Raw genomic sequence first — 144,179 nt, 5'->3', positions numbered from 1 at the left:
CTGGTGCCTGCGCAGTACAGCGCCATGCACACTGACGTGCACGGCTCACAACCACACTCCCCCCTCCTCCATTAGGCCAGAAGCGCGCCCGGCGCGCGTTCACAAGGACCGTGGAATCCAGGGGGAGAAAGGGACCCCTGTATTACCTCTATTGTGGCAGGGACTGTAGTGGAGACGTGAGACAGCTGGAGAACCAGGCTTCACTGAGCGTGTGTACTGAAAGACATGTAAGTATGCATCAGGCTGCTCTTACTCCCTCTAGTGGTGGAAACCAGGTAAGACATACAACTACTCAAAATGAAGAAATCCATCATATAATTATATATATAGGATTAACTTCCCTTACCTGTCCTCGCCGCAGGAATTGCTGAAACAGACAAATTCCAGCCTTCACCCATCACGGCGGGCAGTGTTAGCCAACCTTCAGGTTTATCTGGGGCTCTTTCTCAGAAGAGCCTCCTACCTGGACCATGTAAAAAACTTTTGTGCGCTCTGTGTAAACAGTACACCAAGTCTGGTTTTCCCAGAGCCCAGTCTTCCAATAGGAGAGGACTTACAGGCCAAACCTCGTTTCTTCGGCTGACGAGGCCCGGGTACCATATCATCTTGGGAGTCAAATATCGGCCCGAGATATGGATCCGGTTTGTTGTAGCCCTTAGGCCTCCACAGGGACCTGCACAGAGCTTTCTTCATAGCACATGTTTTACGTGACCAACCACCATAGACACTGGCAAAAAAAATGAGGTGCCTCCCATATGGTAGGGGTTATATAGGGGAGGAATTCTCCTTAATTGGGGTTAACCAGTGTCCAATCACCAGAAGTGCTTATATAACCCACTATGTAATGAAGCTCATGTGTCCCGTGATGTATGATCAAGAAAAGAGTTTGATCCTCGGATCTCTGCAGATCTAGACAGATAAACCTTGACTTCCCGGAATACGTCTAAAGAATGCAGGCATCTCTCTTCCCCCGAACAAGGCTGAGAGAAAAAAGAAGGCAAAATAATGTCCTGATTTAAATGAAAGGCAGGCACCACCTTTGGCAAAAAGGATGGAACAGGTCAAAACATGACTCTTTCATGGTGAAGGATCACGTACAGTTCCCTGCATGAAAGGGCCACCAACTTTGACGCGCTTCTTGCCGGGGTGATAGTCATCAGGAAGGCTAGCTTGTCTGATGGAATTTCCTTAATAGGTTCAAATGGTTGTTTCTGTATCACAGACAGCACCAAGTTCAAGTCCCAAGGACACATGGGTGACCGAATGAGGGAAGGAAGCGAGTTGCCCCTTGCATAAAGGTTTCAATCAGTGAATGGGAGGCTAAAGGCCTTTGGAAGAATACTGATAGGGTCGAAACCTGACCTCTGATTGTACTCAAAGCCAATTTGATTTCCACATCTGACTGTAGAAAAGAGAGAATTCTCCCAATCACATATTTCCGAGGATGCCCTTTTCTGGCTTCACACCAAGCAATATAAGTTTTCCAGACCTTATGGTAAATCTTCCTAGTGACATTTTTTCTAGTATTCACTAGAGTAGACACCACTGGTCCCGAGATGCCACGGTCATTTCAATAGCCATGCCATCAAATTTAGAGACTGTAAATTTGGGTGGAATAAAGGACCTTGACAGTAGATCAGGGTGACATGGAAGCTGCCATGGCCCGTCTATTGTCAGGCTCACAATCTCCGGGAACCAGGGCCTTCTGGGCCAGGCTGGTGCCACCAGAATGACTAGAACCCCCTCTCTCCAAATCCTGCGCAACAAATGTGGAAGGAGAGGGATCAGAGGGAAAGCATAAACCAGGGAGTACTGGCTCCATGGAACTATCAGGGCATCTGCTCCAATTGCCAGAGGATCTCTTGTTTGAGACACAAACTGATGTAGCTTGTTGTTGAACCTGGATGCCAGTAGGTCAACCTCTGGCCATCCCCAACATTGGCAAATTTCCTGGAACATCTCTGGGTGTAGGGACCATTCCCCCAGATAGATCTGCTGGCGACTGAGATAATTTGCCTTCCAGTTCTCTACTCCCAGGATATAGACTGCCGATATCATTGGCACATGTCCCTCTGCCCGGGCTAGTATGTAGTTCAACTCCTTCAGAGCTGAACAACTCCTGGTAGCGTCTTGGTGCTTTATACAGGCTACCGCCATAGCATTGTCGGACTGAACTTTGATGGGGTAGTCCTGAAGCTCCACCGTCCAGGACCGCAGGGCCATATGTACTTCCTGTAATTTTAGGACATTGACGGGCAGGGCCTGCTCTGTCCTTGACCATTTTCCCAGTGCTGTGAGCCTGTCTAGGGTCACTCCCCAGCTTGAGAGACTGGCATCTGTAGTCAGTACTCTCCAAGTTACCAGGAGAAAGGATTTTCCCTTTTGCAGGTTCTGATCCTGCAACCACCAGCTTAGGCTTAAGCATGCCCGAAGAGATAAGCACATTGGATAATCCAGGCCTGGAATCGAACTGGGCATAGGGCACTGCCTCAAAAGAGGATACCATCCTCCCTAGAAGACTCATACAGAGCCGAATGGAGAGTTGTCTGGTGCCCCTTATCTGATGCACCTGATCCTTCAGGGAACAGATCCTTATGGGTGGCAAGAATACTCTTGCTTGGACCATGTTTAGAATCAGACCTAAATATCTTAGACTTTGAGCTAGTTCCAATGCTAACTTTTCAGTATTTATGATCCAGCCTAAGCTTTTCAAATACCTCACTCTTATGCTCTGTTCTAGAGCCTGTACTGAGTGATCTCTGAGCAGGAGGTCATCCAGATACCCGAGCACCAGGATCCCTTGGGCCCTTAAAAGACACAGTACGGGTGCTAGGACCTTTCTGAACACCCAGGGAGCTGTAGCAAACCCGAAGGGTAAAGCCACAAACTGAAAATGACGTTCCCCTACTGAAAAATGTAGGAACCTCTGATGAAGCTGAAAGATAGGTACGTATTAGTATGCGTCCTTTATATAAGGAACGCTTCCTGATGAGGTAATAATGAAATGTACATTGTGTCTTGATCACGTTATTTCCGGTCCCTTTGGTTGTTCTGTGCTGGACGGTAGAACACACGACAGCTACAAGGGTGAGTCGCGAGGCACCATTTGATCACCCGACACGTTCACAGCCCCAGTGCCGGGTTAAGGCACCATTTCTCTCAGTTGGTGAAGGAATATCCACAATTTTTATTGCTTAGAAAATTTCAACATAGAAGAGATATTTTTGTGCTTGGGACTTTGATTGATTGACAGCTCTTTGGTTCATTTATTGTTTCACTATTTGTGTTCATCACTGTCTATGTATTTTTATTTATGGCACTTTGCACTTTGTTTTACAATTTAATGTAGTTGGTTTAGGTATTTGAACAACCTAGAGCAATCTTTGCACAGTTCAATTATAATTTGGTATTGGAGTGCTTCTACATCCAATTTCACTAGTCCTTTATATCGATAAAGCCTCCCCTCTGAAGTGAGGTTACTACTGAGCAGACAGACTTCATCAATAGATACTTGTTCAGGGACCTTAGGTCCAAAATGGGCATGGTGTCCCCGTTTGGTTTCTGAACCATAAACAGGTTTGAGTAAAACCCTGTGACCCTTTCAAATACAGGAACCCTTGATCAAGTCTCCTTGATGCACTAGATCAGGGATATGCAATTAGCGGACCTCCAGCTGTTGCAGAACTACAAGAGGCATGATGGGACTTGTAGTTTTGCAACAGCTGGTGGTCCACTAATTGCATATCCCTGCACTAGATGATGTAGTGCCCGAAGCAATAAGTTTCTTTTTGGAGGACCCGAGGGAACGCTGGATCTTAGAGACCTCTGAGGGGGAACTTCCCACAACTCCAGCTTTTAACCGCAAGATATAATTGAGGAGACCCACTCGTCCTGAATTATTGTTTTCCAAATGTCCGCAAAGTGCAGCAGCCTTCACCCCGCTTGATGGAGTGGAGGCATCCCCTCAAAGGCTTGGTGCTGAGTTTAGAAGAATATTGGACTTGGTCCTTTTCTGGCCCTGGCCCTGTGGCTTGCCCCTGGCCCTAGAGCCCTGTTGGCGGTGGAACTGCACTGACGCTGAGACATTTGAGGAAGCAGTCCCTGGGTTTTTAAAACGAGGGATATTTGGTGCTTTTCTTCATAAGAGGTAGAAATGGATATATTTGTCCACGAATCACCAAATAAGTGTTCCCTATGAAACGGGAAACCTGCCAATAACTTTTTACAAGGAAGCTTGGCTGACCGGTTCTTAAGTCATAAAAGTCTACACATACGTACAGACAAGAGAGCCAGACGAGAAACCTGCTGTATTGAATCCTTTAAAGCATCAACAGCAAAACACAATGCTCAACAAATATCTGTCTTACTTTCAGACAGATCATCCTCCTGGTTAGGCCTATCTGGTCATTTGACCTGATCCTTTATGGACTGGCAAATACCAATTCCTGCAACAACTAGCTGAATAGCTGAACTGGCCAATTTCTTGTCAACAGGGTCTTTCAAGACCTGTGCATTATCTAATGGACAAGTTAAGTTCCTGTTTAAGGAAGAGACTGCAGCATCTATGCCAGCCATAGCTCAATTTTTCAACAAACTTTTCATCCATGGAATATAAAAGGGAAAACCTTTTAGGAGGCAAAAAGTCATGTCAGGATGTTCCAAATCAACATACACCACCTGTTCCAACAGGGGGTGTAGCGGGAAAGTCTGTGTGACCTGAAAAGGTCTCAGGGATCCCAAAGAGGACCAAGGGGGCTCAGTCACCTCTGCAAGAGGCAACTTAAAGGCAGAATGAACCATTTCGGTCAGAGTCAGGATCAAAAGCCTCTGTGACTGAGAGGCAGACATCTTCTTGTCCAGATTGCTCGGAAGCAGACTCATCTGTTGGGCACTCCAACCCTTGAGCTTTCTGCTCTTCCCCATCCTCAACCCATTCCTTCTCCAGATGAGGAGACTCTGGGGAGGGGGATCTGTCATGCTTCCTGCCACCCTGTGAGATGGAGGCAATCATGCTGGCAATCCTGTGCTCTAACCCGGTTAGGCCTGAGGACAGTTCATCCTTAGTGATAAAGTGTGAAGCAGCAGTGTTGACTGTAGGCACAATACCAGATAAGCGCAGCGGCTCAGATTGCCTGGGAGCCTCTGGTCTTTCAGGGGATATAACACTAGGGGCACGACTAGGTTAATCAGGAACTACTGATGACATAGGTGTGCCCTTCCCTATGGTGTTAGTCACACTCCTTTTTTTGGAAGACATTCAATGCCACAAACAAAGAGTACTTGGGTGTAGTTAAAACACCTCAGAAGGGAGACCCTTTGATATGGCTCACCAAGCTCCTATGCAACAATCCTGCAAAGCACCTTTAGCCTGCCAAGCAACTCCTGGTGACTCACGTGACCTGGGTAAGGAGAAATGAACCACTGCACGTGTCTGTTCAGAGCCTACTCTGTGTCCCACATCTGCCTTCTGAAAGCACCACATGCTTTGCCTGCACAGCTTAAATAAGATGCGTGTGCGCTGGAACGTTCTATGTGTGTGTGCGCATGCATGTGCGAGGTCCTGGCAAGCGGCGTGACTGTATTCGCGTACAATGCAAATTTTCGTGCACCCAGATAAAGACTACAGTGCATGCGCGAAGCTGTGTGTGCCATGGCCACCAAACAAACAAACTACTGAGCCCAGCGGTGCTCTTGTGAACGTACGTGTGCCATGGTGAACCAAGGCGAAATGGTGCAATGTCGTGCACCATCATACAGGTGAAAAACAGCCAGACACAAGCAAAAAAGGGACACTTTGCAAACACCCACAGCTAGCCCAGAACTCCCCCGTATGGTCTCCGTACACAGGTGTCCAGCCTTTAGCTAGATTGACTGATTGTTACAACCACTGGGACACCCCACAATAATAACAAGAAGGGGATTCACTTACCCGTCCAGGCGCAGGGACCCTTAGAAGCTTAGGGCACAATCTTCACGGTGGGTTCCTCTCACTTGGACCTTCAAGGACTGGGTACCCTTTCATGTTTAGAGTCCACTCCCTTGGACCTGTACAGCACACTGCTGGAAATACCTTAGCTCTGTAGTGTCCAGGATTTCCACTCCGCAGGGTCCAGCACCCGGAAGTCACATTACAGGCAAATCCTTGCAGGATCTTGAGTCTTTGCGAAGCTCAGGTACCATTTATCTAAGCATAAAAGCCTGTATCAAATATATCCGATCGGTCAATCTCTTGATTCATTTCTGGGTCCGTTTGTGGGACTAGAGACCTGGAGCTCAGAGAGCTCAAAAAAACATGCCATCCCCCTTGCAGACACTGGAATAAAAACAAAAGTACTTCCTGTATGGGAGGGGATATATAGGGGATCACTTTGATCACTTCTTGTCTATATAGAGACAGTAGATAGATATATATATACGTGTATATGTGAATGAAGTAACAAGAGAAAAAAACTGTGTTTCAGAGTCTTACCTTACAACTGTAACGCCGCATACACATGGCCGGACTTTCCGGCAGACTAAGTCCGATGGAATCAGTTCGTCGGACAGTCCAATTGTGTGTGTGCTAATCCGATGTGTTTCGTTTAAAAAATCCAATGGACCTAGAAATAGAACATGTTTCAAATCTGTCCAACGAACACATCGGGAAAACCATTCGTCTGTATGCTGGGTCAGACGGACCAAATACGACGCAAGGGAAGCTATTGGCTACTGGCTATTGAATTTCGTTTTTTAGTCCCGTCTTACATTATCACGTTCAAAACTAACGGACTTTTGAGCGGACTTATGTTCTGTACACACGGTCGGAAATTCCGACGGATAAGGTCTGATCGGATTATGCTGTTAGAAAATCAGATCGTGTGTGGAGTCTATCAGACTTTTTCCAGTCGGAAATCCAGACGGAAAAAGTTTGAGAGCTGGATCTAAAATTTCCCTAAAGCAAAATCAGATCAGACTTTTTCCGATCGTTTGTAGAGAATTCCGACGGACAAATTGCCACGCCTCCTCAGATTAAACTACGAGACCAAAGCTATTGGCTACCAGCCTCTATGTAGCTCCGTCATACCCAAATAGCGTCACCTCATTCCGAATGATCGGATTTTCCGACAACTTTGTCCGACCATGTGTATGCAACACAAGTTTCGGCCAAAATCCATCTGAAAAAATCAGATGGATTTCGTGTGTACAAGGTATTAGTCTGTTCGTGTGTGGCTAAGTCCGTTAGTTCGGAAAGTCCATCGGAACACCATCAGGAGGACTGTCGGACCTAGTCTGCCGGAAAGTCCAGTCATGTGTACGCGGCATAAGGGGATCAATATGGTCAAAGGTGTTGTTCAAAAAGAATTCAGAGGGTATTATCAGAGAGATATTTTGGGAATAAAAAGTTTGAATCCGAGTATAAATCAATCCACCCTTCGATCTGAGACTCAAAGGAAAGAACCTGTGGAAAGACCTATCAAATAACAATGAAGGGGGGGTATATTAAGAGAGGAACAAAAAAACAAAAAAAAAACAGAAACAAACAGACTTGCTGGCTGGATCACCAGATGAAAATTGAAGAAAGAACACCTAGAAAACAAAACAAATGCAGCCACCACATGTAGGAATTGGTAAGCTGCAATATAACAAATGTTTTATTTTGGATTTAATACTGATTTAGTTCACCTTTAAATTTTTCATAAAAATGTGAGCATAACCTTTAAATTCTACTGTTGGGTTTCTTTCAGTTATTTATGTCATGATTTAAAGCTTTACTTTAATCAAATATAAAAACACCCTGCAGAAGGAAAGGCTAAAAAATAAACCTGAATACACACATTATACCTTTTCAGCTAAAATAAAAGTGTTCTTCTCCCTTCCAGGAATTGCTAGATTGCTGTTCCTTATCCTCAGGTGTCTTGATTAAACATTGTAAAAAAGAGTTGCTTTTTTATGTCTGCTTTCAAAAAAATAGACCTACTTTAAAATGTTTGCCTCCTCGTTGCTTTCCATTGTCCTGCTTACATTTTATCATAAATTGGTATGTAAATATCTTTTTTTTTAATAAGTATTTCTATGCATTCACTGGTCTGGCTTACGCTGGCAATACATTATACAATTTTCTTATTCAAATTCCTTTAGATTTACCTTCAACTATGTAATGCGCCTAACCGATTGCATACAAATTGAAAGTGTTAAGGTTTAACCTCCATATTATATGGTTTGGGAAAAATCTAACAGAAAATTGAATAAGAAAATTGTATAATGTATGGCCAGCCTTAGTTGTGCAATGTGGAGGGCCAACAACAGAACTGAATTAACTTGAGTAATGGCATTACCTGGTAGCATCCACTGCTCTAAGCATTTTCATAGCTGGAGAGTTCCCTCCCACCAGCTACAACAGTCACACATTTAGGCTGGGTTCCCGCTTCCACTGGATGAAGCTCACAGCAGAGGTCTGGTGTGTCCCTGTTCTCTGTTTCAGGGATAAATCAGGGACATATTTTTGCCTTAATTCGGACCTGAGATGGAGCCAAAGATGCACAGGTCTCCTGTGCAAGCCGCTCCGCAGCCACCTCAGAGATATGTGAACCGGTTCCATAGAGAGCCGGTCACAATCCCTAGTCATGTGAATTGGTGCGGGGAAACCCACATCCAATTCGCAATAATGTGAACCCAGCCTAAAGCAGAGCTCCTCTCAGTCAACACTGAGTACTTTTAATCCTTATGCTGCTAGCATTGGTAAAGAGATATGAATGTATATCATATTTACTTGTTTAACCTTTTGTTTTTTACATTTCTTTAGTTACTTCCTGGTTTCCATGCCTAGGCAAATTATGTCACACATCCCAGGAGTCTTTAGGAGGAGGGGAGGAGGGGTTTCTTAGCTAAGCACATCATCCTGCCTGCATGTTTAAGCTCAGAGCAGATGGATTCCAGGAAGTAAATGGTAAATGAATTTTCTGAATCTTTGAACGAGTGTTTAACCTGAGCCTGAGTCTGCAAAAGGTTCCTGTGTTTGTGGAAAATGTCCTGTCTTGTCCTTGTGTCTCCAAGGATTACAGACCAGTGGCTTTGATCTCCCACATCATGAAGACCTTGGAGAGACTTGTTTTGAATCAGTTCCGAACCATGGTTAGTAAATGATTAGACTCTTTGCGGTTTGCCTACCAGCCAAAAGGGGGTGTTGAGGATGCTATCATCTTCATGTTAAATCGCATGAATGCACACCTGGATAAGCCAGCAAGCACTGCGGGGGTCATGTTTTTTCCCTTCTCCAGTGCTTTTTATACTATCAGGTCAGATCTCTTATGGCGAGAAGCTAGCAGCGATACAGGTTGCTGTTTGGCTTGTGTCATGGATTGTAGGCTACCTGACAGGAAGACTGCTGTATGTGCGTTTGCATGTGTGTTTGTCGGATAGCGTGATCAACAATATTGGAGTTCCACTGGGGACAGTTCTCTCTCCCTTTCTTTTTACTGTCTATACCACTGATTTTAGTTACCTGACAGAATCTTGCCATCTTCAGAAAACTTCTGTTGACTCTGCGGTAGTGGTATGTATCAGGGATGGGGAAGAGACTGGGTATAGGATTGTGGTGGAAAACTTTGTATCGGGATGGGGAAGAGACTGAGTATAGGATTTGTGGTGGAGAACTTTGTCACATGGTGTGAGGATAATCATCTGTATCTAAATGTGACAGAGACAAACAAGTTGATTGTGGATTTGAGAAGGAGAAAGTCACCAGTGACCCCCATATCTCTATCCGAGGAGTGGATGTAGTAGAGAGTTACAAATATCTGGGGGTGCACATAGATAAAAAGCTGGACTGGAGCAAGAACACTGAAGTGCTCTATAGGAAGGGCCAAAGCCGTCTCTATTTTTTTGAGGAAATTAAGGTCTTTTAACATCTGCCGGACGATGCTGAAGATGTTTTAAGAGTCTGTGGTGGCCAGCACTCTCTTGTATGTAGTAGCATGCTGGGGAAGCAGGCTAAAGCCGCGTACACACGGGCGGACTGTATGGCCAACTTAGTCCGTCAGACAATCCAACGGACAGTCCGTCCTACTTTCGAATGAATGGACTTGACCGCACACGGATGCAAAACAGTCCGTCGAAAGTTTGCGCAATGACGTGTACAGCACGTACGACGGGACTAGAAATAGGAAGTCCAATACACAGCAATGCAACCTTTCGCCGTGTAAATCCTTTCTGAGCATGCGCCATACTTAGTCCGTCGAACTAGCCTACTCGCGAGCGGATTGTCCGCTGAAACCAAAGTACGACGGACAATATTACGGAAATTCCGAAATACTTAGTCCGCCAGACTGCACGCTGAAAAAGTCAGCTGAAGCCCACACACGAGCGGACTGTCCGCTGAAATGTGTTTCGACTGACTAATTTGGCCAGACAGTCTGCCCGTGTGTACGCGGCTTTAGGGTGGTCGACACCAACAGACTCAACAGATTCGCAAAGCCAATGATGTTGTTGGATTGGTATTGGAGTCCTTAACCCAGTGTTAGAGAGGAGAATGTTGTTCAAGGTACGTTCAATCTTTGAAAAATCCTCCCAGCCAATTCACAATATGCTGGTCAGTCTATGGAGTACCATAAGTGACAGATTGTTACAACCACGATGCACCACAGAGTGACACAGGAAATAATTTTTGCAACGGCCATCAAGTTATATAATTCTTCTCTGTGATGGCTGGAGGTGAAGATTTAAATCTGGTTTATGATCATGATTTTTATGTAAGTATGTTGGTATTATGCTAATTATTATTTGGGTAATGCTAGAGAAAGTGGTGTAGTACTTGTAGGGTTGCACCGATATCACTTTTTTAAGACTGAGTGCAAGTACCAATGTTCTCGCCGATATCGATACTTTTTTAATGTCACGTGACAGTGGCACTAATATGCAGCAGTGATGGGCACTGATGACACTTGGACTGTGTCAGTCGTTTTTTATTTTTAGTATTTTTATTTGTTTTTACCATTTTATTTTCTACAATTATTTTTTTAATTTTTTTTTTACAATTTCGATTTTGTTTGTTATTTTTTTTCAATTCTTTCTTTTTTGGCGGGGGTGAGGGAGTGGATGGTGTCAGTGTTTTTTTATTTTATTTTTTTCAAAATATATTTTTATAATATATTTTTCAAAATTTTATTCTTACAATTTTAACTTTAATTATTTTATTATTATTATTTATGTATTTATTTTTATCAGCCCTGTTGAGGGGGCTTTGGTTAGATATCAGGGATCTAAATAGACCCCTGACATCTCCCATTTGAGAGAGGGAAAGAGACTGAGGACACAGATTCCCCAGCCCCTTTCTCAGCAGCCTCAGCTGCACTGAAAATGAATGGACAGGAGACAGAGGCTCCTCTTCATTCATAAACTGAGACATCGTAACCACAGTTTACAATGCTCAGTTATGAATTATCATAATCAGTGATCACTGATTCTGTTCATTCAGGAAAGGCAGGAGCCGGTAAATTTACTGGCTCCTTCCTCCACTCTCCATCCTGACAGATCCAGGACAGGGGGGACAAGAGGAGGACAGAGGGGGACCCGAAGGAGCATGGAGGGGGACTGGAGGAGCATGGAGAACAGAGGAGGACTGGAGGAGCACAAAGGACATGGAGGGGGACTGGAGGAGCATGGAAGACACAGAGAGGGGAAGGAGGAGCACAAAGGACACAGAGGGGGGCTGGAGGAGCACAAAGGACACAGGGGGGGGCTGGAGGAGCACAAAGGACACAGAGTGGTGTGGGAGGAGCACAAAGGACACAGAGTGGTGCTGGAGGAGCACAGGGGACACGGTGGGGGGCTGGAGGAACACGGAGGACACAGAGGGGGCTGGAGGAGCACAGAGGACATGGAGAGACTGGAGGCTGACTGGAGGAGCATGGAGAAGGACATAGGGGACAGTCAGGGATGATTTGAAGGATTTCAATAAAGCAGCTGACAGCCGCTTCTTCTAAATCTTTACAGGGAGATCAGTGCTTTTAACTTGCCGCATCGATCATCCCTGACTATCCCCTGTGTCCAGGTATCGTGTCAAGTATCGGAGCATTTGCACGAAGACTCAAGAAAATTATCGGTATCGGTGCAACCCTAATTACTTGCATTTTGATAGTTTGCGTTTTGTTATTTTTTAATCTTCGTTATTTATTCTATATTGTATTTTAATCATATGAACGGTTTATTAGAGTATAGTTTTTATATATTTTACGGGTGCTAATTGCTGTTATTGGTAAGCCCACCATGACACAGCAATACAGGAGGTACAGCAAGCCACAGATTCACAATCCATGCTCTTGAGTAAACTACACAGACACATTGAAGACCTGAATAACAGGGGTCCCCCCAAAATGTTAGGGTGAGAGGCCTCCCAGAATCAGTTGAACCAAGTCGGTTCTCACAGGCTATAGTTGCCATCTTTAAGACTTCCAGAAACACCAATCGAAAAGGAATGGGCACACAGAGCTTTCTGACCAAGATACAGATCCCCCCCCAGGGATGCAATATGCAGCGTAATGAATTTCAAATTAAAAGAAGAGATACTCCAAAGAGGGAGAAACAGAAGCCACTTCTCTTCCATGGCCGTGAGATTAAACTATACCAGGATTTACATCACCCTACAACATCGCAAGGATCTCAGACCCCTTCTCGAGCTAATTTACTTTCTGCCTATTGGCTGGATCTGCAGGATGTACGGCACAGCTGAGAGTCCCTGAAGATATCACATCTTTCTGCGAGAGACTGGACCTACCGGTCATAGAGCTTCCTGACTAGTATAATAACTTTCACCTACCCTCACACGCTCTCAAAGACCAGATGGAAGACATCACTCTCCTCCTCGTGCTTCACCACCACAAGCGAACTGTTGCTCTCTGGGAGAAGACAGTGCTCCAGCCTTTCCAGCACACCGCATAGTTAGACTAGAGTAAGGATCCCTTCCACCAGGTTATCCAGGCGATTCCACCACAGCCTTCATATGACATTTCTTACCCCCTTGCCTCTTCAATGAATAGTGTTCAGTCTACCCCATACTACCTTATCTCTAGGATTTGCCTTGTGACTTAACTTTTCAGTCTTTTTTTTTTTTTTTGCTGATAGGCACACCAGTCAATTGGTAATAACACGTTTCTAATCTATCTCTTGTCGACCATGCATCATTTCTCTGAAGTCCTGCCTCAAAAACCTAATATTTTCTGCAGACCCTTCTCACAATTTTATGACTCTATACCACTATGATCCTCATTGCAAACTGTCCGCAAAACCCTGACAAAACATGAGCAGCAATCACATACCATTTATTCCCTCACCCGCTGCATATCCTCGTTCATCCACTTCCTGTACTGTCAAGCTGATGTTTGAAAACCTCCCTCCACTATCATTTGGTGCCACCTCTCTCCCACTCCTATTGTCCCCAGCTTTTTTTTGCCCAGACCTCCCCTTGCAACTGCTTAGCACCTCGCCATCGTGTCCTGCATGCGGTTCATGTCCTTTACCTACACCGGATGCATCAGCTAGAGATTTGGATCAAGAAGCACTCTGGTAACTATCTCCAATCCACGTTCAAATGTTGTACAGGCCCTCTTCTCTCAAGCGATCCTGGATATATAAGGGACATACAACAAAAGAGACTACCAATACAATACTACTCGATCTTTGTAATCATGATATACTCTAACAGGGTGGTAATAACTCGATGATAATCCGCATCTGTATTGTTAGCCTTACCATCGAATTTGGATACCAAAGTTGCCTTATATACTTACACTTTTGCTAAATGGTATAGCCTTAGGAAACGTTAACGACATCCATCATGTGGTATTCAACTGGGTATTACTAATCTCACAATAGTTAATGAACCCTAGCAAGGCTTATATCTCCTTCTCAAACCTTCTCAACATCACTAAACCCCCCACCCATTAAACATTTTCAACTTATTATCCCCCCCCATGTCAGCAGCACATGCGGCCTTTAGATGCTGTGACTGGTGGCTCCCACACGCATGCACGGGAGTGACGTCACGCAACTCGAGCCAGTCACAGAGCTGGAGTTTGCGGCCCCCGGAAAGAAGAGGGGCGAAGATGGACGCCCCTTGCTTGTGGGGACAAAGGAGACATTGCTGGTTTCGGTGTCAGGTAAGTGATACATAATGGGCTACTATGCGACGCAAATGTTCTTATCTGATCATCACCCTAAAACAATAACCCTAGAATTTCTGGAAAAGATTACCTTCACTAAATCATGGAGAATAGCAGGCCCAATCTAAGAAAATACAATCTGGAAACACATTTGCAGAATCTTTTGAGACTAATAACATACTAGTGGGAGGCTCATAAGTCCGTAATAAGAGCCTCTCTACTCACAATAGCAGCAACGCATAAACAAGCTAAACAAACTAGCAAAAATGTTCTTCTAAGGAAGATCCAGAAACTAGAACAGACCCATAAGAAAATGCAAGCCTTAAAAACCCATTTAGACTTGCTTCATGCAGGTTCCAACTCTTAGCCCCTGTACACACGGTCGGAGATCTCCACAACCAAATCCGTCGGATTTTGTCCGTCAGATTTAGTCTGACGGATTGTGTCCGAAACTGTTCCATACACACGGTTGGACTAAGTTTTCGAAAAATCCGATCTTTCAGAACATGATGATGTAATTTCGTTACGATGGGACTAGATTCAGGCTAGTAGCCAATAGCTTTGATGTAGGAATTTGATCTGAGCATGCGTGGCACTTAGTCCGATCAAAATTCTCTACACATGATCGGATTACGTCCGACCGGCCCAGTTGGTCGGGAAATATTTCCAACATGTTGGAAAATTGGGTCCGACCGAGATTCGGACGGAATCAGTCCGATACATACCACACACAGTCGGATTATCTGACGACACGGTCCAATAAGACGCATTCCGACGGATTCTCCGACCGTGTGTACGTGGCGTAAGAACTACTCAGCTGCAAAGTCAAGCTGAAATTTATACTATCTAAGAAACTATTTTATGAAGAGCCCTTCAGGCCAAAAAAGCCAACAACACCATAAGGTGCATCCACACACCCCAAGGAAAACCTCTTGTAACTAGCAGCGACCACTTTGCGCAATACCATTCCATCCTTTATAACCTTCCCCAGGAACAACACCCCTAAATTAAGCCAAAACCCGCCCAGAGATACTAGGGGAATTTATTAGAAAATATGGCCCTGCTCCCATCGCTCACCAGACAGCCCAAAAATGAAATGGCCCACTCACACTGGAAGAATTTATACTTGATCTCAAACAAACTAAGCTAGGCAAAAGTCCAGGTCCCGATAGATTTTCCCTGACTTATTGGCCCAACAATTCACATGCGCTTTTAATCAGTTATCTGAGCCAAACCCACCTCGCAATAACCTACTAGAAGCTCATATTTCGGTCATTCCCAAACCAGGAAAGGGCCCTATCTCTGCTTCTAATTATCAGCCGATCTCGTTGCTAAATGTCGATATTAAATTATTTTCCAAAATGTTTGCAAACCGCATCATCTCACTACTCCCCAATCTTATTTCAACAGACCAAGTGGGTTTTGCCCTGGTAGAGAAGCCAGGGACAAAACTATTAAGGCTCTGACTATCCATCACTGGCTTACCAACTCCTAACAATGAGGGATCTTTTTCTCATTAGATACGGAGAAGGCGTTTGACAGATTAGCCTGGGACTACTTGGAAGTTGTTCTTCAAGCTCTGGGTTTGGGAGATCGTTTAATACATTTTATCACGTCCCTCTATGCAAACACATCAGCATAAGTCATTGTAAATGCCCTCCTGTCAAACGACTTCTCCATACATAATGGAACACGCCAGGGATGCCCTTTATCACCCCTTTTATTCATACTTACACTTGAACCCTTCCTCCGACAAATCCATGCAAATGAAGATATCCGTGAAGTAACACCAATACAAGTTATGCCGCGTACACACGATCAAACAATCGGGTGGAAAAGTCAGGCAAACTCAAGTCCACCGGACAATCCTCCCACCCCCCCCCCCCCCCCCGTGTGTAGCCTCCGACATACTTTTTTCACCCGAAAGTACGGCGGACTTAGAAAGTAGTTTTGCACTCCAATCTTCCCGTCGGACTCGCATTTCAGCAGACAATCCGGCCGTGGATATGCCAGTCCACCCTACTTTTGAAATGAACGGACTTTTCCCGCCCGGAGAAAAGTCCGCTCATTTCGGGTCTCCAGGTAGGCGGGGGCCGCGAAGGAGACGTCGCTGGCCCCGCCACCTGGTCTGGACTTAAAGGGGAACCCCAACGCCGAAAAAATCGGCGTGGGGTCCCCCACAGGTCCACATCAGACCCTTGTCCGAGCACGCTACCCGGCCGGACAGGAAGGGGGGGCGAGCGAGCGCCCCCCCCCCCCTCCTGAGCCGTACCAGGCCACATGCCCTCAACATGGGGGGTGCCTTTGGGAAGGGGGGGCCGCGCAGCCCCCCCACCCCAAAGCACCTTGTCCCCATGTTGATGAGGACAAGGGCCTCTTCCCGACAACCCTGGCCGTTGGTTGTCGGGGTCTACGGGCGAGGGGCTTATCGGAATCCAGGAGCCCCCTTTAATAAGGGGGCCCCCGGATCCCGGCCCCCCACCCTATCTGAATGAGTATGGGGTACAATGTACCCCTACCCATTCACCTGTGAAAAAAAGTACAAAAAAAACACAACACAGGGTAAAAATAGTTTATTACACAGCTCCAGGGGTCTTCCATCTTCGGGGGTCTTCTCGCCGGACTCCTCCGCTATCTTCTGCTAGCTCTTTTGCCCGGCTTTCTTCCTCACCGCCGCCCTCTTCTTCCGACTTCGAGGGTCTTGTCCCCCTCTTCTGGGGTCTTGTCCCCCTCTTCGGTTCTTCTGCTGGGACACCGCGCCTTCTTATAGCTCTTTTACAGGCGGTGGCCTGGTCTTCTGTCGCCGCCGCCACCGCCTTCTGTTCTTCTCTTCTTCTCTTCAGATGTTGACTCATCGTTCCCTCTGCTCACAATGACTGGGGACCGGGCGCGCGGCGACTTATATAGGGACATGACCGGATGATGTCCCTGCCTATTATGATGTCACAGTCATAGCATCCTCTGGGACTGTGACACCATAATGGGCGGGGACATCATGCGGTCATGTCCCTATATAAGTCGCCGCGCGCCCAGTCATTGTGAGAGGAGGGAACGACGAGTCAACATCTGAAGAGAAGAAGAGAAGAACAGAAGGCGGTGGCGGCGGCGGCGGCGACAGAAGACCGGCCACCGCCTGTAAAAGAGCTATAAGAAGGCGCGGTGTCCCGGCAGAAGACCCCTGAAGAGGGGGACAAGACCCCAGAAGAGGGGGACAAGACCCCCGAAGTCGGAAGAAGAGGGCGGCGGTGAGGAAGAAAGCCGGGCTCCTCCACTCGCAAAAGAGCTAGCAGAAGATAGCGGAGGAGTCCGGCGAGAAGACCCCCGAAGACGGAAGACCCCCGGAGCTGTGTAATAAACTATTTTTACCCTGTGTTGTGTTTTTTTTGTACTTTTTTTCACAGGTGAATGGGTAGGGGTACATTGTACCCCATAATCATTCACATAGGGTGGGGGGTTGGGATCCGGAGGCCCCCTTATTAAAGGGGACTCCCGGATTCCGATAAGCCCCCTATCCGCAGACCCCGACAACCAACGGCCAGGGTTGTCGGGAAGAGGCCCTTGTCCTCATCAACATGGGGACAAGGTGCTTTGGGGTGGGGGGGCGCGCGGCCCCCCCTTCCCCAAGGCACCCCCCATGTTGAGGGCACACGGACTTGGTACGGCTCAGAAGGGGGGCCGCTCGCTTGTCCCCCCCTTTCCTGGCCGGCTAGGTAGCGTGTGGACCTGGGGGGGACCCCCACGCCGATTTTTTTCAGCGTTGGGGTTCCCCTTTAAGTCCAGACCAGGTGGCGGGGCCAGCGACGTCTCCTTCGTGGGCCCCGCCTACCTGGATACCCGCTCGAAATGAGCGGACTTTCCTCCACATGTGGGCGAGTCCGTTCATTTCAAAAGTAGGGCGGATAGTACGGCAGACTTAGTACGCCGTATTAGTCCGCTGAAAAAGTGCCGTGTGTGGGCAAGTAGCCCGTTCGGAAAGTCCGACGGACAGTCTGGCGGGAAGTCCGCCATACTAAGTCCATCGGATAGTCTGCTACCTGTGTACGTGGCATTTGTCGCCTTTGCAGATGATATAGTACTCTTCTTAAAAGAAGCCCATACCACCGTCCCAAACCTACTGAAAGATTTTCAACTCTTCCAATACATCGCAAATTTTAAATCAATTTCAGCAAATCCAATGCTCTTGGCATCTCACTCACGTCATCTCAGGTAATACAGTGCAAACAGAACTTCCCATTTTCATGGAGACCGGATGCAATCACCTATCTCGTAATCCAAATCCCAACACACCTGTTTGAACTATACAAAAGAAACTACTTACCAGGCTTACACTCCATCGCAGCAGACCTAAAAAAAATTGCATAAACCACTCTTCTCATGGTTTGGGCGGGCAGTTATCCTCAAAATGAACGTGTTACCGTGCATACTCTATATCAGGGATTTTCAAAGAAATTGAGCTTGCCAATTTTCTAACAAAAAAATGTCAGCTTCACACTCTCAATCATGAAAAAGGATTTTTTTTATAAAGTAAATGCTGTAAACTACTTTAGTAGTGAGAAATTAACAACCTACAATCTCACGCCTCAGAGCAGCCCCAATTCCTGCAACTCCACACCTCAGATGAGCCCCAATTCATGCACCTTCACACCTCAGATCACTGTACCCCCCTGCTCATCTGCCCCAACACTGTACATCTGCCCCATTGTACTACCCTGGGCCTGCACATCTGCCCCAGCTCTGTACCCCTGCTCATCTGTCTCACCACTGTAACCCCCTGTACATCTGCCCCACCACTGTAACCCCCTGCTCATCTGCCACACTAATGTTCCCCCATTCTCTTCTGCCCCATCACTGTATCTCCATGTATATCTGCTCCACCACTGAACCATCTTCTTATCTGTCCTAACACTGAACTTATCTGCTCATCTGTCCCATCACTGTAACCCTCTTTTTCCTCTGCCTCGTGACTGTACCTCCTGCACATCTGTCCCATCTCTGTTTCCCCTGCTCTTCTGCCCCATCACTGTAACCCCCTGCTCATGTGTTCCACCAATGTACCTCCTTTCTCCTCTGCACATCTGCCCCACCTCTGTACTCCCTGCTCCACCTCTGTACCCCCTGCTCCTCTGCCCCTCCGCTGTAGCCCCCTGCACATCTGTCCCACCAATGTACCTCCTTTATCCTCTGCCCCAACACTGAACCCCCTGCTCATCTTTCCCACCACTGTAACCCCCTTCTCATCTAGCCCAACACTGAACCCCCTTGCTCATCTGTCCCATCACTGTACCCCCTTCTTTTCTGTCCCATCACTGAACCCCCTTGTCAACCCTCCTACCACTGTACCTCCCTGCACATCTGCTCCACCGCAGTATGCCCATGCTCTTCTTTCTTACTACTAAATCCCCTTCTCATCTGTCCTAACACTGAACCCATCTGCTCATCTGCCTGACCATTGTAACCCACTTTCTCATCTGCCCCATCAATGTACCTCCTGCACATCTGTCTCACCTCTGTACCCCCTTGCTCTTCTGTCCCAGCTCTGTTCCCCCTGCTCACCTGCCCCACCACTGTAACCTGCTCATCTGCCCCACCAATACACCCCCTTTCACATCTGCCCCACTGCTCTACCCTCTGCTTTTCTGCTCCAACACTGAACCCCCCCATGCTTTTCTGCCCCAACAATGAACCCCCCCCCCCCCGCTCATCTGGCCCAACACTGAACTTCCTTGCTCATCTGGCCCAACAATGAACCCCCCTGCTCATCTGGCCCATCACTGTACCCTCCTGCTCTTCTGTCTCACTGCTGAACCCCCTACTCATCTCTTCCACCACTGTACCGCCCTGCACATTTGCCCCACCGCTGTACCCTTCTGCTCTTCTGTTCCACCTCTAAACCCCTCTTGGTCATATTCCCCACCTCTCTACCCTCCTGCTCTTCAGTTCTACCTCTGAACCCCCCTTGCTCATTTTCCCCACCGCTGTACCCTCTGCTTTTCTGCTCCACCTCCGTACCCTCTTCTCATCTATGATATGCGTGATTTGCAGAGTGGTGAAAGGAAGCCCACACGCTTGTATGGGATGTATGTGATGTCACATGCAAGCATATGAAATGGATGCGCAATGATGAGGTCAGGGTCATTTTCTGAAAGCAGTGGGCCTGTATACAGGATCATAGGTTGGGCCCCCCTAGCTGACAAAAAGTGGTCGGGTGTGATTTTCATTATGCTGAATACTGGCTGTGGCTTAAAGAGAGTGCAGGGGTTCAGTAGTAAGTGATGCAAAGTGATGCAAAGGTTCATGAATAATTTCAACATTTCAACAGTTCCCAGATGCTCAATAGATATTCCACAAACTGTCACCTTATTGTGGTTTTCTCAATCACAGTGAAATCCCTTCTTTCTGAGGTTGATAGTGGCAACCAAGCGAGTTATCTTCCTCCAGATAGTGGGCGGGGCTAGCAGGACTGTGATTGGCTTTAGCAGTGACCGAGACAGTCCTCCTCCTCCTCAAAACAGGGACCCCCCCCCCAGCAGAAATGGACCCAATCGCTTCCCCATCACAAAAGCTGACAATCGCAGATACAGCAAAGTTAGGGAACCAAACAATGTTTCCCATCTTTTACAATGTGTGGAGGCACAAGTGAAATTGGAATGCATTAGTGTCTCACTGACACTGTGCTGCTCTGCTGATGGGGAGGGAGTCGAGTGCCGGCAAAAGAGGCTTTGTGTGCCGCTTGCGGCACCATTCCCGGGGGTTGCCTACTCCTGCTCTATACACTCCAAACCATCCTGATACAACTACCTCAATCCTCAATCCTTCCTATGCTCTTATAAGAGAATATGCTCCACCTTTCTCTGGAGCCAGGGCCGCCCAAGAATTAGCTTTGAACAATTAGCCACACCCAAACTACAAGGGGAATCGGTCTCCCAGACACTAGGTATTATTACTGGGCATGCCATTTGGCATGTATACTAGATTGGAATGCTCATAAACAAGTAAAAGACTGGGTCAACCTAGAAGCCTCTTTTTCCACTATTTCTATCGAAAGTACCCCATGGCTCAAAAATTGCATATCCCAAAAGAATTACTAAACCACCCGCTCATTGGACCTACTTTGATTTGATTTAGAACAGCCTACTCAAAATGTAATATGTCCTCGATTTCCAGCCCTTTGACACCCGTTTTACTTTAGGATTTTAGGACCCAGCATCTCTACCAGCAGGTCACATGGGCCTATAAAAGGAAGTCTGCTAGTGTCTGCATTTGCTGGTTGATCTTTGGCTCCTATTGTGTTATCTCCGTGATATTCCTGTTCCTGTGTCTCCCATTACCGATCCGGCTTGTCCTTGACATGTCTCCTGTTTGCTTCCTGTGTTCGACCTTGGCTATCCACCTGACCACAGCTGCTCTGATACCAACCCAGCTCATGACCTAGGCTTCCTTCTGACCACACTCCAGTCGCAGCATTATCTGAATCCTACAACACCCCACGGGTGCCACCTGTCTGCTGATTGTACGCCAGCACACCAGCTATAATCTGGAACCTTCTGCATACTGTCCAGCAGGCGATCCATGCTACTTTGGGTCTGAGCTCACCTGTTTTCACCCTCAGGGGGGTCTAGAACATAGCTGCAAGAGAAGCCCTCTCTCTCCATTGGCATCCAGAACCAGGTATGTGATTAATACACACATTGGAACACATTATTGACCCTTGGCCAGAACCCCGTATGACCCCATGGAAATACAGACAACTTCATCACTTCCTTCACTCACTCAAACATTCAAACTCAGCGTTCCATCCTTTCACTCCCTTTGAGACACTCTGCTCTGATCATAAGCCTCACCAACATGTAATCTCCACTATTCATAACCTCCTTTGGGCAAACAAACCCGCTGATGCAAGTAAAGCATGTATATCCTGGGCCTCCGATCTACAACTCAATATTTCTTGCAAATTGAGCATCTATGGGAACATATCTACTGGCTCATTCACAAAGGGTTGATCAACGTATCAATCCAAGAAAACGGTTTTAAAATCATGTCCTATTGGTATCGCACACCTGCTTTATTACACAAATTCAACCCATCGATACCAAAAAGTTGCTGTGGCTGTCATAAAGCAGATGGTACCCTACTACGCATTTGGTGGCACTGCCCGCCTTTCCAACCTTTCTGGAAATCAGTTCACGAAAAAATAACTTGAGAGACAACACATAAACTAAGCTTCTCCCCTGCTCAATACCTTCTGCACCATGATCCAGAAACTGATGCCTTGTAATTTAAATCACTAGCCATGATGATGGTAAATGCTGCTAAAATGTGCATACCCACACACTGGAACACCCCACAAGCCCCTACTCTACGTGAATGGCATAACAGAATAAACAGGAGAGCTGACATCGAAGAACTTATTGCCATTCCAAAAGACACACCTTCCAAATTCACCCACACTTGGGCCTGTTGGATTCAATTTAAATCAACAAATGAATACCTCTAAGAAAGAGGAATAACCTCCCACAACCACACTCAACGAAACACATGAATATCATCTGGTATCACACTAACTACTGCCAACCCCTCTATTACTTTATTACTGCTAATCTCTTCAACAAATATAGCTTCACATCAATGGAGTCATTAGGAACATATTAGGAGCACATCCACCTCCTGTGTTTTTTTTTTCTTTTTTACTCCCCCTCCCCCACCTAATCCAATCTGCACCCAAATCTAAATAGACCTAATTCATTTCCCGGATCTGCCAATAATTAAAAGTATATACCTATTTAATCAGTGCACTCTTTACCCTACACCTTCACAAGCCCAAAAATTGTCCACCCCCTAGGGACAGAGGTCAGATAAGAAGCCCATAGATCTTATGCTCTGAAAATACACCACACATCGAACGCAACATATAGATACATTTGCTCATATTAATCCGGGGTTAACCATTCTGAAGCAATTATATGCAGTTATATGAAACTTATTGCTCACTTTGCATTGATTTACTTATGCATTTTCATTGATATGTATGATACCCTTTACCTCCGTTCTTAAACATTTCATATGTTCCATCATCTTGCTACTACTAATATTGGAAATTGTTACTTTAGGCTTCAATTCTATTGTTATACTGTTGTACCCCATTCCTTGTATACCCTTCAATAAAAATTGGTTTGAAAAAAAAAAAAAGAATGTATAGAAAAAAATATATATATGTATATGTGTATATATATATATATATATATATATATATATATATATATATATATATATATATATATATATATATATATATATATATATATATATATATACATTTTTATATGTTTACATTCACAACTGTTCTTGCCCTCAAGGAGCTTACAATCTAAAGTCCCTACCTCACATGCATGCACACATTACTATAGTCAATTTTGAAAGGAGTCAAATAACCTACCAGCATTTCTTTGAAGTGTGGCAGAAAACCCATGCAGGCACAGAAAGAACATGCAAATGCCATACAGATAGTGTGCTGGTCAGGATCAAACTAAGGACCCCAGTGCTACAATGCAAAATTGCTAACTACTAAGCCATAAATGGGGAAGTATATTGTGACAGGGGTGTGTGAATCACAATACTGGCAGAACAGAACTGAAAATATTTTGGCAGGTAAAATACAACGTAGGTAACATACAGTATATGGATTTCAATTGTGCATTTAGCTGTTTGGCCAGAGTTCACCTTCAAGAGTGGATACAGGGGCTCCTTTTTAACAAATTAACCTATTGAGTATGTATAGTATGTACAGTATCTCACAAAAGTGAGTACACCCCTCATATTTTTGTAAATATTTTATTATATCTTTTTTAATGTGACAACACTGAAGAAATTACACTTTACTACAATGTAAAGTAGTGAGTGTACAGCTTGTATAACAGTGTAAATTTTCTGTCTCCTCAAAATAACTCAACAATGTCTAAACCGCTGGCAACAAAAGTGAGTACAACCCTAAGTGAAAATGTCCAAATTGGGCCCAGTTAGTAATTTTCCCTCACAGGTGTCATGTGACTGATTAGAGTTACAAGGTGTCAGATGTGAATGGGGAGGAGGTGTGTTAAATGTGGTGTTATCGATCTCACTCTCTCATCCTGGTCACTGGAAGTTCAACATGGCACCTAGTGGCAAAGAACTCTCTGAGGATCTTAAAAAAATAATTGTTGCTCTACATAAAGATGGCCTAGCAATTTTCAACTCAACAATGTCTAAACCGCTGGCAACAAAAGTGAGTACAACCCTAAGTGAAAATGTCCAAATTGGGCCCAGTTAGTAATTTTCCCTCACAGGTGTCATGTGACTCATTAGTGTTACAAGGTCTCAGATGTGAATGGGGAGCAGGTGTGTTCAATTTGGTGTTATTGCTCATCATGGCACCTCGTGGCAAAGAACTCTCTGAGGATCTTAAAAAAATAATTGTTGCTCTAAATAAAAATGGCCTAGGCTATAGGAAGATTGTCAATACCCTGAAACTGAGCTGCAGTACGGTGGCAAAGATCATACAGCGGTTTAACAAGATAGGTTTCACTCAGAACAGGCCTTGCCATGGTTGACCAAAGAAGTTGAGTGCACGTGCTCAGCATCATATCCAGAGGTTGTCTTCAGGAAATAGACGTATGAATGCTGCCAACATTGCTGCAGAGGCTGAAGGGGTGGGGGGTCCGCCTGTCAGTGCTCAGACCATATGCTGCACACTGCATTAAATTGTCCTGCATGGCTGTTGTCCCAGAAGGAAGCCTCTTCTAAAGATGATGCACAAGAAAGCCCGCAAACACTTTGCTGAAGACAAGCAGACTAAGGACATGGATTACCAGAACCATGTCCTGTGGTCTGATGAGACCAAGATAAACGTATTTGGTTCAAATGGTGTCAAGTGTGTGTAGTGGCAACCAGGTGAAGAGTACAAAGACAAGTGTGTCTTGCCTACAGTCAAGCATGGTGGTGAGAGTGTCATGGTCAGGGGCTGCATGAGTGCTGCTGGCACTGGCGAGCTACAGTTCATTGAGGGAACCATGAATGCCAACACATACTGTGACATACTGAAGCAGAGCATGATCCCCTCCCTTTGGAGACTGGGCCACAGGGCAGAATTCCAACATGATAACGGCCCCAAACACACCTCCAAGACGACCACTGCTTTGCTAAAGAAGCTGAGGGTAAAGGTGATGGACTGGCCAAGCTTGTCACCAGACCTAAACCCTATTGAGCATCTGTGGGACATGCTCAAATGGAAGGTGGAGAAGTGCAAGGTCTCTAACATCCACCAAATATAAATGTAATAGATAGCGTAGCCAAGCTACACCAAATAAAGGCAAGTGCACTTAGTATAACTAAACAAGTGTGAAAAAGTCTTATTGACCCGTGACATGAAAAAACAAAAAAAGTTCAAATAATGGATTACCAAGTGGCCTGGGACTATACCAAGACCCTACATAAGAAAAGACAATAGTCTCTATAATCCTAGATGATCACTTCACGGTAGAGAGTAGTCAGGATCTGTTGCAATGCCACATGTCAAAATACCCCAGAGATGAAGACAGCAGCTGGATGTCACCCTTCATACAGATACCACGTTATAAACAGGAAAGGTAATGGATACGCTTACCCAAAGGTGTGGACCCACACACCTTGGTGGTGAGTCATTCAGACATCAAATTGCGATAGACAGCAATTCCTCCATCCAGGTGTAGAAAGTCTGCAGGCTATGTACCCTTGGGTACATAGCCTGCAGACTTTCTACGCTTTTTTTATTGATATCTGTATTTTTGTACCCTTCTTCGTTGAGGGTTTGTACATACATGTATCTTGTTTTTTTTAATTTGTTTTAATAAAACATTTCCTATCGGATTAATCTGCTCTATTAAGAGGCTTTTTTTTTCCCTCTTTTTCTGTTTGCATTTTTTACGCACCTATTTGGGGTGTGATTGTCCTTTTTACCACCTTGGAGCCGAATTGGATACCCCGAGATTGGATGATGTATTGGCATAGCTGAGGTTTACATCACCTGGATGGAGGAATTGCTGTCTATCGCAATTTGATGTCTGAATGACTCACCACCAAGGTGTGTGGGTCCACACCTTCGGGTAAGCGTATCCATTACCTTTCCTGTTTATAACGTGGTATCTGTATGAAGGGTGACATCCAGCTGCTGTCTTCATCTCTGGGGTATTTTGACATGTGGCATTGCAACAGATCCTGCCTACTCTCTACCGTGAAGTGATCATCTAGGATTATAGAGACTATTGTCTTTTCTTATGTAGGGTCTTGGTATAGTCCCAGGCCACTTGGTACATCCATTATTTGAACTTTTTTTGTTTTTTCATGTCACGAGTCACAAAGACTTTTTCACACTTGTTTAGTTATACTAAGTGCACTTGCCTTTATTTGGTGTAGCTTGGTTACGCTATCTATTACATTTATATTTTTTGTGTGTTATAATAACACTTCTCTCCACAAGGTGTTTTCTATTTTAAGCGCTAAATTTTTTTGTTATTATGTTTTATGGAATTGTATTATTGTCAATGTTGGCTGCTTGTATTGTGATTTGAATTTCTGGTAGCGCAGTTATATTTTATTTTAGGTGTTTTAATTATGCGTAGTTTGAACATTTGTTAAGTGCCCTCCATTTCACAAGATCATTTTTATCTATCTTATAAAAGCTAAAGAATATGCATTTTTCTGTACTCATATTATCATAGCCATAAACCAAAGAGAGGACAGTGATCTGGCACATTATCAACACAATCTTTATTCAGATAAAAGATAACATGTTTAACTTACATTCAGTATGCTAGAAAAACATCTTGTACATGTCCTCAATGCATGCGCAACCCTGGGCCAGAAGCTCTGCTAGTTAGCAGTCAATTCCTCCACACTATCCCAATAATACTCCAACAGGTAAATCAAGGCAGACTGACAAACAATCTTGTGTTTATTGTTTACTATTAGACTGTAAGCTGTTCTTAGCAAGGCCATCTTAATCCTCTTGTATTTTATTGTATTGTAACTGTATTGTCTTCCTTTTATATTGTAAAGTGCTGCATAAACTGTTGGTGCTATAAACATTCTGTATAATAATAATAATAATAATAATATTGCCATGATCCATGCTGGAGCTCTCTTTTACCACAGCCTAAGCTTGGCAGTTTTTCATTTGCCAAGCCTAACATTTTGGGGTTGTATGGTGTGTGTGTATATATATATATATATATATATATATATATATATATATATATATATATATATATATATATAAATAATATATAGTATTTTGCACACAAGTGTAATCTGGCATATTAACTACTAAATACGCAATGGGAAATGAACCATTCTTATTGCCAGCAATCCTATGCTAAAACCTAATATTAATATGTCAAATGTATAAAACAAGATAATAGTTGGAATTTCTATAAAGGTTAACATGCCTCCACAGTGTGTAGAAAAAAAGTGTTTCTATTAATAAACAACATGACGTGCATTAAATGCACATAATTAAACTTGGAAGCATAAAGATGAACTTCTGGGAAAACAGATTACCGTAATCTTTGCCATGGGCCCCCTCTCCACTGCAAGGGTTAACTGATTGTTTTGCCAAGGGGATGATGGATAAGGGTCACCTTATCCCTCACTCCCTCAGCAGCTAAGTCTTCTCAACTGCCTGATGCCATGGAATGTGGGTGTCTCTCAACGTCCTCCAGTATAATATCAAAGAGCTGCAACCCATAACTTTGGGGTTGAAATTTAGGAAAACTAAAATTTACTCACTATCCTCTACGCAAACTAAGTTGACCCTTTCTGTTTGGAAAGGAGTAAATATTATTGCCTGAAATTTTGTTTTAACATTGAGTAGCATATAATTTTAGGTGCCAGCAGAGAGACATAACCACTTTTCAGAAGAGAACCAATTGTATAAGAAATATCTTGAATATAATGAGAACAACCTTGCATCCATAAAGCACATTGCTACTATGTATTACGGTATTTATCAACCCATACTTCAGTGTATGAATTCATATTAACCCAATTTAAAAAAATGTATTGGAAACATTTAATGCACCCTTAGAGAAAAAAAATATTGGCATTAGTATAAAAAAAGTTTACCTATACTCCTTTTCGTCCATTCCTGTCAGTGTTTCTTCACAACTTGTTAGAAGTTAATTTATCAATACATACTATGCCATAGTATATGTGGATTTTACTGCTTTTTGCAAAAGGGATAAGCATAGTAGGGTAGGGGCTTGAAATATAAAACAACTGCAAAAAAGGAACAGCTAGACCTAATCACACTTTAAGCAACCTCAAAACTGAAAAACTGTTACTTTTAGACTCCTATACATATATACAACTTAAAAACACCCTCTATCGGCTTTAAAAACAAAAGTAACATAGTGCAACTGAAAACCGCTTTCCATGCAGAAATCACCAATAAAATGGGAGCACTTTCTTGATTATTATTATAGCCTACCATATTTGTACCATATTCCCATAGTTCTTAAAATATCAAAATGCCCAACTCAGGGGACCAATCCTCTAACAAGAAGGTGCATACTAATACAGTTTCACAATATGCATTTTTTCTGAAACCTAAAGTTACCTAATGGCTAGCAGACCTGGACTGGCCATAGAGCACACGGCTTTTACCCCATGGGCTGGGGCCACCGGGCCGCATGCCCTAACGAGAACTGGCTAATGTGGGGTAGCCAGCATGCAATGGAAAGTTCCCAATGCATACTATTGATCGGGAGCTTTCCAATCATTTGACCGCTGGGGCAGCCAATCACAGCAGTCACATGACCTGAATGCCTGTCTCCGCTTCCCAGTTTTTAGAACCCTTAAAAGGACCAGTAGGCAGTCGGCAGAAAGCAGTTAAGGAATCTTCCCACTTACTAGGTACCACAAAAAACTAGAAGCAGAGTACTCATGGTTATCATTTGATATGAGTTTTTCTTAATGCTGGTCTATTGCTACTTAATAATTTCCTTTTTATAGATCCAAATATCAATCAGCTGTCGCAGTTCATTTCCAACTATGAAAATTACCAAGGGACATAATTATTTTCAATACATGGATATTTTTTTCCAAAAAATGTTTTGGTATGTTATTTTTACTGGTACAAGAAATGATCCCCATATTGTTTTCAATATAATTGTGCAAATAATACTCAATACCAAGCTATGCATAATATGCTCAACAAACATTGGCCTATATTATGACAAGACCTGAAATTAAAAAAAGATTTGTGTGAAAAAACAAAAACCGTTTTTAGAAAATCTAAAAACATAAAAAATCTTATTGTTCCATGTAAACTGTGCAAAAAAAAAAAAAAGCTTTTATGAATAATTGACCTACTTTTCTTAATATTCATATCAGTATAAAAGGAAGAGATTTATAGTTTTCCAGTTTATTCCCAATGACCAGAAAAGCTTTAAGATTTATGAGAGCAGTTGCTGTAAAATTCAACCATTTATTAATTGTCCCATCAATTTTGTTATTTATGACTTAAAATGTCTATATGGTTTACAATATGTAGGGTGCACAATTAGATCTATATTTAAAGCATAGACAACTAATAAAACAAAGCAGTTGGAACCATAGTGTCCACCACCAATTATTTTGGTTATCATAATAAAAACACATTGGGTTTAGACTTATTTGGTATTGAGACAATTACTCCAATTACTAATATATCAAAACAGGAACATTTTTCAAAACTTTGCAAATGAGAAACATTCTGCATATTCACCTTGGGTAGTACGTCACCAAAGATTTAAACAATTAGAGATCAGTATCATTTTTTAGTCAATAATATTATTATTATTAATAGCAAATCTTTTTTGCAACTTCACAATTCATTATTTGTAACCCATGTTATTGTGAATTTATAAACTGTAGTTAGAGTTGATAATGTCCCTTATGGATACAATATTTTTGTTATAGCGTTGGTTCTTTTTTAGGAAGAGTTGTCATGCCTCTATTCTGCCACCTATAGACTGTTTGTTACTCAGTATTTTTGAGTATTTTTTCTAGGTTTTTTTCGCCATTATTTTCACCTGTTGATCCGCCAGTAAAGCTGTTCAATTTTCAGGTTCCTTTAACAGACCGAACTGTCCAGCAAAAGTAACAGTTAGAGAGTAAGGACAAACTATTTAACACTGATAAGGGTGCTTACAATAATCAGATTTTCTTCATTTACTGTATGTAAAACCTTTATCCCATAAGGAAAGAAAATAAACTGTTACTGAGTGTTAGCAGGAGTTTGGTATCCATTTTTTTTGTCAATCCCATGTAAATCTTCTATTGCATCTAAAACTACTATCTTTCCTGGCTGCCAAAACTGCTGTCCAATTGTGCCTCCTTTGCACCTCTATCCAGAGTGGAGACACCCTAAGACAGGAAAGCTGTTACTAGTAAAAATAAAGGGAAACATTTCTAAAAGAATTGGTAAGTTGCAATGTATTACATTTTTGTCTTGGGGTTTAATACCACTTTAATATGTTATGGTTCCCTTAGCACATTAATATATAAAATAGTTTTAGTTATTTATTTTGTACAGTATTATTCATTTTTTAACCTGTGGCTGATACTCATTTTCATATTATTTTTCTTTTTGGTTCATGTCATGTTTTCCTATAATTTATAATTAAGTTAAGTTAATTTATATGTACATATATGTGCAAGTTTATATATATGTGCATTGATAAACATATTGTTTTTTTTATTCATATACTGTATAACTACTTTTTTTATACAAAGAGTACTTGTATTTTAATCTTAATATTAGCTATTATTTTGTTTTCGTTTTGTTTTTAATTGATGTATTATTAACTGATTACCGTATATAGCAAAAGATTGTTGGCAAAGAGGAATGTTATTTTGCTGTGGTAACTGCAGTACCAGGAAGTAGGAGAGTATACAGTACACAGGCTGCCAGCTAAAAAAAAATGGCAACCATCCCAATTCATAACTTACTTTTAAAGTAAGGTGCACATGGAAAAGTTCTGCACTACACAAACAAAATCATTTTCCCAGCTCACTTACCAGCTAGCCAAAAGGAAAAAAAATACACTGCAGTGGAGGCTGGTGAACGTTTAGGATGGGGGGGGGGGTGCTAGACCCCGTACTTCCTTTTTGATCCATCCCCCTTCCCATAAGCCCCACCCCTTATAGAATCCACCCACTCTGTCCCCTGTATTCCACTTGCTTCCATCCATAGTGTCAGGAGTATATAGCTCAGCCTCACAGATCAGGGTATACAGCTCAGCCTCACAGATCAGGGTATACAGCCTCAGCCTTGCAGATCAGGGAATACAGCTCAGCATTAGAGATCAGGGTATATAGCTTAGCATTGCAGATCAGGGTATGCAGGTATACATCATCTGTCCTGTATACAGCTAGCTATATACACCCACCTTCCTTCCTGTATATAGAGACCTTCCTCCATCATCACTGACTGCAGATATACATCATCTGTCCTGTATACAGCTATATATACAGTAACAAGACAGATAATGTATATCTGCAGTCAGTGAGGATGGAGGAAGGTCTCTATATACAGGAAGGAAGAAGGTGGGTGTATATAGCTGTATACAATACAGGACAGATGTACTCGCAATTTGTGACTATTATGTAGTGTAATGTAGACAGTACATGGCATGGCAGAAAGGCAAAATCATGTATTGCAAAGCAGCCAGTGAGACATGATGTTGCACCAGTGAGTGGCACACTCACTTACACTGTCTGATACCATGATGCCCCAGTCATTGTATAATACAACCATCATTGTCATCCCCCTATTATACACCCATCATCACTATCCTTATCCCCATATTATACACCCGTCATCATTATCATCATCATACTCCCTATCATTGTATAATACACCCATCATCATTAGACCCATATTATCTCGTCATCACTATCCTTATCTCCACATATTACACCCTTCATCATCATCATCATCATCCTCATCAATGTATAATACACCCATCATTGCTATCCTCATCATTGTATAATACACCCGCCATCGCTATATTTCGAAAGGCAAAAGGCCAGGGCAGTTGCCAGACAGTTGTAATGGAAAAAGGTCAGGGCAGTTGCCAGATAGATGTAATGGAGGTATGAGACAGAACATCAAAGCAGGAGACAGCCAGGTGCAGTGAAGGTACCAGGCAGAAGGTTTGGGCAAATGGAAGGCAGTCATACCAGAGAAATCAGGTAAAAAGTTGGGGCAGGTGAAAGACAGACATTGTTGGGGTATTGGGCAGGTGGTCACAGCAGGCAGCAGGCAAGTAGAGTGCAAATATCAGGCAAATGACTGTAGAAGGTAATAGACAGGCATAGTGGAGATATCAGTGAGACAGTTGGGGTAGGTGGAAGCCAGTGGTAGTGTAGGTATCAAGCTGATTGTTGGTGCAGGCAGGATGGAGATATTACAGGGATTACCAAGATAATATTCTGCAAAAAGGCACTACTCGGGCTGTGCATTCCATCGAAGGAGCGGCGGTGTTACTTCCAGTCTCTCACTGGCACAGTGAAACCAGAAGTGATTCCGCGGCTCCAAGGGAAAGCACTGCCCATGTCCTACGGTGGTGCCAATCAAAGAAAAACACATCAACAATAATGACACTATTGGGAGTGTTCAGGCGCATTGCATTGGGCCACAATGCAGCACAAAACCAGGCAAATTAAGCATCTTACCTGCAATGACATGATTGTATTGACGTCACGCTTCCTATAGTGCACTGTAGCCGACGTCTGAATACAGTGGACTTAAAGGACCTTTTGTTTTTGCTTTTTGCTTTTTTAAAGGGCCTTTTTTTGTGACTAGCTTTGGTGGGGCAGTGCCAGTGCAACCACTATGGATGGGCCCACTGTTACACTGTCTAACAATTTGCGTTAAAAACACAGGTTTTGTTGCACATTTGTAAATGTATATTGAAATTGCACTGGCTCATCAAAGCCCCTCTGTAAAGTGCAGCTTTCTCATACATTTGCAGATGTTGTTCTTTGTGCTATACAGTCTAGCAGGCCCAGGTTGTTGTCAGACCAGAGCACCAGCATAGATCACACCAAAAGATGCAGATTTTTTTTGTCACCTTTCTCTGGTCCAATTGCTGGAATAGTGTGTAAGATTTGTCTGCCAACTTGCAGAACCGTTGGCCCCAGATACTTTTGCCTCTTTATATGCATTAAGGCTCTGTATAAGCTGTTGGTTAGCCTAACTGAATGTGAGCTAAACATGTTATATCTTTTCTGAATAAAGATTGAGCTGATAATGTGGCAGATCTCTGCACCCTTTTTGTGTTTATATGTTTTAAAGTCTATTCCAATCATACTCTGTGTCATCGCTGGAGAGCTGCAAGAAGTACTAGTACTTTGTGAACATTGTGATATTGTCTCTTGGGAAATACTAAAATGAACTGACAAGCATAAAAATGATAAATTGTACTGTTTTTATGTCACAATCATTTCTAAAGTTTGTAGTAAGGGTTTTCATATTGGTATCTTCAGCCATTATTTTATGCATGATAAAGCAATTATATTTTAAGAGCACAGACATTTATGGGAACAGAAAGGTTGCTGAATACATGAACAAGTAGGCACTTTGGTATGCCAGCCTGCAAATATATATATTTTTTGCACTTGTGTGAATATTGTCAATGTAAGCTTTCTTTTAAATAGTAGCATATTTAGTGAATTTTGTAATGTTTAATTTAATCCATGGCAGCAGATCAACTTAAAACGTTTAGCTTTCTGTTCATATCAATTAATATGCATGCTTGCTTTATTTTCATCAGGGAGAGAAGGCCTTGCTATAAATTAGTGTAGATCTTAACATTCCAACAGTAAGTAAGGCTTAATGGCTTTGGTGCTGTAATACATAGAGTAAAATACAGTATATTCCAGTATTTTAAGTTTTAGGAGTTTTTTTCTGAGCTAGTTAAACAATCCAAGAAGAGATGATCTTCGATTATATCAGTCTCTTCAAGATCAAGCTCTTGGTCTTGGGTCAGCTGGTCAATATCCTCATCTGAAGTAGAGGGATGAGTCAAGATTATCCGTGGAATCTTAGGAGGGAAAAAAATGTGTTAAAATTAAGATCACAAAATAAAAGGGAAATGTAACAAAAGTTGCATTAATAGATTTGCAGCACAAGCAACTTAACTTCTATTTCCTGTTCTTTAAGATGTAGAAAGATATATCCCTTTTTTCTTCTTTTGTATCTGTCTACCCCTAACCCACAAAATATGAAATATAAAATAACCATTATATATATATATATATATATATATATATATATATATATATATATATATATATATATATATACTGCTCAAAAAGGTTAAAGGGACACTTCGAAAACACATCAGAGCTCAGTGGGGAAAAATGGCATGCTGGATATCTATACTGATATGGGCTGGGTAACGCATTAGGATTGAAAGGATGCCACCTCATTTGATGGAAATGAAAATGATCAACCTATTGAGGGCTGAATTCAAAAACCTGAAAATCAAAGTGAACAAACGATGCAGCAGGCTAATCCATTTTACTGAAATTTTATTGCACTCATGGAACTCAGTAGTTTGTATGGCCCCCCACATGCTTGTATACATGCCTGACAACATTGGGGCATGCTCCTAATGAGACGACGGATGGTGTATTTCCTCCCAGATCTGGACCAGGGCATTACTGAGCTCCTGAACAGACTGAGTTGCAACCTGGCGGTGTTGGATGGACTGAAACATAATGTCCCAGAGGTGTTATAATGAATTTGGGTCAGGCAAGCATGGGGGGCCATTCAATGGTATCAATTCCTTCATCCTTCAGGAACTGGCTGCATACTCTTGGCACAGGAGGCCAGCCATTGTCATGCACCAGGAGGAACCCAGGACCCACAGCACCAGTGTAGGATATGACAATGGGTCCAAGGATTTCACCCCGATACCAAATGGCAGTCAGGGTACTATTGTCTAGCCTGTAGAGGTCTGTTAATCCGTCCATGGATATGCCTCCCCAGACCATCACTGACCCACCAGCAAAATCGGTCATGCTGAATGATGTTACAAGCAGGTTCTCCAAGGCTTCTCCAGATTCTTTCACATCTGTCACATCTGCTCACAGTAAACCTGCTCTCCTTTGTGAAAAGCACAAGGTGCTAATGGCAGACCTGCCAATTCTGGTGTTCAATGGCAAATGGAAATCGATTTCCATGGTGCCGGCCACTAGAGGACGTCGGGGACTCAGGCCTCATAATGTCTGTTTCTTGTTGTTTGGTCAGATACATTCACCCCAGTCACCTTCTGGGGGTCATTTCGTTGGGCTCTGGCAATGCTCATCCTGTTCCTCCTTGCACAAAGAGGCAGATACCGGTTCTGCTGCTGATTTAGGACCTTCTGTAGCCCTGTCCAACTCTCATAGAGTAACTGCCTGTATTATGGAATATTCTCCATGTTCTGGAGACTGTGCTGGGAGACACAGCAAACCCTCTGGCAATGGCACATATTGATGTGCCATCCTGGAGGAGTTGGACTGCCTGAGCAACTTCTATAGGGTCCAGGTATCTCCTCATGCTACCAGTAGTGATTCTGTCCCTAGCCAAATACAACACCAGTGAAAAACAGTCAGAAAAGAGTAGGGGAAAAAAATGTCAGTGGCCTCCACCTATAAAACCATTCCTGTTTTGGAGGTTTTCTCATTGATGCCCATCTAGTGCACCTGTTGTTAGTTCCATTACCACCAAAGCAGCTGGAACTGATTAACAACCCCCTCTGCTACTTAACTGATCAGATCAATATCCAAGGAGGTTTGTTGACTTAATGCTATACTCTGATTAAAGTGTGTGTGAGTGTGAGTGTGAGTGTAAGTGTGTGTGTGTGTCAAAAGTATTGGGATGCTTACCTTTATTTGCACATGAACTTTAATGGCATCCCAGTCTTAGTCCGTAGGGTTCAATATTGAATTGGCCCACCCTTTTCTGCTATAACAGCCACAAGGTTTAGGAGTGTGAATGTTTGACCAATCTTCCAGAAGAGCATTTGTGTGGTCTGGCACTGATGTGGATGAGAAGGCCTGGCTTGCAGTCTTCGCTCTAATTCATCCCAAATGTGTTCCATCGGGTTGAGGTCAGGACTCTGTGCAGGCTCGTCAAGTTCCTCCACCCTATACTTGCTCATCCATGTCTTCATGGGCGTTGCTTTGGGCACTGGTCCAAATCCTTTGGTGGAGGGGGGATTATGGTGTGGGGTATATTTTTCAGGGGTTTGGCTTGGCCCCTTAGTTCCAGTGAAGGGAAGTTTTAAGGTGTCAGCATACCAAGACATTCTGAACAATTTCATGCTCCCAACTTTGTGGGAACAGTTTGGGATGGCTCCTTCCTGTTCCAACATGGCTGCGCACCAGTGCACAAAGCAAGGTCCATAAAGACATGGATAGGTCAGTTTGGGGTGGAGGAACTTGACTGGCCTGCATAGACTCCTGACAGTCTTTGTGGATAGCCTTCCCAGAAGAGTTGAAGAGAGACTATAATTACAGAGATTATACATCCATAGTGACTAGAAGTGTATTTGGTGGTAATTGTTGTGTTGACCTTGTTCAGAAAATGCAGGGGAGTTAAGGAGTGCAATGTAGAGGGTGTGGGGGGGGGGTGAGGAGTGTAATATACAGAGTGTGGGGGCGAGGAGTGCAATGTACAGAGTGTGGAGGGTGAGGAGTGCAATGTACAGAGTGTGGGAGGATGAGGAGTGTAATGTACAGAGTGTGGGGGGGGGGGGTGAGGAGTGTAATGTACAGTGTGGGGGGTGAGGAGTGCAATGTACAGAGTGTGGGGGGATGAGGAGTGTAATGTACAGAGTGTGGGGGGATGAGGTGTGTAATGTACAGAGTGTGGGGGGGGGGGGGGGGTGAGGAGTGTAATGTACAGTGTGTGGGGGGGTGAGGAGTGTAATGTACAGAGTGCGGGGGGGGTGAGGAGTGTAATGTACAGAGTGCGGGCGGATGAGGAGTGTAATGTACAGAGTGCGGGGGGGTGAGGAGTGTAATGTACAGAGTGCAGGAGGATGAGGAGTGTAATGTACAGAGTGTGGGGGGGTGAGGAGTGCAATGTACAGTGTGGGGGGGGGGGTGAGGAGTGCAATGTACAGAGTGTGGAGGGTGAGGAGTGTAATGTACAGAGTGTGGGGGGATGAGGAGTGTAATGTACAGAGTGCTGGGGGGGGGGGGGGGGTGAGGAGTGTAATGTACAGTGTGGGGGGTGAGGAGTGCAATGTACAGAGTGTGGGGGGATGAGGAGTGTAATGTACAGAGTGTGGGGGGATGAGGTGTGTAATGTACAGAGTGTGGGGGGGGGGGGGTGAGGAGTGTAATGTACAGTGTGTGGGGGGGGTGAGGAGTGTAATGTACAGAGTGTGGGGGGGTGAGGAGTGTAATGTACAGAGTGCAGGAGGATGAGGAGTGTAATGTACAGAGTGTGGGGGGGTGAGGAGTGCAATGTACAGTGTGGGGGGGGGGGGGGTGAGGAGTGCAATGTACAGAGTGTGGAGGGTGAGGAGTGTAATGCACAGAGTGTGGGGGGGTGAGGAGTGTAATGCACAGAGTGTGGGGGGGGTGAGGAGTGTAATGCCCAGAGTGTGGGGGGGTGAGGAGTGTAATGCCCAGAGTGTGGGGGGATGAGGTGTGTAATGTACAGAGTGTGGGGGGGGGGTGAAGAGTGTAATGTACAGAGTGTGGGGGGGTGAGAAGTGTAATGTACAGAGTGTGGGGGGGGGGATGAGGAGTGTAATGTACAGAGTGTGGGGGGGGGGGGGTGAGGAGTGTAATGTACAGAGTGTGGGGAGTGAGGAGTGCAATGTACACAGTGTGGGGGGGTGAGGAGTGTAATGTACACAGTGTGGGGGGGTGAGGAGTGTAATGTACAGAGTGTGGAGGGTAAGAAGTGTAATGTACAGAGTGTGGGGGGATGAGGAGTGTAATGTACAGAGTGCGGGGGGGGGGGGTGAGGAGTGTAATGTACAGAGTGCGGCGGTGAGGAGTGTAATGTACAGAGTGTGGAGGGATGAGGAGTGTAATGTGCAGTGTGGGGGGTGAGGAGTGTAATGTACAGAGTGTGGGGGGGGGGGGGGTGAGGAGTGTAATGTACAGAGTGCGGTGGGTGAGTAGAGTAATGTACAGAGTGCGGGTGGGGCAAGTAGAGTAATGTACAGAGTGTGGAGGGTGAGGAGTGTAATGTACCGAGTGTGGGGGGGATGAGGAGTGTAATGTACAGAGTGTGGGGGGGATGAGGAGTGTAATGTACAGAGTGTGGGGGGGATGAGGAGTGTAATGTACAGAGTGCGGGGGTGAGGAGTGTAATGTACAGAGTGTGGGGGGGATGAGGAGTGTAATGTACAGAGTGCGGGGGTGAGGAGTGTAATGTACAGAGTGCGGGGGTGAGGAGTGTAATGTACAGAGTGCGGGGGTGAGCAGTGTAGTGTACAGAGTGCGGGGTTGAGGAGTGTAGTGTACAGAGTGCGGGGGTGAGGAGTGTAATGTACAGAGTGTGGAGGGATGAGGAGTGTAATGTACAGAGTGTGGAGGGATGAGGAGTGTAATGTACAGAGTGCGGTGGGTGAGTAGAGTAATGTACAGAGTGCGGGTGGGGTGAGTAGAGTAATGTACAGAGTGTAGGGGGTGAAGAGTGTAATGTACCGAGTGTGGGGGGATGAGGAGTGTAATGTACAGAGTGCGGGGGGGGGGGTGAGGAGTGTAATGTACAGAGTGCGGGGGGGTGAGGAGTGTAATGTATAGAGTGCGGGGGGGGGTGAGGAGTGTAATGTACAGAGTGCGGGGGGGTGAGGAGTGTAATGTACAGAGTGCGGGGGGGGGGGTGAGGAGTGTAATGTACAGTGTGGGGGGTGAGGAGCGTAATGTACAGAATGCCGGGGGGGGTTGGAATGTAATGTACAGAATGCAGGGGGGTGAGGAGTGTAATGTACAGAATGCAGGGGGGTGAGGAGTGTAATGTACAGAATGCAGGGGGGGTTTAGAGTGTGATGTACAGAGTGTATTGGGGGATGAGAAGTGTGGGGGGGTGAGGGGTGTAAGGTACAGAATGCCGGGGGGTTGGAGTGTAATGTACAGAGTGTATTGGGGGATGAGAAGTGTGGAGGGGGGTGAGGGGTATAATATACAGAATGCGGGGGGGTTTGAAGTGTGATGTACATAGTGCGGGGGGAGGGGGGATGAGGAGTGCAATGTACAGGGTGTGGGGGGGATCAGGACCAGTACTGGCTGGTCCATAAGGGGCGCCCCCCCTAGTTTGTATGCGGGGCACCGGACTAATAGCTTTCTGTGAGGTCAGTATTTTTTTTACAAGCACGTGATTGGAGCCTGACTTTCACATCCCCCCAGTCTTTAGTGCTCCCTCTGTCCTTTCTCACCAACTATGCTAATTTTATTACCATTGCTGTATCTGTTTTTTTATTTTTTTTATTTTTTTTATTCTTTTTTTTTATGGTGAACTGATGTAAAGGGGAGCTCTGTGGACTCTGATGTAAAGGGGAGCTCTGTAAAGGGGAATTCTGTGGACTCTGAAGTAAAGGGGAACTCTGTGGACTCTGAATTAAAGGGGAACTCTGCGGACTCTGAAGTAAAGGGGAACTCTGCGGACTCTGAAGTAAAGGGGAACTCTGCGGACTCTGATGTAAAGGGGAACTCTTGTGATTAACCTCATATGATTACAAATGTTATTTAATTGCAAAATATATGTACAGCTTGTACATTTATACTATATAAAAAAAAAAAATGTGTGCGCCGCTAAAGTGTTCGGGTTTGACTTGAAGAAAAGGTGACAACCTTACTGGTGCTGGTAATAGTGTATTTAAAAAGTAAAAGTATTTTTTTCTACATAACGTTTTGATATGTAGTTCTCTGCACCATTTACTTGTGACATATTTTTTTAACAAATTTGGTATATACAGTAGGTATTCCTCTTCTGCTACCTTGGGGCCTAGATGTGTTGTCACTCTTCCCACAATGAATCAAAGTCACTTGCCATTGCCAACCATCTCAACTGTGAACAATAAAAGAATGGTGTGTTTATATAATATAAACTCATTCCCTTATTATGTATTAATTTTTTTTTACCACTGCTTTCCATTTGCTATTAATAAATGCCAATTTAAAAGTTCCGTTTTGAAATCTTATTTTATTTAGTGCGTCTTTTTATATTTAAAACACTTTCTTTCAACTCACTGAACATGTTTTCAAATGTAGAAACTCAATGACCTCCTGCAGTTATCAATTAGTTTACAGTGGCCCCTAGTGGCACCGACAGGATATTTAAATGTGATAATCCTCTACATAAGCCATCAATTCCAACATCACACAGAAGTGACTGTTTACTTACATCTTAATAACCCACTTGCAAAGCAGGTTGCAGCATTTGCATTTAAATTTGGATTAAAGCATATTTATTCAGATCAATTCACCATGGCATTTCACGTTTGTAATGTTATTTCCCATTATCGGAGCCTGTCGTTATCACTAGATGCTTAACCAATGCACACATTTGTTGTATGGATTCTTTTATCTCATTTCCAAGGCATACTAAAGGAGGAGAAAATACTGGGACGTTAAATGAATGTTTTTTTGTTTTTTTCAAAAATTAAAAATAATCAGACCCTGTGCACTTGGAAATCTTTTTTTTACTGATAGCCTCAAAGTCACAGTCTCTTTACCAAGTGTTAAAACCTTGCAGCAATTTAGTTACAAGGTGCAATACTAATCAGGATTTTGCAGGTGTCTGGTTCAACTTAGATCTACAGTGCAGAGGACTGATGTGTATGCTGGGGACTATGCTAGCAGTGTAGTTCAAGTGCACTCAGTAGCTCTTATATTTTACGGTACAGTATTTTCCCAACATCAGCTCTGAATAATATTGCTTCATAATAATGAACCCAATATCCATAGTACCCAACACAACCTAGTGACTCTTGCATTAACATTGTCCAGTCTCCTTGAACTGAACAACTCTTAAATTATACAGATTCAAGACTAATTAAGGCTAGATTTCCACTATTGCAACCTGAAAGTTACGCGATTTTGCCGCGTCTGGAAACAATGCCTGTGTATTAAAAATACAAGTACTAGTGCGCACATCCAAAATCCCAATTCCCCAAGCAATCGGTATCGCAAGTGATCAGGAAGCTGCCAACATAAACGTGATCTCCACACAATTTTCAGACTAGTATTAATGTTATGTGGCGCTACCTTATCTGTAATATTATTAAACACAATATAAAATAAATATTCAATAATCATGAACTTCTATAATAAAGTGCAAATGGTAAGATAAAGTGCAGAAATGTGCAAAAGCAGCTCAAAATAGATGCGCACATACACAGAAAATATTGTGCAAATTGCTGACAATAAAGTGCAAATATATGACAATAAAGTGCAAATATAATACAAATATATTTGATGATATTGACAAGGTATGTGTGTTCAGTAATTAATCAACCTATAATTCACAAAATAATAATAAAAATTCATACTATGGGTACCAATAAATAATTAATGATATAGAGTCCAAAAATTCTATTTAAGGTGCATTCCACTTCAAACCAGTGCAAAAAATATATATATAATATTACAGATAAGGTAGCGCCACATAACATTATTTAATACAATGCCTGTGTATTCTTGAGGTCTATGGACCTCAAGTCGCATCAAAGTGAGACTAAAGTAGTTCAGGGACTACTTTGAAGTCGCTGCAACTTGAAGTCGTACAGATATGAATGGTACTCATTGGAAATCATGGGTGAATGACTTGTCATGCGACTTTGCAGTCCCGCGTAAGTCGCAGGATAAGTCGCACTAGTTGAAACCAAGCCTAAATGTAAATATGGTACTAAGAAAATCTGAGTAGCCATGAACCCCCTACAACCTTAATATATTAGCAATTAAGATATAAGATATAAAGCAGATCTAAATGTCAGTGTGTGTGGGTAAGCTCTTTCCATAATGTGCAAATGTAAGGCCACTGATTTAAAGCAATATTAAACCCCAAACCAAAAATGTTATATATTGCAGTTTACCAATCTTTAGAGATGGTGGCTGCATTTGCTTTCTCATTTAGGCTTTTCCCTCTGTTTTGCGTGCAGGGAGGCCCTTTATTGTAGAAAATGCCTGCTATGTCCGTTCTGAAATAAAACAAACTTGCATGCATGGCTCATTAAATGTTATTGGTACACCTTGGCACTAGGGTTCCTACCTCATCACTTTAGGCTTGATTCACACTAACGCGTTTTTTGATGCATTTTGCAGAAATGCAGGGAAATTTTTTAACATGTTCACATCAATGCATTTTTGTGCCTCTGCGTTTTTAGAAAGGGTCGGGGACTTTTTTCATGCAAAATGCAGCGTTTTGCATGTAATAGAAGTCAATGGACCTGCATCAAAAACGCAAGTACTGCATTTTTACTGCGTTTTTACATCGATTTGCATTTTTTTTCACTGTATATAGCTGGTTGCTATGCAACCACAGTGTTAAAAAACGCAAAACACTAAATCGCTGTAAAAACACATGTCCAAAAATGCCACAAGCACCGCAAAAAGCACTGCAAAAACGCTCAAAATCAACATGCATAGATGAGAAGCAAGCCTAAAACCCGAACACATATTAATTACACAAGTTCTATGGCTGATTAAGGTGGTAATTAAACTCACTTGGTGCCTTATCTGCATTAAATCAGCCTCAGACGTTTGAACCTGGGTAATTCATACGTGTTCCTGTGTACAGTCCCTGGTCAGCCAATCTAGATGAATGAAGACTCAACACTCGGGCTGTAAATCTTCTGTGAGGCTGCAGTGAACAGGCTACCAATGCAAATATAAACCCCTCTATCCTCTGTAACAGCGCAAGACTCTGCTACTGTGGAAATTTAGGAGAAAATGACACAGGATTTTCATTAAAGCTTGATACAAAATTCCAGTTTATCGTTTCTGAGTGGAGAAAGCTGTGTTTTTGGTTTTCTTCAGATTCTGAAGTCCCGGATTGGGGCCTGGAGCTTGAAGGTTCCAAAGTGTCTAGGGTGGGATGGAACCTTCAATCCTGTGTCCAGATATTACTAAATGCCTGCTGCCTGTGTGAGTACACAGGTGTGCAGTGTTGTTATATACTCAAGCCTAAGGGTTGGTTCACACAGGGACAACACGACTTTAAGTCGCCCCAGGCCAGGCGACTTTTGCTGTGGCCAATCAGAGAATGAGCTCTCAAGGGGGAACTCCACGCCAAATAAAGAAAAACGGCATGGGTTCCCCCTCCGAGAGCATACCAGGCCCTTAGGTCTGGTATGGAGTTTAAGGGGAACCCCCATGCCAAAAAAATGGCGTGGGGGTCCCCCAGATCCATACCAGACCCTTATCCGAGCACACTACCCAGCCGGTCAGGAAAGGGGGTGGAGAAGAGTGAGCGCCCCCCCTCCTGAGCCGTACCAGGCCGCGTGCCCTCAACATGGGGGGTACCCCAAAGCACCTTGTCCCCATGTTGATGAGGACATGGGCCTCTTCCCGACAACCCTGGCCATTGGTTGTCGGGGTCTGCGGGCGGGGGGCTTATCGGAATCCGGGAGTCCCCTTTAATACAATGTACCCCTACCCATTCACCTGCGGAAAAAAAAAAAAAAAAACACAACACACAAGGGTTAAAATAGTTTATTGCACAGCTCCAGGGGTCATCTCACCGGACTCCTCTGCTATCTTCTGCTAGCTCTTTTACTAGCAGAGGAGCCTGGCTTTCTTCTTCGCCTCTGCCCTCTTCTTCCGACTTCGGGGGTCTTGTCCCCCCTCTTCGATTCTTCTTGCCTGGCCACCGTGCCTTCTTCTAGCTCTTTTACAAGCGGTGGCCCGGTCTTCTGTTGCCACTGTCGCCGTCTTCTGTTCTTCTTTTCTTCTCTTCTTCTCTTCAGGAGATGTTGCCTCGTTGCTGTCTCTGCTCACAATGACAGGGACGTGGCGTGCAGCGACTTTTATAGGGACATCCCGGATGACGTCCCCACCCATTATGATGTCACAGTCCCAGAGGATGCTGGGACTGTGACATCATAATGGGCGGGGACATCATCCGACGATGTCCCTAAATAAGTCGCCGCACGCCGCGTGTCCTGTCATTGGGACCGGAGACAGCGACGAGGCAACATCTCCAGAAAGAAGAACAGAAGAGAAGAACAGAAGACAGCGGTGACAGAAGACCGGACCACCGCTTGTAAAAGAGCTAGAAGAAGGCGCGGTGTCCCGGCAAGAAGAACCGAAGAGGGGGAAAAGACTCCCAAAGAGGGGGACAAGGCCCCCGAAGTCGGAAGAAGAGAGCGGCGGCGAAGAAGAAAACCAGGCTCCTCCGCTAATAAAAGAGCTAGCAAAAGAGCAGAAGATAGCGGAGGAGTCCGGCAAGAAGACCCCCGAAGATGGAAGAAGACCCCTGGAGCTGTGCAATAAACTATTTTAACCCTTGTGTGTTGTTGTTTTTTGTAAAATTTTTTCACAGGTGAATGGGTAGGGGTACATTGTACCCCATACTCATTCACATAGGGTGGGGGGTTGGGATCTGGGGGCCCCCTTATTAAAGGGGGCTCCTGGATTCTGATAAGCCCCCCGCCCGCAGACCCCAACAACCAACGGCCAGGGTTTTCAGGCCCCCCTTCCCCAAGGCACCCCCCATGTTGAGGGCATACGGCTCAGGAGGGGGGGCAGCTCGCTCATCCCCACCCCCTTTCCTGGCCGGGCCGGGTAGCGTGCTTGGATAAGGGTCTGGTATGGATCTGGGGGGGTACCCCACGCCGTTTTTTTGGCGTAGGTGGTTCTCCTTAAAATCCATAGCAGACCTAAGGGCCTGGTATGCTCTCGGAGGGGGAACCCACGCCAATTTTTCTTAATAAATTTGGCATGGAGTTCCCCTTGAGAGCTGATAATTCTGTGAGAGTCGCCTCCATATAGACGGAGATCCGACTTGGAGGCGACCTCCATTGAAATCAATGGGTACCAGTCGCCTAAAAGTCGGATTGAAGTAGTACAGGAACCTTTTCTGAAGTCGGAGCGACTTCAGTAGTGTGCATTAGGACGGCTCTCATTCACTTACACTGATTTTTACATGTTGTCCGACCGGAGGCGACTAGGGGCGACCTGAAGTCGGATCTGAGTCGCCCCTGTGTGAGCCGGCTCTGAGGATCACTCAGGGCTCCCAGTTTAGAGACAGGAGACCTGGTGTGTGGGTGTGGGCAGGGCAGGACTTAGGGTGTTGGAGGCCCCTGGGCTTGAGTCACTTTCGGGCTCTACCTTCTATACATTACCATATTTATTGTCGTACAACACGTTCCGGGGTATAACACGCCCCCCCAAGTTTAGGAGGGAATTTTAAGGGAAAAAAATTACATTTAAATGCCCATCAATGCAGCCTTATCAGTTTCCATCTGCAGCCTTGCCCATCCATCTGCAGCCTTGTCCAGTGTCATTGCAGCCTTGCCCCAGTGTCATTTGTAGCCTTGTCATTGCAGTCTTGAAGTTTAAAAATGGCACTGCCAAGATACAGAGTCCTGTGTATCTCGGCAGCTTTCTGGTCTCGGCGGCTCTCGGGTCCTCTTGGCAGCTCTTGGGTCCTCTCACAGTCCCGAGCGGAGCCGAGAGTAGCCGTGTGTACTCGGCTAACAGTCACGCCCAGTCCCTGTGTTATGTCCATCATAGGGCGGGACTGGGCGTGACTGTGAGCGAAGCCGAGCCGAGTACACTCGGTTATGTATCTCAGCAGGGCCCACGGGGCCCCCTATTGGGTGGGGCCCATGGGCTTGAGCCCAGTCAAGCCCAATGGTAAGTCCAGCCCTGGGTGTGGGTGTGTGTGTGTGGGTGGGTGTCAAAGGTGCTCCAGCCAGCAGGCCTCATCCCAAGAGTCCAGTTGGCTCCTATTGGGTGTTAGGAGAACCCTTATGCCAAGACCAGGAATGGGCTGTGAAGCAGGGCACTGCGACCACAGTCTGAGTGAGCTGAGTAAACCAGGAGAGCTGGGAAATACAGTCAGAGGGACTGGTAAGATGAGCATCAGTGCTGCTGACAAGGGAGCCAGGTGGCTCAGTATTTTCAGTTGACTAGTCATGTTGATGTAAATGAACGCTTGTGTAGGCAACTCATGTTTATGCTCAATAAATGTGGGCTGCCTTGTGCTAAAATATAGTTTGAACTGGCACACCTCATTACAAAAGGACTTACCACATGAACATAATCACCCCAACATCCCACCTCCGACATCATGAAAAGTTGTTCCATGTTGTATACCACATGCAACATGATCTCTGAACTGGGGAAGAGTCTGATGATGGGATTCTCTACCCCATTCAGAGATGGTGTTAATGCAGTGTACACTATGAAAGCACTCTCTCATTGGAGGAGGAGGAGGGAGGAGGAATGAGGAAGGAACAGGTTCATATCTAGAGCTTTTACAATGCAGCTTCACAGAAGACTCCGAACTATTCATCTTTTCACTACCAGAAGTTGAGTAGCAGGAAGATCTGCAAAGATCTCTATTAGATAAAGCTGCCTGCACAATGTGGGACATACTTCATTACTGGTACGTTAGGTTACTAAAGTTAAAGAGGTTTTTTTTCCACACTTATAACATTTTTGGTCAGTTTTGCTTGTTGGGTCTGTAGGAGGCAGCAAAAGAGGAAACCTATTGGAGAAGCGGAACCTAAGTGGAACAAGGTAGGTGATTGCTTTATGCCTAATTTTACAGGCCTTTGTTTTCATAATAGCTGTGTATGTACTCGGGAGGTGACAGAGTTTTGTAGAGCAGTTCTGCATTTGTGTAAACACAAAAAAAGTGACGAGACAATAAATCTAAATTACGTTTAGGATTGAAAAACCAGAACAGAAGCTATGTGCAGCTTGGTTCAGCCTGACTGGACCTATGCTTCTTCTCAGGTTTAGCAATAATCAGGAGAAGAGAGACCAAGAGCAAACTGTTAGCCCTTGTACACACGTGTTGTCGGATAATCGGACAGTGTGTGGGCTCCATCGGACTGTTTCTGTCGGAGTATCCGACGGACCAAGTTTTCCAGCTGGGCTATAAAATTTTCCGACAACATGATCCGATCTGACTTTGTCCAATCATGTGTAGAGAATTCCGATCAGACAAAGTGCCACGCATGCTCAGATCAAATTCCTAGACCAAAGCTATTGGCTACTTGCCTTAACGTATTCCTGTCCTAATGAAATAATGTCATCACGTTAAGTACAATCGGATTTTCTGACAACTTTGTCCGACTGTGTGTATGCAACAGTTTCGGACAAAATCCGTCGGACAAAATCTGACGGATTTGGTTGTCGGAATGTCCGACCGTGTGTACAAGGGCTAAGAGTTGGAACCTGCATGAAGCAAGTCTAAATGGGTTTGTAAGGATTGCATTTTCTTATGAGTCTGTTCTAGTTTCTGGATCTTCCTTAGAAGAACATTTTTGCTAGTTTGTTTAGCTTGTTTATGTGTTGCTGCCATTGTGAGTAGAGAGGCTCTTATTACGGACTTATGAGCCTCCCACTAGAATGTTATTAGTCTCAAAAGATTCTGCAATTTGTTTCCAGATTGTATTTGCTTAGATTGGGCCTGCTATTCTCCATGATTTGGTGAAGGTAATCTTTTCCAGAAATTCTAGGGTTACTGTTTTAGGGTGATGATCAGATAAGAACATTGGTTCAATTGTGGCAGTTGAGAGGAGGGCAAGATCTTTTTGCATGAGGCAGATATAGTCAATTCTTGAATAGCGGTTGTGCGATGGGGAAGTACCATGGAGTAAAAGGTCATGTAGTTGGAATTTGATCTGTTTTAGGGCCTGAAATGGTAAGGAGGATGTGCCTGATAAGGTGTCTTCGACCGGATTAAGCGTTATGGTGAAATCGCCTCCTACGATGAGTATTTTCCCGGATTGGAATGAGGTTAAAATTGACACTATAGCCCCATACACACTATCAGTTTTTCTGCTGAGTTTTTCCTTCAGATTTACCAAAACCATATAATATGAGGTCAAACCTTAGGAGTTTCAATGTGTATGCAATCAGGCAGGCTCTTGCACTACATGGTTTTGGTAAGTCTGAAGGAAAAACTCAGCAGAAAATCTGATAGTGTGTATGGGGCTTAAATTGCGAAAAAAACTCACTTGAGCTGCATTCAGGCTATATATATATTAGCCACAGTGATCGGTTTTCCCCATAGGGAGCCTTTGATAAATAGGTAACGACCTTCTTTATCTTCAAGCACATCTGATATTTACAAAGGGAGGCGTTTAGAGATTACTATGGTGACACCTTTTGTCTTTTCAGATGGGTTTGTAGCATGGTACACTGTAGGGAAATCTTTGTTAGTGAGCCTGGGAATCTTATTGGAGCCAAAGTGAGTTTCCTGTGAAAAGATAACATCTGCTTTCATGTTGCACATACTCATAAGAAGTTGGGAGCATTTTTCAGGGGTGTTAAGTCCCTTAGCATTTTGCTGTGACTGATTTACATTTGGTTTTGGGATTCATGGAGTCTGCATTTGTAGATCGTTAAAAAGAAAAAAAAAACAAGGTGGGAGAAGGGGAAATAAAAATATCTCATAAATGGAAAGGGGGGGGGGGGGGGATTTGGTTATTTAGTCTGACCGTGTGTACAAGGGTTTACATTGTTAGCAGCATTCTCCCATTGCTCTCTTTCATAATCCCTGTTCAATTCTGAGTAGCAACTGGTAAAAGTTTTCATGCCTTGGAACTATACTTTCATGTGTTGACTATTTTCACATCCATTCTACTTGCATTCTAAATGGTTTCTATCCACATTTAATATTAAAATACAATGAATATGTAGAGTACCACAAAAGTAAATACTGTATAGGTTTCCTATGGTGCTTCCTATAAATGAAACCTATCCCTTTGCTTATTATAAATAATTGTTATTTATTTTTTTACTCGTGTTGTGTTAAAAGTTTACATATCCAAAATTGCTCCGATATCAGCTAAAAATATACCAAATGTTGGACACTTGGAGATCTCATAATGTGGGGGCCCAGGATTATACATTTTACTCCCACCCACAGAACAGCTAATCCAGGCTGGACTGCATTTACTCCACCCCTGTGTTGGCTGCTAACTCTACCTCTGCCAAGATTCATGTGTGTCCTTGGTCAGATCATCAGAATTGTATGCAGTAGTATTCCTATACTGATTTATGTACAGATAATTGTTATTGTTTTTGTTCTTCTTTTAGTTAATGGTATATGTTTTGTTCAATATACTAGCTCATAGAGAGTGATACTTCAACTCTGCTAAGGTATCTGTACTCTAGTCAGACAAAGGATCAGAAATATTGCGGTATTAGTCATATATACCACTCTCCATGCATGTTCTCTTTTCATGTAACTGTCTTTATTACCTCAATAAAAACATTTTGTAAACAACAACAAAAAAAAGTTTACATATACAGTGTGTTATTCATGAGTGCATTTTTTATAATGTGTAATAATTCAGTCTGTGGTTCTATTTAACGCCCTAATTTATATTCGACTGCTGAGATGATTATGGTACAAAGAGCAGACATACATGGCAATGTAAAGTATCAGGTAATAGCCTATAAGTGCACTGTTGCAGAGTGGTTTCCTAAAATAGAATACATAAATGACAAAACTGCTGAAATACAGATGGTTATGGTTTCATCGTGCAACATTTCTTTGACAGTTAAGCTGTTCATGATTTTAAGCAATGGCATGGGTCAATCGTATTCAATGGAATCACTTACAACCGTTCTTCAGAGGCCATAACATTTAAAGGTACATAGTAAGTGCATCACATATTTCCAGTAGGAGACAAAACCAAAATAATTTGGAATACCCCGCACTTGGACTACAAATATGTGAGTAAATATATAAGCTGCTCCCCTCAAAAGTGCAAGAAACTTGACTTTGTGAGTTGTGGGTTGTGAAATGGTAAAGGGGTCGCTAAAATAAAATAATAACAATAAAGTGCTCTAGTGCTTAATACCGCAGGTATCTTACTATTCAGTACATACTGCAATATACTTTAAATGCATGAGATTAATTAACTCAAAAAAGTAAACATATATAAAAGGTAAACAAATTGTCCATATGTATAGAAAACAGTGAAAATGAAGTAGGAATAAATCCTGTGTCCCGTCACCGCTTCGGAGGAATGGACAAACACAGCACCCAGTGAACTATGGTAAGTAGCCTACTCACCAACTCACCTTGATCCCTTTATTTAAAAAGTAAGGTCAGGTGAAGCTTTAGCAGGTTTAGGGAACTGCCAACCATGATGGAGGAACTCTGCTTAGGTGTACCAGTGATACTGTTTCAATCCACATTTGCTTAGGAAAAAAATATAGAGAGAACTGGACCATGGCATAATAACGTTTTACGACGTCATTACAATGAAACGTACGTCGAGGTGCATTCCGGTCACATAGTTTTGGTCCGAACGCATGGTTCCCAAGATCCAGGGGGTGGAACGCATGCCAATTCAAGCAGCGGAAGCGGCACAAATTTTAATGAACAATTGAATACTGTCAATGATGGGGTTTTTTTTATTTTATTTGCACTAACATTCAAATTTTCAGGACAAGCTCTTCAGTGTGTCACCATCTTCAAGGTCCAAGAAGTACTAATACACAAAGCAGAATGCTAAGTAAGATCTCTGAAGGAAAAAAAATGTAAAAAATAAAAGAAAATACAAACAAACATACCCAGCAATGGTAATTAAACTTGGCCAGTTAGTGAGATAAGGCAGCGAGAGGGCAAGGAGGAGTAGATTTGTATATTAGTACTGTTGAAGGGGGTACACCCCAAAAGCTTATCCTGAAAATTTGGATGCTAGTGCAAGTAAAAAAGTATCACAGATAATTTTCAATTGTTCTTGTTGCAAGTACACTAATACAGCTACAATCACCTCAAGCATAATTGGTCTCAGGATTTTTAAGCAATTTTGTCTGCTTAGGAAGATGATTAGAAACCTTTACATGCTTTTTCCTAATTGATGAAATTCTCGAATGCCTTGTACACACGGTCAGAAATTCCAACGGAAAAAGTCCAATCAGATTATATTGTCGGAAAATTTGATCGTGTGTGGGCTCTATCGGACTTTTTCCATCTGAAATTCCGTCGGGAAAAATTTGAGAGCAGGATCCCAAATTTTCCGACAAAAAAATCCTATCTGAATTTTTCCGATCGATTTGTAGAGCATTCCGATCGGGCATGCATGCTCAGATCAAATTACGAGATCAAAGCTATTGGCTACTAGCCTCAACATAGTCCCGTCGTAACAAATGTCATCATGTTCCAAACGATCGGATTTTCCGACAACTTTGTCCGACCATGTGTATGCAACACCAGTTTAGGACAAAATCCGTCTGAAAAAATTAGATGGATTTTGTTGTCGGAATGTCCGACCGTGTGTACAAGGCATAAGGCTTATGAAATCTTGGTACAGTAAACATATTCCTTTCAATTGAAATTCCTTAGCATAGTACAAGCTTCATGCACTCTTAAAGACAAATCACTGAAAATGATATCCAGACAGTTTACATTAACCCTCGGAAGATTTTACAACCTTCCTGACCAGAGCACTTTTTGCGATTGGGCACTGCATCGCTTTAACTGACAATTGCGCGGTCGTGCGACATTGTACCCAAAGAAAAATTGACGTCCTTTTTTTTCGCACAGATAGAGCTTTCTTTTGGTGGTATTTGATCACCTCTGCGTCTGCGGTTTTTATTTTTTGCAATATAAACAAAAAAAGAGCAACAATTTTGAAAAAATATGCAATATTTTTTACTTTTTGCTATAATATCCCCCAAAAATATCTAAAAAAAAAAAAAAAACATTTTTTTCCCTCCCTTTTTTACCCCGATATATATTCTTCAGATTTTTGGTAAAAAAAATCGCAATGAACGTATATTGATTGGTTTGCACAAAAGTTATAACGTCTACAAAATAGGGAATAGTTTTATGGCATTTTTATTATTTTTTTTTACTAGTAATGGCAGCGATCTATGATTTTTATCGGGACTGCAACATTATGGGGGACACATCGGACAATTTTGAGACGTTTTTGGGACCACTGGCATTTATACAGCTATCAGTACTACAAAATGCATTGATTACTGTAAAAATGTCACTGGCGGGGAAGGGGGTTAACACTAGGGGGCACTCAAGGGGTTAATTGTGTTCCCTAGTGTGTGTTCTAACTGAAGGGGGGAGGGGACTGTGTAGGGCAGATGACAGATCACTGTTTATACTCTGTATGAACAGACAATTTGTCTCTTCTCCCCTCAGAGAACCAGAAACTGTGTGTTTACACACACAGATCCCGGTTCTCAGTGTGCCACAAGCGATCGCAGGAGCCCGGCGGCACACGCATCAGCTCCATGTGTGAGCAGGGGGCGCAGTAGCCACATAAAGTCGTTTCGCCCAGCCGTGCCGTTCTGACACAGTACAACTGCGGTGGCTGGTCGGCAAGTGGTTAATATGTAATCTCATTATTTCTCAATAATTTTGACTATTATAACATCCTATTAATTGTTCCTCTCTGTAACCAAGTTTACATATTATCAGTCATTATTGAATGTGAATGGTAATGTAATCTTTCTTTATTTTTTCAATAACTACTGTACTTTGCTAACCATTACTCTGTCTTGGAAGATTTTTTTTTTTTATTCAGAATTCTGATTATTACATACAAAGCCCTAATAATGATGGATTATCTTAGATCTTTTCTCTCCCTCCCAATTAATAACCTGTAACTCTCTTAAAATAAACTATTCATTCTCATCTCCAGGATTCCATGCTACACTTGTTTGACTAATATTATACAAGTCTTTTATAGTGCCAACAGCTTGCACAGCATTTTATAAAATAAAGGGAAACAATACAGTTACAATAAAATTTAATTCAAGAGTGTTCAGAAAGCCCTGTGAAATCTAAAAAAGGGTCAAGTGATACAAAGGGTAGTGACCATGAGGCATGAGCTGATGGAGAAAGTAATTGTACAGTTTTTTTGATGCAGGTGGGAAAGGGATGAAATCAGTTTTTAAGGATCACCTAAAGGTGGACAGAGTTGGACATAGTCAGATTGAAACTTCTTACTAATCTGATGATGGGAGAGGCTCTAGAGAAGTCCTGGAGGTGATAAGGGAGCTAGAGAGCAGGAGGTCTTGGAAGATTTGAAGAGGAAGGTTTGGGGGATATTTTAAGATGAGGTTAGTGATGTAGCTCAGGGAAGAATTGTGGCTGGTTTTGTATGTTGTTACTATTTTGAATTCTATTTTTTAGCAGAATTCAGTGGAGGGATTGGCAGGGAGGGTTTGCAGACAATGAGCCATTGGTAAGGTGGATGAGTCTGGCAGCAGCATCCATGATAGACTGAAGGAGAGATAGCCTGTGTAAAGTTAAGACAATGAGGAGGGAATTGCAATAGTTGAGGCAAGAGATAACAGGGGTCTGAACTAGTGGCATTGTTGTTTTGTTAGTTAATGAGGGGTGTATTTTGAAAATGTTATACAGAGATTGGATGTCTAGCTGAAAGGAGAGGTCAGAGTTCAGGATTATAGTTAGCATCCTAACAAGATGGTAGGGACTAATAGTTGTGCCATTGAACTTGATGGAAAAGCCAGGGGAGGAGGCAATTGGGAGAGAAGGGATATTATGAAATCAGTTTTGTAAAGATTGTTTCCTGCTGGCAGTGGATCCTAGGGATGCCATGGGCGCTTGCAAAGGCATCCCTAGAAACCACTGTCTCTGGGAATCCCCACTTCTTACAAGCAAAGGGACGGAGATAACAGTAATATCACTGCCCAAACGGGACCAGTATCCAATTAGCCCCCTGCCTGCAGACCCACACAACTACCATTATGGGGAAGAGGTGCACACTTGTCCCCTCTTTTCCTGGCCAGACAGACTGCATGCTTGGATTAAGTGTCTGGTATGGATTTTTAGGAGGAACTGCTGATTTTATTTTTTATTTGTTTTTTTTTTTGTTTTTTGCATGAAGCTCCACTTAAAATGTATACTAGATATGGTTTTCCTTGGCTACTTCACACATAATTCTAGTATGTGCTTTGGGACTCTGCTCAGTTTTTTTTCAATCTTGCTATAAGATGTGCTACATCTTCAAGTCTGGGCCAGTTCTGACAATTCTCTCCTACATGTTTAAATCGCCATCTTTTTCCTAGAAAATTACTTAGAACCCCCAAATACTATATATGTTATAAACAGAGGTCCTAAATAATAGAATGCTGGGTTTTGCATATTGTTATGTCATATGATATTTGCACAGTGGTTTTTCTCAATCTTTTTGGGAAAAATACACTAATAAATGTTATTTATCAGCCCATTGGCTGAGATGGCAGTGAAACACTATTGGCTCCCACTGTAGTCAAAGTCAGCAAGCCAATGAGGAGAGATAGAGGGCCGGGCCATGCACGGGGCTCCTTGTCTGAATGGACACATGGAGCTGCAGCTTGGCTTGGGTGCCCCCATAGCAAGCTGCTTTCTGTAAGGGCACTCAACAGGAGGGAGGGGCCAGGAGCACCTATAGAGGGACCCAAGAAGAGGAGGATCTGGTATGCTCTGTGCAAAACCACTGCACAGAACAGGTAAGTATGGTTACTCTTGTAACCATGCAACCATACAATAGTTACACACATTGCATCACAATCGCAATTTTTTTTTTAAATTTTTCATAAATCAAAAAAAATGCACAATATATAATCCTTTTTTTTGTAAAATATGAAAGATGTGATGCCAAGTAAATAGATACCTAACATGTCATGCTTAAGAATTGCGCCAAACTACGGTACTTAAAAAGCTCCATGGATGACACTTTAACATTTTTATAGGTTACTAGTTTAGAGTTACAGAGGAGGTCTAGTGCTAGGATCATTGCTCTTGCAATAATGTTCATGGCAATACCTGACATGTGGTGTGCGAACACCTTTTACACATGTGGGTGTTACCTACTTATGCATTCACTACTGTTTGCGAGCACAGGGGGGGGGAGGGGGGAGCACTTATTTTTATTACATTTTATTTTGTTACACTGTCTCTTTTTTTTATTTATTTTTTTATCACTTTTATTGAAATGTAAGCGTCACTTGTGATCACAATAAAGCATGACAGGTCCCCTTTATGGAGAGTTCTAGGGCCAATAAGACGCCACATCTCTCTTCTACAATGGAAAGCCTCAGTAAAAAAAAGCTGCAAGGCTTCGCTGCCCGTTTCCCTTATCCAAGATAGTGGCATTAGCACCAGAGAGGCAATTCAAGACTCTGCTTGGGTGAGGACACCGCTGGATGCATGGACAGGTAAGTAACCTAATAGTATAATAGTAAATGTCAGCAGCTACAGTATTTGTAGCTGCTGACTTTTATTTTATTTTTTTGGGGCCGGAACTCCTCTTTAAGTGGTTTGTTTCAAGGTTTGTATACAGAAGTATATTATGAAAAAGGTCTTCACTATTCCCAGAGAATTCCTTTTAATTCTGTTATCAGATCCTTTGATGTGGGTGATGTAGGTTCTCATCCTTATGGTATTTAGGAAACTGGCCAGAATTTTGCTTGGTTTGTTCCCATATTCATAGAATACCCTTCTACAGAATGACAGCTTTGCCTTTGCTTTATCTATAAAAAGAAAATGTCTATATTTCTAAGAGTTTTAAGCTAGTCTTCTACTTTTTGTGCTGGGGATTTTTATTAACATTCTCCAATGTCTAAATTTCAGACTGTATGGAGTCTAATTGGAAGTTACACATTTTTTTCCCTATAGGTCACCAACTTTATGAGAGTGCCTCTTATGAAACATTTATGTGATTCCCATAGGAAAAAGGAGGAGGCTGTGTAATACATTTAGAGCCTTCTGGATCTGGTTCTTATATAGTTGTGCTCATAAGTTTACATACCCTAGCAGAATGTATGATGTCTTGGCCATTTTTCAGAGAATATGAATGATAACACACAAACTTTTTTTTCACTCATGGTTAGTGTTTGGCTGAAGCCATTTATTATCAATCAACTGTGTTTAGTCTTTTTAAATCATAATGACAGAGTAATAACAGAAACTACCCAAATGACCCTGATCAAAAGTTTACATACCTCAGTTCCTAATACAGTGTATTACCCCCTTTAACATCAATGACAGCTTGAAGGATTTTGTGGTATTTGTGGATGAGGCTCATTATCTTCTCAGATGGTAAATCTGCCCATTCCTCTTGGCAAAAAGCCTCCAGTTCCTGTAAATTCTTGGGCTGTCTTGCATGAAGTGCACGTTTGAGATCTCCCCAGAGTGGCTCAATGATATAGATCAGGAGACTGAGATGGCCACTCCAGAATCTTCACTTTATTCTGCTGTAGCCAATGACAGGTCGACTTGGCCTTGCGTTTTGTTTCATTGTCATGTTGGAATGTCATGTTGGAATGTCCAAGTACATTCCATGCACAGCTTCCTGACCGATGAATGCAAATGTTCCTCCAGTATTTTTTTGATAACATTCATTCATCTTGCCATCAATTTTGACCAAATTTCCTTTGTAGCTCACCCATCCCCAAAACATCAGCAATCCACCTCCGTATAGGCCTTGTTGACTTCTCTCCAAATGAAGCGTTTATGGACATGGACATAAAGCTAAATTTTCAACTCATCACTCCAAATGACTTTGTGCCAGAAGATTTGAGGCTTTTCTCTGAGCTGTTTGATGTATTGTAAGTGGGATACTTTGTGGAATTTGCGTAGTAATGGCTTTCTTCTGGCGACTTGACCATGCAGCCCATCTTTCAAGTTATTTGTGGGTTTTTCTTTGCATCCCGAACAATTTTCCTGGCAGTTGTGGCTGAAAATTTAGTTGGTCTACCTGACCGTGGTTTGGTTTCAACAGAACCCCTAATTTTGCATTTTGTGATTAGAGTTTGAACACTGCTGTTTGGCATTCTCAAATCCTTGAATATCTTTTTATATCCCTTTCCTGTTTTATACAGTTCAACTACCTTTTCCCACAGATCCGTTGACAATTCTTTTGCTTTCCCCATAATTTAGAATCCAGAAATTTCAGTGCAACACTGGATGAAAGATGCAAGGGTCTGTCAGGAGTCTATAAACTCATTTATCTTTTATACACACACACTAATTACAAGCAAACAGATCACAGGTGAGGATGGTTACCTTTAATAGCCATTCAAACCCCTTTGTATCAACTTGTTATCAGGCCAAAATCCCCAGGGTATGTAAACTTTTTTGATCAGGGTCAGTTGGGTAATTTCTGTTGTGATTATGATTTAAAAAGAGTAAACACAGTTGACTGATAATAAATGGCTTCAGCCAAACACTAACCATGAGTGAAAAATGTTTTTGTGTTATTCATATTGTGGCAGCATGCAGGTAAAGTCACCTGGTTGTATCCAGGATGGGAAATATGTGTGCCCTAGATTCAGGCTTTATGCAGACTTTTACAATTAGAGGGGAAGAGTTAATGAGCCCAGCTAAAGTAAGTGGGCTCATTAAGACCTCTACAAAAAACCCCAGCATGCTTAGGGAGATGCTCCATCCTGGAACCAGTTTTGTGTTGTATAGACTGGGGAGTGTGATATCTGTTCTGTTCTGTTCTGTGCGGTGAGTTAACGCCTGTGTGGCAAACCTCTACAACAGAGACAGTGACTGGTGCAGCACAAGGCTGCACTCAGTTGTTAGACAGGGAATCTAAGTGTGTAGTTAGAGGTCAAGCTGACCAGGATTTATTTTCATGTTTTTTTTTTGTTTGGCTGTTATATGTATCACTGCATGTAGCATAAATAAACCGCATCTTTTGTTTTTTGCACCTACAACGCTGTCTGCTGTGCCTGATTTTGTGTTGTGAACCCATCCAGGGGGTCACACACACCCGCTGCCGAGCTAACCCCTCACAGTTGGTGGAGAATTTTGGCAGTTTTTTTTTCAATTTTTTTTAAAGGCCAGCATGGAGGAGATACTGAGACAGCTGGCTCTAGCAAATGCAAATCAGCAGCAAGCAAATGCAAATCAGCAGCAAACAAATGCGGCTTTACAAAAGAGCCTTGCAGCCCAGCAGAAAGCTCACCTGCAGAGTCTGGAAGCTCAGCAACAAGCCCAGCAGAGATCTGAAGCCCGCTTCATAGACCTGTTGCAGAAGCAAGAGCAGAGTTTTCAACAGAAAATAGAGACATTAATACAGCAACGTCCGCAGACCAATGAAGCAATTAGTTACAATAATACCGCATCCTTTGGTGTGAGCCGTTTACTGACAAAAATGACTGGAGAGGATGATCCGGAGGTGTTTTTGACCACATTTGAAAGGACTGCTGAAAGGGAAAAGTGGCCTAAGGAGCAATGGGCTGGACTGGTGGCCCCTCTGTTAACTGGGGAATCGCAGAAAGCTTATTATGACCTAGAGCCTGACCAAGCAAAAGACTATGTGGTGCTAAAAACAGAAATATTGGCACGGCTGGGTGTCACCTTGGCCGTCCGGGCTCAGCGTGTGCATAATTGGACTTTTCAGGTTGGAAAACCCCCCAGGTCTCAAATGTATGATCTCATTCACCTGAGCAGGAAGTGGCTGCAGCCAGAGATTTTGACCGCACCAAACATTGTGGAACGTGTGGTTATGGATCGTTTCCTGAGAGCTCTTCCTACTGCCATCCAAAAATGGGTAAGCCATGGAGACCCAGAAAATGCAAATAAACTTGTGGATCTGGTTGAGAGGTACTTGGCTACAGAGAACATGACCACCTCTTCCAGGGACTCATGGACTTTCCACCCTAAGACCAGATCATCCCCAGTGGCGGGTAAGATGACTCCAAGGGGTGAGGGTGGAGAGAGTGAGAGGGCGGGAGTTCTACCTAAGGTCTGGCAGGAGCAGCCCAGGAAGCCCATGCTGCAAGAGACAGCAAAAAATATTATTTGCTACCGCTGCCGCCAAGAGGGACATATTGCAGCCAATTGCCCCGTTGTAGATGAGCCTATGCAATGTGACTTTATAAGGGAGAGACGTCAGTCGCTGTTTGCGACAGTTGCATGCACTGCCATTCGGGGACCTGAGAAACATTTATGTAAAATGTGTATTAATGGTAGAAATGTTGATGTGTTGCTGGATTCAGGTAGCCTGGTAACATTGATAAAAGCTGAATTAGTTACTACAGAGGTCTCTGGGAAGAACAGGGTGGCTGTTATTTGTGTGCATGGGGACACCCGAGAGTATCCTGTAACTTCAGTGTTTTTTGAAACCCCCAAAGGTAACCTCTCTCATCAGGTGGGGTTAGTGTCTCACTTACCACATGATGCTATTGTGGGAAGGGATTTTCCAAAATTCTGGGAACTCTGGGATTGTCCTGAGCCCCCCACTGGTACCCCTATAAACCAGGAAGATGACCAGAATTCCTCTCCTGAATTTCCCTTGTCGGTATTGGCGGGGGAAACTCGAGAAACTGGGGAGGAGCCAACATCCTCAGATGAAAACATGCCGTCTGTGGAGTTTTCGGATCTTGAGGTTCACAGGGAAAATTTTGCCACAGAACAGTTAAAAGACCCCACCCTAATAAAGGCACGGGAAAATGTGGTGAAAATAGATGGCGAGTTAGTGAACCCAGATAAGACGTGCCCTTATCCTTACTTCACTATGGAAAGGGACCTGCTGTATCGAGTGGCTCAAAGGGCAGAAGAAACCATTGAGCAACTTGTAGTGCCCAAACCTTACAGGAAGTTGGTGTTAGAATTGGCTCATGGGCACATTCTGGGAGGTCATCTGGGGACAGAGAAAACCAGAGAGAGGGTATTGCAGAGATTCTATTGGCCTGGGGTCATGAAGGAAATAGAAAATTATTGTTCCTCCTGCCCTGTGTGTCAGAAGTCGGCACCTATGCCACATTTCCGTAACCCGCTGGTACCTCTTCCTATCATTGAGGTCCCCTTTGAAAGGATCGCAATGGATTTGGTAGGTCCGATAATGAAGTCCGCCAGGGGGCATCAGTACATTTTGGTTATATTGGACTATGCCACCCGTTATCCGGAAGCAATTCCTCTCCGAAATACCTCGGCCAAAACCATAGCCAAGGAGCTATCTCTTGTTTTTAGCCGCGTGGGTATTTGTAAGGAACTGCTTACGGACCAAGGTACACCCTTTATGTCCCGGGTTATGAAAGAATTATGCAAGTTGTACAAAGTGACGCAATTGCGTACATCTGTGTATCACCCCCAAACAGATGGGTTGGTTGAAAGATTCAACAAAACCCTTAAACAAATGTTAAAGAAGGTGGTGGATAGAGATGGAAAGAATTGGGACTGTCTAATACCCTATCTAATGTTTGCCATTAGGGAGGTACCCCAATCCTCTACGGGTTTCTCACCCTTCGAGTTGCTCTATGGGAGACACCCAAGAGGGCTGCTGGATATCGCCAAGGAAACTTGGGAAAATGAGAGTTCTCCTCACAGGAGTGTGATTGAGCATGTCGCCCTGATGCAAGATAGAATTGCACAGGTAATGCCAATCGTAAAGGAACATTTGACCCAAGCGCAGTTAGCACAGCAGAGAGTGTACAACCGTGGGGCCAAGACCCGTACTTTTTCCCCGGGGGATAGGGTCTTGGTGCTAGTCCCTACGGTTGAAAGCAAATTTCTGGCCAAATGGCAAGGTCCATATGAAGTAATTGAAAAAATTTGTGAGGTGAACTACAGGGTTAGACAGCCAGGAAGGCGAAAGCCGGAGCAGATCTATCACGTCAATCTGCTGAAAGCCTGGAGGGATAGGGAATCCCTAGTCGCAGAGACTTTGTCACAAGTACAGCCTGATTGCTTAGTTCCTGAGGTTGGAATAGCAGACACCTTATCGAAAGCCCAACAACAGGAGGTTAAAGAGTTTGTACTTCGTAACAAAGAGATTTTCTCTGAGCTGCCGGGACAAACATCTGGCGTAGAGCATGACATTATCACCCCGCCAGGAGAAAGGGTAAAACTAAAACCTTATAGAATACCAGAGGCCCGACGGGAGGCAATACGTGGGGAAGTTCAAAGGATGCTGGAATTGGGTGTGATAGAGGAGTCCCAGAGTAACTGGTCCAGTCCTATCGTACTAGTGCCCAAACCTGATGGGAGCTGGTGGTTTTGTAACGATTTTCGACAATTAAATAAAGTTACAAAATTTGACACCTACCCCATGCCGCGTATAGATGAGTTGATTGACCGGCTGGGAACAGCCCGATATATGACAACTCTTGATCTCACCAAAGGGTATTGGCAAATCCCCCTGGCCGAGTCGGCCAAGGAGAAAACTGCGTTTGTAACCCCAGATGGGGCATTCCAATATAAGAGAATGCCGTTTGGGTTACAGAATGCACCGGCAACATTCCAGCGGAAAATGGATAAGATTCTGAGGCCCCATCAGAAATATGCTGCAGCTTACCTGGATGATGTGATTATCCATAGCACAGACTGGGTCTCACATTTGCCAAAAGTACAAGCAGTCCTAGACTCTATCCGGGAAGCTGGGTTTACGGCCAATCCAAAGAAGTGTACCATTGGACAGGAGGAGGCCAAATATCTTGGGTACACTATTGGGAGGGGGGTGATAAAACCCCAAGTCAATAAAGTCGAGGCCATACAGAGTTGGCCACGTCCCAACAGCAAGAAACAGGTACGAGCCTTTCTGGGAATCGCTGGCTATTATCGACGATTCATTCCCCATTTTGCTTCTCAGGCTGTGCCCCTCACCAACCTGACAAAAGGGAAAGAGTCTGTCATGGTTAAATGGTCCCCAGAGGCTGAAGAAGCATTTCAGTCCTTAAAAACAGCCTTATGTAGCCAGCCAGTGTTGTACTCACCAGACTTCTCTAAGGACTTTGTTGTACAAACTGATGCATCAGACGTTGGGTTAGGAGCTGTGTTATCCCAGGTCTGGAACGGGGAAGAGCACCCAGTCATTTTCCTCAGCAGGAAGTTGAAGTCCCATGAGGTAAATTACGCCACGATTGAGAAGGAATGTTTAGCAGTGAAGTGGGCTCTAGATTCCCTTCGGTACTATCTGCTAGGTAGGCACTTTGACCTGGTGACTGATCACACTCCTTTAAAGTGGATGGCTCAGAACAAGGAGACCAATAGAAGGGTAAATAGGTGGTTCCTGGCCCTACAGGAATTTAACTTTACAGTTAAGCATCGCCCTTGTGTTAAAATGGGGAATGTGGATGCTTTGTCTCGGATACATGCGTGTCTGACTGCTTGTGTTACAACCCCAAGGTTGAAACAAGAGGGGGGGGGGTATGTGGCAGCACGCAGGTAAAGTCACCTGGTTGTATCCAGGATGGGAAATATGTGTGCCCTAGATTCAGGCTTTATGCAGACTTTTACAATTAGAGGGGAAGAGTTAATGAGCCCAGCTAAAGTAAGTGGGCTCATTAAGACCTCTACAAAAAACCCCAGCATGCTTAGGGAGATGCTCCATCCTGGAACCAGTTTTGTGTTGTATAGACTGGGGAGTGTGATATCTGTTCTGTTCTGTTCTGTGCGGTGAGTTAACGCCTGTGTGGCAAACCTCTACAACAGAGACAGGGACTGGTGCAGCACAAGGCTGCACTCAGTTGTTAGACAGGGAATCTAAGTGTGTAGTTAGAGGTCAAGCTGACCAGGATTTATTTTCATGTTTTATTTTTGTTTGGCTGTTATATGTATCACTGCATGTAGCATAAATAAACCGCATCTTTTGTTTTTTGCACCTACAACGCTGTCTGCTGTGCCTGATTTTGTGTTGTGAACCCATCCAGGGGGTCACACACACCTGCTGCCGAGCTAACCCCTCACAATATTCTATGAAAAATGACCAAGAAATCATTAATTCTGCCAGGGTATGTAAACTTATGAGCACAACTGTATATATATCCTGGATAAATTACCCATTTAACTACCAATGCCATTTCCACTTCATATTTCCCCCTTATCACAAGGGTGCATTGTGTGGGTGTGTGATAAAAGCCTACATTTGTAGCTTTCAAAAGAGTAAGGTCATTTTGTTGGATAAGGATATTGTCAATCCTGGGGTATGTTTGATGCTTAGGCAATTAAAATTTATATTTTATGTTTTGTATGTTAGGGGTTCACTGTGGTAGTCATGAAGTGGTTATTTGACCCTTCTCAGCTTTGTATATGAACGATGAGAAGCTCCCCTATAGACATCAAATAGTGATATATACAGTGATATATTACAATCTTCCTATGTGAAGTAAGCCCTATGTGTCTCTCAGTTTTTTCAGGGAAGGTTCCTAAAGTGGAAATTTGGTTCTCATTCAGTAGATATAAACTAACTAAGGTATTCTTTCTTTCATAGGAAATAGCCTTAATGATAAGTAAGTGCCCTGAGTAATCTGTAATGACTTCCTGCTCTGTGCATGCTAGTGGGTAAAAAAGTAAAATTGAGACTGAAGAGACAATATGATAGCCCACAGGAAATCTGGGCCTACTCCACTTCAGGATCCTGTCCACTCCAAAGTGTCCACCCTGCAAGAATATAATGTGGGCTCATTGTTGTGATAACTCACAGGTTGGTCTAGTTTGTTTTTCTGAACTATTGGGTTTTTTACATTGTATGGGGGGATGGGAATTAGTGAAATTGTGCAGTGAACAAATTTAGGTCCATGGAGGGTTGGGTAGGAGATGGATGAGAGAAACTAAGGATAATCAAGGCATAAAGGAAACAAGGGGGGTTTGAAAAAAGCAGAAGGGTTAAAGGATGATGGGAGGGAATAGATTTGGGTAGAAGTTGGAGAAAAGATGGGAGGGGCGTTAACCACCACAGAAAGCAATTGGGGTTAGCTTAGGAAGGGAAAGAAGTTGTAGTAGGTAGAGGAGCTTGAGTAGGGTGCAAAATTCCAGACCCTCTGAAGATGAAATAAATAGGTGCAAATGCCCTTTGTATTTACTTAGTCAACAGCCGCAGATGCTGTGTGTTATGCTAGTGGAGTGAACATCTGTAAAGTAATTCCAGTTCATCTTGTTCTATAAAGAGTGCAGACACTTGTGTTTACTAGGTCTAATGCTATTTCAAGTATGAAGTGACAGGTTTTAATCATTTCAAAACTCCACTTTCTACTGACTTCTACTACTAATCCTAGTCAATCTTGCCCTGATAGGTGTTCATTTTCAATCTCTGTCATGTATGCATCAGGATGTCCCTTAATCAGTATATACTATACCTCGCTAGAGTACAATATAGCCATTGTTCATTTCATGGGTATTTGGCCTACTTTGTTTTAGAGTGTGATTGCCCAAAAGCCATCTAGAAACATTTGGCCTCAGCTTTGTCTGAGCTTTTTAACAACCATTATTCCTGACCAAAACTCCAAAATAGAAAACTATTAACTTTAACAAAAACTCAACTTTTCTACAGGCTGGTACCCATCTCTAATGCTTCCTAATTCCTTATCTTAGTGACACTTGTGACGGGCACTTGATCCAAAGGGTAGTCCCCTCCCTCCTTCAGGTTGAAGCATATCTGGTATCTGGGCTTCGCCACGGTGAAGAGAGGTTCTTGCTTCCAAAGTTTCATATAACACATTCTAAAGAAAATTATAAACGAAAAAATATATTAAACCATTATCAGTTTACTCAGTCCTTTGCGAGATCTCAGGGATTCAGAGTTCTCAGTATGCCATCTGAGTAGTTCCTAGCTATATGGAGGATGATATAGGACTTCCACATTGTAGTTCTCTAGGTGTAAGCTTCTAATGCCCCACTACAGTCATATCAGGCAGGGATCTGGAATTTCCTATAGTTCCTATTCTCATGACTCATGTTCTTCCCTGCATGAAGCATCCAAGGGGTACCCCATCTACCAAGGGGCATGCCTTTTATTCTAATAAAGAATTTAAAATGTTTGTGATCCATGCACCAGGTAGTCCTTTTGTGTAGGGGGGAAGCCTGCCTTTTTAGCTACAATGGTTTAGATTGTAGGATTATGTATGTCCTTTGTTCTCCAGATTATTCGATACAGTCCTGTATCAAGATATTCTTACAATCCAGGAACCAAAAGAGGTTCAGTCATTGCGATGGTTGCTGGCCGATAAAAGATCTGAGGTCTTTGCAAATGTTCAAGGTTTGTGGATATCCCCACTTGTACGTGGCCCCTATTGGACAAGGGAGGGGCAGTAGGGGCTAACATCTTTTGTACAAGATATTGCAGCAGGGGTCAGGCAAAATGTGGATTGTTGCCCCCCTCAAAATCCACGGTTTCTCTGTCATTGTTATTTTATAATTTTTAACTGTAAAGAAGTGAATGCAACACGATATGTCTCTCAGTGCAGATTAAGGTAAGCTTCTATAGGGTCCATGGGTTGCTTACCCAGAATATCACTTTGGATGGCCATTACCATGGCTTTCAGATCTGGGCCTAGTGTTGCCTCCGAGATGACCGAGTTCTTATATTTCACCTTTTGTGGTTCTCTGTATCTTCCAACTGTACCTGGAGTTAGGTTGAGTCCACAGTCTTTTCTAAGATTGAGTGGTGGGTGTTTCCGACTGGCAAGTTTTGAACATTGTGAGCTTGTAAACCAAAAAGACTGTTTTTGTTCTGATCTCCATCTCCTGCCATAGTGTAGCCATAACCTGTGTGGTCAACATCAGAATATCATCTTCAGTCAGTAAGGCCCATATCAGCATCCCCGGATCTGCTCTCTTCTGAGGGTGGGAAATGTTGCAAGCTATGGAAGGTACCAGTATCATCTTGGTAGATATTAGAGAATCTGTTTGTTCCTCCTCTAGCCATGGAGTCCATCAGAGTTTGACCCCCAAAGTCTAGTAGAGAAGTAGTTTGTGGACTTCCTTCCTGAACTTGTAGCCTTAGGATTCTGTAGATGAGATATTGTTCAATTTGAGAGGTCTTAAATGGTAAGATACAGCCGGCGGTTTTCCCCTGTATCAGCATGTGCTATAACACCAGCTCACCTGTCTGTATTTACAGAGACATGCAACCACCGAGCACATAGATTTCTCTTCAAGCTTCCTCATCCTGCCATAGTTCAGCCATGCCCCCCCCCCCCCCCCCCCATAAATACCAATGAAGGGCACGTGTTATATAGTCAAAGTATTCTGGAAATTCATAAACGTTTCAAAGAATTTCTGAAGTTACACATCATAAAAATCTCTTAAATAAAAGCTTTACTTCTGAAATTTTAGACACAATGGTTTCACCAAAAATATTTGAATGATATCACATAATATTTGCAAACTTGTATGGCTTTCTCTCTAAATAATTTTACAGCAGGTACTTTGATTCTATATTAGTATGTACTGTATTCAGTTCCAGCCACAGACAATAAAAGAGAGTTGACAGAAGGATTTTATGGAATACAAGAATTTTGTAAAGTGAAGAACAAAAAAGGAATGGCAGATATGCATAATCTGATACATTCTTTTAACCTGGAGCATTCATATTTTGCCTTTCATGGTGCAGATGATGAAATCCTCACAATAGTCTTATTTATAGAAATATAAAATAAGTTGAGCTTACAAAAATATTCTGATAAAAATGATAAAATATTTAGGCAGGTGTGAAAAAATTTAAAGAAAGAATACTTTCGCAAGTAGGTGTGTTAATAGCTTTTTTTTAATCAAAATTAAACAAAATTGACAAAATTAAAAGTACATGAACAGAAGAGAAATCCAAATCAACTCAATAATCTAGGTACATTTGCACAGTTTTAGAAGGAACTCAGAAGGTAGGTTGTTCCAAACATTTTGGAAAGCTAAGAAAGGATCGTCTGTGTATGTAGGCTGTCTCAAAACCTTCTGTCTCCTCATGTATTCCAAGACAGATTCGATGATGTTGAGATCAGGACTCTGGGGGCCAAACCATCACTTCCAGGACTCCTTGTTCTTTACACTGAAGATAGTACTTAATGATATCCTGCCTCCTACTAGAGTCAAATATTTCAAAATATGACTCTTCAGTCCAGAGCACCTGCTGCCATTTTTTTTTTTTGCACCCCATTTCCTATGTTTTCAAGCATAGTTGAGTCGCTTAGCCTTGTTTCCACACCCTGTATGTGATAGTGATGTGTCTGTCTGGGATTACATGAAGAGAAAAGGAGACAAGAAGGATTTGAGGCAGCTTACATCCACTGATGATCAGTGGTTAGTTCTCCAAGCTGTTTGGAACAATCTACCTGCCCAGCTCCTTCTAAAACTATGTACAAGTGTACCTAGAAGAATTGAAGAATTTATGCTGTTTCAAAGGCAAAGGGTGGGCACAGCTAATGTTGATTTGATTCAGATTTCTCGTTTGCTCATTTACTTTCCAATGTGATAATTAAAGTGCTAATAGTTTATTTTTTATTTCTAACGCATTCTTAATTTTACAGCATATTTTCAGACCTGCTTAAAACTGTTAGGTTGTTTCTATGTAGCCTAGCTGGAATCTCCTGCTGCACCTAACAGTTGCCAATGTTGCTATCCATTTCATTTGGATATAGTTGAGGTTTTGTAATGCCCCATACACACGATCAGAATTCTCATCAGAAAAAGCTCTGATGGTTTTCCCGTCAGAATTCTGACGGAATTCCGCTCAAACTGTCTTGCCTACACATGGTCACACCAAATTCCGACCGCCAAGAATGCGGTTACATACACTGCATACAACGGGACTATAAAAGCGATGTGCGGCACCCTTTGAGCTCCTTCTGCTGATCTTGTGTTTATCGCGTGTTAGTAGAAGTTTGGTTAGAGACAATTCAAGCTTTTCAGACTTGTGCTTCAGATCGTTCCTGCTCTTCAGTTTGTGCTTGTCGGTGCGTATCTTCTTATCAGTGCGTGTAGTCGGTTCACATTTGTTTGTCATTGCGTGCTATTTTATATAGTACTCTTTGATCTTCAGTGTGTATTGTTTTGATTTTCAGTTCATTCTTTCAGGCCTTGCTGTTTATCGGTGCTTTCTGTTAGTCCGTTCTGACCAGCCAACCGTTTTGAAGCCATGTTGTGTGTACGTACTCGTCGTAGAGTTTGTGCTGTGCAGGGGCTTGGTGTTGGGGTTCTTACTTTGACACAAGCCCAGTCCATGAACAGGGCGGGGAGGAGTTCATGGACCAAGAATTGGTTGCTCCGTGACCAATTCTCTCATATGCCTTTGCTGCGTGAGATCCGGGAGAATAACCCTGATGAAATTTCAGGAATTTTCTCAGGATGACGGACCCCATTTTTCTCCATCTGTTGGCTTTGACCCCTTATATCAGCAGGCATGATACCTGCATGCGGCAAGCCATCACTCCGGAGCAAAGGCTAGTCGCCACTTTGGGGTACTTGGCAACAGGGAGAAGCCTGCCGGACCTCAAGTTCTCCACCGGCATCTACCACCAGGCTCTGGGGATCATTATCCCAGAGACCTGTTCTGCCATCATCCAGGTCCTGCAGAAGAACTATATTAGGGGAAGTTTTCTTCTTTAACATTACATTGTATTTATTTAATGTTTGCTAATGTATTGCATTTCTTTCATCATTCTATAATTAACATAATTATAATAAGCTGTGAATTTCCTCTTTTTTAATGCTCCTTTTTTATCCTTCATGCATATTTGCCTTCACTAATCTCCCCGGCATGCTATCCTGGGCCCATATACTCCTAGTCTAGTCACTTAACAATGTATTTTGTGAGCTCCATTGTAGTGCTTTACCCTAAAGACCCCCTAAAATGTGTACAAATGTTATCCTTAAATTCATGCAGAGTGCCAGAGGCTTTTTTTGAGGGGCTCAAAATCATTTGAAACCTTGCCTCCCCCCAACCGCTAAGTGATACCAATCTCTATCTGCTGACTTTGCCAAACCCATACACACTATACCTACCTCTTTTGTGGTCAGATTTATGGATGAATTCACCAAAACATGTAGTGCAAGGGCCTGCCTCAATACTTTCAAATGGCACTGTTTACATTTTTCTTCACCTAATTATCTTGATGGGTAACTGCAGAATCTAAAAATTTGCTTCCATTTTTTTTATTTTAATTATGCCACTTATTACCTGTCCAGTGGGCTGCCAATAGTGTAATTAAGGAGGGGCTGGCCAAAATAACACTCATTCATTTGTTACTACATTACTTAGTGAAGAGGGTTACCTGTCCAAAACATACCTCCCCCCCTAAAATATTTCCAAGGCGCCATCAGAGAGGGTGAGGAATGTGAAAAGTAGACCTTTATATTTTAGCCTTTAAATACTCTTTACAAGAAATGTTATTCTGATGTTGGCAACAATGTCTGTGTATAATCTGCTTGCAATGTTTCCGTGCAAAATTACTAATTTGTTTTTTCTTGTTTGACCCCACAGCTTCCTTCAACGCCACAGGAATGGCAGACTGTGGCCTCCCAGTTTGCCCAGCGGTGGGATTTTCCTAACTGCCGAGGGGCAATCGATGGGAAGCACGTCCACATCGTTCCACCACCCCATTCAAGGTCATACTATTTTAACTATAAGGGGTTTCATAGTATCATGTTGATGGCGGTGGTGTTGGCGACATATGAGTTTCTGTATGTGGACGTAGGGAAGAATGGTCGAATGTCGGATGGAGGAGTATTTGCCCGGACCGAGTTCTACCAACCTCTCAAGAGTGGTGGCTTGGGATTTCCACCCCCCGAGGAGAATGTCGAAGGACTGCCATTTGTCTTTGTCGCAGATGAGGCTTTCAGTCTGGGTAACCATGTCATGAGTCCATTCCCCCAGAGGATCCTCACCCCAGAGAAGAGGGTTTTTAATTATCAGCTGGCCAGAGCCAGAAGAGTTGTGGAGAACGCGTTTGGGATGCTGGCCAGCCGGTTCCGCCTGTTTCAATACCAATGTGTTATGTTGCTGCATCCTACGCAACTTTTTGAAACAAAATAACCCAAATGATGTGGTCTCTGGAAGCAGCCCGCCCTGGCTTGCCCCCCCCCCCCAAAAGCGCCTGTGAAGTGCGTCAAAATTATCTGGAATATTTTTCAGGGAGGGGGGGGGGGGCATTGCTTTGCCAGCACATTTTGAATAAACGTTATAATTAATCTGCTAAAATCTTGATTTAGATTTACTGCTTGTGTTTCTTTTTGCTGTCTTCTAGTGCACTTGAAGTGTCAAGTGTTTTTTACATTATTAAATAACACCCATAGTCACTGTAAACACCAATTTCAACACAAAAACTGGTATTGATCATTGAAAGAAGAAGCCACACATTGTTGCGTATAATCCTTTTACTCCGTACACATTCACATGTGCGTTGTAAAACCTTTTTTTTTTTTAAGTTACAAATTTGGAGTTATCTACATTTGTGTTTTTGTGTTTTTTGAGGTTACATAAACAGCCATGTTTCAAAACAGAACATACACAACTCTGGAACTTACAAAGTTCAACATTGCAAAACTTAAAGTGGAAGTAAACTCCCCTATCGTTTTCAGCCAAGGAAGCTGCCATCTTTGCCTCTGTTTAATCTTCAACTGCTATGGTGCTGCACATGTGATTTGTTATGACACTAGCCATTGGATGGTTTGATAGTTTGGCTGAGAGCACAGGCAATGTGCACTTAGCATTCCTGGCATGCCTTTTTTTTTTAACTGTTTAAATCAATAGGTTTACTTCCATTTTAAGGCAAGATTACACATTATATTGTCCAAAATGTGTGGGTCTTGCCTTCAACAGATGGGGTGAAGTCACCCCTGTAAAAGCCTAATTTTGAAGATGCACACAAATTGGGAGTCAAACTGGGGATTTACATCTTGATCCCATGCCTAATGTCAACATGTGGGGATTAATGGATGTGTTTTGGGGTGCAACCCCTTCCTCTCACCTACTTGAGTTTTGAGGAAGGGGTTGCAGGCACAAAACGCTTACATTGATATCCCCTGATGGCAGATGACATGCTGACATACTGTGCACATCTTCAAAATTAGGCTTTAGAAAATGTTTACAAAATGTCAAATTGTTCAAAAAATGGTTCCAGTTTTTTTGGGAAATTATATTCTTCCGAGGACATCAATAATTCATTCTTACGTTTTTGTTTGATCTCCAGAGTTTTTTGTTTTATAAAGTCTAAATCCTGACTACACCACATATATATATCACCACATATGTCCTGGATTAGCCTTTGGGCACTGTCACTGGTGAAATGATGAGATTGTTCTTCCACAACCTGCACATCACCTAAAAAAAAAAAAACACACCATGTATTATAGATATGCAGGCATACATCTCTTATTACCTGAACCTGGGGTGTCAGACACTCACCTGTTGTGGTCTCAATCTCGACCACCTCTCCTTCCTCCACATCCTCAGATTGTGACCTCTATTCCCCTTCTTCCTGAGGTGGGGGGTCCCTGGTGACATCATATTTCCCTATTCTTTGCTCCCCTATCAGAATGAAACAAAAGGTATACTTAGCACACAGATATTTGGGGCAACAAATCTGAATGTGAAACATTGCTTGGGAGTGGGGGACAATTGTCTGTTTGGGCAGAATTCCAAGCTGAAGACATGATTTATTTCCTTACTAAAGCTGGAATACTTAAATCTTTATGGTAAGTTTCCCACCTGGAGACACCCCAAGTATACAATGGAGTACCTGTGTGGGACACCCTAAAAAGTTCTGGTGTCCCACACTAGTGCACCTGAGTCCAGATGTGTAAACAGCTGCGGATTGTTCTCTCCATACATTATACTGAATCTAGTTTGCTATTCCTTCTAGGTTCAAAAACATCTAGACAACAATGTCCTAAACCTCTTTGAAATTAAAAAATGAGCATGACCAAATGTATGTAATCATGTATCTGGGAAAACATTGTATTTATTTGGGAAACAAACGATGTTTACCACCAATTACTATGCCTATGAACAGGAAAGTAGCCATTTTAAAATGTACAAAACTATAAAGAAAAACACATGGCACAGCATGCAATAATAATAATAGGAACACACGACAAATACTTACTTTTTCGAAGAACTTTCTTGATCTTTCTATACTGATCCTGATCCCTTAATTTCAGGTCTGACCAGCGTTTCCTCAATTGATCCTTGGATCATCATACCTCAAAATTCCTGCGCAGACTCTTCACAACTTTATTCATGATCTTGGCCTTTCTCATATTTGGGTTTGGGTATGGACCATAATTCCCGTCATAGTCGTTCCTCCTCAAGTTGTCAGCCATCTCCAACATCTCAAAGGACATATTTAAATCTCCTCCTGGATTGTGACGTTTCAGGCTTTCCTCCTCCTCGTTACTGCTATTATGCACCTGCTGTGTCTCCGCTATGTTCCTCTCCCACTGGGACGAAAGAGACAGGGCGGGAAATATTCTAGAAAGAACGTCAAGGGTGGGCGACTCGGGTGGAGTTTCATGCATGCGCAGTGTATATAAAGCTTAACACGCACGTCTCGTAACTACGTTCTGTGTGCAGAGGAAGGAGGAATGGAAGCGACGAGCATTATAATGAAGGTAAGATTTTAACTTTGACATGAGCGGCCTATACTGAATCTAGATTGATGCCTATATTGGGTTAAGATTATCCTGAGATGAATGTTTTTGTCTTTTGTTTGGTCTTGCAGAGATAATGTATTTAAAGACCAAGAATTCCTGGATAAATATCGTGATATGCGAAATTTATGGGAGTTGAAAAACCCCTTATATCACAATAAAGCATGTAGGAAGGCAACGCTGGAGAAGCTGCTTGAATTTGTAAAGACTAGGATCCCCAATGCAAACATCAGGTCTCTGGAAACTAAAATTGGTAGCTTGAGAAGCACCTATAGGAAGGAGTATCTGAAGGTCCAGAGGTCCCTGAGGTCAGGAGCTGCAGCAGATAAGGTGTATGTACCCCGTCTGTGGTACTACAACAGGATGCATCTTTTTGATGACCAGATTGAGCCCAGGGAATCGCTTTCGACTCTTCTGGCACCCCTTCCCTCCACTCTTCCATCCAGCCTTCCGTCAACCCCAGCTGAGGCTTCCGAGGACAAACCTGGGCCTTCCATCCAGGAAGAGATTGAGGAGCCCAGTTGGAGCCAGGTATAGTATTTTTATACATATTTTTATGTAAAAATGATTGTTGGTAACTAGATGTTGTTATTGATAATAAATGAATTATTTAACAAAAAGTGTTTGACATATTAATAGACAGTAGGGGCCAAAAATGATTGGGAAAAGAATGAAAAATGCTGGGCTCAGAATGATAGTCTTTTATATTTATTAACAGTCAATTTGCAACAGTCATGAGCTGAAAAGTGTGTGTGCTTGATGAACAAAAAACGAAAACTATGTCCCTTTTTCATACACAGGATGACCTCAGCCAGGACGAGGCTCTGGCAAGTGGCACACAGGAGGAGGCGGGGAAAGTGTCAGCCAGGAGGTGGCGGGGCCCAGTAACACCCAATCCCAGGTGCCTCCCTTCCGCCTTCCACCTAAAAGGCTCAAGAAGGGGGGTAAAATGGAGGAGGAAGCACTGGCCCTCATCAAGGAGGCTAATGACACCCTGAAATCCCCCCTCGATGCTGTAGAGGCCTATGGCATCCATATGGCCTCCAATTTACAGCAAATGGAGGAGGACCAACGGTGCAAATGTGAGAAACTCATTTTTACAACCATCCACAAGGGGTTGAATGGTAAACTAACTGATGACGACCACCTGTGTGCGCTTCCCCATCCTCCTCCTCCTGCCACAAGTCTACCTCCAGAGCCACAGCCTCCAGGGAAGGCTGCAGGGAAGGGTGCACAGAAGGCTGTACGGAAGAGTCTAAGGTGATTGCCTGGCTTCAGTCTGGTCTGACAGAACACGCAGCTTGTTGTAGGACCAGGGTACAAATATGTCATCTGCTGCTGTTCCTGTTCTCTGGGATTCCTGGACCACATTGACCTCCTTTCTATATGGACTTCTCAGTCTACCAAGTTTTTGAGCCACAAAGTTGATGTGTGCCTTGGTGGCCAAAGGCTTCGCAAATTCCAGCAGTTTCTCCAGCGTTGCCTTCATCTTTCTTTTGTTATTATGATGGAAAATAAATTGTGATTTTTGTTTCAGAAAATACTTGCCTATGTGTTTTTCTTCAAATAGCAAATAGAATTTGTTTTGGGCGAGTAGGCAGGTACATTTCAAAAATACAATGTCAAAATTTACAAGGGACACCAACACCAAACAGGTTTACAAATACAAGATAATAATGGTGTTGTGGAAATGTGACATAAAAAAATAAAAAGGAGAGCACGAGAAAATAATAAAATAATCAAAAAATTTTGATTAAAAAAAAGACTTTAAAAAAAAAAAATATATATATATATATATATATATATATATGTGTAGCGGATGACATTTTGGACAAAGTGTCATTCATGTGTAAATTTCGTTTTTTTGCCTCAGAACAGTAATGGGGTTCTGGGGGTTAATTATGTAGGTTAACTTTGACATCAGTTTGGCTGGGCAGTGTTAGCCCTTGTACACACGGTCGGATATTCCGATGGACAATGTCCGATAGGACCATGTTGTCGGATAATCCAACAGTGTGTGGGCTCCATCGGACTGTTTCCATCGGAGTATCCGACGGACCAAGTTTTCCAGCTGGGCTATAAAATTTTCCGACAACATGATCCGATCGGACTTTGTCCGATCATGTGTAGAGAATTCCGATCAGACAAAGTGCCACGCATGCTCAGATCAAATTCCTAGACCAAAGCTATTGGCTAGCAGCCTGAACGTAGTGCCGTCCTAACGAAATAACGTTGGTTAAGGATCTAAGGATCACATTAAGTACGATCAGATTTTCTGACAACTTTGTCCGACTGTGTGTACGCAACAGTTTCGGACAAAATCCAACGGATTTGGTTGTCGGAATGTCAGACCGTGTGTACAAGGGCTTAGAGTTCTGCCTGGTCATTTGTACGGTGAGGTGCACATGACAGGCCAGAACTAGGCCTGGTTGGACGTTTTGGGTATCGGCTTCCTCGGAACCAATCAGTGGGTGTGCAAGGCCCCGCTGAGGAGTCTGGGGAGGTCACTTGTTACAGGTTGTTCGTTCGTGAGGCCCTAGTGGTCTGTTCCTGTTTACCTGGATCGGGGTAGCCCCGCTCCGCAACATGCTTCTGTTGGTTACCCCCGATAGACCTGCCTGGTCTGGGGTAGGGATCCATCTGTTCCCGAGTCTCGGAACCGGCTGGTTGAGGTGTGCTCTCTGCTTGGAGGGGCACCACAGCTGGTGAAAGTGACCGGGGGAGGACTCTTCAGAGGAGGGCCAACAAGCTGGCATCCTGGGAATTGCCTGGTTACTGAGTTGGGAAGGACATTGACGAATCCATGCTTTTTCCAGTTATATCAAGGAGACAGAGAACGTTCCAGGTACTGAGGAAAAAGGTTCCTGTTCACTTTCAGTTACAACTTGTTCGAGGTCAGAGATTTTACAAGTTCTGAATCAAAGTGCTGACTGCCATAATCTCTGGCTATAGATTTGTTCAGCCTTGAAGCGCCCAGCTGTGGCTACTCTCTGGGTGGTACTAGAGACTTTGTTATGTCTGCAGTTCAAGGTGCCTGAGTTCTTCACCCTTGCCCTCTGTTCCCATACGAGACTGTGTTGTTGGATGTTACCCCTGCAAAATAAAACATTTCAAAAGGACTTTATTGGTGTCAGCGTCCAAAGTTATTGGGTATCAACCCTGGGAACCCCTAGACGTGGAAGAATAAGCCAAGTGGAGGTAACCGGTAAGTTAAGGCCGCCCTGCCAAGGGTTATGGCCATTACATATATTATGTAGATCTGGCTTTAATTAAAATAAATATTATTCAGGGGATACCTAGAAATAATAAAGAAATAAGTTCGTGTTTGAATATGAGCAGCAAAAGAACTTCATTCTTCGAGCATTATAAAGAAGAGAATGCGGGGCATTGAACGATTTAAATATTTACAGCGTACTGTGATGGCTGCGTAAGAGCGGAGATCCACAGCAACGGAATACACAGCGGCACATAACAGCTCTCCCAGAGGTATATACCCACCCCAGCTTGCTGCTGACCACCGGCGGACCACGGTGGAGCATGAATAAGAAACGGAAAGGCGAAAGGAAACCGCAGAGACTGACAGAATACTACCAGTACCGCCAGGGCGGAGGTAGACAAAATGGCGCCGGCTTTACTTCCACGCCGGCCTTCAGCACGCGGGACCCTGTCTCTCCCTCGGCCACCCGGGATGGAAATGAGGGCTCTCCGAAGAGCACCCATTCCTGCCCAGACACCCCACAACTGGCCAGTCCAGCCAAAGCTAGACCCAGGCTGCATGGCCCTGGATGCAGCTCACTGACCGGCCATGATGATGACTCAGGGGAGGACACTAGGGATCTGCCTGATAGCATTGAGAAGTTCCCCACAAACAACCAACCTGTCATAGACACTGTTCTTAAAGACATGTTACTCTCCCTACAGAGTACTATACAGGCTGATATGATGACTTGTATGAACAAGTTTTGCACAGACATCCAAGAAGTGGAAACTAGAGTTGATCATATTGAATGCAAAATGGGTGAGTTCGCTACCACAATTAATGACCTAGTAGATGCCCAAGAGGAGGCTGAGGGGGAGATAGAGGCCATACAGGCAAAAATGGCGGACATGGAGGACAGAAGTAGGAGAAACAACACGAAGATTAGAGGCATACCGGAAATGGTTCAACAGTGCCATTTGCGGACATTCATCACTACCTTATTCATAGGCCTCCTACCTGACCTTACACAGATGGATGTCACCATAGACAGGATACACCGCCTCCCCAAGCCCTCCTACCTCCCCGATCATACTCCAAGAGATGTCATATTGAGATTGACTTTTTATCATGTCAAAGAACAACTTATGGCCACTATGCGGAAAAAAGACCTCATCCATGCCCAATACCAACACTTGAAATTCTATGCAGATCTTTCACAGTACACACTGAAAAAGAGGAGAAGCCTAGTAACGATTACCAAACCTCTCCGAAACCACCAGCTCTCCTACAAATGGGGATACCCAACCAACCTCACTATCACTAAGGATGGTGCTACTCACATGGTCCATTCTCTGGAGAAAGGCCTTGCTTTACTTCAGGACTGGCACATAGTCCCAGACCTGGCAAACAACCCCAACCCTGCTAAGAAGACACAACAACTGGAAGCAGGATACAAAACTGTCACGCCTGACAATACTAAAAAAACACGCCTAAATCAACGGATTATGCTCGGGATACCACACATTCCATTGCAGCAGGGGCTAACCCTCTCTGCCACGAACTTGACCCCCAATCTATGTTTGAATAGCACTAGTTGCATTCAAATAGACAGTTGACTGCCTTGGGCCGTCAGTTGACAACGAGCCCGAAATGTTCACCAATGTTCAGAAAATAGCACTACAGCTTTACTTTGTTCTTTGCTTACAGCAGAGGTTTTGTTGTTTTATTTTGTTCTTTTTATTTACTGCTCACCACAGTTTGAAAGGACTACTAATTGGAAACTTCACAGATCATGCTCAATTCTCCTTGCCTATTCCATCTGATGCTTTGTCACGAAGCACCGTCTTCTACAAAGGAATGTCATACGCCACTGTCTACTTCTACATCATGCCTGCCACGGAGGGTCATTCACATGTGAGTAACTTACATTCCATACATTCATCTACATTCTTTCTATCGTCAGGAACACCCCTTGCTATCACCTAGCAAACAATGCCCACCATATGCCCCAGAGCACTTAGAAGGGGGACACTGCCCAAGCGCAACCAGACCCGGTAAATGGGAGTGACATTTTTATCCATCAACGCCAAGGGTCTCAATCACCCTGCTAAAAGGAAAGCCCTGTGGACTGAAGCCTCTCAATATGATAGTGACATACTTTGTGTACAAGAAACCCATTTTTGTGCCAATGCGCAGCCTAAATGTTCCCACAGAAATGACCCCTTTATATTCACAGCTAACACAGATACAAAGAAAAGGGGTGCACTCACGGCGTTCAGAGACACGGTCTCCCTCCATGTCCATGAGGAAGTCAAAGACCCTAATGGCAGATATCTCATAATCGTATGTGACATTAATTCATACACTTATACTATAGCGAACGTCTATGCACCAAACTCGCACCAGATTAAATTTATTAACAAATTACGGAAAATAATTGAGTCGGTCAGAAGGGGATCTTTAATTCTATGTGGAGACTTTAACCTACCCCCGGATACGGTTATGGACACCACCTCTACAACAAGACGCACCACACCTTCGTTACAGGATTTTATCCACAAAAATTATCTGTATGACTGTATGACGTATGGCGGGAGAACGAGACTTTACTTTTTTTTTCAGCAGCACATCACTCCTATTCTCGCATTGACCTCTTCTTGGTGGACCGATCCCTTCTGGCGCGGGCCACCAAGGCGATGATCAATACTATTACCTGGTCAGGTCATGCATCTGTTACCCTAACTATTACTAACCCACTTGCCCCTGGGCCTAACCCAGTCTGGAGAGCGAATCCATATGTTCTTCAGAATCAGGGTTCCAGGGAACAATTGGAAATTCAACTCAATGCATATTTTGATGATAATGTTTGTTCTGTAGCTAATCATGCTGTATTGTGGAATGCTCACAAGGCATTTATGAGGGGTATATTCATAAAAATAGGAGCGGAGCTGAGGAGACAGAGGCAACAGAAAATAACAGAGCTCACTGATAGCATTCGCTCCCTAGAAGCACAAAACAAAAAAACAACCCTCAATTGCCCTATCCAACTCCATTTCGTTACTTAGACTTGATCTGAGGCTTAGTCCCTTGGGAGACTTTGAAAAGGCTACCAGGAGACTGAAAATGACACACTATGCTAGTGGTAATAGAGCGGGGAAATTTCTTGCACAACAATTACAAGGACATAGGTATAAGTCGAGAATCCCATATCTTATTCATCCCAATACCCAAATTAAACTCTATCACCCAAACGAAATAGCGAATGTATTCGGGGAATACTATAGCTCCCTATACAACCTAAAAATGGATCACTCCACCCCTCAACCAGACCCAGACAAGATATCTACCTTTCTGGCACAACTTCCCCTCCCAAGGCTAACTTCTGACCAACTCCATCAGCTAAATCTACCTTTCACCATGTTGGAAGTAGACAAGGCTATAGCCAAATTACCATCTAACAAGTCCCCGGGACCTGATGCTTTATAGGGGAATATTACAAAACGTTCAGACATATCCTAGCTCCCCATCTACTACAGGTACTTAATGCTGCTGTTGCCTTTGCCTCTTTCCCTTCAGAGATGCTTAAAGCGTTAATAGTAACTATACCCAAGCCAGGGAAGGACTCGACCAGCCCACAAAACTTTAGACCCATTTCACTACTTAATAACGACGTGAAGCTTTACGCCAAATTGATAGCGATACGTCTAACAGATATTCTCCCGAGTCTAATTCACCCAGACCAGTCAGGATTCACGAAGGGTAGGCAAACATCGGACGCCACCAGGCGCCTGAACATCATCATCCACGTTGTAAACGTGGGGGGAACGCCTTCTCTGCTCCTGTCACTGGACGAGGAGAAGGCGTTCGACCGCATACATTGGGGGTACTTAGCTAGTACCCTCACTTCGTTTGGCTTTACTGGCCCTATCTTTTCGGCGATTATGGCCCTTTACACCAGTCCCTTGGCTCAGGTCCTAATGACGGGAGCTCTTTCAACTTCATTCAACATTACGAATGGGACCAGCCAGGGCTGCCCTTTATCTCCACTGATTTTTAACCTACTGATTGAGCCCTTGGCGTGTCGCATTCGTACTCACCCAAGCATCTCGGGAGTTGAATTGAATAATTCCATCCACACCATCAGTCTTTTCGCTGATGATGTTATTCTGATGATCACAGATGTAGAGAACTCCCTGGCTTCGGTGCATCAAACATTACAGTGGTTTAGTAAACTATAATTTTACAAAGTGAATGAATCCAAGTCCTATATACTAGGCCTGAATGTACCTTTAGCGGTAAGATGGAAGCTGGCAACTGAATATCCTTACACCTGGGAAACATTGGGCATAAAGTACCTTGGTATCACTTTGACACCTAATTTAAGTGACCTTTATTGTTCTAACTATGCCTCCTTTTTAGATACATTACCAACGAAGCTACGGGACCTGGGGCAGGTTGAACTCTCATGGACTGGCAAACTGGCGGCTTTTAAAATGACTATACTGCCATAGCTAATTTACTTGTTCAGGACCTTACCGATACCCTTGCCCAACACGTTTTTCCTTAAAGCCCATTCTGTCATCAACTGTCATATCTGGCAAGGGAAAAGAGCGAGATGTGCCTACGTTCGTCTGATACCACCTAGGAACATGGGAGGTGTGGGTATGATAAATCTAAAAGACTACTTTTTGGCCACATTACTGACCCAACTTAAGACATGGTTTCCCTCTTCCATGAGTCCTAGATGGACAGAAACAGAGAGCGCCCAACTTCCCGGACGAAATCTTTATTACTTACTTTTTCAGCATCGCCCTCGCTCACTAAAAAACAAAACCCTATCCCCTACGATAACAGCCTCACTGAGTACTTGGGATGTACTTATACACCACTCTTTCCATCAGAGCAAGCTTGTAATTTTACCAATGCCCTTGCAAAGCCTGACTGGGCTTATACCAGACTTAAACATAATAGACTTAGACTGGGTGGCAAGGGGGATCTGTGTAGTGGATGACTTAATGATTGGACCAAACCTAAAGACCTTTCGATCTCTCCAAATAGAATACGGCTTGACAGCACAGGAACTCTACACTTATATACGCATCAACCATTTTCTCCGAGCGAATCCTACCACCCATATTTCCATTCCATGGAACCTATAGCAGTATTATTTAAGCACTAACCCTAAAAGCAAGGGCCTATCCCTCTTTTATGGAATGCTAGGAAATAAAACAGTATTTACAAAATCCTTGACTATATCCTCCTGGGAAGAGTATATAGGGACTTCTTTCACTCCAGAACAATGGTTGAAAGCCTTTAGAATAACCTACTCCTCCACAAAGAGTGTTGGTTTGTGGGAACTATCCTGGGCACTTGAACAGCTCTCTGATGAGCGGATTAATCCATCCCCAGAATTAGCCCTCCTCTCATTAACCATTGAGGAACTGCCAAGAGAGTACAGAACAGTAATCTCCCATGTTTTAATGAGTGCTAGATTGGTACTGACACGCCACTGGTGGGATCGAGTAGCTCCTTCCGTACGGGAGGTGATACTTACCACTCACACACACTCTACATATGAGCTAATGTTTGCGAGTACCCAAAACCATCTCTCACTAGCGACATCGGTATGGAAACCCTGGGCCGAATTGTATAGGAGACATAAAGCACACTGAATGGTACCTTCTTGATTTTATGACTTATAGAAGTGATGAGCATTTTATTTTACCTTATTTTATTTCATTTTATTCTATTTTGTTATATTTTTGCTTTCATCCCCATATGTTTGCCTGGTCACTTTCACAGAGTGCTCAGGAGCTCATTCCCTGGGGTCCGATAATTCGGACTACATGGTCTGAGAAAAATGCCTGTTATGCAAAGCTATTGTAACCAACACATGTGTGACCAGTCCTCAATGAGATGTATGACTTTTCACTCTACTAACTGCTATTTTACTAAATCTGTATGTGACGTATTCATGTTCATGTAATATTTAAATCCCAATAAAAATTAATGAAACTAAAAATTTGCAGCGTGAAGAATCTGCTATCTCCATTATGAACGCTAGTTTTACCGGACTGAGCGGTTCCATCTCCTACTTGTATCTGAGCATGCGTGATTTTTTGCGTGTCAGAATTGCATACACACTATTGGAATTTCCGGAAAAAAAAAGTTTTTCCGTCCGAAAAATTGAGAACATGCTATCAAATTTTTGCTGGCGGGAAATCGGCCAGCAAAATTCTGATGGAGCCTACACACGGTCGCATTTTCCGATGAAAAGCTCTCATCTGTCTTTTGCTGGCCGAAATTCTGATCGTGTGTACGTGGCATAACACTATGCACATAAACTTTATAAGCCTCAAAAAACAATCCATAAACCCAGTGCCGGGACAAGGTCATTTGGTGCCCAGGACGAAGGTGGTAAACTACCCCACTCCCGTCACCTGTTGCTAGATGCAGCTGTCACTTGTCACCATCACCTGCCGCTAGATGCAACATGTCACCACCGTCACATGCCGCCAGATGCAACATATGTCACTTACCACCGTACAAAAATTGAAGACCATCAGCTCCCTATTGTGTATATGCTGCACCACTTAATAGATGTGCATACAGATGCAGTGCCCCTTCAATTGCAGACTCACCAAGTATGGTGCGGTCTCCAGGACTATAAATCTAATGTATTTAAAAAAAACTCTTCCCTGAAAAGAAGTCATGGGCAGACCAAGCTTTTTTATGAAGGGGAATTACATTTTATTTTATATTGCACAGAAAAAAATAGTACAAAATTGCAAAAACTGGGTACCCACCACCAACATCTAGACCAGGCATCACTAAATTGTAGTCCACATCCGGCCTGAGCCTCTGCTCTTTCCGGACCACCGCAATTGCGCCATTTAGTCACTGCTTTTGTCCCCAGCCTCCTCCACTGTCATTAGAGTAGAGAGGAGCAGGAGGCGGGACAATTCTGAACTGGGGGTGAGATCAGCACTGCGTGGCGAGCGGTAGCTGCCTGTCACATTAATGGGGGGGGGGGGTGATTGGCTGCTAGGTGGCAGTCCTAGCAGCCAATCACCAGTTTGCTAATATGAAAAGTTTACCCAGCAGTTCCCACGCTCTGCCCAGTGCTGCTGTCCCTTCAGTTTAGGATTGTCCCACCTCCTGCTCTCCGCTCTCTGTGAAAGGTAAGAGAGTGAAGGGAGGAAAATACATGGAACTGTGAAGGATGGGGAGTGGGGGAAGGGGGGGGCAGTGCTGTGTGGGGATATATGAAGGGGCAATACTGTGTGGGGTGATATGTGAAGGGGGTAATACTATGTGGGGGTGATATGTGAAGGGGCAATGCTGTGTGGGGGTGATATGTGAAGGGGTAATGCTGTGTGGGTGTCATATGTAAAGGGGCAGCACTGTTTGGGGGTGATATGTGAAGGGGCAATACTGTGTGGGGGTAATATGTAAAGGGGGACAGTGCTATGGTGGGAGAGATGTGAAGGGGACAAACAGCTACACACAAAATTAGGTGCTGTATAGAAAATGCGTAGGGGTACTATTGACTCTTAAATGTACTGAAATCACCTGCTGCCACGTGTCACTTGCCACCGTCACCTGCTGCCAGATGCAACATGTCACTTGCCGTCGTCCCCTGCTGCCAGATGTCACTTGCCACTGTCACCTGTTGCCAGATGCCAAGTGTCACCACCGTCACCTTCTGTCACGTGTCACTTGCCATCGTCACCTGCTGCCAGATATCACTTGCCACCATCATCTGCTGCCAGATGTCACTTGCCACCGTCACCTGCTGCCAGATGCCACTTGTCACTTGCCACCGTCAGTTTCTCCTCCTCAGACTCACTCGCTGCTCCTATAATTTGTCAATGGGGAGTGCACATGGGAGAGGGGGATCCACGGCAACTGGGCTCCGGCGCTCCCCCCTCCTGCCTTAGCTTGTGGCACCCGCCTAGGATCGGCCCTGATTATATAAAACCCCTTTAACACTGAGCCACCGGCCTCATTAGCTTTACCATTGTTTTAGCAGGGATTTTTGGCTGCTAGTGGGGCGATTTCAACCCCCGCTAGCGGGCGAAGAAAGGGTTACTAGCACCCGTGTGGTGCTTCAGCAGTGGGGCCCATTCATTGCAACGGGCAGGGGCGTTGGAAGAGTGGTGTATACACCACTTCTTCCACCACCCCAAAGATGCTGCTTGCAAGACTTTTTTAACGCCCTCTGGCTTCCACACCAAGGAGCATGGAGAGACGTTTTTTAGGCGCTTTACAGGCACTATTTTAGTACTAAAACGCCTGAAAAATGCCTCCAGTGTGAAAGGGGTCTCGGCGGCACTGGTAGCTAGTGTGTACAGTCACACACACACACACACACACACACACACACACACACACACACACACACACACACACACACACACTTGTGAAGCACACTGCCAACACTTCACCTGCACCCCCTCTACCTCCAGCAAATTGTATCGCCCTGGGCGTCCGTCCCTTCTGCCCCCCCCCTTATGCTGGCCCTGCATAAACCATCATTTTCATATTTTACTCTCCCCTTGGCCTTACCTCTGTAGTCATAGACAATTTGATTGAACCAACTAGACTGACACCTCTACAGGCAGTCCATCCTACGGAATGTTTTAAAATGTATCTCTTCACGGTCCAATGCCCCAGCTAGTTGACCAAAGTGTATAAATAAAATATTCACTGCAATATTATAGTGTTTCCCAAAATTTCCTGATGCATACAAGATTTAAAATCATGTATAAAAACAAGCCCCCTAAGTCCACAGGCCCAAGTGTGCTTACTTTGACATCACTGATTATTGATTTGCTCCTGTGTACATTCACCAGCCAAATCTTGTCACTTAATGAATATATTATGTCTGCTTTATAATCCTTTGTCATTTCCCAAATTTATTGAAAAGTAAATGCCTTTACCACCACTAAATATTCATCCTGCAATCCATTCAGTTAGTTATAGATTCCATGGTCAGATGCATTTACCTCTACATTATGGTATAAGATGACTATGTTTTGCTAGAAGTACAATACTTTCATCCTCTAAGGGTAAGGATTATATCCCAAATCCCAATGTGAGTTATATTTATCAAAGATTCAATGGTAAATTCGCCCAGTGAAAAAAATAAAAATAAAAAATGTATCCACACAAGTGAAATTCAATGGAATTTTCCCAGAATTTTTGGGCTAGATGCACTAAATGTATTAAGTGCCATTTGCTGGGTGAACTTTTTGTGATTATATCTTGGCACTTTGAAAGTATGGAAAACCGTGAGAGTATTTAGCAGCTATTGTGCCATTTTGAGTGACTTGTTAAAAAATGTGAATGCTTTTATTCACCTGTTGACAATTTATTTTTTTATTTTTTTAATGAAAGTTTTATTGAAATATAAGACAATAAGAAAAAGGTAAAGTAACAGTCTCACAGACAATGCACATAGATCCAAATTTGAGGACATATGTAATCACAAAAAGGGACAAAACCGATATGACCAACAGTTCCAGGGGCAAAATTTTGGTTGCCAATAGAGAGAACAACAGAACAGAGAAGTATTTGTATCATCTATTGACAATTGTTGTCCTTTGTACTCAACCTGTGTATAAACACTGCATTATGGATAGTGATTGCTGGCAGAAGGTCCTTTTTGTTACTTTTTTCACACCAAATATGCACGCTGGTATTCCCATAGCAATGGAGTGGTGACAGCACCCCTATTATATGGATACTAGGTTAGCCTACACTTCCTTTAGCATTAGTGAGGTGATTTTAAGAGGGGTTCTCTAAAAAATAGGAGTTCCCCCTCTCAAACAAATGGTCAATGCTAACGAATTTCCAGGTGGGAATAATGGCAATCAAGGGGAGATTTAGGTATCACCTAAACTCTACTTGCCCTCTCTGTGGTGGGAAAGTAGGTGGTTGGCCCCTCTCTAGTGAACCTGCTTAACTATGCAAAAGTAAAAACATGCAAGTCCTTTTATTTTTAGCTAATATTTTTACCTTTTACAAGGTCCAGTGATGATGATGTCCTGTGGCATCCGATCCAGTGCTGGCAAGTCAGATGAAGGAGGACCAAAGTCCTCCTTCCTCGTTGTTTAAACTCCCGTTACTGCCAAATTTTCCCATATCGGATGAGTTATATGTACCCAGGAAGTTCTGGGAATGATGATCCTTGTGATGTCTTTACCTATGCCACATGAATGTATAGTAGATGATCTGATCATTTTACTTGCATATAATGTTTACAATTTAAAATATGTTAATCTGCATTTCAAAGATACTTATTTATTGTACTTAAAAATATGTTATGACTATCCTATATATACCAGTCTGTAATCATTAATATAGAAAAAAGAACAATCACAATAGCTAAACCCACAAGCGATCTTCTAAATATAATACTTGCTATAAAATTTTAAATGGTGTTTGCATTAGTTTACTTATGCAAAACAGAAGGTATGACTGAGACAAATATTCTCATTTAGGAAGTCTGTTACTTAATTTTTTATTTTATTTTTGTATTCCAAATTTACTCTGTTGCTTTGAAAGTATTGTTTGGTTGTCTGGGTAGACAGTTTGAGCTTTATAATTAAAAATGCAATTGAGACAGGCATTATATCCATTTTGTATGCAACCTTTTCCTACCTTAGCAAGTGTTACATTGATTGCCCGTATTTCTTTATTAATTCTTCAGGTAACACAACATTAATTTTATGTAACATTTTCATTCAAGGGCTTTTGCTAATACTCTTTTATTATTCATCAATCCACACCTCTTTGTGTAGTGTACTAATTAAAAATTAAATATGCAAAACCTTTTAATTATTTTAAGATGCAATGAGAATCATGAAAAATGGTCACTCTGTGACTTTCTATAATTGCATTGGACACTTTGTATAATTATGAATTAATTTACTTGACTGTTTTAATTGCTGCTTGCCTCACTGTTGTATGCCTAATTTTGCATTATGCTGTTAAAGACTAGTCATTTTTTAATGTGCTGGTGTTTCAAGCAGATTATAGTGACTGTGCCACTTATACATTGACATTAATTGGTAAGTATTAATGACCAGAGTCAATAAATCAAGCAAATGGGAATATAATATATTGAGAATGAACAAGAAACATGCCTTTCAGTGTTTTCTATCAATCAAAACCACAGACACTAACTAAAACATTTAACAACATAGCTTAGTTGAACTAATTAAATGAAGTACAGTATATGTCTAGTGGGAGTATGCTGATGCAGTGTGTGGCATGTGCTTAAAAAGGTCACATTTAAATTAGGTATATATAGGGGAAAAAAACAATATGCGGACAAAAGTAAATGCCATCTTTGCTTGCTTTGAAGCTTAGGGAATGGCTTTTAAATATCCAAGATTATTTTTAGTATACATTTAACAGACGATATGATAAAGGTAAATAAAGCATTGAAGGAAAAAGGAAGCTAAACAAAAACTACAATTTTCTGGCTTCCAGGTAGCATAGTAATTTCAGAACAGTCATTTTTTTTTATCAGAATAAAGCAGAATAGACTTCATTCCTGTTATGCAGCCTGAAATTTACAAAATGTCAGCATCCATCTGACACGTATTACATCTCTATTTTGTCCTGTAGAAAGTAATTGTCCTATTATGCCTATTTTGTTGAAGGTCAGACTTTTGGTTTCCAAATCACACTTTTGAAGAAAATTATAACAGTGTAAAGTTTAGAATTAGCTAATGGAATTACAAAAGTTCAACTGCAATTCCAAAGCAACACCTGGGTTGATATCACATTTGAGAAACGCTGGAATAAAATATGTATTTAGGTACTTATTTTCACAGGTTTTCACTTAGTATCCCTTTTACTTTGTTATGTGACTGTAACTCAATGCATAAAATGTGTAGGCATGGTTAAGAAGTTCGATTGTTTATTGGCAAGAGGTTATAATGGAAAAGATGTGTGACCTGTGCAAATTTGACCAATAAATTATTGTTAACGCAGAGTTGGAGGATCCAGTGGGATTAATATTTTTAAAGGAAAAGAGGCTGTTTGTAATGGAACTGTCTCTAGAACTTAGTGAATATGGTGAAATTTCACTTTGAAAAGAATGCCCAAACACGTGTAGGGAAAATTTAAACACATTTTTTCTTTCCTACACAGGTCAGCAGAGCTTTGCTTCATTCACCAAGCTATGGGGAAAATGCTCTTGCAAAGTGCAACTTCACCTGCAAAGTGACCAGTCTATTTCCCTTCATTAAATCAACCCTAATGACGGCTAAGCTCCTGTGATGTGCAGTTAATATTGTCCAGGATCTCCAAACTATGGCCCTCCCAGCCGTTTTGGAATTACACATCCCATGAAGCATTGTACAACTCTAACATTCACAGTTATGTCCAGGCATGATGGGAATTGTAGTTCCTGAACAACTGCGGGGCTGTAGTTTGAAGACCCCTGCTCAAAACACTTTGTTAGTGAGGAAGGGCAGATGAGAATGGTATTAACAAAACTTCAATACACAGGTGTAAATTCAAAAGTTTAAATAACGACAAATAAAAAAAATAAAAAAGATCAATTCACTAAGAATTTAGCGTTAAATAACGAATGCTGTATTTCTTTCGATAATGCAGTATTGCTGAGTAATCTAATGAGGTCATTTATTGCATGTGTCGGTGCTTAAGGGTTGTTTAGGGTCATTTCCATAAGGTTGTGTCTGTGTTTAAGGGTTGGATTACGCTCTCTGTGGGTTGCAATAGGCCCCTTTTTCCGGGTCTTCTGTGGGTTGAATTAGGCTCTCTGTGGCTGGAGTCAGACCCCTCTCTGAGGGTATCATTGCACCCCTTTCTGTGGGTGGAATAGTACCTTTTTCTGTGGGTAGAATTAGACTCCTTTCTGTGGGTTGAATTAGGGTCTCTGTGGCTAGAATTAGGCCCCTGTCTGTGTGAAGTATTGCATCTCTTTCTGTGGGTAGAATCTGTGGGTAGTATTGTGCCCTTTTCTGCGGGTAGATTTGTTTCCCATTTTAGTGGTTATGTTTGTGAGGAACATGTATGCGGATCTCCTTATTTGGTATAATGCACCATTTTTGTTGGTGTTTTCTAATGCCGCGTACACACGTAGCGGACTATCCGACGGACTTAGTCTGGCAGACTTCCCGCCAGACTGTCCGTCCGGCTTTCTGAAAGGGGTACTTGCCCACACACGGCACTTTTTCAGCGGACTAATACGGCGTACTAAGTCCGCCGTAATATCCGCCATACTTTTGAAATGAACGGACTCGCCCACACACGCGGAGGAAAGTCCGCTCATTTTGAGCGGGTCTCCAGGTAGGCGGAGCCCACGAAGGAGACGTCGCTAGCCCCGCCACCTGGTATGGACTTAAAGGGGAACCCCAACGATGAAAAAATCGACGTGGGGGTTCCCCCCAGGTCCACATCAGACCCTTGTCCGAGCACGCTACCCGGCCGGCCAGGAAAGGGGGGGGACGAGCGAGCGCCCCCCCCCTACTGAGCCGTACCAGGCCGCGTGCCCTCATCATGGGGGGTGCCTTGGGGAAGGGGGGCCACGCGGCCCCCCCACCCCAAAGCACCTTGTCCCTATGTTGATGAGGACAAGGGCCTCTTCCCGACAACCCTGGCCGTTGGTTGTCGGGGTCTGCGGCGGGAGGCTTATCGGAATCCGGGAGCCCCCTTTAATAAGGGGGCCCCCGGATACCAGCCCCCCACCCTATGTGAATGAGTATGGGGTACAATGTACCCCTACCAATTCACCTGTGAAAAAAGTACAAAAAAAACACAACACAGGGTAAAAAGTTTATTGCACAGCTCCGGGGGTCTTCCGTCTTCGGGGGTCTTCTCGCCGGACTCCTCCGCTATCTTCTGCTAGCTCTTTTGCTAGCGGAGGAGCCCGGCTTTCTTCCTCGCCGTAGACCTCTTCTTCCGACTTCAGGGGTCTTGTCCCCCTCTTCGGTTCTTCTGCCGGGCCACCGGGCCTTCTTATAGCTCTTTTACAGGCGGTGGCCCGATCTGCTGTCGCCGCTGCCGCCTTCTGTTCTTCTCTTCTTCTCTTCAGATGTTGACTCGTCGCATGCTTCGCTCACAATGGCTCCGATGCGATGCGCGGCGACATATATAGGGACATCACCGAATGATGTCCCCGCCCATTGTGGTGTCACAGTCCCAAAGGATGCTGGGACTGTGACATCATAATAGGCGGGGACATCATCCGGTGATGTCCCTATATAAGTCGCCACGCGCCCGGTCCCCGTCATTGTGAGCGGAGGGAACGACGAGTCAACATCTGAAGAGAAGAAGAGAAGAACAGAAGGCGGCGGCGGCGACAGAAGACCGGGTCACCGCCTGTAAAAGAGCTATAAGAAGGCACGGTGGCCCGGCAGAAGAACCGAAGAGTGGGACAAGACCCCGAAGTCGGAAGAAGAGGTCGACGGCGAGGAAGAAAGCCGGGGGCCTCCGCTAGCAAAAGAGCTAGCAGAAGATAGCGGAGGAGTCCGGCGAGAAGACCCCCGAAGACGGAAGACCCCCGGAGCTGTGCAATAAACTATTTTTACCCTGTGTTGTGTTTTTTTTGTACTTTTTTTCACAGGGGAATGGGTAGGGGTACATTGTACCCCATACTCATTCACATAGGGTGGGGGGCCGGTATCCGGGGGCCCCCTTATGAAAGGGGGCTCCTGGATTCCGATAAGCCCCCTGCCCGCAGACCCCGACAACCAACGGCCAGGGTTGTCGGGAAGAGGCCCTTGTCCTCGTCAACATGGGGACAAGATGCTTTGGGGTGGGGGGGCACGCGGCCCCCCCTTCCCCAAGGCACCCCCCATGTTGAGGGCACGCGGCCTGGTACGGCTCAGTGGGGGGGCGCTCGCTCGTCCCCCCCTTTCCTGGCCGGCCGGATAGCGTGCTCGGACAAGGGTCTGATGTGGACCTGGGGGGAACCCCACGCCGATTTTTTCAGCGTGGGGGTTCCCCTTTAAGTCCATACCAGGTGGCGGGGCCAGCGACGTCTCATTCGCGGGCCCCGCCTACCTGGAGACCCACTCGAAATGAGCGGACTTTTCTCCGGGCCGGAAAAGTCCGTTCATTTCAAAAGTACGGCGGACTGGCATACCCACGGACGGATGTGAGAAGACCTCTTAATAAATTGTATTGATGTTTCCCTTTTATAAATGGATATGTACAAATTGAGAAAAAAGAAAAATAAAGAATATATAAAAAAAGGAGCACTAATAAGTGCCCATTTGTGTGGGTGTGTGGGGGTGGAATGGGGAGTGTTAAAATGCCCAACTGTATGGGTTTCCTGTGGAAGAATATTACCCATTTTTGTGGGTATTCAGGGGTAACAGAGTGCCCATTTTTGAACATGTTATCAGTAAATTGTTCATTTCAAGGATCATACACATAACTACTGTAAAGGTCACTGTGTCCATTTTTGTTTTGGTTGTATATTTCTTACTGCATGCTGCTGAAATTGTTAAAATGGTTGACAACTAATAAAAATGCATTTGACCTTTTATTGTCTTCCGTTCATTTTTAATTAAGTGTACTTTCCTATTTGCTTAAATGTGTTGTGTTTACTAATTGTTACAATATTAAAAGAGAAAGCACTGCGCTATAACAAATAAATACTGAAAACTTCAAAACAGCTGCCAACACTTCAAACAAACAAAGTTCAGTGAATACAAGGTAACAAATAGTGTAGCGCTGGATATTTGTAACAAAACCACACAGAAATAAATAATGTGGTTAATGGAAAAGTGAAATGCTGAAAATGCAACAAAAAACAACTGTGAACACTAAAAATATTAATGACTGAGTGGTGAGTCCCAGTGAAATAATCTGCATATATTAAGTGATGCACAAATATTGTAGTGGGTATTCCTCACAAGGAAATCAAAAAGCTGTTGTAGTAGATATTCCTCATACGGAAATCAGGGAATCAACAAATCAGGTGAAACCAAAGAAAACGGCTTGTCTGAAGTGATTTCAAAGAATAGGTGAATTACTCTTACCGGAGAAGGTGGACTCATATGTCATACGACGGTTGAGTCAAGATATGCCCCTGTTGAAGACATATGTTGTCGAAACGCGTCGGGCTTGCATCTGGCACCCCACATTGCTCTTTCCTTTTAATATTCATTTTTTGTGATCACATGTCATAATTTTGTTTATTTTTATGACTTTTTAAATAAAACCCAATGGTTACCCTCTGACCTGCACCATTTGGAGCTTTCTTTTTTCTTTATATTTTTTGTGGACCACTTTCCACATTTAGGGTCGGTACCCCAAATGCAACTTATCCGATCCTGACACTCTGAGAGACGCTTTGAGAGACGTTCACCACAGTCTTTTAACATCTGAAGCATCCACAGTATCCATTCGGACCACCAACAATCTACCCTTGGTTCCATGTGTGAACCCCAAGCGCTCTTGACTCAACCGTCGTATGACATATGAGTCCACCTTCTCCGGTAAGAGTAATTCACCTATTCTTTGAAATCACTTCAGACAAGCCGTTTTCTTTGGTTTCACCTGATTTGTTGATTCCCTGATTTCCGTATGAGGAATATCTACTACAACAGCTTTTTGATTTCCTTGTGAGGAATACCCACTACAATATTTGTGCATCACTTAATATATGCAGATTATTTCACTGGGACTCACCACTCAGTCATTAATATTTTTAGTGTTCACAGTTGTTTTTTGTTGCATTTTCAGCATTTCACTTTTCCTTTAACCACATTATTTATTTCTGTGTGGTTTTGTTACAAATATCCAGCGCTACACTATTTGTTACCTTGTATTTACTAATTGTTAAACCACAGCCCAACGTAGAGCATCAGGATGAGCTTCTTGGTCAGCCGGAACTTCCGTAGAGCCTCACCCTCTGTGACTCTCCAGTGCAATACTCCCAACGCACATGTTCTGGCACAAATGACTGTATCTGAGATTGGGTGCTAAAATAACCGACGGCTGGAACCGACTGCAATAGTGAGAAAAGTGTCACCAGCACACCAGGATCTCCACAACTGGGTCCAAAACTTTAATCACATAGTATCAAAAAAAAAAGCAACGTTTTGGAGCCATGCGGGACCCCTTCTTCAGGCATGTGACTGATACATGCCTGATGAAGGAGTCCTGCGTGGCTATGAAAAGTCACTTTTATTTTTGATACTATGTGATTAAAGTTTTGGACCCAATTTTGAAGATCCTGGTGTGCTGGTGACACTTCCTTTTCACCCTCTGTGAAGTTGTCCATCAGGGTCCTCTCCACAAAATGTCGCAGAGACATCACCACAAATCCCCTCTTCCTCTGATGCCTTCTGAGCAAATTAAATTGCAAAATATTGCATTTAAAAAGCTCCATAGCTGTTATGCTGCTAAGCACTCTCTCTCTCTTAACTCCCAATAACTCCAACAGGAAATACTGCATGGGTTACCGCCATCAAAAGGGTGGTGTTAAATACTGCACCCTTTTTTAGTTCTTCTTCCTTTGCAAAGTTTACTGACAATTTTTATTTTTTTTTTTATTTACCGCAAAATATTTATTTAATATTTTATGATTTGGACTTTATTTATCCCATGCAATAATTTATGTAAATGAGTAATACAATACCCTTATCGCATGCGGTAAAGCTTAGAGAATTGACTCCTTCCTGATTAATAAAAACACACAACCTGAAAACTATCAAACCAGCTAAGATTTTATTTTAATTCTATTTCATATATTTAGCATATGCAACATAAACCAGAAAGAGAATGTAACACCGCTCAGACTGTGGATAAAGATTTCCTCATGGATGCTGATTCTGGCTCACCACCATCAATAGTAATTGAAGAAGAAGAAGATTGGTTGGCCACCATGGAAGGAAAAACCTCTGTAGAATAGTTACTTTATGGTCAAAGTGCCAAAGGACGTAGACGGGATGTTACAGGAACATTGGTAGACTGGATTCACAGAAATAACTTGCGTTTGTTCACATGCATGAGTTATCAGTGTGAAACCGGTCTACCAATGTTCCTGTAACGTCCTGTCTCCGTCCTTTGGCACCTTGACAGTAAAGTAACTATTCTATAAAAGTTTTTCCTTTCCTGGTGTGCGACCAATCCTCTTTTTCTTCATATGCAACATAAATCCACATATTTATGCTATCTTTTGCCAATGATGCGTTACCAGGTGAGTACCATTTTAAATGCCTGTATGCGTTTACGAATACTTTAATATTTCAAAGTTCCATCAAGTTGATGTAGACTCCTGAGGACCACATTTGTTTTTTGTTTGGGCCTTTGGTGTTTGCAGTGGCATGTTCATCTTTGTCATATACTTTCTGTGTCAAGTCATCCTTTTGTCAGTTATCCTATTCTTCATTTCCCTTAAAATTTTGCAAGCATAATTCTCTTTTGGAGTGAGTTAGCTCTTCTCATATACCGTCACAAACATGCAGCTTAAATTTAGTAATTTGGCTTTATAGAGAAATGGGCCTAATTTGCTGAATGATCCATTTGTTTTTCTAGCTGGTAACAATATTTGTAGAATTCTTCAGCAACACCAAAGTTCAAAAGTACCAGATATACATAGTTAATAAAGTGCCCGCTGAGTCTATATTCACAAAGTATTCCATCACTTTATCAAAAAAGCAAGTGGATTCTTTACTTAAAAGAGACGTATGGGTTTTTTTATTTTTTTTGCTTTATACTTACCTAGGTGGATGCAGCACCAGTTCGATGCTGCATCTGTCCCCTGGCGCCTCTACACTGAGAAGCAAGCGATCCAACACCGCCAATTGTTTGGTTCTCTCTGCTCTGCCCTCCTCCTCGCTCACTGGAGCACTGGGCTGTGGAGGAGACGGGAGCAGCCGGCTCAGACTCTCAGTGGCTCGCTAAGAGTCTGAGCCGGGTGTCGATCCAGGGATCTAGGTGGATCCCATCTCCCTGGTCGGGATGGAGCCGGGCCTGGACCGACCTCTGTGATTTCAGCAGAGATCAGACTTTAACTGCTCTCTGATTAAAAATGGGTTACAGGAGTACCAAACGAACTGCACTCCTGTGATCCATAGGAGAAGTACAGCCAAACAAACTTTAGCTGTATGTCTCCTTTAATTAGAATCCAAATAATTATTTTATATCACTGGTGGATCAAAACAGGACTGTAGCATGGCCGACATAAAAAAAAACACTATTTATTTTGATCGATATTTGTAACTGAATGCTAATAATGTGTTTATTATTTAGTAGAATGTATAGTTGTCCCAGTATTTCTCAATCAACGTCAATATCCACTAACTAGACAACATAAGCAAACTTCATCCAAAGCTTGGCCACTTTTTATGCATTTTAAACAACCAGCTAAATTCACCTTTCCATAAATATCATACAGTTCACTGAAAGGGTCTGCAATTGACTTTGTTATGTGTTTATCTCTTAAAATACATCTAAAGGCTGCTATATGACATTTGCAGTTGCTATTTGATTCATTTGCTCTTCACAAAGCCATAATAAAGTAAATAAAAACCTTCCTTTACTATCCTAAGTGAGCCAAATGTGCTTTTATCTGTGCTTCACACACTCTTAGGCTGGCCATACATGAAGCAATATTTTTAAGGAAAGAAAATAGCTCAGTGTGTGTTGATGAGGGAATTCCTCCTACTATGCTTTGTATTCTGAAAGCAGGAGGTTTCCCCGCTGTCAGAATACAATGATTACAGCTGCTGACTATAGCCACCAGCAGAAATCGCAAGCAGAAAAACCCTCTATTGATCAACTTTAGATACAACCAGCCTACCCATAGATGGACCAAAATTTGACTGGTTCCTGCTGAACTGCTAACATTTAAATCAGTCTATGGCCAACTTTAATCACAAACACTGTTACCTACAGTGAGCACTAGGGGGTAAAGGGGGGGGGGGGGGGAGGCGGTAGTGACAAAGGCAATGCTGCCAACCAGACAGCAGTTGGCGGGACTATGGACAGATGCTTAATGGCAATGCTGATAGCCAAGCCCTCTGCAACATCTACTCATCCCTCTGTAGTACATGCAGCCTACATGAGGGTGGCAATGTTGCCCTGAAATCAGCAGTGCAGCATCATTGCCAACCCATCACTGGAAGCTGCATCTATCAGGATGGACTCCACTGGCAGGATCAAATGTATTTGTAGGACATTGCAGAGGGACTGAAGAGAAAACTGTAAATGCAGCTAAATAAAGTGGTTGTAAACCCTCACATATACTCAGTGAAGGGGCTATCTTCAGGTTATACACAGAGATGAAAAAAATCTTTTTACATAAGTTGTATCTGTCTATCTGCAGTCTTCTCTACATCCCTTCAAAGTGCTAAATCTATAAGCTAGTCTGAGAGTTAAAAAAAGGGGGGATGGAGAGCTGAAGTCACACTCTGCAGAGTTCAGCGAGGAGAGCTGTGAGATCTAATTAGAGCGAATGAACATACTCCTCTCAGGCCGCGTACACACGGGCGGACTGTTCGCCCAACCTTGTCCGCTGAACAGTGTTTGGGCGGACAGTCCGCTCGTGTGTGGGCTTTCAGCGGACAGTTTCAGCGGACAGTTGGACGGACAAAGTCTTTCGGAAATTCCGAAAAACTGTCCGCTGAAACTGTGTTTGAGCGAACAGTCCGCCCGTGTGTGGGCTTGTCCGCTGTACTTTCGAAATGAGCGGACTGTTCCCGCTCGGAAAGTCCGCCCATTTCGAGCGCGTGTACAGGTAGGCGGGGCCCGCGAAGGAGACGTCGCGGGCTCCGCCGCCTGGAATGGGCTTAAAGGGGAACCCCAACGCCGAAAAAAATCGGCGTGGGGGTTCCCCCAAAGTCCACACCAGACCCTTGTCCGAGCACGCTACCCGGCCGGCCAGGAAAGGGGGGCGAGCGAGCGCGCCCCCCCTCCTGAGCCGTACCAGGCCGCGTGCCCTCAACATGGGGGGGTGCCTTGGGGAAGGGGGGGCCGCGCGGCCCCCCCACCCCAAAGCACCTTGTCCCCATGTTGATGAGGACAAGGGCCTCTTCCCGACAACCCTGGCCGTTGGTTGTCGGGGTCTGCGGGCGGGGGGCTTATCGGAATCCGGGAGCCCCCTTTAAGAAGGGGGCCCCTGGATACCGGCCCTCACCCTATGTGAATGAGTATGGGGTACAATGTACCCCTACCCATTCACCTGTGAAATAAAGTACAAAAAAAAACACAACACAGGGAAAAAATATTTTATTGCACAGCTCCGGGGGGTCTTCCGTCTTCGGGGGTCTTCTCGCCGGACTCCTCCGCTATCTGTGTGTAGCTCTTTTACTAGCGGAGGAGTCCGGCTTTCTTCCTCCCCGCCGCCGGCCTCTTCTCCCGACTTCGGGGGTCTTGTCCCCCTCTTCGGTTCTTCTGCCGGGCCACCGCGCCTTCTTGTAGCTCTTTTACAGGCGGTGGCCCGGTCTTCTGTCGCCGCTGCCTTCCGTTCTTCTGTCGCCGCCTTCGGTTCTTCTGCCGGGCCACCGCGCCTTCTTGTAGCTCTTTTACAGGCGGTGGCCCGGTCTTCTGTCGCCGCTGTCGTCGCCGCCGCCGCCGCCTTCCGTTCTTGTTCTTCTTCTTCTTCTTCTCCTGGAGATGTTGACTCGACGAGCTCTCCGGCCGGAATGCCAGGGACACGCTCCGCTGCCACTTATATAGTGACAATGGGGCGGTGTCACATGGTATATGTCACATGGGTTGGTCACATGGTGACCCCGCCCCCTTACGATGTCATAGTCCCCATGTGACATCAACCCATGTGACCAACCCATGTGACATATACCATGTGACACCGCCCCATTGTCACTATATAAGTGACCGCACAGCGCGGCTCTGGCATTCCGGCCGGAGAGCTCGTCGAGTCAACATCTCCAGGAGAAGAAGAAGAAGAACAAGAAGAAGAACAAGAACGGAAGGCGGCGGCGACGACAGCGGCGACAGAAGACCGGGCCACCGCCTGTAAAAGAGCTACAAGAAGGCGCGGTGGCCCGGCAGAAGAACCGAAGGCGGCGACAGAAGAACGGAAGGCAGCGGCGACAGAAGACCGGGCCACCGCCTGTAAAAGAGCTACAAGAAGGCGCGGTGGCCCGGCAGAAGAACCGAAGAGGGGGACAAGACCCCCGAAGTCGGGAGAAGAGGCCGGCGGCGGGGAGGAAGAAAGCCGGACTCCTCCGCTAGTAAAAGAGCTACACACAGATAGCGGAGGAGTCCGGCGAGAAGACCCCCGAAGACGGAAGACCCCCGGAGCTGTGCAATAAAATATTTTTTCCCTGTGTTGTGTTTTTTTTTGTACTTTATTTCACAGGTGAATGGGTAGGGGTACATTGTACCCCATACTCATTCACATAGGGTGGGGGGCCGGTATCCGGGGGCCCCCTTCTTAAAGGGGGCTCCCGGATTCCGATAAGCCCCCCGCCCGCAGACCCCGACAACCAACGGCCAGGGTTGTCGGGAAGAGGCCCTTGTCCTAATCAACATGGGGATAAGGTGCTTTGGGGCGGGGGGGCCGCGCGCCCCCCCCTTCCCCAAGGCACCCCCCCATGTTGAGGGCACGCGGCCTGGTACGGCTCAGGAGGGGGGGCGCGCTCGCTCGCCCCCCTTTCCTGGCCAGCCGGGTAGCGTGCTCGGACAAGGGTCTGGTGTGGACTTTGGGGGAACCCCCACGCCGATTTTTTTCGGTGTTGGGGTTCCCCTTTAAGCCCATTCCAGGCGGCGGAGCCCGCGACGTCTCCTTCGCGGGCCCCGCCTACCTGTACACGCGCTCGAAATGGGCGGATTTGCCTCCTCCTTACGTGGGCGAGTCCGTTCATTTCAAAAGTTGAGCGAACTGTTTGCCCAACCTTGTTCGTCAAACAGTCCGCTCGTGTGTGGGCAAGTCCGCTCATGCAAATTTTGAGCGGACTGTTTGCCGAAACTGTTTGACGAACAAGGTTGGGCAAACAGTCCGCGCGTGTGTACGCGGCCTCACATAGCTCACAGGAAGGCTGTCAATCTGCTGGAGGTCCCTCCCCTGTCACCTTTTTCTCTTGATGTCATGAAAATTTTTCAGAAGTGATTCATGCTGATAGTAAAGGAACAAAGCAGCAGACAGAAATGGTACTTAGTGCTTTTGATTGAGACAAGTACACACTGTAAATGCATATGCTTTATATAAATTTCATGTATGATGTTTACAACCATTTTAAAGATGTAGTAAAGTACAGAACTTGTACCTACAGATAAGCTTAGGATATGGCTTACCCGTAGGTACAGGGAATATTTCCTAAACATGTGCCATTTGGGAGCTATTCACAGCTGCTGTAGCCTTTCAGGGCAAACTGAGTGTTTATCAATGCAGCGAAAGCTGTGCCTCAATGATGACTTCCATGTTCATGCACCTCAGTGAGATCATCACAACCTGGACATTCAAATGGCTGCAGAGTGTGAACCTAGAAGGAAGACTGGGTGAAGATGACAGCACATACAGCAGTGACAGCGGGCTCGGTTTAAAAAGTAAGTCTGCTATAGTGTCCTAGCAAATATACTATTAACCTGCAGAGGACTCAGCAATTTTTTATCTTAGTTACTACCACTTGAATAAGTAAACCCTGAAGGGTTTTACTTCCTTTGTTCCCCTGCAAACCCTGAAAAGTAAAAGCATAATGGGCTAGTATGCATCGCATACTAGCCCATTATGTGCCACTTACCTGCAAACAAAGCCCATGGTGGCCCGGCTGGTGACTGCATCCATCTTCTGCACTCTTCCTTTTGGGGGCCATGAAAACCCCCAGGTCTGTGACTGGCCGGATCCACATGACATCACTCCCGTGCACGTGTGTGGGAACCATCAGTCACAGCACATACAAGTGAAGAAACGGCACGGAGTATACAGGAAACATCTCTTAAACAGTGCACGTTTAGAAGATATTTCCACTACCTATAAGGTAAGCCTTATTATAGGCTTACCTATAGGTAAAACTGACAAATGTGGGTTTTTCAAACACTTTAAAGTAATTAAGTGCTGCATTACATGCGGATCGTAGTTCTGGATGGCTATAGTTCTACGGTATTGAACCAAACTAAAATCGGCTAGCTCATCTTAGCTGGTAAAGCCCCATAACTGTCATATGCAAATACTGAATTTCTGCATTTTTAAATGATCCAGGCACACATTTTCTTATGCACATATAATAATGTTTAGATCTGGTGGTAGCAAGCACTGCATTATGGAAAGCAGAAGGGGTATGGATACATGCTCCATACCTCTATTTTTGGGGTTTCCCACAGCTGTAGTAGGTTGTGACCATTCTTGGAAGAAAACTATAATGCCATTATAATGATCTAAATGTAAGGTTACAGTGAATGATTATATGTGACATTTTCCCTAGTTATTCTTTATGTTTAAGTCATGGCTTTTCAACTTCATCCAGTGACTTCAATCTCCCTTTGATCACACAATGGCCAGCGGAAGGTCCTGGATAGAGTTGGGAAAATGGTTTGGCCCAAACATTGGCTGTTTGCTCGTTCGTCGAATACCCAAATTATTGGGCATTCGACCGTTTGTTCTGCCCGCCGAATGAACACAGTGCACTGCGCCATCACAAAGTGCATTGGAAGCCCTGATTAGTGGAAGCAATTAAAGTTTTGCCCAATTGGGGCACAGAGCATTGTCAGAGCCATGACTGGAAAAAGTAATGATGATAGACTACAGCAGGCAAATTTCTCTGCCCCATCTGCTGCAGCAAAAAAAAAAAAAATACAGTCACTGCCACCCACATGCCCAGCATCTAAATTTAAGCTTGTCAAAGCTGCTGGCTTTACAACTCCTGGCTTTCTGGTGGATTCTGCCCCCTTCTGTAAATTTGCAGAACGTGCTGTACCGTAATGGCATTTCTTTTGACATAAGGTTATTCCAGTTCTCTACCATCACATGGAAGGCAATGTTGTGGTATTGTTGGGATTCAGTCAGTCGCAAGATCCACGCTATTGCTGACGCGTGGTCTAGCAAACATGGCCAGGGACAATATATTTAGTTCACAGCACACTGGGTAACTCTGCTTGCAACTCTGCAGGACAGGACTCAGTGCTGCAGCTTGTTGTGCTGCCACATCTCCATACAGCTAGTGGTGATGATATGGGATTTGTCAACTCCTCCTCCTCCATGCCCTCCTCTGCTGAATTTTTCCATGAATTGCAAGAACCCCCTAAGTGTTCAAGGGGCTATTCAAAGAGTCAGGCTAAAAGGTGCCATGCAGTGCTTCAGCTGGTCTGTTTAGGGCATAGGAGTCCCACTGGAGCAGAGATTCTGGCAGATCCGCAGGCGCAGGCCCAGAGGTTGTTCATGCCATGCCAGCTGGAGCCAGGAACGGTGGTGTGCAATAATGGCACAAACCTCCTGTCCGCCCTTAGACAGGGAAAGTGACACATGTGCTATGCCTGGCACATGTCCTCAATTTGATGGTGCAGCAATTTTTTAATTGGTACCCAAGGTTGGAAGATCTGCTGAAGCAGGCCAGAGGAGTCTGTAGCCATTTCAGGTGGTCATACACAGCCAGTGCTCAGTTGGCTGAAATTTAGCAGGAATTCCACCTGCCCGTGAACCGACTGATTTGTGACATGCCCACCAGTGGGAACTCAACTTTGGCAATGCTGGAGGGGCTGCACATGCAGCAGAGGGCTGTCAATGAGTATCTGAGTATGGCAAAACGGCAGGCTCAGGCCGGGTCGGCTTTTTCCCCACTCCAATGGCTGCTAATAAAGGATGCATGCATTGTACTGGTGACCTGTGACAATGCATGCATCAGTTACATAATCCCTGTTGTGTTCCTGCTGAAGCAGACTCTGTGTGGCATTGTGGACAGGGTGCTCGAGGAAGAGCAGCAGGAGAAAGAGGAGAACTTCCTCTAAGCCACAGAACACACAAGAGGAGAGGGAGGAGGAGGAGGAGGCTTCTGGCAGCTTTGGAGGCCTGGAAGCAGAGCAAGACATACGTCAACCCTTAACAGATGGTGTTCCATCTGCAGAACCCTTGGGAGTAGTACATGGTTGGGAAGAGGCGGTTCCAGATACTGTAATTCTCAGTGACTCTCAGGAGTCTGCTTCTCATGCCTTCCACAAATTTGAGGTGCATGGGCTCCCTCATTCTTCAAAAGGACCAAATAAGCAAAAGGAACAAATAATATGTGGTATTAAGGAGAAGGATCACTATTGGTTGGCAACCCTCCTTGACCACCGTTACAAGGGGAAAGTCTAAGAACTCATCCCGTTCCCACAGAGGGAGCAGAAGATAATATCTCTTGAGGACAACTTAAAGAGGAGTTTATGTAACACTCAGTGATTCCTTTTAAAATCTTTTTAGTCCTTGGTGCCCATGATGTACTAAATATCCTATTTTCTTTTTCATACATCATGGGACACAGAGTTAAGGCTAATATTCATTACCTGCTGAGACTTCCCAGAGCAATAGCCTTGAGGGGAGGGAGACAGCCTGCCAAACAATAGCCATCATATACGGCAGCTGAAAGCCGAATCCTCGTGCTGGATAAAATTTTGTGAACATATGTACTGAAGACCAGTCAGCAGCCTTACAAATCTGAGCCACAGATACATGATGGTGAAAAGCCCAGTAGGTTCCTACACCCCTGGTAGAATGAGCTCTCACCCTAAAGGGAGGAGCTTTATGTTCCAGACCGTAGGTCTGAATGATCAATTGACGGACCCAATTGGCAATGGAAGCTTTGGAAGCTGCCTGCCCCTTCTTGGGTCCTTTTGGTAAAACAAAAAAAGACTCTGTTCCTTGGATCTCCGCAGATCTAGACAAACAAACCTTGACTGCGCGGACAAATATTCAAAGAATGTAGTCGTCTCTCTTTCGCTGAACGAGGCTGAGAAAAAAAATTAAGGCAAACTATTGTCCTGATTTAAATGAAAGATCGACAACGCCTTTGGCAAAAAGGATGGAACAGGTCGTAACACGACTCTGTTTTGGTGAAGGATCAAGTACGGTTCCTTGCATGAAAGGGCCGCTAACTCCGTCACCCTTCTAGCTGAAGGGTAGCCATCAGAAAGGCTAGCTTGTGTGACAGCAAGTCTAATGGAGTTTTCATAATAGGTTCAAATGGTTGTTTCTATAACACAGGCCAAGTTCCAAGGACACATAGGTGACCTAATGGGAGGAAGCAAGTGACTTGCCTTTTGCATTGCATAAAGATTAGTGAATGGGAGGCTAAAGGCCTTTGGAAGAATACTGATAGGGTCGAAACGTGACCTCTGATTGTACTCAAAGCCAATTTGATTTCACAGCTGACTGTAGAAAAGAGAGAATTCTCCCAATCACATATTTCTGAGGATGCCATTTTCTGGCTTCACACCAAACAATATAAGTCTTCCAGACCTTATGATAAATTTTCCTCGTTATAGCTTTTCTAGCATTCACTAGAGTAGACACCATTGGTCCCGAGATGCCACGGTCCTTTAACACCCTGGCTTCAATAGCCATGCCATCAAATTTAGAGACTGTAAATTTGGGTGGAATATAGGACCTTGAGACAGTAGATTGGGGTGACGTGGAAGTGTGCATGGTCTGTCTACTGTCAGTCTCACAATCTCCGGGAACCAGGGCCTTCTGGGTAAGGCTTGTGCCACCAGAATGACTGGAATCCCCTCTCTCCGAATCCTGCGCAACAATTGTGGATGGAGAGGGATTGGAGGGAAAGCATAAACCAGGGAGTACTGGCTCCATGGAACTATCAGAGCATTTGCTCCAATTGCCAGAGGATCTCTTGTTTGAAACACAAACTGCTGTAGCTTGTTGTTGAACCTTGATGCCAGTAGGTCGACCTCTGGCCATCCCCAATGTTGGCAAATTTCCTGGAACACCTCTGGGTGTAGGGACCATTCCCCCAGGCAGATATGCTGGAGGCTGGGATAATCTGCCTTCCAGTTCTCTACTCCCAGGATATGGACTGCCAATATATTTGGCACACATCCCTCTGCCCAGGTTGGGATGCAGTTCACCTCCTTCAGAGCTGAACGACTCCTGGTACCGCCTTGGTGGTTTATATAGGCCACAGCTGTGGCATTGTCGGACTGAACCTTGATAGAGCAGTCCTGAAGCTCCACCATCCAGGACCGTAGGGCCAGACGTACTGCCCATAATTCTAGGATGTTGATGGGCAGGGTCTTCTCTGTCCCTGATCATTTCCCCTGAGCTGTGAGCTCGTCTAGGGTCGCTCCCCAGCCTGAGAGACTGGCATATGTGGTCAGTACTCTCCATGTTACCGGGAGAAAGGATTTTGCCTTTCGCAGGTTCTGATACTGCAACTACCAGTTTAGGCTTAAACATGACTGAGGAGATAAGCAAATTGGCTAATCCAGGGTTTTTCTTTCTCTGTTCCAAGTCAACAAGATGTCTTGTTGTAAAGGCCTGGAATGGAACTGGGAATAGGGCACTGTCTCAAAGGAGGATACCATCCTCCCTAGAAGACTCATGCAGAGTCAGAGGGTTGTCTGGTGCCCCTTATTTGATGCACCTGATGCTTCATGGCACAGATCCTTACGGGTGGCAAGAATACTCTTACTTGGACCATGTTTAGAATCAGACCTAAATATGTTAGACTTTGAGCTGGTCTCAAGGCTGAATTTTCTGTATTTATGATCCAGCCTCAGCTTTTCAAATACCTCACAGTGTATATATTATGCTCTGCTCTAGAGTCTGTACTGAGTGATCCCTGAGCAGGAGGTCATCTAGATACCCAAGCACCAGGATCCCTTGGGCCCTTAAGCGACCCAGTACTGGTGCTAGGACCTTTGTTAACACCCAGGGAGCTGTAGCAAGTCCGAAGGGTAAAGTCACAAACTGAAAAGGACATTCCTCTACTACAAAACGTAGGAACCTCTGATGAGGTTGAAAGATAGGTATGTGTCCTTTATATCAATGGAGGCTAAGTCTCCCCTCTGGAGTAAGGTTACTACTGAGTGGACAGACTCCATCCAAAAGGACTGTATCAAAAGATACTGTTTAGGGATGTTAGGTCCAAAATGGGCCTTGTGTCCCTGTTTGGTTTCTGAACTGTAAATAGGTTTGAGTAAAACCCTGTGCCCCTTTCGGATACTGAAACCTTTACAATCACTCCTTGATGCACAAGATGATGTAGTGCCTGAAGCAATACGTTTCTTTTTGGAGGATCCGAGGGAATGCTGGATGTTATAAACCTCTGAAGGGGCACCCCTCGTAACACCAGCTTGTAACTGCCAGATATAATTGAGGTGACCCACTCATCCTGAATTGTTGCTTCCAAATGTCCGCAAAGTGCAGCAGCCTTCCCTCCACCCGATGGAGTGGGGGGTTCCCTCAAAAGGAGGGCTTGGTGCTGACTTTAGAAGAATTTTGGACCCAGGGCCTTTTCTGGCCCTGGCCTTGTGGCTTTCCCCTGGCCCTGGCCTTGTGGCTTTCCCCTGGCCCTAGCGCACTGTTGGCAGCGGAACCGCACTGACGTTGAGACATTTAAGGAAGCAGTCTCTGAGTTTTTCTTAAACGAGGGATGTTTAGTGCTTTTCTTCACAGGAAGTAGAGAACTCTTCCCCCCGGAAATCTTTTGGATATAGTTGTCCAAGTGATCATGGAATAAATGTTCCCCATGAAATTACAAGGAAGCTCGGCTGACCAGTTCTTCAGCCATAAAAGTCTGCACATATGTACAGACAAGAGAGCTAGACGAGAAACCTGCTGTATTGAATCATTTAAAGCATCAACAACAAAACACAGCGCTCGAGGAATATCTGTCTTACTTTCAGGCAGATCATCCTCCTGGTTAAATCAGGCCATTTGACCAGATCCTTATGGACAAACATTTCAGTCAGAGTCAGGATCAAAAACCTCTGTGACTGAGAGGCAGACATCAAGTGGATATCTTCTTGTCCAGATTGCTCGGAAACAGACTCATCTGCTGGGCACTCCACCGATTCCTGAGCTTTAAGCTCTTTCCCATCCTCAACCCATTCCTGCTCCAAACAAGGAGACTGCGAGGAGGGGGATCTGTTATGCTTCATGCCACCCTGCAGGATGGAGGCAATCATGCTGGCAATTCTGTGCTCTAACCCGGCTAGAGCTGAAGACAGTTCTTCTGTGAAGAGTGAAGCAGCAGCGTTGACTGTAGACACAATACCAGATAGGTGCAAACACCCACAGCTAGCCCAGAACTCCCACCCAGGTGTCCAGCCTTTAGCTAGCTTGACTGATTGTTACAATCACTGGGACACCCCACAATAATAAAATAAAGGGGTTTCACTTATCCGTCCAGGCACAGGGCCACTTAGAAACTAAGGGCCCATCTTCACCCTTCACGGCGGGTTCAAGTCACTAGAACCTTCAAAGACTGGGTACCCTTTCATGTTTAGGGTCCATTCCTTGGACCTGTACAGCACCCTGTAGGAAATGCCTTAGCAGTGTAGTGTACAGGATTTCCACTTCGCAAGGTGTAGCGCCCAAAGTCAAAGTTACAGGCAAAACATCGCAAAAAATCTAGAGTCTTCTTTGCGAGGCTCGGGTACCATTTATCTAAGCATAAAAGCCTGCGTCAAATGGATCTGATCGGTCAATCCCTTGAGTCATTTTTGGAACCATTTGTAGGACTAGAGACCTGGAGCTCAGAGAGCTCAAACAAACCATGCCATCCACCTTGCAAACACTGGTAAAAAATGAAAGTGCTTCCTGTATGGGAGGGGTTATATAGGGGATCAGTAAAAAATGAATAAATTGCGGCGCTAACCACAAAAACATTTACAATAAATAATGAACTAAAAAATATATAAAGTGCAACAAGTGTAAATCACCTCACAAAGTGCAAACTGTGCGATTCAATGAATGCAACTAAAATAATTACTGCGATATTAGATGTGCTTACATAATATATACATGCCAAAAAAAAATATAAAATCCAAGGACATTAAAAAATGTGCAAAAAAAAAAATTTAAATTTTCAAAACCAAAAAAAAAAAAAAAAAAATTTATAAATAATTAATGCTCATTAATTCCAGTTCATGCAAATGCTTTGTGAACAATAAACAAAGTCCATGCACAAAGGTGACTTCCAAAGTGTATGCCAATCCAGTGATTCAATTCAGTGCCAAGCCAGTGCACCACCTGTTTCCCCCAGCCTCTCACCTCAAATACTTGATATAGAAGCACAATTTATAAGCCAAAGCTAATCCATCCACATTCGTCCAGCGGCTAGTATCCAGCTGAATCTTTCTTTCCCAAGTTCTTCACCTCTCATCCGTTAAGGTGTACGATACATATAGTATAGAACAAAAGGACAGGGGGGCTCTCATGTGTAGTATACAGATTTAACGTTTTAATAGCGAAAAGTAGCAACTTACATTTAAGTAGACAACAACGAATAGATGTATTACGATCCGAACTTCCGGTTCCTAGTACCCTCCAATTATATAGGGGATCACTTCCTGTCTGAAGATCTTTGGTCTACCGGTCTCCATTCAGCTAATGATGAAGTATAACCCAGCAGGTCAAGAATATTAGCCTGAATCATGTCCCATGATGTATGAAAAATAAATTTCTAATTTTTTACAGCAAGGCCAATTCTTGCTTTCATCAACAGTACCTCTATAGGGTTACGGTGTGAATGCACCACTGACACCCAAAGCCCAATTTTTCTACACCTGTTACTTCTATCCAAAGTAGTAGTGCAAAAGAGACACCAGAATTCATCCCAAAAATCTCTAATCTTGTTCCGAGTGCACTAAATTGTGACCTCACCATACAGACTGGCTCCCTAAGCCGTTGTTTATAAAATAAAGGAAGCCTGAATGGAAAATGTAATTTATTTGGCTTTATAAATGTCATTGTTGCTGCAGCAGGCTCTATACGGAGTAAAAATGTGCCACATTACAGTTAGACTAAGGGGACCCCCCAGGCACTATACTTATAGGAATTTTTCATTTTTTTTTTTTTGTTATTTCTCATTTTGATGGTTTCGCTTTAAGCAGAAGCAAATCACTGCTCATTTAAAAATTGTTTCTTACAAACTTTTTTTTTCATTGATACATGTCCCCCAGGGCAATACCCAGACCCCCATAACCATGGTAAGCCCAATTACTTGCATATTAGCCTTTAAAATGGGCACTTTTGATTTTTCCAGTTTGGGTTCCATAGACTTCAATGGTGTTGGTTATTTAGTTCTGAACTTTTGCGATGTTCGAAAGTTCTTCTGTGAACCGAACAGGGGGTCGTTCGGGCCTGTCTAGTCCAGGAGGAAGAGAAATTACACCCACAACTCCTCCCAGCTTTTGCCTCCCTGCAGCATCTGATTTCTCTTCTTAATAAAAAAGGTATACATTTAAAAATTATATTTTTTGTATTTACCATAACAAATAATGAGCACATTTACAAAACCACTTTAACTTGATGCTGACCGCCGGCTGTCAAATGACGGCCAGGCGGCGCACCTATTGCGGCGGGAGGCCATCATATGACGGCCTCCCGTTTAAACAGGGAATGCACGCGATCGTGCGCGCGCATCCCTGTTTCTTCGGCGGCGGCGTGTCACGGAGACACCGCTCGCCACCGAAGGGGGTGAACAGCCATTGGTTATGGCTGTTTACCACGTGATCGGCCGTGATGAAGTCACGGTCGATCACAGATGGTCACACCCCCACTGTGCACCGCGCATGCGCGCGATCGTGAGCGCGCTGCACGTGCACATCGGTGGCGGCGTGTTCCCCGGGAACACTGCTCGTCACCGACGCTGGTAAACAGCCATTGGCCGGCTGTTTACCCACGTGATCGGCTGTGATCCTTTCACAGCCGATCACTAAAATGTAAACAAACCGCGGTAACGAGATGTTACCGGGTTGTTCTCCTCCTCACACACCGATCGTGTGTGAGGAGGAGATTGCGGTAACATCTCATTACCGCCTACAGTGTACACCAACACACACTGATTGCCCCCCCCCCCAATAAAGAGGACCTGTCACCACCCCTCATAGTACCTGTCAATCACAGTCCATCAGAGTACCTGTCACAGTCCATCAGAGTATTTGAGTACCTGTCACAGCCCATCAGAGTACCCGAGTACCTGTCCCAGCCCATCAGAGTACCCGAGTACCTGTCCCAGCCCATCAGAGTACCCAAGTACCTGTCCCAGCCCATCTGAGTATCCGAGTACCTGTCACAGTTCATCAGAGTACCGAAGTACCTGTCCCAGCCCATCAGAGTACCCGAGTACCTGTCCCGGCCCATCAGAGTACCCGAGTACCTATCCCAGCCCATCAGAGTACCCGAGTACCTATCCCCGCACATCAGAGTACCCAAGTACCTGTCACGGCCCATCAGAGTACCCGAGTACCTGTCACGGGCCATCAGAGTACCCGAGTACCTGTCACGGCCCATCAGAGTACCCGAGTACCTGTCACGGCCCATCAGAGTACCTGTCACGGTCCATCAGGGTACCCGAGTACCTGTCACGGTCCATCAGGGTACCCGAGTACCTTTTACGGTCCATCAGGGTACCCGAGTACCTGTCACAGTCCATTAGAGTACCGAGTACCTGTCACAGTCCATCAGGGTACCCGAGTATCTGTCACGGTCTATCAGAGTATCCGAGTAGCTGTCACGGTCCATCAGAGTATCCAAGTACCTGTCACAGCCCATCTGAGTACCCGAGTACCTGTCACAGCCCATCTGAGTACCCGAGTACCTGTCACAGCCCATCTGAGTACCCGAGTACCTGTCACAGCCCTTTAAAGTACCCGAGTACCTGTCCCAGCCCATCTGAGTACCCGAGTACCTGTCACAGCCCATCTGAGTACCCGAGTACCTGTCACAGCCCATCTGAGTATCCGAGTACCTGTCACAGCCCATCTGAGTACCCGAGTACCTGTCACAGCCCATCTGAGTACCCGAGTACCTGTCCCAGTCCATCTGAGTACCCGAGTACCGGTCCCAGTCCATCTGAGTAACCGAGTACCTGTCCCAGTCCATCTGAGTACCCGAGTACCTGTCCCAGTCCATCTGAGTACCTGTTCCAGTCCATCTGAGTACCCGAGTACCTGTCACAGTTCATCTGAGTACCCGAGTACCTGTCACAGTTCATCTTAGTACCCGAGTACCTGTCACAGTCCATATGAGTACCTGTCACTGCCCTTCAGAGTACCCAAATACCAGTCACCAAGCCATCAGAGTACCTGTCACCAGGCCAACAGAGTACCCGAGTACCTGTCACCAGGCCATCAGAGTACCCGAGTACCTGTCACCAGGCCATCAGAGTACCCGAGTACCTGTCACCAGGCCATCAGAGTACCACAGTACCTGTCACCAGGCCATCAGAGTACCAGAGTACCTATTTGCAGCCCATGTCTCATAGAATACATGTTGGGGTGTTTGCTTTCCAAAATGGGGTCATTTTGTGGGTAATTTCACTGTCCTGGTGGTCCAGGACCTTCAAAAGTGTGATGGGTAGGAATGAAATGAGATGTGTCATTTATGCTCCTAGAACACCTGAACATACTACTTCAATGTTCGGCCTCTCTATGTGACCAGGCTGTGTAAAAGTCCCACACATGTGGTATCGCCATACTCGGGAGGAGTAGCAGAATGTATTTTGGGGTGTAATTTTTGCTATATACATGCTATGTGTTAGAAATATCTTATAAATTGACAATTTTGTGTAAAAGAAAAATGCGTTATAATTTTTTTCCACATATTCCAAAAACTTCTGGAAAAAAATTAACCATTCAAAAGACTCATTATTTTTTTTTTTTTTTTTTTTTTTATATATTCTTTATTTATATCCAATTTTTTCATTACAAAATAAGTACATGTATGAAAAGGAGAGGGAAAATATTCATACAAATACGATTTATACAACACCAAAAAAAATAAAAAGATTAATAGTTTAAACCTACACCATTGTAATCTTAAATACCACTCTACTCTCCCCCTCACCCCCCCCCCTACCCACCCCCCCCTTACCTTGTAGGATTACTAGTGGGTTACCTCTTAGTGACCGTTATTTCTAACAGGGTAATATTTTCTTCTAAAATTTATTGTGTAATTTCCTCCACATATCTCCAGGACAATTTAAATTCTTCCCACGAAGCCCATTTGTTTGAGCCTCCCTCTTCAACTATTAAGTCCACATCACCTTCGTTATAATTTTCTATTTTTTGTATTTCATTTATACGGAAAATCCAATCCGATATTTTAGGGCTCTCATTTTCTCTCCATTTTTTTGGGATTAAGTTTTTGGCGGTGTCTAGCAGGATTGGAATTACTGAGGATTTATATTGCTTTATGGGTTCGTCTGTCCCATGAAATAGGACAGTCCACGGATCTTCTCTTATCTCCTTTTTTGTGACAACTTTAATTATCTCTAAGATTTTTCTCCAATATGTTTTAATAATGGGGCAGTCCCACCAAATGTGGGCCATAGTCCCAATTTTTTTACACCCACGCCAGCAATCCGCAGATTGCTCTAGTCCATATTTGGCCATTTTATCGGGTGTCGCGTACCACCTTGCAAGGCACTTGTAGTTCGTTTCTATCAGTTTATTATCTACTATCCCCGAGTGAATTAGTTTGAAAATCTTATTACGAGTTTGTGTGCTACATTGTGACCCCAGTTCTGATTCCCACTTTTGGAAGTATGGCGGGTCCTCCAATTCATCCCCCCCAGAGAGAATCTTATATATAAGCGAAATATTTTTTTTTGATTTTTCTCTCAGGCAAAGCCGCTCCAGAGGTCTCAGTTCCTCTTCACTACGAATTGGCTGAGGTAAATTTGAAATGAAGTGGTTAAGTTGGAGGAACCGCCACCCGTCCATCTTCATGAGGTCTGTGTCCAAGCATAGTGCTTGAAATGAAGCTATTTTACCATTGACTAATATATCTTTTAATTGTGCGGTGTCTTTCCTAATCCAATTACCCCCCACCTCCTGTTTGCCCGGTGTGAAATAATCATTATCTTTAAGAAAAATCAAGGGTGAATTGTATCCCCACTTGTTTTGTGAATGTGTTCGGTCCCAAATCTTTAAAGCTAAACGTGTTATCTCGTGAGCGTGTGGTCCAATGGACCTAAACTGTGGAGGATTCCATATCGTGCGACCTAAAAGTGCTTGACTCATTGTGTTCTCTACACTCACCCACCTCTTTTCATTTGCATCTTTCGCCCATTCAACTACTCGAGACAGAACCACTGCATTGTAGTATCTTTTTAGATCCGGGACAGACAGTCCCCCTTGTCTTTTTCCCCTGCATAACACCCCCATAGCAATTCTCGGTTTTTTATGTTGCCATATATACTTCGAAATTAAATTTTTCATTAATCTAAAATAAGCCGAAGAGAGCGGGATGGGCAGCATTTGAAACTTGTATATGATCTTCGGGATCAGTATCATTTTAACTGCATTAATACGCCCTAACCAAGAGAGAGAGCATGTTGAAATTTTTTTTATTTCTCTTTTGATTTCGTCAAGTAAGGGGATATAATTATTCGTGAATATTTTCCTAATGGTGTTCGACAGATAAATTCCCAAGTATTTGATCTCCTTGCGCCAGGGGAAACGGAATTCTGCCCGAAGCTTTTCCTCTTCCTGGGTGCTGATGTTAACATTCATAACTTCGGACTTGCCGAGGTTTATTTTCAAATTCGATATTTTACCGAATTTTTCCAACACCCTCAGCAAGTTCGGAATCGTGATCCTAGGTTTAGTGATAAAGAATAACACGTCATCCGCATAAGCGGCTAATTTATGTTCGTCCCCTCCCATCTTAATCCCCGTTATGTCCTGATTTTTTCGGATATAGGTCAATAAAGGCTCCAGGGATAAGGCAAATAGGAGTGGGGACAGTGGGCACCCCTGTCTGGTGCCGTTTCCCATTTGAAATTGAGAGGAGGATTCTCCATTAATTTTGACAAAGGCCTGCGGGTGGTTATAGAGGACCTGGATCCATTGGATCATTCTCGGGCCTATACCCATAACTTCCAACGTTTCTATCATAAGTCCCCAGTCTACCCTGTCAAATGCTTTCTCTGCATCTATAGACAGGAATAGAGCTGGGGACCCACTGTTTTTTAGGGCCTGGAGGAGGAGTAAAGCCCTCACCCCGTTGTCCCTGCCTTCTCTCTCGGGAATAAATCCGACCTGATCTGGGTGCACTAGTTCGCTCATATTATTCTTCAGCCTGGCTGCCAGTATTTTGGCAAATAATTTTGTGTCCGTATTCAATAATGCTATTGGCCTATAGCTTGAGCAAAGTAAATGATCCTTCCCTTCCTTCGGAATTACCGTAATTGAGGCCCGTAAAGCTTCAGCTTTCATGTCGTATTTTGTACCGAGCCCGTTCATATAGTGACATAATCTTGGGACTAAGATTTCCTTAAATTTTGTATAGTAAATAATCGTGAACCCGTCCGGCCCGGGACTTTTGCCCAATTCCGTCTCCTTTAATGCTCTATAGATTTCCTCCTCAGTGATAGGTCTGTCTATACTGTTTCTTTCGCTCTCTTGTATTTGGGGTAAGTTGGTATCATGCAAAAATTCTTTGGTAATTTCCTTATCCCCTTTACCACTCCTCCCTTTTTGGCCAACATTATATAGGGCACTGTAGTATTGTCTAAATACCTCCGCGATTTCCTTAGTGGTATGGACCACCTTCCCATTCTTGTCCTGGATTTTATCAATAAAGTTGGTCCCCCTCCTCCCTTTTAGTTGTCTCGCTAAGTATTTGCCAGTTTTATTTTTCCCATAGTGTCTCTCTCTGATTCTCCCTTCAAGTGACCTCCTTGCTTCCTGATCCATGAGGTCTTGAAGTTCCTCCCTTTTATTAATCAAAAGGTGAAAAAGTTCCTGCTGTTGGACCTTTTGTTTTTTGTGCTCTTGTTCTAATCTATGGACTTCTTTAATCAAGTACTCCCTTCTCTGAGTTTTAACTTTTTTTTTATTTGTGCCAATGGAGATGAGGATACCCCTGATATATGCTTTATGTCCTTCCCATAGGGAGGCACCCGAGATATCCCCTGTATCATTCGTCGAGAAGTAGAATTCTAATTCTTTCCGGATTATCTCGATGGTATCGTTGTCCTGTACAAGATTTTCATTTAATCGCCAAGTAAAGGGTTGTCTGTATAGCCCAGGTATCCTCATCCTCATTGTCACGGGAGAATGATCAGAGAGGGAGGCTATTCCTATCCCTGTCTCTACGACGTCCTCTAGACGCCTGTGGTCCACCAATATGTAATCCAATCTGGAATACGTCCCGTGCACTGGGGAATAGAAAGAGAAGTCCTTCGTTTTCTCATGTTGTGTCCGCCATGCGTCCACCATTTGATGTTATTTCAGGCGATGTTTAAATATTTTCAGGGTCCTCTCATTCGTCCCCCTTGCGCGGGACGTACTGTCCATGGCGGAGTCCATACAAAAATTAAAATCCCCTGCTAGGATTACATCGCCAGATTTAAATTCTGCTAATATTCGCAGGATCCGTTTCATATATCCTAAGGGATTATTATTTGGACAGTATACGTTAGCAAGAGTAAACACCTTGTTTCCTAGCTCTCCCTTAAGGAACAGGTATCGGCCCTCAGGGTCAGTCAATCTATCGAGCAGAGTAAATCGTGTATGTTTCTCGAATCCAATTGCCACCCCCTTAGCCCTCCTAATTGGGGAATCTCCGTAGAACCAGGTCGGGAAACTGTCTGAATATAACTTAACATTCGAATCCAGGGAAAGATGAGTCTCCTGCAAGAACACCACTTCAGCTCTGCATTGATGTAATTCCATTAAGAGTTTGTACCTTTTGTTTAGGGCGTTTAATCCTCTTACATTGTAGGATATAAAATTTACCTCAGTCATCCTGTACTGGCTACTGGCGTACTTAATCTGGACCTATTTATCCAACCCAAGATTTTCATGTCTCTTTCGGTCCCCCATACTACAAGGCAATTCTCCTCCCACCCCTCCCCCCACCCCTCCCATCCCTTCACCCACCCCCCTCCCCCGCCCCTGGCCCTGTCCTGGCCTATACTTGACAATGGGTGGCACAGCCCCCCTCTGCAAGTAATACCTTCCAGGGTGTGACTCCAACTGCGGGCTTCCACTTCAACACCCCCTGTCCCCCCCCCGCTAGGGGGGGAGAGACTCCGTCTCCAGACAAGGAGTGGTGGCGCCCGGATCCGCCCCACCTATCCATCTTCCCCTCCAGCCCAACCCCGCACCCCCCCCCCAGGTCCCTCCCCCCCCCCGCCCCCACCACAAGAAAACCAACCAGAAAGAAAAAGAACAAAAACAGTCCGAAACAGACCAAAAAAACCAAAGGGCCCACGCGATAAGCGCTGGCAACCCCCTCTTCCCCTCCTAATAGGCCCACTTTCGATAACCTTAATTTTCACGAGAGTCTCGGGGGATCTTAAGGGGTGGAATTCCCAAGTTATTACAAAAGTCCTCGAGTTCTTCTAGGAACTTTAACTTGAAAGTCCTTCCCTCTCTCTGAACAAGCAGAGCTGTCGGAAAACCCCAGCTGTATCTTATATTGACACTTCTCAGTTGTTCCAGTAAGGGTTTAAGTTGTCTTCTCCGAGCCAAGGTCCCTGCGGAAAGATCTGCAAAAATTTGTAGAGTTGTCCCTTCATACTGTAATGAGGGCAAACCTCTTAGTTTACTCCAAATCTTGGTTTTGTCCTCATAAAGATGAAATTTTACGATCACGTCTCGGGGTACCTCTACCCTTAGTCCTGGAGGTTTCCTTACTCTATGGACACGATCTATCTTTAATTCTTCCCCTTCCACTCTTCCTAGTAAGGGGTTAAATAGCTTCCTCATCTTTACACCGAGGTCTTCTCCTTGTTGTTCCGGTAGGGCTCTAATCCTCAGGTTCTGTCGTCTGCTCTGGTTTTCCTGCTCCTCCAGTCTGTATAAGATGTCCCTGTGAGCCTCTTGCATTTTTCTAGACTGCGCTTTTAAGTCTAGTAATTCCTGAGCCTGTTTGCCCATTAGATCCTCCGTTTCTTCTATTCTCCTTAACAGGTGACCCATATCCGCCCTAACGGTTAAGATCTCTGACTTAATTAAGTTTTCTAGTTTCAAAACATTTCTTGTATTTCACCTTTGGTAGGTATTTGGGAGATATCTGTCTGTTCTCTATTTTTACCTTCCAGGTCTGACTCTGTTTCTTCGCCAGAGGAATCGCACTGGGTCCCAGTTGCTTTTCCAGCCTCCTTCCTCCTCTCTCGCTTGCCCAATTGTTTTTTGTCCAGGCCTGGACTTTTTTGGCTTGTCTCTTTGAGATATTTCTGAATCGAGCTTGTATTTAGGCTCTCTTTAGGGGCTTTAGAGTCATTACCTTTTGGGTTTCTACCCCTCATGTTGTCCCTCTTTGGCTTTCTCCTCCCCAGAGTTCCCTTTCGCCTGGAGACACCTTAGAGAAAGGCTATAAAGTTGAAAAAAGCAAGCAAAAAAAAAGAAAAAAAAGGGTGCAGGTAATAATAAAGAAAAATAGTTAAATCCTTTCCTCTGAGCTAGCTATTGGCCTGTCTATGAGGCAGCAAGCTCTTCCCAGGTAATCAGTCCGTGAAGCTCTCTGGTCACGGTGAGCAAAGGGGAGATCTGCTGCGCCTCTCCTTGGGCAAGAGTATGGACCAGGGTATCTCCTTTAACTGTCCAAGTCTTTGAGCAGTAGAGGCCAAAAGGAGAACAAAAGGAAAAGATAATACCAAACGAACCACAAGGGGTCCCCTTTTCTCCCTTTACTCTTTACACACAGGTGTATTCTCCACTGTCCCTCCTGCGATAGGGGAGTCCTAATGCGACTCTCAGACTTAGTCGTCCCCGGTTTCTCCACTCATACAAAGCGGGAGCATATGATCTTGCCCGTAACTGCTTTACAAACAGATGGGGGCCCTTGAACTGGGCTAAATTTAATTTAGATCAACTCAAGCCGAGGCAGCAAGAAAAAAATAAATAAAAAAAAAATAAAAAAAAAATGCCTCACCAATCAAGAGTATATCAGGGTTCAATGCTGTACTTTTCAAGGCTTAAGTAACATGAAAAAAATTGCCATATATCATCAATGTCCAGGGCAGTACTTTTCAGGGCATAGAGTAGCATGTGAATATTGATATGTGTAATCAAAGTGCTGCTATTAGATGAGTTGCATTTAAATCCATCAGCTTGCTCTTTAGTTGCTCCTGCTCATTACTTAGCTGGGAAATATGTAACAATCCAGAGAAAAAAAAAAAGAAAACAGTTTGGATGGGTCTGACCTGTTAGTAGTCTTCTTCGTGTTTTGGCTCTTCAGCTCACAGGGACTGTACTCTCACAACAGCATCTGGTGGAAGAGTATGGGGGGAGGGGTAGAGCCGAGGGCTCCGCTCGCTCCGGCGAGGTCCTCCGTGCCGTCTACCGGTGTCCCTCCGAATCACGCTGGGAGTGCTCTCTGGTCCGGGCAAGCGGGCGTTCGATTGCGGGTGCTGGGGCTGGAGCCGGAATCATTTAGGAGCGCCGCGCTCTCTCCCTGCGCTTAGCTCCGGATGGTACGGCGAATCCTCCTCCATCCCTTCGCGTGGAAGCCGCAGCTAGGCCCCTCCCCTCTCACGTACGCCGCATGACGTGCCCTGCCGTCTAAACACCCACTTCAGTTCTAGTTCCCAGCACCTCAAAAGACTCATTATGTCTCACAGATTATACGTTGGGGTGTTTGCTTTCCAAAATGGGGTCATTTTATGGGCAATTCCATTTTCCTGGTACTCCAGAGCCTTCAAAATTGTAATAGGTGGTTGAGAAATGAGATGCGTCATTTTTGCTCGTAGAACGTCTGAAGGTACTACATCAATATTGGTTCTCTGTATGTGGCCAGGCTGTGTAAAAGTCTCACACATGTGGTATTGCCGTACTCGGGAAGAGTAGCAGAATGTATTTTGGGGTGTAATTTGTTGTATGCATATGCTGTGTGTGAGAAATAACCTGATAATATGACAATTTTGTAAAAAAAAAAAAAAAAAAAAAAAAATCTTCATTTTGCAAAGAATTGTGGGAAAAAATTACAACTTAAAAAAACTCACCATGCTACTTACTTAATACCTTGGAATGTCTACTTTGTAAAAAGGGGTCATTTGGGGGGTATTTGTACTTTCCTGACTTGTTAGTGTCTCAAGAAATGAGATACACCTAATGTACTGAAGGCCTGATCAGAAGTGATCAATTTTCAGTGATTGGCACCATAGTTTGTAGACTCTATAACTTTCACAAAGACCAAATAATATACACTAATGTGGGTTATTTTTACCAAAGATATGTAGCAGTATAAATTTTGGCCAAAATTTATGAAGAAAAATTACTAATTAGCAAAAAATTATGACAGAAACAAAGAAAAAGGCATTTTTTTCACAAAGTTCACGTTTTATTTTATTTATAGCACAAAAAATAAAAAACCCACTAGTGATTAAATACCACTAAAAGAAAGCTCTATTTGTGTGGAAAAAAGGACGCAAGTTTCATATGGATACAGTGTTGGATGACCGAGTAATTGTCATTCAAACTGTGAGAGCGCTGAAAGCTGAAAATTGATCTGGTCAGGAAGGGGGTGTAAATGCACTGTACTGAAGTGGTTAAATTCCCAACTTATTAACATTACTGAGTAAGTAGAAAATATAGCAGAATGATAGCATTCTGTTCTTATCTTACACATTCCATCAGTCTTTCAGCTAGCAGTTCAGTAAGGTCAGGTAATAAAATTTATTTCAGTTTTTAATGCTTCAGAAGTGCATAATAGATAAAAAGTAGCTCTGTGTTCATGACTCACATTTCAAAATGCAGCTTTGGATTTCTATACATAACTGGCTGAAAAAAATCAAAAGTGAAAACTGGCACAAGTAAAACACATATTGTAACTGGTTAATTATAATTGGTAGGGATGGTAATAAACATTTACACTAAAATGTATATCCTTATGAAGTTGACTATACACACAAAGTACAGTATATAGTTGTTGTTAGGTGTTACCTATATAAAAGAGACTTTAATGTATTTTCCTTTGGTGAAGGGGGGTTTGTGCATGACCCCCAAAAATCATTGACTGTCAACTTTTGATAGACCTTTTATGCTGTGAAAATAAAATCTGAACCACTTAGTGGTCTCATCCTTTCTCTTCATACAAGCTAACTCCCCTAGGCACCCCATTGGAATGCCACAGGAAAATAGAGAACTGCCACACTACAACAATAATTTCTTAATACAGTCAGAACTACAACCAAGTTTAGAGTCCAGCATACCACCAGCCCAGTCCTTAAATTACTATAGCTGGGTGATAACAGATAAAATCCAGTCAAACAACTGGGCTTTTTGCCCAACATTGGTGCCCTGAGCTTGCCTCTTGTGATATAATTACATTGCCCAAGTGTTATCTGGGCTTTTAAAATTTACCAACAAATGATAAGTAACAAATGTGCAAAAGTTGTGTCAGGGTAATTGAAAATTGAAAATATAACACGTTCTGCTGAATAAACGACTGAAACATAAAATACTAAACAATACCTTTAGTGGTGCTTGTAAACGAGCAGAAGCATTTGTTGACACCTCCAAGGGATTGTTATTTTCTAATAGAGCATTGCTTGCTGACAGTACATTTTGTTGATTGCTGCTGTTCTTCAAAAATAATCTTAATTTTGTGGTTGTATTATTTTCTAATATAAATGTCCTTTGGATCTTTTTATCTTGTATATTATCTTTAGCTGTGAAAAGGCTTTCAGCTAATTTTGAAGTAGGCTCCTGAAAGTATTAACAGAAAATATGGTCATCCATCAATATGCAGTATTTGTCACAAATGGAACTGTTTAGATCTCATATGTCAATGAAAGGTCAAACGTTTTACAGTAATGTTGCTCATTGTTGGAAAAAGGAGTCACAACTTAGCCTATTAGAGACTAGAAATAAGCTTTGGATTTGGGTAGAACATGAGTTTGACCCAAACCAAGTCTGTGTGCAGTACAGCTGATGTGGTAAACAATTATCAGCTGTATGGCTGTCATTTAGTCTGGTCAGCTTCTCTTAGTAAGCAAGAAGGCTTCCAAATCCTGAAAAGCTCCCCTGCCCTCAAAGACCTCCACCTCTTCTGGGCCAAGGATGTGGAGAGGAGGTCTTCACCCTCAACAATATAGGGACCAAGGTGTTTTCAAAAATAATAAAAGGCTTTACAATAGGTTGTCCAGGCAGTGTGTACTGCATATAGGTTCCAGCATACCGTTTATAAGCAATATATGTAAGATAAGGATTAGGAGACTTTCAAGGTACCAAAAGAAAACAATGCAGTACATAGAGTTGGGAAAACAGTTCGAGCAGAGCAAAAGTTTGGCCAGAACATCGCCTTTTCGCTCATTCGGCAAACACCCAAATGAACATAAGAACTGGCCCTCCCTAAATAGGATAGGACGCTAAACCTGTAGGTAAATAAGAGAACAAAAAAAAATGCTAAGCGGAAGTTTTTGATAATAAAGTTGACAGTGCCTCCATACAGGATAGGGAGGGGATTTCCATCCTAGGAAATTAACCAGTAATCTAATCAAAGTATTTGAATGCAGATGAACTACTGCAATCAGCATATAACATTAACCATACTGTAAGTATATAGATGCACACTAGAATGGAAATACAAGCTTTATGTAAAAGATTAAGAATAATACCTACATCCAATGTATAAACAGGTATAATTAGCAAAAGGCCTAACAAAAGTTTTGATTTAATTGTGCATACACCCAGGTTTATATAGTTATTAATAATAATAATGTTGCAGCAAAGTTCAGTTGCAAGGGTCCATCAGGATTATCGCAATGCCTGTCCAGTTTTGTGACAGAGATATAAAGATCAGTAGTAATTTAGGGATCCTACAACCTTTGTCCAGCCTGGAATGCATATTCTCACCAGCCAAAACCGTGGTATGGCACTTGAACTCAAAGTTAGTGTATCTACTCTGCACCTTATTCCCTATTAGTTTCTAATCTGTCATGCAACTGGACCTCTAACTACCATAAGTGGATGTCCAATGCCTAACCTGGCTCTAGCCTATGCTGGTTATTGGGCTCTAAGCTACAACTACCTATAGATTCCCAGACCAGAAGGGACAAAGTTATGTAAAATAACAGGAACTGCATATGAACTCTATTGAAATAAAGAGGATCATCCACTAATAAACAGCAAGGTGACTACTACACATGCACACTGTATAACAGCCCTAAATATTTGGTATAGTGCATGTAAGATAACAAGGAGAAAGATATACATGTACTCCTGTCCCCAGTATAATATATACATACAGTATATATAAAGTATCTCACAAAAGTGAGTACCATCCCTCACATTTTTGTAAAAATGTTATTCTATCTTTTCATGTGATAACACTGAAGAAATTATACTTTACTACAATGTAATGTAGTGAGTGTACAGCTTGTATAACAGTGTAAATTTGCTGTCCCCTCAAAATAACTCAACACACAGCCATTAATGTCTAAACCGCTGGCAACAAAAGTGAGTACACCACTAAGTGAAAATGTCCAAATTGGGCCCAAAGTGTCAATATTTTGGGTGGCCACCATTATTTTCCAGCACTGCCTTAACCCTCTTGGGTATGGAGTTCACCAGAGCTTCACAGGTTGCAACTGGAGTCTTCTTCTACTCCTCTATGACGACATCACAAAGCTGGTGGATGTTAGAGACCTGGCGCTCCTCCACCTTCTGTTTGAGGATGTCCCACACATGCTCAATGGGGTTTAGGTCTGGAACCAAGCTTGGCCAGTCCATCACCTTTACCATCAACTTCTTTAGCAAGACAGTGGTCATCTTGGGGGTGTTTTTGGGGTTGTAATCATGTTGGAATACTGCCCTGCGGCCCAGTCTCCGAAGGGAGTGGATCATGCTCTGCTTCAGTATGTCACAGTACATGTTGGCATTCATGGTTCCCTCAATGAACTGTAGCTCCCCAGTGCCAGCAGCCCTCATGCAGCCCCAGACCATGACACTCCCACCACCATGCTTGACTGTAGGCAAGACACAATTATCTTTGTACTCATCACCTGGTTGCCGCCACACACGCTTGATGAACCCAATACATTTATCTTGGTCTCATCAGACCACAGGACACAGGAGTTCCAGTAATCCATGACCTTAGTCTGCTTGTCTTCAGCAAACTGTTTGCAGGCTTTCTTGTTCATCATCTTTAGAAGAGGCTTCCTTCTGGGACGACATCCATGCAGATCAATTTGATGCAGTGTGCAGCGTACAGTCTGAGCAATGACAGGCTGACCCCCCACCCCTTCAACCTCTGCAGCAATGCTGGCAGCACTCATGTGTCTATTTCCCGAAGACAACCTCTGGATATGATGCTGAACATGTGAACTCAACTTCTTTGGTTGACCATGGCAACGCCTGTTCTGAGTGGGACCTGTCCTGTTAAACCACTGTATGGTCTTGGCCACCGTGCTGCAGCTCAGTTTCAGGGTCTTGACAATCTTCTTATAGTCTAGGCCATCTTTATGTAGAACAACAATTATTTTTTTCAGATCTTCAGAGAGTTCTTTGCCATGAGGTGCCATGTTGAACTTCAAGTAACCAGTATGAGAGAGTGAGAGCGATAACACATAATGAAACACACCTGCTTCGCATTCACACCTGAGACCTTGTAACATTGACGAGTCACATGTCATCAGGGAGGGAAAATGACTAATTGGGCCCAATTTGGACATTTCCACTTAGGAATGTACTCACTTTTGTTCCCAGCGGTTTAGACATTAATGGCTGTATGTTGAGTTATTTTGAGGGGACAGCAAATTTACACTGTTGTACAAGCTGTACACGCACTACTTTACATTGTAGCAAAGTGTCAGTTCATCCGTGTTATCACATTAAAAGATAGGATAAAATATTTACAAAAATGTGAGGGGTGTACTCACTTTTGTGAGATTATATATCTATATATACACACACACACACACACACACACACACACACACACAAACACACAAGCTATGGACAACCATAGTAAACTATTAAACATAGAAGCACTTGCCTTCTGTTTTGAATGCCCCTGGTATGTGTTTAGTTGATTTAAATGAGTGTTCAGTTGGACTTTTGAAAACGATACTAAATGAAATTATGGAGCTGCACATATGCTGTTTGCAGGGAAATATTATCTTTAATAATAATATAACAACAGCATTATAGTAGTTATTAGCAGGTCTCATATTCTTATTAATTTACTTAACCTCTTCACGCCGGCTGTACGCATATATGCGGTTTCTCGGCGGATGGGCCTGGACGCCACATATATTCATACCAAATAATAGAAACCACAGCTGCGTGCTGGTGTTACAATATACGAGTGATCAAAATGCAATTAAATACTGTGCATAATAAATAAACAATTTATATATCATAGAGTGCTAAAATTTTCATTCCATTCATATAATAAAGTGCTTGTAGTGCCCATTCAAATTGATCCATACATATAATCCAATCTGTTGTGCTTCAGAGAGTGCTATGTGCTGTACACTTCAAAAATATCAAGTGCTCTGTGTGTAAGTCACCTCTCCGTGCTCTCCTCCCTATGCCTACACACTCACCAGACCCAAGACGTTATGCTTGCTTTGTTTATATTCTAATGCTGCGTACACACGGGCGGACTGTATGGCCTACTTAGTCCGTCGAAACACATTTCAGCGGACAGTCCGCTCGTGTGTGGGCTTCAGCGGACTTTTTCAGCGTGCAGTCTGGCGTACTAAGTATTTCGGATTTTTCAAAATTCTGTCCGTCATACTTTGGTTTCAGCGGACAATCCGCTCGTCAGTAGGCTAGTTCGACGGACTAAGAATGGCGCATGCTCAGAAAGGATTTACATGGCGGAAGGGTGCATTGCTGTGTATTGGACTTCCTATTTCTAGTCCTGTTGTACGTGCTGTACACGTCATCGCGCAAGCTTTCGACGGACTGTTTGTGCATCCGTGTGTTCAAGTCCGTTCATTCGAAAGTATGACGGACTGTCCGTCGGATTGTATGACGGACTAAGTAGGCCATACAGTCCGCCCGTGTGTACGCGGCTTTAGCCATTTTTTCCTTGGTAATCTCCATTGTGTTTCACCGGATCAGAACTATTATTCTTGCTTTTCATATGCCCATAATCTTCATTCAAGTTTTCTCCCCTAGCAGTACTCCTCTAGGTAATGCTGTCATGTGTGCTTGTTAGTGGAAAATAAACCAGGCAAAATACTCCATAGTGTGATAATGTTTATTGAAAAGTAATAAAAACATTAGCCAAATTGCATGTGTAATGGTGCAGTGGTTTCAGCACTGACGAAACATGTTCGACAGGGCTTACTGACATCACTTCCATCTACCATGTTCTGGTCTGTGGAACGCAGTTGGTTGCTGGGTGCCATATGTTGGAATCACTGCACCATTACACATTTGTTTTCCTCTAGCATGCACGTATCACAGCATTACCTAGAGGAGTACTGCTGGTGGAGACAACTTGAATGAAGATTATGGGCATATGAAAGCGAGCATATTTGTTCTGATCCAGTAAAACATAGTGAAGATTCCCAGGAAAAATGGCTTTGGATATATGCAAAGCGAGCATAACATCTTGGGTCTGGTGAGTGTGTAGGCATAAGGAGGGAAGCACGGAGAGGTGACCTGCACATAGAGCACTTGATATTTTTGAAGTTTTGAAGTCTACAGTAAATATCACTTTCTGTACCCAAATTAAAATGATATATATTTTTTTTCATACAAATAGAGCTTTCTGTTGGTATTTTTTTTTTTTTTAAATCAAACAGGTTCTTTATTAAAAATAAAGATAACAAAGTTAAATACAGACACAGTCTTGCAGCATTCAGAAAATAAAAATTAAAGAGAATACAAAACACGTTCCACAACAGCAATCATTGGCATTAAAAAAAAAAAAAGACATAAACCTCTATTATTATAACATCAAGGAGCACATTATTAGCACATTTTTGCCCTGAGTTTAATGTATCCTGGCTGGGTATAAACTTTGGATAAGTCCAAAATAACTGTCCACTAGGTAAGTGCAAGAGCATATATGGATCATGTTGGGGCGACCGGGGCACTTCAGTCTGTACAAGTTCGCGAGAACTGAGGCCCAGGGTATCCAACCATGGCACCCATAATCTTTCAAATTTTCCAGGGCATCCCCTATGTTGATAAACATACCTTTCAAATATAAGAGTATTTCCCGAATGTGTCACCCATAGCTTCTGTGAGGGGGGGATCGGAGGACTTCCAGAGCATAACAATTGTCTTCCAAGCCTGGAAGAGTGCACAGTTAGCTGCCACCAGCGTGGGTTGCTCTGGGATAATATCACTTGAAGAGGAACTGCAGTCTGCTCACATAATTTGTAATAAAAACAACTTTGCTATTCTGAAGCTTCCCTCCAACCACTTTGCATATTATTTTATATACAGCATACTGTGATTCAGTACTTGCCAAATATGCTGCAGATATCTCCCTCCACTAAGTCTGGCTGCAGCCATTTTAGCTGTGGACAGCTGAAGCTGTTGCCTGTTCATTTCCTGGATTTTCACAGACACAGATGCACACCTCCAGCTCTGCAGCTTTAATTGGTCCTCTTATGACTCATCCCCCTTCCCTTCCTGGCAAACATTCACAAGAGTGAGAGAGAGAGAGCTGTGCATGATGTCATAAGCCTAGGCTAATGACCAGACAAGAAACAGGAAGTGGGATGTATAAGGTATTTACTGGCAGAAAAAAAAAATGTTTTACTATCCAAAGTTAAAACAACAAAAGCAGAAGATTTAAGAGATGGAAAGTTGAAAAAATGAGTGAAGGTCTGCTTTAAGATACCCAACAAACCACATTTAGGATCCCGAGGTATTCTAGTTTGGAACACCCTATGGAGGACCACCATCCAAATGCTGTGTAGTTTGGGACACCTCCAGAGGAGATGAATCAGGTCACCCTTGTCCCATTTGTATCTGTAACCAAGAGGGTCTGCCAGTATGCCCATGCTGTGAAGGAAAGCAGGCGTGTAATGGGATCTCAAAACAATATAAAACTGGGATAGTTTTTTTCAGGAAATTAGAGAGCTAGTAACCACCACCTGCAATGCATGTTCCCATTGGCGACCCGAAAGCTGACCAAGGGCCCCCTCCCATTTGCCATGGGCCTTAGAGGGGTAGCTATCCAGATAAGTACTCAATAACATACTGTAACACTGGGAAATAAGGCCTTTAGCATGGGTAACTGAAGAAATGGGGTTGGCGATAAGGTCCACACATTTTCCACTGCCTGAGCCCAAATGGCATGTTGTAATTATAGGTGTATGTATGAGGGAAGGGAGAACCTCTTCTGAGGGGGAGTAAGGTCCCATTCTGAAAAATATGGGTCAAATGAGTCACCCCAAACCACTCCATCTGTTACCCTGGGACAGCTTGCCCAATTCCTTATTAGATCCATTATCCCAGATAGGGCTATATGCAGTGAACCCCTCCACCCGCTGCAGCTGATTGATTTCCACCAAATTTTATGTAGGAGATTATATGTGGGAAAATGTCTGTGTGGTTTGGCAAATAGACCTGCTTCCAAGCCTTCTGGGCTGGAATCCATGGCAATTCATTACAGCATAAGGCAAGCAGCTGACGATGGTAAATGAGGGGGGCTAGTAGAAGGTGTGGAAAACATCCCTGCAAGGTGCTGCAACTAAGCCGCGACGCAGTACAACCAGGGATTAGGTAGCGCCAAACCTCCCTGATCCCTCAGGTTTATTAATTGCTCTAGTTTAATTCTGGGGGTATGATTATTCCAAATCATGGATCTAAAAATAGAATTGACTATTCTGAAGGTTTTCAGAGGAATCACCACTGGCGAATTATGCAGTGGATAGAGCAATTAGGGCATTAAAATAATTTTAAAGAAATTAGTTCTACCAGCTACTGACAGCCGCAGCTTACTCTAGGTATTCACCCTATCCCTAAGCCTGGACAATAAAGGGTGTATATTAAAGCGGGAGTAAACCCGCTGACATTTTTTATTTTTTTTCAGACCTGCAAGGGAAAAGGCATAATGAGCTAGTATGCACCGCATACTAGCTCATTATGAAATACTTACCTTAGAACGAGGCCCTGACATCTCACCCGATCCACGCCGAGGGAGCTGACATGTTCCCTCAGCCGGTCTTCCGGGTATTGCAGCTCCGGCGCTGTGAGTGGCCGGAGCCGCGATATCGTCACTCCTGCACATGCGCGCAGGAGATTTCTTTCCGGCAGGGTCCGGCGCCTGCCGGGCTTTCAGCCGAGAATCCCCTGTGCACATGGGCTGCCGCAGTCAGCGGCTCATTGCGAGGGGAATAGCTCCTAAACCGTACAGGTTTAGGAGATATTTTTTTTACCTACAGGTTAGCCTTATTATAGGCTTACCTGTAGGTAAAAGTTAAAAAAAAAACATTATACAACCGCTTTAAAGGCAAAAATAGGTTAGCAGCAATGTAGACCCCCAGATATTTAAATAAGAATATGGTGGGAATTGGACAGTTTGTCAAGACTATTTGGCCTGTTCCGCCCTCCAATAGTAAAAGTGTGCATTTTGTCAAATTGATAGTTAGGCTGGAAAAATATTTGAACCTGTCCATGGTGATCTCCAGAGACAGCGTGGTATAGTGGTATCACCCACAAACAGCAACATGTCATCTTTTGGTGGTATTTAATCACCACTGAGTTTTTTTTTGTGCAGTGCTTAACAAAATTAAGGCAGACACTACAGTTACATTACAATTTGGTACAAGTATTCCTCCCGTATTGAATTTTATTGTAACTGTAATGTCTGCCCTCATATTGTAAAGCTCTGTGCAAACTGTTGGTGCTATATAAATCCTGTATTATAATAATAATAATAATAATAATAATGTCACCAGTGCAGTACAGCACCATCATATGACTGGTGTGGTGATGATCAGGGATCAGGGACACTGACTAGTGACAGTATGCAAAAAAAATCTTTTCTGTCATCAGAGGAGCTCAGAGTCACTAGTGATGATTGCTTGTTAAAGCGATGATCATTGTAATGGGAACCGTTTCAACTGTCTTAAATGGCTTTTATTCATTACTCATTGTTTACCATTGTGATGCTGTGATTGGTCAAAGCTATCACATGATGAAAGGTGCTGTAATTGGCCCTGGTACCATGTGATCACTGGTGACTAATCACAGACCACACACCGTATCAAACAATGATGTCATTAATGGATTCCATTCATAACTGCCGTTTACTAGGTGTCATGTGATTGCATAGCGATCATGTGATATCTGGGTCACTCACAGCGGCCCAATACTGAGCACCACAGATCACGCCACTGCGAACCAGAAAGGGCGCGCTAGTACATGGGAGCAGAGCAACATATGGGTAACATATGGGTACATCGCAGTGGCTGCTCTAGTCTCCAGCCAGAAGTAAAATTGCTGTTGGACGATTGGCAAGTTGTGAAAGTGATGGAAAAATCATTTAACTATGAAAAATGCACTTAAAACCAAAATTCTTTCTGTTTTGGAATGATTTTTCTATTTTATAATTTGTATTCTGAAACCTTCTGCATTCCATCCGTATTTTACTATGGAAAGCTGACGATAACATTCTGTTTTTGCAATCCAAAACAACTGTGCTGAACAGATAAATACAATGTACCTCATCGTACTGATCTTCCATTTCCTCAGCTTCCTGTTCAGGGCTGGCTCGCCCTTCTTTATGATTTTCCACAGTTGAGCTTGGCTGGCGGAGAGGAATACAGTTATAACTTTCCTTCGCAGGTTGGACTTGTGACTGCCTTTGAAAGTCTGAGATAGTCCAGTTGAGACTTGAACCATTTCTTAAGGACTTCAGAAAATAGCTGGAGGCCTACATTAACATATTTAAAAGAAGACCATGCTGGAATCAGTGGCATGTAAGAAATAAACGATTTTTGTAAAACATCTGAGTTGTCCTTTAATATTTAAACTTGAACACTTCAAATATGCAAATTTTGTATGTACTAAACGCATATAGTCAAATTTGTATTAGTATCCAAACCAAAGCCTCTTATTGTGTTAAGAACAGTGATAGTCATCATACCTGTTCTAGAGTTCCTGACTCTTGCACAACCACAGATTTGGCTCTAATGTTTGAGCATTCATACAAATGAATCATCCGTGCATAAACTGGCGGTGTTCTGTCCATTCAGTGGGTGTGTGACATTTCTTGGGTAGGGAAGATCCAAGACTGCAGACATGCCTATGTGTGAGCAATAAATTACATTTATACATACCCTTTTGGAGATTTTTTCTGGCCTGGTCACGTGACATCCTGGAGTCCTCATGCTCTCCTTACAGTGGGGGTGCTAGATGGTACTTAATAATTGTGTTATGACATTAGCACTGCTTTCTGTATTATTGTACTGTGAACCCAGACCAACATGATGATACATGCCCATTAGATGACAGCTTGTGCTTACAGGAAGTGAATTGAATGACAACTAGCCTCATTCAATCCTAAGGAGGAGTGCAATGTACTGCAGTGGTCATCAACCCTGTCCTCAGGGCCCACTAACAGGCCAGGTTTTATGTATTACCTTGGGGAGATGCAGACTAGAATACTGCAATCACTGAGCAACAAATTATATCACGTGTGATGTATTTCAGTTATCTTGCAAAAGTGGCCTGTTAGTGGGCCTTGAGGACAGGGTTGATGACCACTGATCTAGTGGACCAGTAGACATTCTGTGAGGTATAGAGATGATATGAGTATTGTAGTGTAAACTGCTATGATAATTCAACATAAGATGGACAGCTGATTTCAAAATATCCTTTACAAGCTAAAGTTGTAGTTTCATAATACAAGTTGACACAGTCATAATTCCTAGTAGTGATCCCACAATATACCTGTCTCATGAGAAATACAAAGACATCCTTAGGCATATTTCTTAAAATAGCAGTTGCTTGACTACTTCACGATCCAATGCCCTCTAAATCACTGACCATTAACCACTTAAAGGGGTTGTAAACTCTCCTGTTTTTTCACCTTAATCCATCCTATACAGGAATGTATAAATCCCTTGTAATAGAAAAAAAGCATGACTCTTGAATATGAGATCTGGGGTCAAAAAGACCTCAGATCTCAAATTTACACTAAAATGCAATAAAAAAAAAATGTTGCTTTAAGAGCTATGGGCGGAAGTGATGTTTTGACATCACTTCCGCCCTGTAATGGTATGGAGATTGCTGGGGGCCATCTTCAACTCATTTGTCTCCATACCACAGATGTGACAGGACCCGATCTCCTCCACTGCTTCCGGTAGCTCCGGTAAGCGGTGGAGGGCCCTCTCCCATCGCCCATAAAAGTGGTCTCACACCGATTCACCACATAAACCACTTTTATCTGAAAGCGGACCGCCCACTAAAGATACCAGGGTTATGGTAGCTAGCTGCTGCTATAACAACGATATTCCTCTTCCAACGTATAACAACGACAGGCAGTCCATAAGTGGTTAACCAGTATGCAGCACATCCAGATTCTGCGTTGTTATTCTTAGCACAAAATAGAGTGCAAAATTGGATTGCCAGTAGAAATATAAACTGATGTATACTCTACTCACCTTATAGGACCTCTTGCATACTGCAGCTAGCAAAAGCTTAGTGCAGCCTCTTTTTTACTGAGCTAAAATACTGCTCATTAATTGTAATGTGCCTATGCACACAGCTGTGCAAACAAGCGCCACGCATTGTTTAGAAAAAAACAATAGAAAAATCTGCATTTTTTGGTCAGTAATTTACACCTCATGCACACAAATTTTCCATTTGCATATTGTGCAGAATGGGAACGTAAAAATAAATTTGCACAAACGCATATACGTGAAAATACAAATATTAACAAAAAATATTTACAAAAAAAAAAATAAAACACCTGAAATTACGTCTGAAAAAGTAGATGCTCAAACAGGAGTATCATGTGCAAGAAGCCTAAATGATAAAAACAGACCCATTCCACAGTAATCCTAAATTATTTTTACTACTATCCTTACTTTGTTTTTTGTTAATTATTTCATGATTGTTCTTGTCACTTTTTAATGAGTATGATAATCATAGAAAACAACGCAACTAATTAAATATCAATTAATGTCAATTAGGAATAAACCTAACAATATCTAACACCAAACATCATTAAGGCTGAGTTCACACTATTGCCACATGCGGCTCACAGCAGGGGTCCGGTGCGTCCCTGTTCACGGTTTCAGGTCTGATTTCAGCCCAAATTTTGGGCTGAATTCAGACCTGAAATGGACCAAAAAGACGCACAGGGCCCCTGTGCAAATTCACACTGGAGCACGCAGCGGATGCATGTGAACCGGCTCCATAGAGAGCTGATGACAATCTCCTACCATGCGAATTGGATGCAAAGAAACCCTCATCCAATTAGCATGTGTGTGAACCCAGCCTAAAGATACAAAGCTGTAGCTGCATTGCACTAACTCCTTACCTCTTTTGAACTAAACATGATTAGTCATAATGTTGTATTAAGGTAAAAACTACTGTGAGAGCCAGTGAGACAATCACATGAGTAAGAAAAGAAATTATATATATATATATATATATATATTGTGAGGGGGTTCGCTCGGTAGCGGGTGTGTGTGACCCCCTGGATGGGTTCACAACACAAAGTCAGGCACAGCAGACAGCGGTGTAGGTGCAAAAAACAAAAGGTCCGGTTTATTTAGGCTACATGCAGTGATACATATAACAGCCAAACAAAATAAAACAAGAAAATAAATCCTGGTCAGCTTGACCTCTAACTACACACGTAGACTCCCTGTCTAACAACTGGGTGCAGCCTTGTGCTGCCCCAGTCCCTGTCTCTATTGTAGGGGTTTGCCACACAGGCGTTAACTCACCGCACAGAACAGATCTCAGACTCCCCAGTCTATACACACAAAACTGGTTCCAGGATGGAGCATCTCCCTATGCATGCTGGGGTTTTTTGTAGAGGTCTTAATGAGCCCACTTACTTCAGCTGGGCTCATTAACTCTTCCCCTCTAATTGTAAAAGTCTGCATAAAGCCTGAATCTAGGACACACATATTTCCCATCCTGAATACAACCAGGTGATTTTACCTGCGTGCTGCCACATACCCCCCCCTCTTGTTTCAACCTTGGGGTTGTAACACAAGCAGCCAGACACGCATGTATCCGAGACAAAGCATCCACATTCCCCATTTTAACACCAGGGCGATGCTTAACTGTAAAGTTAAATTCCTGTAGGGCCAGGAACCACCTATTTACCCTTCTATTGGTCTCCTTGTTTTGAGCCATCCACTTTAAAGTAACGTGATCAGTCACCAGGTCAAAGTGCCTACCTAGCAGATAGTACCGAAGGGAATCTAGAGCCCACTTCACTGCTAAACATTCCTTCTCAATCGTGGAGTAATTTACCTCATGGGACTTCAACTTCCTGCTGAGGTAAATGACTGGGTGCTCTTCCCCGTTCCAGACCTGGGATAACACCGCTCCTAACCCAACGTCTGATGCATCAGTTTGTACAACAAAGTCCTTAGAGAAGTCTGGTGAGTACAACACTGGCTGGCTACATAAGGCTGTTTTTAAGGACTGAAATGCTTCCTCAGCCTCTGGGGACCATTTAACCATAACCGACTCTTTCCCTTTTGTCAGGTTGGTGAGGGGCACAGCCTGAGAAGCAAAATGGGGAATGAATCGTCGATAATAGCCAGCGATTCCCAGAAAGGCTCGTACCTGTTTCTTGCTATTGGGACGTGGCCAACTCTGTATGGCCTCGACTTTATTGACTTGGGGTTTTATCACCCCCCTCCCAATAGTGTACCCAAGATATTTGGCCTCCTACTGTCCAATGGTACACTTCTTTGGATTGGCCGTAAACCCAGCTTCCCGGATAGAGTCTAGGACTGCTTGTACTTTTGGCAAATGTGAGACCCAGTCTGTGCTATGGATAATCACATCATCCAGGTAAGCTGCAGTATATTTATGATGGGGCCTCAGAATCTTATCCATTTTCCGCTGGAATGTTGCCGGTGCATTCTGTAACCCAAACGGCATTCTCTTATATTGGAATGCCCCATCTGGGGTTAAAAACGCAGTTTTCTCCTTGGCCGACTCGGCCAGGGGAATTTGCCAATACCCTTTGGTGAGATCAAGAGTTGTCATATATCGGGCTGTTCCCAGCCGGTCAACCAACTCATCTATACGTGGCATGGGGTAGGTGTCAAATTTTGTAACTTTATTTAATTGTCTAAAATCGTTACAAAACCGCCAGCTCCCATCAGGTTTGGGCACTAGTACAATAGGACTGGACCAGTCACTCTGGGACTCCTCTATCACACCCAATTCCAGCATCCTTTGAACCTCCCCACGTATTGCCTCCCGTCGGGCCTCTGGTATTCTATAAGGTTTTAGTTTTACCCTTTCTCCTGGCGGGGTGATAATGTCATGCTCTACGCCAGATGTTTGTCCCGGAAGCTCAGAGAAAATCTCTTTGTTACGAAGTACAAACTCTTTAACCTCCTGTTGTTGGGGTTTCGATAAGGTGTCTGCTATTCCAACCTCAGGAACTAAGCAATCAGGCTGTACTTGTGACAACGTCTCTGCGACTAGGGATTCCCTATCCCTCCAGGCTTTCAGCAGATTGACGTGATAGATCTTCTCCGGCTTTCGCCTTCCTGGCTGTCTAACCCTGTAGTTCACCTCACTAATTTTTTCAATTACTTCATATGGACCTTGCCATTTGGCCAGAAATTTGCTTTCAACCGTAGGGACTAGCACCAAGACCCTATCCCCCGGGGAAAAAGTACGTGTCTTGGCCCCACGGTTGTACACTCTCTGTTGTGCTAACTGCGCTTGGGTTAAATGTTCCTTTACAATTGGCATTACCTGTGCAATTCTATCTTGCATCAGGGCGACATGCTCAATCACACTCCTGTGAGGAGAACTCTCATTTTCCCAAGTTTCCTTGGCGATATCCAGCAGCCCTCTTGGGTGTCTCCCATAGAGCAACTCGAAGGGTGAGAAACCCGTAGAGGATTGGGGTACCTCCCTAATGGCAAACATCAGATAGGGTATTAGACAATCCCAATTCTTTCCATCTCTATCCACCACCTTCTTTAACATTTGTTTTAGGGTTTTGTTGAATCTTTCAACCAACCCATCTGTTTGGGGGTGATACACAGATGTACGCAATTGCTTCACTTTGTACAACTTGCATAATTCTTTCATAACCCGGGACATAAAGGGTGTACCTTGGTCCGTAAGCAGTTCCTTACAAATACCCACGCGGCTAAAAACAAGGGATAGCTCTTTGGCTATGGTTTTGGCCGAGGTATTTCGGAGAGGAATTGCTTCCGGATAACGGGTGGCATAGTCCAATATAACCAAAATGTACTGATGCCCCCTAGCAGACTTCATTATCGGACCTACCAAATCCATTGCGATCCTCTCAAAGGGGACCTCAATGATAGGAAGAGGTACCAGTGGGTTAAGGAAATGTGGCATAGGTGCCGACTTCTGACACACAGGGCAGGAGGAACAATAATTTTCTATTTCCTTCATGACCCCAGGCCAATAGAATCTCTGCAATACCCTCTCTCTGGTTTTCTCTGTCCCCAGATGACCTCCCAGAATGTGTCCATGAGCCAATTCTAACACCAACTTCCTGTAAGGTTTGGGCACTACAAGTTGCTCAATGGTTTCTTCTGCCCTTTGAGCCACTCGATATAGCAGGTCCCTTTCCATAGTGAAGTAAGGATAAGTGCAAGTCTTATCTGGGTTCACTAACTCGCCATCTATTTTCACCACATTTTCCCGTGCCTTTATTAGGGTGGGGTCTTTTAACTGTTCTGTGGCAAAATTTTCCCTGTGAACCTCAAGATCTGAAAACTCCACAGACGGCATGTTTTCATCTGAGGATGTTGGCTCCTCCCCAGTTTCTCGAGTTTCCCCCGCCAATACCGACAAGAGAAATTCAGGAGAGTCCTCACCACTCCCAGAGGAATTCTGGTCATCTTCCTGGTTTATAGGGGCACCAATGGGGGCCTCAGGACAATCCCAGAGTTCCCAGAATTTTGGAAAATCCCTTCCCACAATAGCATCATGTGGTAACTGAGACACTAACCCCACCTGATGAGAGAGGTTACCTTTGGGGGTTTCAAAAAACACTGAAGTTACAGGATACTCTCGGGTGTCCCCATGCACACAAATAACAGCCACCCTGTTCTTCCCAGAGACCTCTGTAGTAACTAATTCAGCTTTTATCAATGTTACCAGGCTACCTGAATCTAGCAACACATCAACATGTCTACCATTAATACACATTTTACATAAATGTTTCTCAGGTCCCCGAATGGCAGTGCATGCAACTGTCGCAAACAGCGACTGACGTCTCTCCCTTATAAAGTCACATTGCATAGGCTCATCCACAACGGGGCAATTGGCTGCAATATGTCCCTCTTGCCGGCAGCGGTAGCAAATAATCTTTTTCGCTGCCTCTTGCAGCATGGGCTTCCTGGGCTGCTCCCGCCAGACCTTAGGTAGAACTCCCACCCTCTCACTCTCTCCACCCTCACCCCTTGGAGTCATCTTACCCGCCACTGGGGATGATCTGGTCTTAGGGGGGAAAGTCCGTGAGTCCCTGGAAGAGGTGGTCAAGTTCTCTGTAGCCAAGTACCTCTCAACCAGATCCACAAGTTTATCTGCATTTTCTGGGTCTCCATGGCTTACCCATTTTTGGATGGCAGTAGGAAGAGCTCTCAGGAAACGATCCATAACCACACGTTCCACAATGTTTGGTGCGGTCAAAATCTCTGGCTGCAGCCACTTCCTGCTCAGGTGAATGAGATCATACATTTGAGACCTGGGAGGTTTTCCAACCTGAAAAGTCCAGTTATGCACACGCTGAGCCCGGACTGCCAGGGTGACACCCAGCCGTGCCAATATTTCTGCTTTTAGCACCACATAGTCTTTTGCTTGGTCAGGCTCTAGGTCATAATAAGCTTTCTGCGATTCCCCAGTTAACAGAGGGGCCACCAGTCCAGCCCATTGCTCCTTAGGCCACTTTTCCCTTTCAGCAGTCCTTTCAAATGTGGTCAAAAACACCTCCGGATCATCCTCTCCAGTCATTTTTGTCAGTAAACGGCTCACACCAAAGGTTGCGGTATTATTGTACCCACTTGCTTCATTGGTCTGCGGACGTTGCTGTATCAATGTCTCTATTTGCTGTTGAAAATTCTGCTCTTGCTTCTGCAACAGGTCTATGAAGCGGGCTTCAGATCGCTGCTGGGCTTGTTGCTGAGCTTCCAAACTCTGCTGCAAAGTTGCATTTGTCTGCTGCTGATTTGCATTTGCCTGCTGCTGGGCTTGTTGTTGAGCTGCAAGGCTCTTTTGTAAAGCTGCATTTGTTTGCTGCTGATTTGCATTTGCTTGCTGCTGGTTTGCATTTGCTAGAGCCAGCTGTCTCAGTATCTCCTCCATGCTGGCCTTAACAAAAAAAAAAAAAAACTACCAAAATTCTCCACCAACTGTGAGGGGGTTCGCTCAGTAGCGGGTGTGTGTGACCCCCTGGATGGGTTCACAACACAAAGTCAGGCACAGCAGACAGCGGTGTAGGTACAAAAAACAAAAGGTCCGGTTTATTTAGGCTACATGCAGTGATACATATAACAGCCAAACAAAATAAAACAAGAAAATAAATCCTGGTCAGCTTGACCTCTAACTACACACGTAGACTCCCTGTCTAACAACTGGGTGCAGCCTTGTGCTGCCCCAGTCCCTGTCTCTATTGTAGGGGTTTGCCACACAGGCGTTAACTCACCGCACAGAACAGATCTCAGACTCCCCAGTCTATACACACAAAACTGGTTCCAGGATGGAGCATCTCCCTATGCATGCTGGGGTTTTTTGTAGAGGTCTTAATGAGCCCACTTACTTCAGCTGGGCTCATTAACTCTTCCCCTCTAATTGTAAAAGTCTGCATAAAGCCTGAATCTAGGACACACATATTTCCCATCCTGAATACAACCAGGTGATTTTACCTGCGTGCTGCCACAATATATATATATATATATATATATATACACACACATATATACAGTGTGTGTGTGTGTACATATACAAATATATATATATATATATATATATATATTAGGGCTGTTACTGATTACAATTTTCATGTTTGATTAATCGATTTTTTTGTTTTATCGATTAATTATAATGCACATACAGATCGGACTACTTTTAGCTGATCTCCTTGCACACTATATACAATCACCCGACACTAGTTAGTTTCCACAATCCATTACTTAACTTCACAGTTCACACAAATACGTTTTAAATTCAAACTGTAACACTGATGTAAGTAATTTTTTTTTCCCACAGTAGCATGACAGTCCCTCCACCTCCGGTCTAACTAATCACTCTCACCTTATGGCATGGACCCCTGTGCAAACAGGTAATCATGCAAGCGGGTATCAATCAAAAGGGTTAACACGGACCATAAACTTCTCTCACCTCTCCTTAGATTTCAGCAAGGATGCCAGGTCATGGGTAGAAAGAAAAGATCTAACTGTTCACCACTTAAGTATAAGATTTTATTTTTGTGTTGAAACACAAACTACTCACATAAAGATGATAAACACACAGCCTATAAAGTCGACGATCGTGTTATTTACGTAGGGCAGCAGCGGGTGACGTCATGTGTCGCGCCTCCCTTGTACGCGTTACATTCAGAACGTCAATGTCACCGGACTCCTCCCCCCTTCCCTTCGTTAGCAAATGGAGGCACTTTGGGAAGGGGGGAGGAGTCCAGTGACTTTGATGTCCATGACATCACCAGATCTCCGACGGAACTCCTTGAAGACCCGGAAGCCGGCGGAGAGGTGAGTACCGATTAATCGAGGAATAAATATTTAATTTCCACAGCCCTAATATATATATATATATATATATATATATATATATATATATATATATATATATGTAGGAAGGCCAGTGTGGTGGCCTGAATTTATGGGAGGAGCCCGGAGGGTATTTAACCAGCCCGCTCGCCTGTGGTCTTTGTCGGTTTCCGGTGCGCGGCACTACGTCACTAGGCCGACTGCTCGTGTTTCGTTGCCGCTCGGACAAAACGTCTCTCTACTAGAATCTCGTGGTTTACGTTTCCCGTTCGTTTTGTACAAACGTCGCCGGCTCGACTGCCGCAGGTAAGGGTCTCGATTGACCTTCCTGTACTATTTTTGAGTGTCGTTAAAACCTGAAATATCGAATCGTTCGTTATGATATCGGGTTGTTATCACTCAAAACGCACTATTTTCGCAGCGCCCTTCATTTCACGGGCGTCATTTCGGTAGATATTACTTGTAGGAAAAACTGCACTGTTTTAGTAACTTGTTATAGTCTCGTTGCCGTGTTCCACAGTCAAATCGTTGTCAGTCGTATCTCACGGCACAACGACTCGTACCTCTGCCATAGCTGGCTCACGTAGGTCATTTCATCATTTCACTCATTTCTGTCACGCACTGCGCTCCGATTCGAATCCAGTCGCATCCCTAAATGCGGCGATTTGTTCTGGTATGCCCCTAGTTGCTCGGCCTCATTTCGGTACATGCTCCAGAGCCCGCTCGTTGCTAATCAACCCGGGTCTCTGTCATGGGAGTCATTTCACCTCACCTATTACGTTCGAATCGAAACCAGTCGCTTTTCTCAAAACGCACAGGTTCGATCGACGTGTCCCAGTTGCGTTGGCCTCATTTCGGTACATGCTCTAGAGCCCGTTCGTTGGCGGTCGCAGGTTGCGTCCTCTCCGATTCGTAGCTCTATCATGGGAAACATTTCATTGTCACGTAGTACGTTCAGTTCGAATCCGGTCGCATCCCCGTGCATCGATTCGTCCGGACGGCCCCAGGTATTTTCGGCCTCATTTCAGTACACGCTCCAGAGTCCCGTTCGTTGTCAGTCGCAGGTTGCGGCGCACCGATTCGTGCCTCTGTCATGGGAAATCATTTCACTGTCACGTATCACGTTCCGATACGAATCCAGTCGCATCTACGATGCACCAATTCGTCCCGGCGTGCCCCAGGTATTTTTCGACCTCATTTCAGTACATGCTCCAGAGTCCCGTTCGTTGTCACTCGCAATCGCGGCACGACCGGTTCGGGCCTCTGTCATGGCAAACTTTGTCACTCATTTCACGGTCACTTACCGCGCTTCAATTCGAATCTAGTCGCATCCGTGATGCACCGATTCGTTTCGATGTGCCCCAGTTGGTCACGGCCTCATTTCAGTACATGCTCCAGAGTCAGGATTCATTATCGGTCACAGTTTTCGGTTCTCTGATTCATGACTCTGTCATGGGAAATCATTTCACTGTCACGTATCACGCTCCGATACGAATCCAGTCGCATCGTGCGCTAATTCGTCTCGGCACGCCCCAGGTATTTCAGCCCCATTTCAGTACATGCTTCAGAGCATGCACGATTAACGGTTAGTCGCAACAGCGGCATGATCGATTCGTGCCTCTGTCATGGCAATCAAACTAAATTCACCACCACGTACCGCGCTCCGTTTCGAATCCGATTGCATACATGCACCGATTCGTTATGGCGTGCCCCAGTGCTTTAGCCTCATTTCAGTGCATGCTCCAGAGTCCGGTTCATCTTCAGTCACAGTCACGGCATGACCGGCTTATGCCTTTATCATAACAGGTTTTTTTTTTTTTTTTTCCATTAAATTGACCGTCATATACCATGCCCCGATTCGAGTCGGTCGCATCTGACATGCACCGATTCGTTCCGGCGTGCTCCAGTTGTTTTCATTCGTACGACCGATTCATATCGGATTCATTCCATACACATCCTAGAAACAACGTCTTGCAAAATCGCTGCTAGCGCGCACCTAAGCATACACTCCCTGCAATCATTGCAAACACATTCCCAGGCACAGACTTCTCGCAATCGTTGCAAGCATGCATTCAAGCATAGACTTCTTGCAATCTTTGCAAACAGGCATCCAAGCATAGACTTCTTGCAATCGTTGCAAGCATGCATCCAAGCATAGACTTCTTGCAAATCGTTGCAAGCACACATTCAAGCATGGACGTCTTCCAGTCGTTGCAAGTTCGCATTCAAGTGTAGACTTCTGGCAACAGTTGCAAGCACGCATTCAAGCATAGACGCCTTGCAGTTGTTACAAGTACGCACACAAGCGTAGACTTCTTGCAATCATTGCAAACACGCATCCAAGCGTAGACTTCTTGCAATCGTTGCAAGCACGCATCCAAACATATACTTCTTGCAATCGTTGCAAGCAAGCAGTCAAGCATGGACATCTTGCAGTTGGTGCAAGTACGCATACAAGCGTACACTTCTTGCAATTGTTGCGAACACGCATCCAAGCGTAGACTTCTTGCAGTCATTGCAAGCACGCATCCAAGCGTAGGCTTCTTGTAATCATTGCAAGCACGCATCCAAACATAGACTTCTTGCAATCGTTGCAAGCACGCATTCAAGCATGGACGTCTTACAGTCGTTGCAAGTACGCATACAAGCGTAGACTTCTTGCAATCGTTGCAAGCACGAATCCAAGCATAGACTTCTTGCAAATCGTTGCAAGCACGCATTAAGCATTAACTTCTTGCAATCGTTGCAAGCACGCATTTAAGCATGGACGTCTTGCAGTCGTCGCAAGTACGCACACAAGCATAGACTTCTTGCACTCATTGCAAACATGCATTCAAGTGTAGACTTCTTGCAATCATTGCAAACACGCGTCCAAGTGTAGACTTCTTGCAGTCATTGCAAGCACGCATCCAAGCGTAGACTTCTTGCAATCGTTGCAAGCACACATTCAGGCATAGACCTTTTGCAGTCATTGCAAACACGCATTGGAGCATAAGACCTCTTGCAATCATTGCAAGCAGATGTCCAGGCACAAACTTATTGCAATCATTGCTAGCAGGCAGTTCTGGCTGGCTCAATAGATTGCTTTAGGAAAAGCCTGGATACTTTCCTAAAGGTACATTATAACGGGGTACTTATATTTATAGGTAAAGTTGATCCAGGGTAAATCCGATTGCCTCTCGAGGGATCAGGAAGGAATTTTTCCCCTGTTGTAGCAATTGGGCTATGCTCTGCTGGGGTTTTTGCCTTCCTCTGGTTCAGCTGTGGGTGTAGAATTGGGTGTGTCGGGTTGTGCGGTATTTTATTTGTTTGATTCGTGGTTAGGACTGGATGCACTTCTGTCTTTTCCGACCTGGCTACCCATGTATCTTACCATAACTCCTGGCAATTGTTGCAGGCACGCATCCTGGCATAACTCCTTGCAATCATTGCAGGCACGCATCCTAGCATAACATCTTGCAATCATGGCAAGCACGCATCCTGGTGCGACTCCTTGCAATCGTTGCAGGCACGCATCCTAGCATATCATCTTGCAATCGTTGCAAGCACGTATCTTGGCATAACATCTTGCAATCGTTGCAAGCACGCATCCAAACACATGTTCAAGCACAACTCCTGCAGTCTTTGCAAAGCACATGCAGTAACACGAATTTCTCATAGTCACTACCAACACATCTCCAGTGACAAACTCCCGCGCAATTGTCGCAAGTACACGTTTAAACACTACTTTTGCAATCATGCCAAGGCTCGCGACTTAGCATAACTTCTTGCAATCATTCTTTTGCAAGCACATTCTCAGTGGCACACAAACTGGCTACACGTCGTTTTCAGCAGCACTTAATTGACCACTTGTCTCCTGTGGCTTTTCTTACAAGCCACTCACCATTTCCTGTCTGTCTGTCTCTCCCTTAGGACAGTTGAGTGCAACTTCCATCCTGCACCAGGATCATATTGACACACGCAACTGGCTTCTTCCTGTAACACGCTCAGGCTATACCTAGCCAGCGTTCAGCATTTCTTATCCTTACAGGGCCCGGAGAGCCATCCGTCTTTACGGCCCATACAGCAAGATCCCCACTACGAGGCATCCAGAGGCATCGCCCATAGCCAACGGCAAACGACGCCCATCACAACTGCCATCTTTACGGACATATAAAAATCCTCGCATATTCCCCAGTCTAGTCATCCAAGCGGCCATCTACCTGGCCCTTTGTGGTTTTCCATGGCCTAGCCAATTTATGGTTGGTAGCACTGGCAGCCAGGTTCTACACAGACACTACCTGACGAACGTTCAAATCGGCAATACGGGCCATTCCCCAGGGTCGATCTTTATGTCACGCCTCCTGGTCCTCCTCTCACGGACACAGGACCCTTCTCAGATCCTTAATTTAGATGCCGTGGCAATAGCAGACCTATCTATGTTGGAAGGTTCCTTACTGCATGGATTGGTGTAGCGATGTTTAGACCATCTACGATGCCCCTGTCACCCCTGGTAGTGACGGATGCCACAGCCCCCACAGGCTCGCTGCAATTTTTGGCCACCACTGGTTACAGAACCATGGCATCAGGGATACTCCTAAACCCCGGGTTTACCTGGACCTCCTCCCTCTTCAAGCTATACCCGGTCATGACAGCCTCTCGAATCTGGGGTTATGTCAGGACAGGACAGGCTGTGGCTTTCACCACCGACAACTGGGCCGAGGCGCACCTTGTTGATGAAGCCAGGTCTGGACCGCTCTCGGTTGGGTCTTTCCTGCGCAGACTGCTGCAGTTATCTTGGGGGCACCAGTTTAAAGTCCATTGTATGGGCATTCCAGGCCTTCAGCAATCCCGCAGGCCAAGTCCGGCATAGTCGTCACTTGGCTCGCTACCAACACCATTTCATCCTCCACCTTGCAGTGTCTAAAACCCAGCAATCTGGCTCCAGGATAGACGTCCATTTCTATAGAATAGGCAGTGCTTGGTGTCAAGTAACCATACTCGACTACCTACTGTCACTCCTACCGGAACGCCTAAACTCCAGTTCCCTATTGCCTTTTCGTGCTAACACTTGTGTACCTGCCAGTTTCCCAAACACATGGGGTTCTTCTACGCAGCCTACACCTCAACCCCGGTCCATACCGTGGTCACTCTTTAGTATTTGAGCACCCTTGGCAGCATGTTGGCATGGGTCCCAAGTCACGTCATTGAGAGTCTAAGCAGTTGGAACCCTGCCTACCTCGCCCGGTACATCCCCAATCCTCGGATGGAAATGGCACAAGCATTCACCAAACTTGCTCAATTAAGCTAAAACTAATAAAACTACACCCCTACCTGAATGTTTTTGCCCCCTTATTTTGGTATACCGACCATGAGACCAGGGCACACTTCAGGTCCATTTCATGTTGTTAATCTTATGGTAAAGTCTATTTGTTTATATCCGTATCGGCCATAGGGCTTTGACCATAAGTAGGAAGGCCAGTGTGGTGGCCTGAATTTATGGGAGGAGCCCGGAGGGTATTTAACCAGCCCGCTCGCCTGTGGTCTTTGTCGGTTTCCGGTGCGCAGCACCCACCCTCCCATCCCCTTTTCAGGGCATTTCTCAAATTCATTTCTCTTCACAAATATTAATTTCTAATCTAGGGTATGCCCCCTTATTTTGGTATACTGACCATGAGACCAGGGCACACTTCAGGTCCATTTCATGTTGTTAATCTTATGGTAAAGTCTATTTGTTTATATCCGTATCGGCCATAGGGCTTTGACCATAAATAAATATATATATATATATATATATATATATATATATATATATATATATATATATATATGCCAGGGGGCATTGTCTGTACATGCACTGCACAAAAACTAAATTTGAATGTTTAGAAAATCATAGTCCATTGCAAATTGAAACAGAAAAGTAATTATTAATAATATTAAAATAATTATATATAATTACTATCAAATTCTAAAGTGATCTGCACATTTAGTTCACATTGTATATAACAGGGAGGACTTAAAGCCTGTGTTGGGTTTTTACAGCTGTCTGTAACCCTTCTCTAATCGTTAAACCTCAAATATATGTTTTGTGTTTTTTTATACTACACTGTAAGAATTTATAGACCTTATCTTGATGGATGGGTAATGCTGAGAACATTTTATCTGAGAAGTGTCTGTTTTTCTAACATTTTGCTACAATGCTAAGCTTACACAAGTCATTGTTATGAGCTGTATCAGCTGCCTCTTTCACAATCTCATTTGTCATTCTCTGCCTTGACCGAATGTCCACTTTATCATGCTCTTGCTCACTTTTAATTAACTGAGAAGTCAATCCACATAACTAATGAGAGGTCATCAGATATGAC

The 144,179-nt window shown here is 43.8% G+C and overlaps 1 long non-coding RNA gene across 2 annotated transcripts; it reads right to left on the bottom strand.

The window, feature by feature from the left end:
- Positions 1–33,602: 33,602 nt before the first annotated feature.
- Positions 33,603–119,640, bottom strand: LOC143990181 (uncharacterized). 2 transcript variants are annotated; one of them, XR_013277200.1, is made up of 2 exons: positions 119,411–119,640; positions 33,603–34,231 (listed from the first exon to the last, which is right to left on the bottom strand). It is a non-coding gene; the product is annotated as an uncharacterized LOC143990181 (long non-coding RNA). The 2 variants fall into 2 exon arrangements; XR_013277201.1 differs by lacking the exon at positions 119,411–119,640 and adding an exon at positions 42,867–43,009.
- Between the last annotated feature and the right edge of the window lie 24,539 nt (positions 119,641–144,179).

This window comes from Lithobates pipiens, unplaced genomic scaffold (genome assembly GCF_037356315.1).
Source record: "Lithobates pipiens isolate NorthernLeopardFrog02 unplaced genomic scaffold, aLitPip1_a1.2 Scaffold_18, whole genome shotgun sequence".
Classification (NCBI taxonomy): domain Eukaryota; kingdom Metazoa; phylum Chordata; class Amphibia; order Anura; family Ranidae; genus Lithobates; species Lithobates pipiens.
Note: the sequence above shows the minus strand (reverse complement) of the source record. Positions and strands in the feature narration are given on the sequence as shown.